General features: G+C 37.4%; 4 protein-coding genes and 1 long non-coding RNA gene across 8 annotated transcripts; 2 read left to right on the top strand and 3 right to left on the bottom strand.

Annotated features, from left to right (window-relative positions):
* Nucleotides 1-3,610: 3,610 nt before the first annotated feature.
* NR1D2 (nuclear receptor subfamily 1 group D member 2) lies at nt 3,611-26,746 on the bottom strand. The gene is made up of 8 exons (XM_015889869.3): nt 26,273-26,746; nt 18,410-18,670; nt 15,472-15,560; nt 14,967-15,111; nt 10,865-11,499; nt 9,025-9,210; nt 7,472-7,682; nt 3,611-6,296 (listed from the first exon to the last, which is right to left on the bottom strand). The coding sequence occupies exons 1-8, from the start codon at nt 26,286-26,288 to the stop codon at nt 6,100-6,102; spliced, it is 1,740 nt and encodes a 579-aa protein (XP_015745355.1). The 5' UTR covers nt 26,289-26,746; the 3' UTR covers nt 3,611-6,099.
* Nucleotides 26,747-37,661: 10,915 nt separating this feature from the next.
* On the bottom strand, nt 37,662-41,057 carry RPL15 (ribosomal protein L15). 2 transcript variants are annotated; one of them, XM_007421686.4, is made up of 4 exons: nt 40,914-41,057; nt 39,573-39,757; nt 39,053-39,189; nt 37,662-38,024 (listed from the first exon to the last, which is right to left on the bottom strand). In XM_007421686.4, exons 2-4 carry the CDS (start codon nt 39,742-39,744, stop codon nt 37,719-37,721), a joined length of 615 nt encoding a protein of 204 aa, XP_007421748.1. In that variant the 5' UTR covers nt 39,745-39,757; nt 40,914-41,057; the 3' UTR covers nt 37,662-37,718. The 2 variants fall into 2 exon arrangements, with proteins under 2 accessions (XP_007421748.1, XP_007421749.1); XM_007421687.4 differs by having other exon boundaries at nt 39,573-39,754; nt 40,914-41,000.
* A 155-nt stretch (nt 41,058-41,212) lies between these two features.
* On the top strand, nt 41,213-48,100 carry NKIRAS1 (NFKB inhibitor interacting Ras like 1). Its single transcript, XM_007421688.4, has 3 exons — nt 41,213-41,810; nt 42,133-42,374; nt 47,580-48,100. Exons 1-3 carry the CDS (start codon nt 41,717-41,719, stop codon nt 47,817-47,819), a joined length of 576 nt encoding a protein of 191 aa, XP_007421750.1. The 5' UTR covers nt 41,213-41,716; the 3' UTR covers nt 47,820-48,100.
* Nucleotides 48,101-50,271: 2,171 nt separating this feature from the next.
* UBE2E1 (ubiquitin conjugating enzyme E2 E1) lies at nt 50,272-103,757 on the bottom strand. 3 transcript variants are annotated; one of them, XM_007421690.3, is made up of 6 exons: nt 103,603-103,757; nt 102,128-102,306; nt 100,845-100,895; nt 66,377-66,509; nt 52,742-52,889; nt 50,272-51,143 (listed from the first exon to the last, which is right to left on the bottom strand). In XM_007421690.3, exons 2-6 carry the CDS (start codon nt 102,277-102,279, stop codon nt 51,046-51,048), a joined length of 582 nt encoding a protein of 193 aa, XP_007421752.1. In that variant the 5' UTR covers nt 102,280-102,306; nt 103,603-103,757; the 3' UTR covers nt 50,272-51,045. The 3 variants fall into 3 exon arrangements, with proteins under 3 accessions (XP_007421752.1, XP_007421753.1, XP_088006925.1); XM_007421691.3 differs by having other exon boundaries at nt 102,128-102,216; nt 103,603-103,747; XM_088150799.1 differs by lacking the exon at nt 103,603-103,757 and adding an exon at nt 103,496-103,516.
* Nucleotides 83,564-91,237, top strand: LOC148214600 (uncharacterized). The gene is made up of 3 exons (XR_015797795.1): nt 83,564-83,916; nt 89,174-89,351; nt 91,021-91,237. It is a non-coding gene; the product is annotated as an uncharacterized LOC148214600 (long non-coding RNA).
* Nucleotides 103,758-115,876: the final 12,119 nt, after the last annotated feature.

The following is a 115,876-nucleotide window of genomic DNA, read 5'->3' as shown; positions in this document are numbered from 1 at the left end:
TAAAATTACTAGTTACTAAATTAGTAATTACTGAGTTATTAAAGGGTGTGCCTGGAAATGGAATAGGAATTCATAAGTAACTTTGAATAATGTTAAAACATGCATTAGATGGCTATGGAAATCTTTTAAACTGTGGACTGAACTTCCTGATTGGATTTCCAGCTCACACAAAATACCTTTTTCATGTCTGACTTGTTAGAGCCTAGCCATACCATTACAGCTCAAGACATTAGTCCACTTACTTCCTAGAACCTGAAGAAAGAAAAAAAGAGTTGGGTGGTATCTTTTTAATATTGACACAGAACTCCAAATCTCAGGACGCTTGGGATGGGGGCACACAGAGAGGCCCCATCTACAGCAACTTAATGCAGCTATGACCTGTCTTATCACTGTGTTCCATATGGTGGTCACCTTTAAAGCCCTTCATGGCTTGGGGCTGGATTGCATGATTGCCTCATCCCAGTGGTGTCTACCCATCCTGTTAGATTTGGCAAGAGATTTGGCTACAGGTCCTAACCACAAGAGAGTGCCATCTGGCAAGACCCAGGAAGAAGGCCTTTTCTGTTGTCGCACCCCGCCTTTGAAGCATTACCCCACCACCCCGAGATCAGACTTACTTTGACCCTGCTAGCCTTTCTTGAGGCATTAAAATTTTGGTTTTGCCATCAAGCCTAAGGCCCTGAGAGTGTGGACGAGTCCATTTCTTGGTTATATTGATTGTGGGATGCTATTAAGTATTCTAGGCTGCTATTTTATGGTATTTAGGTTTACAATTTTGGTTGTGTTTTTATTCTGTGTTATTGTCATCCACCCAGAGTCATGTATATGAGACAGGAGCCATATAAATTTATTAAAGTACATGCCTATGGCATCAGTGTATGTACAAAAGGAGCAAGTACGTCAACCATCCTGCTGTGACTACCATTTTGCCTTTTCTGAGACCTACTCCGTCCTGGAGGCTGAAGGAATGCAACACTAGAAGTTTGGAGTGCACCTTGAGATTAATAAAGTTGTTGAGAGTTGGGCAGCATACAAGTTTTCTTCTCCTTCTCCTCTGCCATTATCAATCCCTTCTACTATATAAACATGATAGACTTCATCATTTACAGACCCCTCTTGCATTTATGCACTAGAACCAAAAATGATAGAAATAAAATGACTCACAGAGAAAAAAATAGGACAAAAATGTAAGAGTAGCCAGTTAAAGACTAAACATTTCCAGTAAGAGGTCAGAAGTCAGGGCTAACCGTTTTTCCATTCAAGATCTTCACATGCCAGCAGGACACCAATGGAGAAGAGGCTGGCAATTTCTTCCTTAGCATGGCTCAGCTTGGCATTTCATTGGGCACAAGAGTCATTGCAAAGCTTAGGAAATGGTTGCTTAGCTGTGAAATGGCTAGTTTTTAGATAGCAAGAATTTATACATTTATTTTATAAATACCAATCCAATGAACATTTTCCATTTGAAAATGATGGGCTTATGGATTTCCAGGGAAGAAATGGCGGACTGAAGATGGCGCTGTAAAAAGTGGAGCTGATGACTGGAGCAGAATGAAGAGGTGGCGAGTAGACCAGCTCTTCATAATTCCTCTCTGGACGAGGAGGACTTGAGATCACCCACAAGCACTCCAGACAGTTGCTCCTCACAAGGAGTCTGCAAGACAGTGGTCTCTGGTGGGTTTAGAGCTCTAGGAGATGAGGGAAAGCCATCTTCGCTGAAACCATGGTTGGTGCCTTCAAAGGGAACTCTGGGTTTGTATACTTCATTTTCTAATCAATTTCAGAAATTGCTTGTTAACTGCTTTTCAGCTATTAGGAACCTTTGGATTGACAGGTTTTACAGCACTGGGTAAGTTTCCGTCAATCCTTATCGAAAGATGTTTTAACTACAAGTTTAAGAACTTTAAAAAATTATTTTTGGAATAAACAGCAAAAGGGTGATTAAAACTGTGATTTTAGAAAGTTACAAATGGACTAAGGGTCCAGATAAATCTGAAATAAGATTTTGGGAAATTAATTAATTTCCCACAGATTCCTTTCTGTGATTAAAAAAAAAAACATTGGCAAGACTTTAAAAATTGGACACTAGAGAGAACTAGTGGGAACTAAAGATTACAATTAAAGGAAAACTCTCAAACTGAAATTACAATTACAGAATGAAGCAAATTATTTTAACATTGGACATATTGAAGGATATTTTTGAACGACGGACCCAGAAATTAATTTTAATAGTGTCTGCTTCTATAGATAGTGTTTAAAAGATGTTATGAAAGAGGAACCAATTTTACCTGACGAGACTGATTTGAAAGTGGATTTAAAAATGACAGGCTACAAGAATGACATGAAAAAAGATGTTACACTGGACATACAAAAGGAACCGGCTGTCTTAATAATTAAAAGGGACATACAAATAACAAACCAAGAGAGTGACCTGGATAATTTTCCTGTATTGGATTTACAAAAGAGGCTTGTTAAAGAATTCTGTGTATTTTAAGAGATGGTGATAAATTACTAAAATTGTTTATACTTGTGATGAAGGGGGAAGTCACTTCTTTATAGTTTGTTTGTTTTTTACTATATTTACTTTTTTTTAATTTCCCTATATTGTCTTTTTCCTGCACTTTTTTTTCTTCCTTTATTCCTTTTAGTTTGCATTAGTTTTTACTGTTACTATTGTAATCTTTAATAAAATTACTATTATTAAAAAAGTGATGGGCTTATACTGAAACTGATGCAGCTTATACGTTACTTATTGCCAGCAGATTCGTCTTTTGGTTTAAAATTTATGCATTACTGAATGGAACTGATGTTTTAAATCAACTATTTCTAATAACGGTAAGGCCTTCAGGACACACAAGGCAATAACCCCAATTTTTCTTTCAATAAGCTGAGTAGACAGCTCAGCATAAGGTACTATGTCTGACTCAAATCCCTAAGTGGAAGCATTGGGTGACATGTACATGCCGTCGCTCCCCCTCACCTCCACCCTCCAAGATGCTCAAGCTCCACTGAGCTTTGGAATGCTGCATGTGCAGCAACTAAGAGTAATGCACAGAGGCTACTTGAAAGGCTTTTATTATGGTGGTTCCTACACTTTAGAATGCCCCCTTCCTGAAATCTGTAATACCGTTCAGGTATCAAACCTTCTGCGTTGTGTCTCCCCTTTGGAATACTCTTCCCCCTGTAATACAGGGGGCCCCAACCCTATCTTTTGCAAACAAGACTATTCTGCTTGAACATGCTTTCAGCTCTTACTTGTTCTTAGGTGCCCCATTTATGTGCTTCTACCTTTTTATACTTGTTTTATTAAGATTCTGTCAGATCTGCAGTGGGATATCAAGACTGGAGAATAAAACCTGTTGAGCTTTGCCCAGGCCTTTCCTATCTGGATGTTATGATTTTGTCTCCCCCTTTAATGAACATTTATATTGCTTCAATTTAAACTGCTTCAGGAAGTGACTGTATGGAAAGCGGCACAGATGCATATTAAATAAATAAATGTTCTAAATAATAACTCACAGGTCATTGGCCCAAGGAGATAGGATTTCCCTTCTTCATGTTCCAGTTTTTAACTTTGCAAATGAGGACACACAACCATAAGAAATCTGCTTTGCCATCATAATGCCCATATTTAATCTTTTTAAACAAGCAAAACCAGATTTAAAAAAAAAAAAATCATTTCATCTCATACAGTACATTTTGAATTTCCTCAGCAATGTCCCATCAACAGTACTCAAAAGTCTGATATGGAATGTTCATCAGTATTTTAAATAGTATATAACCAGTGATTACAGTAAAGCAGAGTTCACATTAAACAGCTTCTTCAGTTAAAATTTAGAAGCTTAGTCCTCATGTCACATTTGACATAAGGCCAGGAGCAATCATGCAATGGCTTATTACCACACTGGTTTTCCATGTAGTATGAATGTTGATAAAAACCACTGCAGAGCTCTCCCCACTATTCTATCAGGGCAAAGCGAGAGATGCGACTGCAGTTCTAATGCTGCAAGCATCATGTAAGTCCTGGGCCTAAGATTCCAACATCAGATGTAAGGCGAGCTCAGATTTACATCTTGTTTCTAAAGAAACTGAACGGTTTTTTCTTCAGTGAATAAGATCAGGATTAAATTGAAATTGCACGAATATATTTTATGGTGTATTTTGCTAGCCTATATATGTATTTGTGGGATTTGTTTAAAACACAAGCAATTCTTCACAGAGGATCAAGAAATATTTTTCTTTTAGGAAAAAAAATTGCATGTTGGAAGCCTAGAATCAAGAATTTCCCTCCAATTTTTAAGGAAATTGATGTGAAATGGCTGACCTATCTCTAGATTTTTGCTAAATATTTGGTAACTAGAGTTGTTTCAATAAGATAGGCGGTGACAAATTTTAATTTATTTATATATATATGCCCAAAAAACCTGTAACTTGTGATTGAGCAATTTGTGTTTTTAAAATGTGAACCAATAATTGTGGTGAAAAATCTTAACACATCCCAATAGTTGCTTGATTTAAAGTAGGGGTTTGATGTCTAGCAGAGGTAGAGAGTTAATTTAAATCAAATACATAATGCTATATAATAGGACTGCAAACACGTATTTATACATTTAGTGATGTATTGGCCTAAAACCAGTATGTATCAGAACTATGACACTGTAATTCTTCACATAAAGTTATGGGAAGTTGGAGGTGTGTTAAGTGCTAAATAACTACATGAAATAAAAATGTACTCTCTTTTCCAAAGTCATCCTTTGGAAAATCTCAAGGTTTGATACAGTCTTAGTCATACCTTGATCCAACCTAAAATATTATTTTCTTTCACACTATTAAACAGTATGAAGCAATTAATATATTAATTTTAAAATGCAACAGAAAACATAGCAAATTGTTTAGGAATTTGTCACTGACATTTAAAAAGTCATGAAATTAACAGAACTTCACAGACATCAGACAACCTAGTGGAGCTTTGAGAAAAACCTTTGCAGATATGACAAAACTGACTTTAAAAGTCCCACTAATGTTACAAGTCTGATTATGTAGCATTCAACTTATATATATGTGTAGCATAAATGATTCACATAACACCCAATACGCAATGAAGGTATAATATAGTTTTCTTGACATTTTTCATGATTTTCCAGGAAACTTTACAGTAAGACTAGCAAGGATGATCACCAACTTTAAATGCCTACTACTGTAGATGCATACAATATTAAAGGCAATGAATTTTAGGAAAAAAACCCACATTCTCAAAAAGGCTTAAATTTGACCTATTTATCTCTCCACTTATGTTGTTTTAAGATGTGTTCAAAATTAACAAATTCATTATATTAACATATTAAAATTGGTAGTCTCTAAACGTTACAAACTCTCAATATGTTTAATTCGACTGTACAAAACCAAATGCATTCATATGGGTAATCTTCCTTTAACTTCTTCACAGTTGAAAATATTGTGAAGTTGTTTATTTAGAACTATTTACATACTTACATAATTATGTACATACACCATGAATTTTATAAAGTGATAATACACCCAGTATCTCTGTTCATATTATATATATACACAGAGAGATGGCATGTGTATTTTTGTATAGTGAACAAATTAATATACACTGATTGTTTTCTAAATTATCAGTAGTGGAGCCAGAAAGAGTTTTTCAGAACTTCATCATTTAGCAAGGTATCTACTTTAAGGACAAGTTGGACCAATGTAGTCTTGCTTCAGAAGGTATTATGTCATTTACCCAAAGTGTTTTTTATGTGTAGCTACTGCGTATTCTTCTTTAGAATAGATAATTAAATGATTTGTTGTAAACACCAAGCAGTCAGCATCTATATTATTTAGTGTAATTTCTTCAGCTTTTGTGCAAATGGGGCTGTTCTGGATAATCAAGAAGAAATCAGCGGCCATGTTGTCAGTGGTGAAAGAAGGTTCAACCTGAAGCATTTACTGCATGGTAAGAGATCATTTCACTATTATACAGTCAACAAGTCCTTCTTCACAGAAGTATATACAAACATAAATAAACGTTTTAGCACAAAACACAAACAATTAATTTTAGGTAAATCAAGTATATAAATAAGAGGTAAAAGCCTATGGATGGACTTTAAAGGCTAGGAGTTCTTCAGAGTGCATGTTATTTAAGGAACGCAGATCAGGCAGTTTTAAAAGTAGTTTTGTAAATACAGAGGCTTCATTTGGATGATTTTTTGTGATTAAAGTCTTGAGTGCACGGATCAGTGTTTCTTGAAGTGCTTCCACAGAATTGACATTCTCTATTCCTGATCGTTCTAAATGAAAGATAAACAATGGGAGGGAGACAGTTATTGGTTTGCAACTTACATCATTAAACACATTGTATAAAATTCTACAAAGTACCCAGCTATTCATAAAAGCATTTGTGTTAGCAGATGCTATTCAAACTAGGCAACTCATAACCACTAGAGATTAAGGCCTATATAAATCAACATGCTGATCTTCTTAGCTAAATATCAATTTAACAAGCTACTTCCTGACCTTATAGTGAAGGTGGGGGGCACCCTATTGTAGGCAAATACATTCTGCAGAGATGATGGCAAGTGAACTTGTGATCCAACAGCTTGGGTGTATGAGGGAAACTTTACTTCTCTTTTGGAGCAGAGTAACTACCCCATCCCAGAAAGGGAACTCTGTTAAGTTAAATCATAAGGTTTATATTTCAACTTTCATTTGTTTTGCATCAATGTTCAACAAGTGTGAGTTGAGAATATTCTACCCTGCCACCCCAGAAGAGTAAGGGAACACATGTAGCCCCCATCCTATATTATCTTATGAATTATTCTGCAATGAAAAATTCTGTCCCTTTGCATGATAAAGAATTTAGGGTAAGTGGACTGGGGAAGTATATTTTTGCACTTACCAAGGGCATTATTCATTTTACCTGTTGTTGCACATCAATAACTAAAATTAATTATCATAGATCAGGCTGCATGACAATTCAAAATTACATTTCCTATTGCAATATAGATCAGAAAACATGAACATTTTTATATATGTATTGAACATGTGTGGGTTTTTTTCCCCACAGGATACATTTTATTTTAAAATTCAATACCATATTGTTCTCAGAAGTTCACAAGAGAAAGAATACTGAACCAAAAGTGAGCTTTCAAAAAAAGACAAAAATGTAAAAGCAGCTGAAAAATAACAATATATTTCTAATAAAATAAGAAATGTTTAGATCATTACTGAAAAATGGCAACATGGATGCCTTTGGCTAACCTCTGTAAAACAATCCCCAAATGTTTATCTTCAAAAGAGATAAAATACTGTAAGATAAGTTTCAGATATAATTTTAATTATTAAACAATGTGAAGAAACCCAATGGGAAGGGGAGTGCAGCCCAAAAGTCAAATTTCATATATTCTGAAAAGACAAAGAAAACTTTATTTTTTGGTACAGATAAAGGTTCGTTTTGTTTTCTTACCAGCAGATACAAGGACCACCGCTGTAAACAAACTCATTTCTTCATCACTAAGGTTCAGTGCATTTAGCTTCTCACTAAACTCAAACATGGAGTTCAGCAGATCACCAGCTCCCATGGTACGTAGATCATCCAAACTGTATTTCTTTCCACTAAGAAAAGTGACAGTACGATCTTTTGCATCAAATAAAGATGCAAACCGTACCATTAATACCTGGTCAAAAGAAAATTTAGGGAGAAAAGCTCGCATGTAAATCTATACTCTGTTCATATAGAATCTTCAAAGTTTGACAGCTCATAAAATTGAAGATAAAAGTCTTCTCTGAGCCAAGGTTAATTCTTGGTGACTAGTTATCTTGGAATTAAATGGAAGTGATCTAACCCTGTTGCCTTCTGGGATTTTACTTCTTTTTACTATCTAGCCCTTCCATCTCCTGGCGCTCTTCCATCCAACTATTATCCTGCTCAAAAAATGTGTTACCTATTTGACCCTAAAAGTAATGAAGTAGTGAGATCTATCCTAAAGGTTTCCATTTAAATTCTAAAACAGTCCAAGCACAAAATGATTACCATCAGAATATCCTGTATTACCTATATCTTCAATTCAGGAGACTGTCTCTGGATTGACTGATTTGTTTGTCACATTTATATAGCCACCCATCTCATACAAAGTGACTCTGGCTGCATATTGTTTGTTTTTTAAAAAAGGCTTTATTACAATTTACTAAAGAGATAATTAAGCACAAGCTTTAAAAAAATTCCAGCAACTGTTTATATACTTTAGATACAGGCAAGGCTATATGTAAAAAAAATATTTAGGCGTTGGAGTCATCCTCTACTGGCAATTTCTTGTACTTATTGTCTCTGGATATAATAATGGGTTTAAATTAAAATACTGCATCTTCTAAAAAATTATTTTATTACTGTTGACGCCAGAGACATTCCACAGGGGGCAGTCAAAAACATTTGTGTGAGCAGACTGACCTCCCCTGGGTACAGCCCTGCAAAGGATGGAGAGAGGATGTTACTAAGCATCAGCATTTAAAGCTGTTTTTAAGCAACAGAGCTCCCTTCAGAAAAAGCAAGGTGACGCAAGACAGGAGAATAACTTCTTAAATATAATTTTTTAAAGGCAATGCTGAGAAAACCTGTCTGCCTATTCTTACACTCAATGTGGCCTTTCCCAAAAGGCAAGACAGTGAGGAACAGTGAGGGATTTCAACTGCATGCAGAGGCGTGGGGCCCCTTTAGGCAGTAGAGACCACCAGCCAGGGAAGCTGACTTGGCAGATGTCACAGAGAGTGGACTGTTATCTACCAATCTGGATATACCTGGTAAGGTGAGTATAAAACTGAGGACCCTGCTTTTCAAAATGAGTAAGGAGGCAGGATAACATTTCGAGTCAAAAATACAATCTATAGTAATGTGAAGAGGCAATTTTTGCCACATATCCCCAACAACTGCAGCAGACACATACCAAACTTATCAAAATAGCTGCACTGGTTTTATCAATTTTGATTAATGTAAAGAAGAAGAAACAAAAACAAAATATTCACCTCAAAGGTTCCAGCCTTCAGAAGGTTTACTTGGTCGTGTTGGGAAAGATCTTGGAAGCCTGGAACACGCTTGGCAAATTCCACTACTTCCTTTACTGCAGGGGTAAAGCTCATGGAAAATTCTTCCCAGACTTCTTGACCAGACTTATTTGGATCCACAAAAGGAGTCTTGTTCATTGGACAAACCTAGGTATTTACGGATATATGGAATCAAAATGCTATTCTCAACACCCTCTTTTCAAAAACTATGAAACTAGCAATGTCTCCAAATATAACACAAAAAATTGCTCATAATTAAACATATTAGAGAGTATGTCCCAAAATATTAGAACCTAATTATAATTAAGTGTTGCTTCCTACTCAACAGCATAGTTTGGTGAAAAATTTTCTTAGAAAAGAAAACAAAGTAAACACCCTATTTTTCTTTAAAGTCCATTTCCCAGTGATATTTTATACTTGGAAACCAACATTCTCAGGGCTCCTTTGCATTACAATTTTGGAATGACCATGATAATGTTATTTCCATTCAATGCATCTGGTAGGGAAGTATAGGTCTACTGTCTATCAAGAAACAATATAATAGATATGACCTTGACTATAACTATATTACTATAATCTTAATTTTTCTCAGTTTACTTTAAGACTTAAAAAAACAAGCAAACTGTTAAGGCTTGAAATGTCTGAGTACATGTACATTTCTTCTTAATTTTCATACCATTTGAAAAGCATAACACAAATAGTGTGAAAAAATCTCAGAGAATGTATTTTCAGTGTCAAGTGAAAACGCCATGGGAGCAATCACTACTGAGTTGATGTTTATGTTATATTGAAACTCATTTCCACAGAAAGTCGCACTACAATTAGTAGCTAGTTAACACTTATTCCCCACTTGATTGAATTCATACAGGTATTTGTTTTAAAATATACATGTGAGGAAGGGAATTTGTCCACCCATATGGCCTCCACCCTATGGAAATTTTATTCAACTATGTTAACATTCCAACTAGAAACACCAGCTCACAGGTTATTAAACTAAGAACCCCACCACCACTACCACCATGTACTTTCAAAGTACCTGTATGTTCTGCACAATAAAGAAATCAGGCTGGTTTCAAGATAGTACTAAGCCACTGTTTAACATTAGAACAAGCCTAAATGAATCTCAGATTACCCACTGGAGTTTGGAAAATCTCACTTCCATTCTTGATTGCCAGTCTTCCTTATCATCTAATCTCATAAAATAATAGTATTATTTAGTTATTTATGTGCTATATTTAAATCACATCGGCACTGATCAACTCGAGGCATATTCAGTTTTTTCAAGCTGAAATACGCCAACTTCATATCAGGCCAAAGAAAGAGGGGTAGCAGCAGTGGCTATGGAACATAATGAAATAGCAGTTTTCAGGGGAAATCCCAATATAAACAATACCCCAACAATAAATCATGATGAACTACTTAAGTTATTCTGGAATAACAACAAAAGTTAAGGTGTAGCTAAATCAAAACATTATAAATGAAGTTGTATTGGGGACAGAAGCTTCTTCAATCTACTCTACCCTTTTCTAATATGCTGCCCTTCAACTATACTGGAATTACCTTCACCTGCTTAACAAAATACAAATGCATTCTTTTTAATTGGAAAGCAGAATCTTCCCATTTCGATTTTCTCTCCCCCCCCACCAGTCTTACCCCATATATAATCCAGTGATCTCTCTCTTCTACTTTTGTAATATACTCTACTGCATTATTGTCCCTAGGCCCATGTCACTAATTTAAACTTATGACAACTAACACAAACGAGCTACCGCTCTGCAGCAGAAATTAATAGTTGTAATACCAGATGCATTCTGCCTCCAGTGCTGCAGGAATAGGCATTCAGAGATTCAACGGAAGAAAAGCCATTTCCGAACATCTTATTACACTCTTTCATAGTAAAGCCATTGGTGAAGTTCACAGAATGGTGGCAAAGATTATATCCGCTGCTTTGCCCTTTATACCGTCCACTGAAGTGTTGAACATTCCCATTATGAAGTATACTGCTTATGCTACCTTGATCAGGCTCACCACCAGAATTATACTGCTCCAAGTATTTAAGACTTTTCCCCCCATTTGGAGGCTGCACAACAGTGGTACGATCTTCTGGTTGTTCCTGATTGTACATAAATGTATCTTTGTGGGCACCAGTCACCATGCCAATCACTTCTTCCTTGGCAATGTCAGAGGGAAGAGGAGGAGGTAGTGGAGGAGGAAGGGGGGAAGGAGAAGAGGGCCTTTTGGCATTTTCTTCTTCTTGCTGTAGCTTGGAGTTCAGCTGTAACTGAGGCACTAAGAGCAATGCTTCTTGGCTATCTTTTAATGCTTCGCTGGGCAAGTGATCACTGAACTGCGTATTCATCATAGTTTTCATGGCACTTTGCATTTCGATCAGCATCCTCTGCTTCTCACGTTTAGGAATTCGGCCAAATCGAACAGCTATAAAGAAGACAGATGGAGCCTTTAGTTTTAAAATCATGTCATATTCTAATAAGAATGCCAGTGTATTCCTTCCTGAGAAACCACACTATTGATTGAACCACAGAATATATTTGATAGCAGAATTGTGAACAAGGCCCAAAAGATAATCCAAATAGTTCTGGGAGCCTAAAATTCTTTAGATGCATATTTCACAAATGTGAGGTACCACATGGAATAGAAGAGAATTCATACAGAGCCCAAGCAGCTTTTTCAATTGTCGTGGAGAGAGTGAGTCAAGTTTTCAAAGTCCTGTTTTCCCCCCAAAAGCAAATAGTGCATTTATGCTGCTTCTAGAGAGAAAAAGCTCTTGGGAAAGTTGTTGACTTTTATATGTATTCTCTCTTTCCTTTTTCTATATTATTTTTTGTATTTTATTCTCATGTTATTAATATAGCTTATGGGCTATCCAGAAAGCCGTGTTATTAATAAAGCAATGAAATAACTTATAAAATAAGAATACATAAGCAACTTTTCTTCTCACCAATGCAAGCAGGAATGCAAACAAGGAAACAGTTTTCACGACCAAAGAAAAAAGAGCAAAGAGAATCAAACACAGCTTGGGATGAAAACGGGGAAAACAGACTGCTTAGTAACCAGGACTATTCAGAGTTTGGAAGGTATTGTGGTTACACTGACTAGAAATTCAAATAATAACCAAAATATATCTGAAGGGTACTGGGCTGGAAAGGGCTGCACTAGGATACTGTGGCTTGAGAGAAATGAAAACCAGTTTGTCTGCAATGGTGATATCCAAAAAAGGCAGACACAGGCAAAGTGATATTAGGAGTATTACCAGCCTAAGTGTAAGACTGGCTTAAATGTATTTGCCCTGTAAGAATTATTTCAGTTCTTTAACAATGAATATATATTTGCTGGTCTTGCACAACACACCTAGCCAAAACATCACTGGCTCCTTTGTGGCTAAATATATGATGCAAACCAGCCAGTGTGGTTAGTTTATGATAGTGTGTGCTGTGCAAATTCAATCAGTCAAGTTAAGTCACTAAGTCATGATTCAGTTAATAATGGTATGACACTTCCCACTTACTAGATCATTCCTCTAAATCAGTGTTTCTCAAACTTGGCAACTTTAAGATGTGTGGACTTCAGCTCCCAGAATTCTCCAGCCAGCATGATCTAGGATGACCAAACCAAAACTTACAGGATCCCAGGCTAAATTTTCTTATGGCTCAGCCTAAACTGGAAGTATACGAATTGCAGGGAAAACTTCTAACAAAGTCACCCAAAGTTCTTGTCAGTTCAAATTTTCTTCCTTGAAAATTATCTTCTTAGAAAATCCTGTTTGGGAATTTGCATTGTTTCCAGTGGCTGGTAGACAGTAAAGTCCAGACATTGCGATAAAATCTGAAAGAATCTCCTGTAACTTTCCTCAATGATTAAGGTTCCTTGTAAGTTTTTTGATAAATTTACTAAGCAAAGACAAAACAGCAACTGACCATTAGTAACTTTTATTTGCTGGTTTCTTTAATCAATATACTAAATTGAAATTGCTTAGCCTTTTTACTTAGTATAGGAAATGCCTTTACCATACATCACACCATTGGATGAATAAGTTTACCTACTTAAGGTATATAAAGTCCTTGAGTTATGACCATTCATTCAGCGACCATTCAAAGTTACAACAATGCTGAAAAAATGGACTTACCATTGGTCCCCAAAGTTACAGCTGTCACAGTGCCCCTGTGGTCACATGATTGCGATCTGGGCACTTGGCAACCCGTTCGCATTTACGATCTGTTGCCAAGCACCCCACGATCACGTGATCGCCAGTTGCAACCTTCCCTGCTGGCTTCCCACAGGAAAGTTAAGGGGAAAGCCAGCAGGGGATGTCTCAAGCCACTTGGGTAAGTCTCCCCCCCCCCCCCCGCAGGCCTTTCTTCGCTTGCTCACACGCACTCTCCTTCCTTCCTTCACACACACCAGCACCCTCCTCCTCTCTTCACTCACTTGCATGCACCTTCCTTCTAAGTCTCCCCCACCCACCCTGGCCTTTGCTTGCACCACTGCTCTCCCCTTCCCGCTTTCACTCACATGCACCAGTGCCCTCCTTCCCTCTTTTGCTTGCTTACACACACCATGCCCTACTTTTCTTCTTCACTCGCTCACACCAGTGCCCTCCTTCACTCGCATGCACCGTGCCCTCCTTCCCCTTTCAGTCACTCACATGCACCAGTGCCCTCCTTCCCTTGCTCACACACACCAGCACCCTCCTTCCCCCTTTGCTCACTTGCATGCACCACACCCCTTTTGTGCTGCACTGTGGCTCTGGGACTTTGCAGGAAGGAGAAAGCTTCACAAACAGCCAGCAGCTTCCAACATGAGCTACAGAGAGTGTGCTGGAAGTGCCCCTGGAGAGTCCTCGAACAAGTGAAGGAGGCAAGGAAGGCACTGTGTGTGCGAGCAAGCAAAGGGGGAAGGAGGGTGCTGATGCATGCGAGCAAGTGAAGGAGGGAACAGTGCATGCATGCATACAAAGGGGGAAGGGGGGCACTGTTGTGTGCGAGCAAGCAAAAGAGGGAAAGAGGGCATGGTGCATGTGTGCAAGTGAAAGGGGAAGATAGGGACTGGTGCCTGCGAGTGAGCGAAGGGCGAAGGAGGGCCAAGGAGCCCCTGCAGGGCCACCAAAAGGGCAGAGATGTGGGGAGAGATAAGTGGGTGGGTGGAGTTGGATGGAGTGGAGTTGGCAGTACCTTACCTTACCGAGGCTCAAGGCTGGGAGGGATCAAGCCTGGAAGGCCTCAGTTGGGGTGAGTCCTAGGCTAGCGACCAGTGGAATTTACTTAATGACAATGGAAAGTGCTGGGATTGCCGTCACTAAGCAATGTGGTCACATGATGTCTCACTTCATAACTTCATTGCGTAGCAACAGAAATTCCAGTCCCAATTGTGGCCCTAAGTCAAGGACTACCTGTAAGTCATTCTCTAGAGGTGCAACACTTAGTCCTGGATTTATGAGTTCTGACAGATTTTTTCGTTGTTTTAAATCATACAAGTGGTGGCTGCATATCTAACTTGGAAACATATAACAAGGGGTCTTGACAGCCTGTTCTGCTTGCACAGTTGGAGATGTAAATATCCCCCTCACAAATATGGTTTAGAGCACTTTGTGAATATGGCCTTGCTATACTGCTTATTCCCTCTGTCATGGGTACTGCTTATGTCATGAATGCAAGCTTACTTCTTGTATTCATGAATACTCACTGAGATTACAAAGCTGTAGTAAGAAACATACTTCATGTTCCAGTATCATTCCCATACTTATAACTTTATGGTTAAGGTAAGATTTGGAGCACAGCATGTTAACCACTCCTTTATCACCATTTTTATAAAACTTCCATTTGAATTAAGTACAAAACGCACAACAATTCACCTTTTGAAGGTCACTGCTCAATATAGAAACATACCATCTCTTGACATTCCTACCGACAAACATTTTTTGAATCGGCACTGCTGACACCTGTTTCTATTCATTCTCATTATAGAGCAGTTGTTACTCTTCAGGCACTTCTTGTATTGGATATTTTGCTGAATGCTTCTTCTAAAGAAACCCTGAAAAGAATAAGCAACTGTTTTAGATTTTCTTTTGCAAGCAAGCTTCCAACTGTATCATATGAATAGAATCTTGCATGCTTAACCTTGAAACTGATTAAGACTTATGAAATATTGTTGTGATTAAAAAAGATGGAATAAAATCCAAGCAAAAGACAATATTCTTCCTAAAACCCTAAAGAATATCAACCCTAGCCTTGATGACAGGACTTATTTAGAAGAAACTGAAAATATTTTAAATTTGGCAATTTAGCAAGTGAAACATAAAATATATTCCAGACACATCACCACCAAGTATACTTATTCCTGAATTTATATTTATTCATTGCTACCTTAAGCCATTTATATTAGAAAAATTACCTTGCAGCCTTCACAGGCATGGACCCCATAGTGAAATCCTGAAGCAACATCTCCACAGACTTTACACAGCAAGACCATGCCATTAAATTCTAAAAATGCAACAGTATGAAAACTCAGTAGTAACATGGGAAATGAAGCATAGATAGATTTGACTTGTTATGTAAAGGAATAGAATTTTGTACGCCTGCCTTCTCAGATTATTATCCATGTCTCATTGAATGGGAAATGTATTTTAATATAGGAGTCAGCAAATGATTAAGCTGTGTAGTATTATTTTTTACAACATGACATTGTGTCATTCTAGACATAAGCACTCTAGGAAGCCTGTGCAAAATGACTTTGAAATAAATCCTATTCCCCACTTCACTGAAACTCCTGATGAGTTTGAACCCATTGTCCAAAAATTGCTCTTCAAAATGCATCCAAAATTTTGAGATGCAAATGTGTCTCACTCTTCAATCTGCCTTAAAGCTAAGTATTAACTAATACTCATTGTACAAAAACAAAATTGTTTAGGGCAGCATAAAAACTGATACATCTGCTCTATGTAGTTGAAATGTTAGCCCTGAATTATGTCATAATACAGTAAATACAATAGCACAAATGTATTAGTTTTAAACGCCATCTGAAGATTTCTTATGCTGTTCAGAAACAAGGCAGTAAGTTTATCAAATAAACGCAAATGTGTCCAGCAAAAGATGGGGTGGAACAAAAAAAAATGAAAATGCTATCTGATGCTGACTTATGAATTGATGAAAATACCATTATTTATTATCATGTTGTAAGCAGGTTCCAAGTAGCAAAGATTTAGGGAATCAATGCTTCTAAAGATGTACAATTTAGATGCTAAAGAAAATAATTTCTGATTGTGGAGTTTAATTTTCTGGGTAATAAACAATCTAATGTTGTTCTCTGTGATTAAAATATTAGAAAGCCTGCAAAAACAACTAATTTATAAATGATTAAAGTTGGAAAAACTTAATTAGAAAAGCAGAGAGAGGTTCATCTACATGATTAGTACGACAAGTATTCAGGTATGCTTAGATAAGACAAAAATGTTTTAGGTGATTTACTATCTAATACAATAATTAGGTTTAATGCTTTTTCTAATACTCCTGACACCACTAATAATAAAATGTAATACACATTTTTAACATTTCAGAAATTCAAACCAAATAGTCACATACATCTCGTACTGAAGTATCATTGTTGAGTTTTGTTTTAATATAGTGGCATGTTCCTAGCACTGTACAGATAGTCCTTGCTTATTGGCCACAAATGGGATCTGCAACTCCATCACTAAGTGAAAAATCATGTGACCATGCTGGACTTATGACATCACTTCCGCTTCCACCATGGTCATTAAGTGATGCATCACGTGACCACAACTTGCAATTTCACTTCCACATTCTCCACTAACTCTGCTTGTTGGAAGCTGGTTGTGAAGCTTGCAAATGGTGATCACGTGACTGCAAGACACTGCAATGGTCATAAATGCGTGCCAGGTGCTAAGTGCCTGAATAGTGATCACGTGACCATGGGCCACTGTGATGGCCATAAATGCAAGGATTGCTTGCAAAGCTGTTTTTTTCAACCATTATAACTTAAAATTGTTGCTAAACAAGGCAGTCGGTAAGTGAGCACTACCTGTATCTAATAAAAAGCTTTAGGTTGGAAGTCAGTGGGAGCAAATGTGCAGTAATCCTGAAGTTCCAGATTCAAAGGCTGGTGTCTCCAAGCTAAGAAGTACAGAAATTAATGATGGGGGACACTAGCAACTGAGAGCTTAAGCACCTGCAGACAAGTAAATGAGATATTACAAAAAACATAATCAAGCCTGTTAGGAAACAGACTTATCTGTTCTTAACTTTACATCATGCAAGCAGAAAAACCTGGACATTGTGATGGTGGAACTTTGAGTTATTTTTAAATGTATTTTCAATACTTTACTCTGAAACAGTCTCCAAGAACACTTCAGATGCTAGGATTGTGCACACTTAGTAAATTATTCAGAAGAAATGCTTTGGACCTTATGCTAGTGTAACAGTTCTCTACCATTTTTTAAATCAGCTGCCTGTTTTTCAGGCTTCCATACAAGCCTGAAAAAAAGAGCTGCTAACTTTAAAGGTCACATTAACTTTAATAAGTGTTCCTTAAAGCAGTGAAAGCCTAATAGAAGAAAGGTTATTTGCTTATATGAGATCTAAAGCACTTCTTCTAAATTATTTTCAAAATGTGCACAGTTCTGTTACATAGATTTGTTTACTTTCATTCTGAAATGGGAATACCCCTTTCTCAATTTGAACTAGTATATTCCATCAGCAGCAATGCTGGGGGATTCCAAAATCTCAATTCTAAAAAGCTGTGCCTCTTGTGTTTTTAAATAGGAAGATTTCAAGACAGGGGTTCCTTTATAAACATTTCTTGATTTCTAATTTAATTGTGGGCCACAGGACAACATAGCCTGTTGGTCCCACTTTGATTATGAAACAGGAATATGCCAGTATGGCAGATTCTGGGCTGAGCATCAGAATTCCAGTTTATCTAGAAGAAAGGAAGCCAGAGGTTATGTGCTGAAGATAATACTACAGGCTACAGTCTGCTGCCAAACTTCAGATAAATATTAAATTATACTTAATGTGGATAATCTAAGGATCAATTCAGATGTTACAAGTTCTTCCTCTTGCTAGTCTCCTCTATCATTTAATATAACCACCTTATATGGTTATGTCTAACTAGAGTTCATCCAAAGAGCAACTGGAAGCTAGGAGCTAGAAAGGATTTTCATAGCTTCAATTATCAAACAAGTCAGTAGCAGTTTAATCATAAAAGCTAACCATGGGAAGAGAAAGGAGAATCTACAGGTTACAGAAAAATGAAAGGAGCCAGGAAACATGATGTCAGAACTGGGTCTTCTGCAAAAGAGCACAGTACTTACTTGTAAATCCATTATGACTTTTTGCTGCTGAGGTTCCACTTAATTGATTTGCCTTCGTGTGATTCTCTAACTGGTCAATGTTTGATCCTCCATCAGAGTGCTCTTTACTTTTGCTACTACAGCTCCCCTCAGAGGAGGAACTGTTTGGTGATGGCGGTACAGGGGAAGAGGAGGACTGAAAACTGTTTTCTGAGCCCTCGCTGTGACAGGAGGCAGGGCTAGATGCAGAGCTTGAAGAGCTGATGTAAGCAATTACACTTCCTGGAAAAGAAAGGAGTACAACTACTACCTTCAGTCAGACATCAGCTTTCCCCTCCCCTCCTCTTTGTATACCATTATTCCAAATGCCTTTTAATTTTCAGATTCAGAAATCAGTTTCTACTGCACCATCTGGAGCCTGAGATTCAAATTCAGCTACATCATCCTAAACAAGAGAATCTGCTTAGAGAAAAAACAAAACAAATGAAGTCTATTTGTTTTGTGAAGTCACAAGAAAAACAGTCAGTGGTGAATCCCAAGATATTGCAGTTTGATTTTCATATCTATTAGGCAGCAGGTATGGTAAGCCATCAAAACACAAAAGCCAATAAATTCTCTTGATTGCACTGACAGAAAGGCTTACTAAAATAGTTGTATTGCTTTCAGCAGTAGTGAACATTTTTTTAAAAAGTTTGCCTAGAGCTTGGAGAGCTAGTTTGTAAGTTTCCCAGGTCATTCAGTGCCTAAATGACCCTCCAGAATGGCAACTGCTAGAATATATTAAAACTTTTTATATATGCTGAGACAAATTAACAAAATTCCAAATATTGCAAATGGCCTTAGTAGAAATAAACAATTACTTTGGAAGCAGATGAAAAGGGCTAAACAAGGAACCTCCAGCAGAGTGAATGGAATTAAAAACAAAAGTGATGAAATGATTTGGGATGAAACTGAACTAAGGGAATGCTAGAAGTAGTATTTTAGATATTTATATGGCTATTGAAACAAATGCTGTAAATATTATGTCCGAGAAAAAAACTGATGAAAAGGAAGTTATAAATGTTGTTAGAATGTTGAAAAATGCAAGGCTGCAGTGTAACTGCAGAAATGTTGAAATGTAGTTTGCTTATAGAGTACCTATGCAACTTGCTTAACGTGTGCATGAAGACTGCATATATACATGATTGATTGGGCATATGACATTACTGTTTCCCTATTCGAAGGAAAAGGGATTAGCAGTACATATAAAATCTACAGGATAATTAAAGTCTGCCCTGGAAGTGGGCCAAATTCTGGTCAAAAGGGTACCAGAGCTGACAATGAGCAGAATTTGGGCAGTGCAATCTAAGAGGCTTATTTTAATAGCATTTTGCATGAAAAATACAGATTAGCATTCTCTCTTAGATGTGACCCAATATTAAATAACTTTCAACTGAATCAATGCCACTGTGTGCTCTCTAATATTCAGCATAAAATGGGAGATAAGGAAAACATGCATTTGAGCCCATAGCCACAATTATGGATGGTCTTTTAAAAATCACTCCATGGTACTACAATCATCATGTAGTGAGCTGCTATTAAGCTACAGCTCATCATGCAGATTGGGCCCTTTTGCATATAATTGAATTTTGTATGTAACTGAGATTAACTTCTTGTCTTGATGCCTCTGTAATACCCTTTAGGAAGTTACTGAGTTTAGACTTTAATAGCACTGAGCAGTGGCATTAATATGGAAAACACTAGGAAGGAAAAAATTAACACCATGTATGTCAAATGAACCAATTCTGTTGCATCATGAACAGTTAGGGAAATGGAGCTATGTAATGGATTGTCTCATGTAGTGCCATCTTACAACAAGAACCCAAAAATCTTTTCCGCAAAACATTAAATATACAAATACTATAGCTTAACTAAAAGTAAGAATCAAGAGTTAAATGTAACTGATGCTGATATAAATGTGTTTACACTTACAGTCTTACAGAACAGTTATTTACATATAAAGGCTTACCCAGGGCATTTGGTAAGGCTTACTAAGAGGTAACCATGAATAAGATCCCAGCTTCAGTAAGAATCTCACCGATACTCTGATTTTATTTCAGATGATAATATTAATAAGAACCACATACAAGGAATGATTTCTAAATGTGCAGAACACAGTCCTAACCCGTGCACTTACCCAGACATGTGCTCACTTCATACATTATTTGCAGTGAATGGAAGAGAATCAGACTACAATAAAAATCACATCTGAATAACAGGTTTTGAGAATGGAATTGTAAAAGCAGGGAATGATAATATGGGTACACTGGTGATGCATTTGTCATTGCTGCTTTGTGCCAAACAATATGAATTTTAAAAAATGGAATACTATTTCCAGGAGATTGAAAAAAAGAAAAAGAAAAAAAATCAAGGATACCTTCTCAAACAAATAGTAAATGTGTATTCTATTTTACAAAAACAGTGTTTTAATTTGTCCTGAAACACAGAATTCTGATGCAGATCTCCCTCACATTTTTATGCTGTTTTTCTTTAATATCCTACATAGTCGCATCTACCGTTAAGTATTAGCAGAATTTCCCACAAAACAATCTAGTAGCTTATTCAAGTCTATGTGCATGCTTTATCATAGAAAATGACAGCTAAAACAAGTGTAACAGATCTTTTAAGCAAAAGTTGGCTTTAAATTTTGAGTTTACACATGAAAGATATTGCCACTTCAATTTTAATGCTCAACTGACTCTATTTATTCTCAATCTAGTCTTTAAAAAAATTATTTTCTGCCATACATTTTAAAATATACAAGTCTCATCTAATCATATTGCAGCTTTTCAATAGAATGCCAACTTTAGACATGTAAATCTATGTTCACTTAGCATAATTAGTCATACATAAAGACTACAGTATTCATACAGGAGCTGGATTAGAACTTAAGAAGTACTGTACAGAGGAATATAATTAATTATTATGATTTAGCACCCATTGATGGCCCTAAGCATATCTATTGGTAGAAAATCATTCTGTAACGGACTCACACAGTCCCAATGCCAACTTGTTAAAACATAAAAATACTTTCAAATGTGTATGTGAGCCACCCCAAGTGGTTCAGAATCCATTAAATAAAAAGGAATACAGAAAAAATAGGAAACATTTTCACAGTAAAAGCAAATCTACAGTGAGACAACTACTATTTGATACTCATAAATAATAATGCTGACATCAAATTAATCAGGAAAGCGGGAGAAAATGAATGAGAACAGAGAAATAACGTTGCCTATTTACCTATGAAATATAATGGAGAAAAAAGGTCCCAACTTAATTTATGTATTTACAAATTCTTCATTTTGATGAAAATGGTAGATGGTTTAATAGTTAGCTCAGTTTGCAGCAATAAAATGACAAATTCCACTTTAGAAAATATTATGAAATAAAATGGCCAGTATCATTATGCTTTTACATAATCCATCCCCTGCCATTCTTCTGTTCTCTACTGTAAAGTACCATGTTATATGGATGGCACACAAAATAAATACACATACATATTTTGTGGTTCCATATGAAATACTGGGTATACAATTCTTCTTAAACTATCTCACAGTGATGTGCAGAAAACTAAGTGATTAATGGGCTTTCCTTACAAGGACAGATATAGAATTTACTGCAGGAAAAAGACAAGACAAAACACAAATCATTTTAAAACCATGAATGGGGTCCAGGAAACATAAAAGCAACTGCTTCCCTCTCTTTCATAGCAATATAACTTGCTTATACATGGCAGTAAACTGAAGACAAGCCAAAAAAATAAAAAACTACATCAAGCAATGCATAACTGACTGATTTGGCTGCCATAAGGTGTGAGATGGGCTACTGGCTTAGATGGCCCTCATGGCATACAGCCTGGTTATTTAAAGGGCTGTCTGTTTCCATAGCTTCCCTCATCCTATACAATCAGCCAGAGACAGCATGCTTTAGGTCCCATCAATTAGACAGCTTCACCTGATGCCACCCAAGAAGGTCTTCTCTCTCACAATACCTGCCCTCTAGAATGATGTAATCCCAGAGACTTGTATGACCCCCATGCTGACCTTATTTAAGCCAACCCTCAAAACCTGGTTTTTCCCCCAGACGTTGGGCAACATGGTTAATGGACTCCTTCTGGGACATTTGTTTTGGTGGTACTGGCATTCTTTCTCCAGATGTTTGCTTTCCATAGTCTCTGTATTACTGTATTTTAAATTGTTTCATGTTATATGCCACCCAAATTTAATAAATACAGTGGAACCTCAGTTTATGAACTTAATTCGTTCCGTGACTCTGGTCGCAACCCGAATTGGTCGCAACCCGAAGGAAATTTCCCCATAAGGTTCAATGTAATTACCGTTAATCCGTTCTGGTGTGGAGGACAGGGAGGCAGCTATTGCTTGGAGGGAGAGTCCCCCTCCCTACGACTACGTGTCAGGGACAGAAAATGGCTGCGGACCACGTGTCAGAGGTGGAAAAATGGCCACGGACCACATGTCAGGGGTGGAAAAATGGCCACGGACCACGTGTCAGGGGCGGAAAAATGGCCACGGACCACGTGTCAAGGGCGTAAAAATGGCTGCGGACCACGTGTCGGGGCGTAAAAATGGCCGCGGACCATGTGTCAGGGGCGGAAAAATGGCCGCGGACTGTGTCACGGGAGGGACAATGGCCACGTATCCTGCTCGTACCCCGAGGTGGAGTTCGCAAATCGAGGTAAATTTTTGCGGCTGGAGCAGGTCGTAACCTGAAAAGTTCGTTAACAGAGGCGTTCGTAACCCGAGGTACCACTGTAAATAAATAATGAAATGGTTAGTCAAATTCATAAAGAAAAAGCCTGCCAACTAATAAAGAGAGTAGCTATATTCTGGGGTAGTCAAACTCTATGAGTTATAAGTTGCTTTTACTCTGCTAGAATGCGAGTGGGCTTCTCAGAACTACATTTGTTCTTGGCCAAAAGGCTAAGTAATGGCTTCTCTGAATCTATAACTGATCATTACTAGAAGCTAAAAAGACTCCATCTGATCCAGCAAAGATCTTTATGTTCTTCTTCTCATACCTTTCTATTACATTTTTGACACTATATATTAAGACAGACCCAAAAGAAAGCGATTGCTATTGGCATTCCACACGTATCTTTTAAGATTCTTTAAACCTTTTTCTTAATCATCAAAATATTACCTTGAATTCAACTTTATTGTTTCTCCAAGACACACATCCTGTTACGTAATTTTTCCTATCAAATTCCATTACATTTGCAGATTTAGTCAACTTGCGCTACAGACGCTTGGGAAGAGTCATTTTGGGCAATTACACACAGACATTACACACCTGTACTTTCTACATTTACTGAACTGGGAGGGAGACAAACACTCCCTCCACTATCCAGTCTTTCATAAACCAGAAAAGCATTCCAATTCTCAGTTTTAGGCAAACTGGTCAACTCAGTTATGCAATCCTCCCCAGAGCCTAATACATGTTACACCACCTGACTTCATCTATTGCGTAACCTCAGTCATCAGAGAAAATCGTTCCTCCAACCTGTTACATTACAAATGCCACAGTTCATAGTCCATGTGACAGCAAGATCTCAGTAATGATTCAATTCCTATCACATGGGCATGCACACATTAGACAAACTACAAATAACCAGAAGTGCTTTCTGTCCTGGAAGGAGACACAAACAGCACAGTGAGATACTGTACTCCAAACGTACTGAGAATGCTTTCAAGTATACCTAACTCTAGATTGGACCAAGCTATAAATATACAAAATGTTGAACACATTTACATGAGAGTAGAAACCATGAACTACAGTAGGAGTAGGTTACAAGACAGTATATTTAGCATCAGGCTAACTTAAATAAAAATTAATTGTACCCTTGTCCGCTCAGAACGACCTACAGTACAAGTAAATTCATTATGACTTATTCCAAGGCATTTCTTCTTTTTAGCCTTCTGGAGGGCTGTGCAGACCTGGCTCTTACCCCAAACACTGGGTTAGGATGGGGGTTGAGCTGGAAGGATGCTTGGTCTGGCACCTGGGGGGAAGGGTACTTTTGTTTTTAACCATGATTTTATGGATTGTTGTGAGCTGCCTAGAATGAGATAGACAGCTATATATGTCCATTAAGTAACTAAGTAAATAAATGAAGTTAGTTGGGAAATAACTGCATTAAGTTATTCAGAAAAATACAGTCACATCATTTAGTTAGTGACAATATCACCAAGCTTCCCATATATTTTTTCTCCTTTAAATTTCCTGATAACTCTCCTTGTTTCTCAAAGAAAAACCAGTCCCCTCACCTCTGAGCCTCCACCTTTTCTTCCAGACCCAGCACATATTCAACTGTTCTATCCTATCTGTACTTGTTTTCTCCGAAAACAGACCACTGAATTCAATTTCTTGATTGTGCATAGAACTACTACAACTTCATGCACCGTATTTCCTAATTAGGCACCTTTTAGATCTTTTGGGCTAAAATTCCTTTGTTGTTACAGGACAAATTACAGGAGTTGTAGTCCAGTACAGCCTATGCACCCTATCTACTTCATGTCGTCAAATTCAACATATAAACGTGTATATGGGATAACACAGGCTCATAAAATGTAACCGCGATGTGGCTCAATGACAGAAAACAGAAAAGAAAGCCAAAATGCACAGCTGAGCAGCATCTTTATTTCCTCCTATCCTATCCCTGCCTATGGTTTTCTAAATTCAACAAGTCACGCTCCCGGTGAAACCTACGTAGGGAATGCGCGGTTAACCAAGTTAAAGCTACGCAGCCTTCCATCACTTCGAGACCAAAAAGCGATAGAATTCCGCGCAGCAATTGGGGACGTCCGGCCAAGCATTCCGCGGTTCCGGGCTCGCTCGCTCGCTCCCTTTCCCACGCGGAAGCGGCCGCCCTCGGACGCTTTCAGTTGGCAGAGCAACTCCTATTCACCCAGCACAAATCAGCACTTTGCGGCGGAGTGGGAAGAGACGACGGGCGTGTCTGCATGAGTCGTCTCCGTTGCCTCCGCCCCCACGTGTCCCTTGCCCGCCGCGCCTGGATATAGGTCACCAAAACAACGGCCTCCAGCAGGCTACACGTGTCAGTCCACACGGTCTCCCAGCAAGACCGCCCCGGCGCAATTATGCAATCTGGGCATCTCAGCAAGGCAGAGCCAATGAGGACGCGCCTGGCACCGAACGTAAACAAAGGACGCACATGGCTCAGCCGGTCAGTCCATGTGAGGCGGCGGAAAGGAAACGGGCAGCGACTATGGGGGAAAAGGGGCGGCGGCGAGCCCAAACCTGCCCGCCAAAACCGAATGCCCCGGTTGACCCCCCCCCCTTAAAGTATCATGGCCTTGCGATTCCGAGGAAGGGGCTGGATCCGCATCAAACTCCAAGACGGGGGTCTTCTCGCAAACTCCCCTTCCCATGATACGTTTTTTTTCTGGGTGGGCTGATAGCCGCTTCTCCCCCCCCCCGCCCCCAGCAGTTTGTACCCTCGCATTCCTCCTTCTGTCGCAAATCCTAAGCCAAGGTCTTCCCTTTCCGTCATCACAAACCTCACCAGCCGCTTTCCAAACCCCTTCGGGCATCCCCATCCCGGGTGTAAAAGCCACAGGTCTTCCTTTGCGCTCCTTCGCTTTTGGAACAGAAAAACGGGAATAAAGCGATAAGGCGCCCCTCGAGTCCTTTGGGGTCAAGACAGTGGCGGAAAGGGCCGCCCTTAGTAAAGGCAGCTGCTTAAAATGCAAAGCACCATCTCCCCCTCTCCATCTGCCGAAACTCTCCGCTCTAATCACCCTCCTAGCGACCCCTTTCTGGCCACTTGCGGTTCTGGAGTCCCATCCTAATAAAGAATCCTCTTACCGGCACTCAGCTCCATGCCTGCCTTCCTTCCCTTCCAAGGAACCGCTGCCAAGGGCCGTGATTTTTCGAAGCGAGACGGACTGCGGTGGCCTTCGCGAAAGCCTCCAGAACTGCCCGCTTAAGAAGCCCACCCCGGTGCGTCTCTGGTGACAGCCTCGAAGGGCTGCCGGGGAGCGCGGGGCGGGGGGGCGCCTCCTTCTGGGTCCCCTCCCTGCGCCTCCAGATGCGTGAGGATGCAGAAGGAGCCACTGCGGCAGCTGTGCTCATGGGAGGTGCACCCGCCTGCCCTGTGCGTGGAGCTGCCTCGTGTGTTAGGCGGGAGGAGACGACGCCGAGCCTTCCTGGGGAAGTTTCTTGCTGAGTTGGCTCCTGTCAGCGCTGCCGCTGCTGCTGTTTCCAACTCCCCCTGACAACAGGGCGAGGAGGAGAGCCGGCGGGAGTGCGGCGCTGACCCACGTGCTTCTGCACCTCCACCCCTCCTTCCCTCCCCTACCTGCTCCTCGCTCCGCCTGCGCTGCCGCTTGGGCGTCTTTCACCCAGTGACACAGTTTCTTCTCCCTCGGAAGGCCCGGGGGGGGGGGTTGGAAAGAAGGAGCCGTCCTCGCGTGTAGGCCCCGCGTGGTGAGACGGACCTGTGTCTCGAGTTATGCACAGCCGCCCAGGGCGGGTTCCCCCGCACCAGAAATTACCACAGGTAAGGAGAGAGAAGCAGGCGTGCGGGTTGCTTTCCCTCTTCCACCTGGCCTGCGCCAGAAGATGGCCAACTTGCACCTTTCCTTGAATTTTGGACTTCTTTCCTGGGTCAGAAAGGAAATTTCAGTGCTTTCAGTCTCTCGAGTAACTACTGTAGCATTATGGTAATTATCACCTGGTTTTTGGCAGAGTTTCCCGTCCTTATCCACTCCTTCATCTGATCACAGTTATCTTTCTTATAACTTCCTCACCCACGAGTAGACAGGAAAAGTGCAGGAAAACTTCGTGCCTTGAATTTGATCGTTATGATAGATACCATATGCTCTTCATTACAAAACCTAATACATTTATTATGGCACAGACTTTCATGGGATGTGGTCCGGATCCAAACAATTTGATCAAGATAGAAACATGATTATCTCCAGAAGTGTTTCATGTCTCCAAAAGCCTTACATGGTTAAATCACATTTAGATGAAGAAACTTCCTTCTTAAATAATGAGTATCAGTGGAGACCTTAGTACTAAGTATTAAGCTTAAGACAGAAACATTCATTGTATAACAAATAGGGTTATTTTTTGTATTTTGCAATTGTTTATTAATGCTACATTAGCTTTGGATGTAAAATTTAAACACTTTATGCTTATCAACATTGACATTTTAGGAATGATAGTTAATATTGATATAAACTTTTTATCTTTAAAGATTTAAGTTATCTAAACATTAGAGTATTAATAATCTCTAGTCAATATGGTATAAATGCCACTGTACCCAAATAATATAATGTACTACTTCTGTTTTATAATAATACAATAAAAACAATTTTAAAAAAGACAGTTCATTTACTGATCACCACCATCATCTCTTTCCAAATAAGCCTCTGATGATACTGGATAAACATAGAAAAAGTCAGGATAAGTGTTAACATATAATAAAATTATTATGACATTCCTGTTTGTAGTTAATTCTGTACTTTGTTTCAGTAACAGAAATGTTAGTAATATTCACACAAAAAATGCCTTTGAACCAACTCTGAAACAATTTGCATTTGGGACTGGTGTTTTTTAACTTGTTCATAAATGATCTTGGTTTAGGGAAATGCACTGAGCTGACCAAGTAAGCAGATAAGAATTTTTCAAGGTAGTAAAAAACAAGACAGATTTCTTTCAATTGCATGAATAGTTAAACAAATGGCAAATACTGTTCAAATTATGTATATTTAAGGTTTAGAACACTTCCCTCCCTGCCTGCCTTCTTATATACACTGAGATTTCTGTGATTAATGGATAAAAAGATCTTGGGGTCATTGTGGAGAGCTCAGTGAAGATGCTAATGCAGCATGCACGAAGGCAAATTCCATGTTGGAGATAATTAAGGGATTAAAAATAAAACTGCAAAGATTAAAAATGTCCTTTTACAAATCTATGGTATGTCAGCATCTGAAATACCTTGTAAGGTTATGCTTGCTATATTGGGTATCATAAAAGGGTACAATAGAACTGGAAAAAGTGTAGATGAGGCCAAGAGGGCCTAAACTCCTTATATGGAAAGGACTGTTCTAGGCTGAAAAGAAGACAACTGACAGGGAACATGATTGAAGTGTATAAAGTCATAAATGGCATGAAAAAAATGAACAAAGAAGTTTTTCTCTCAGATTACTAGGACCAACAAGTCATCCAGTGAAGCTACAATGAAGGAAGTTAGAACACATGAAAGAAAATGCTTCTTCACGTGATATATAATTCACTTGTAGAATTCATTACTATAAGACATCATTATAACCACTAACTTGGATAGCTTTTAAAAGGGACTAGATAAATTCATGGAGGATAGGTCTATCAAAGGCTATTCATTTTTGAGCCTTAGTATTAACTCAAGATTTAGGGCTGCGTGCCTTCAAATACCAGCTGAAGAGGAATAATGATGGGTGAGGGGTATTTCTCCATCTTCTTCTTGTAAGCACCTCAGAGACATTGAGTTGGCCATTGTACTTAGCTAACATGGGCTTGACCTGATCCAGCAGGGTTGTTCTTATGAACTCTTTTTGTGATTGCAAAATATCATTTTTAGAACATTAAACAGGTATCGTGCTTACAATTAAATTAAGCACTATGTCATCTCTCTGTCATAGTATCGTTGCAGAATGACTTATAGAACCAACAGGAAATATTTGCAGTAGAAATACAATGATGCAATTTGTTATCCTCACTAATTATTCACATAGCCATTCTTATTATTAACAAGATCTCTTGCAAATAAAACTTTCCTAGAGATTCTCCATCTCCATACAGTACTTCCACAAATCAAGTTCAATCAGATGGCTAAACCCACCATTCTCTCCTCCTTGCCTTCTCCACTAGCCCTAGGTCCACCCCACATTAGGGAGAGTGCTTGGTGGATGTTTTTTCCACCAGAGGAAATCAACCAATCACTGAACTTTAATTTGTCCCAGTGCAAATTGTTAGGACAGTAACACTGACCAGCCTCATTTATGAGGCAGAGTAGCAATTGGCTATGGAGGCTGAGCAAATCTGTGCTGCCTCATAGACCAAAGGAATGAACATTAAGTTGTTTGTCTGGATGTGCCCTTGTCCCCAGATTGAATCTGGATTCAGCCAAGTAGAATGTAGATCACTTGCACCAGTTCTGCTCTTTTGATTTATGCTTGTGAAGGGATCTTAATGAAACAAAGCTAGGTCTGAGCAAAGCTTTCATTCTTTCAGCTTATCACTTACTGATTAATATTTGAAGACTCCAAATTGAACATTACTTACCTAACCAATATCTTATTTTTCTGAGAAAAGTCCAAACGCCACTCTTGCTATCAGCACAGCCTTTCTTTTAAATGCCAAAGTTACTTCTGTGCCATTTGTGGTATAATACTTCTAAATCTGCCTAAAATATGTTATTCTTAAAATTTACTTTCAGTTTGCATCTATAAACCAGTACGTAATTAAAATTTCCTGCAGAACAAGAGAAATGTTACTTATATGGGTAACACAGTTATATTTCTAGAGTTCATCCGCAGTTCTATTTCCCTGCTATTTCCCTGCTAACAGGATAGGAATCAGGATGTTTTTCTCATCATTTGCCACAATCCTAAGATTCTGCAGAAGAACAGAACTGTTATTTGTCAGATTTGGTACCTTTACCTTAAACATATAAGAAGCTGGGAGTCCTGCAGGTTTTGCCTCTTTAAATATGAACAGTTAAAATTCTTAGCAATGGATAATGAGAATGTGGATGTTATGAATTTGGTAACTGCTCATCTAAATTATTAACTTCCCCTGTAAGAGGGGAAAAATTATACTACTAATATAATTGACAAACGTCGGGTCTTTCTGACCAAGCAAAAATGCATACAAAATGCTTTCATAGAATATTCCATTTCTACATCAGAAGCGAATATGTGTAGCTCAGGGTTGAACCGTGGAGTCCTTGGGGTTCTCTGAGCTTGGTTGTTTTCTTGCAAATGTTTCGTTACCTGGCTAGGTAACATCTTCAGTGCTAGAATGGAATGGGGTTTGCTCTCTGTTTACATACAGTGGCATGCCCGGCCAGTGTTGGTGGGGGTGGGGGTTTTCTTTTCTTTTCTTTTCTTTTTTTTCTTTTTTCTTTTTTTTTCTTTTTTCCCCTCTGGTAACTACCAGAAGGGAAAAATAAAACAAAACAAAGTGCCTCGGGCTGCCTGGCTTCCCCTTCCTGGCATGGATGGAGTTGAGGACTGTAGGAGATCCCCGGCCTTGGGAATTGGGGGGGCCTATATTGGGGGATGGTGCTGCCTTTGGGGGGGATAGGGAGAAGCCAAAATATTATAGTGGTGATGGGCATGGGGAGATATGGTGGGAGACAGGGAGTGGGCTGTTCTTGGGGAGCGTGAGAGTGATGTCTTATACCAGTTTCGTGTTCCAGCTCCTTGGTCTCAGCCCCTTCAGAAACCCTGGCTTTTGGCTGCTGCTTCTAAATACCAGGTTGGTCTGTAATAAGGCCTCCCTCATTTGCAATTTAATCATAGATGAGAGGGTTGACCTGGCATGTATTACTGAGACCTGGCTGGGAGCAGAAGTCGGGGGGGGTGTCAGCCCTTTTGGAAATCTCTCACGGCCTTCAGGGACACTGCACCACAGGTCACCGGATGTGAGACCTTGTTCATTAAGTTTTTATTTTATTTATTATTAAATTTGTATGCCGCCCATTTCCCCCCAACGGACCTTATTATACATATATACTGTAATTTCCTAACATCAGCTTGGGTTAAAGTTGGGCTCTAGGGATCAGTTGGGATTGTTCCTATTGTACCAGTCTCCTTACTGTATAGCAACCTCCCTGCCTGAGCTCCTTGACTCCATTTCTGGGTTGGCAGTGGAGTTTCCCGGACTTATGGTCTTGGAGAACTTCAATCTGCCTTCTCTAGGAGTGGGATCTGAGCCAATTTGTAGTCCATTTCATTCCCTTTTAGTTGGCTAAGTCTGGAAATTTATCACTAGTTTCAATTATAAACAACACGCCTATCCACAGGGATGTAATACTTTACATTTAATTTCATGTTGTTGGCTGTACTTGGAAACCAAAGTGGAAAATATGAAACAGATGGACATGGTTTACAATTGCATTAGACCAAAATGTAGTTTGTTTGATTTTGAATTATAGCATGTGTGAACAGGCGTCACTGTGCAGATGTCTTGCTGTGCTGCGCAGGCGTCTTGAAATGAGGTGTAAAAGTTCATCTTATAATAGCTAGCTATCTGAAGTATTTTGGACCTTATTATACATATATAATTTCCTAACATCAGCTTGGGTTAAAGCTAGTGGAATCTGGCTCGGCAAATTAGTAGTTAGCTCTAGAAGCTACAGCTTCATGTGTGCTATGATAATCATCAGACTAAGTAAGATGTATTTACTGTATGTATGTTATAAATGTTAGGACTTTCTCATGGGAAGAAATGCATCTAGCTATCTTCAAAATATTGTTTAGGCTAGAAAAGCAAGTCATGTGCAATTATTATTGTTAGTTTGCACGTACAGTATACTGCTATTTACTGCCACCTATTGGCATTTGTATGCTAGTTATTCAAGGGGTGGCAATAAAACGGGAGGATTACATGCCCAGCTACTCAGTAGAAGTTTAGCCATCATGTAATCAATCAATCAGTCAGTTTTATTAATTAGTCTTGCAACCATATCAACCAGAAGGAAAAACATCAGCAAAAGCAAAACAAATATCTAATACACGAAATCCATAATAGATTAAAATATATAATAGTAAAATGAGATAGTACCAAGTTTAATACTACTATAAAATAGTTATGTATCACTAATATCATAAGCCAGATTCATGTGAGACCGTCCCCCCTACATGATACTTCAATCTGTTCTATATATTGGGCTCTCAACTGAGCTGCCTTGTCCACAAACTTGGCAGTCCTACTCACAGTAAAGATATTTGTGCCCGAGAGAAAATAGGATAATCTGTATTTGGAGTCCCAATGGACTGTTCTTTTCAACAGAGGAGACAGATGATTAAGCCTAAGTGAGTCATAAAGTTTGCAGTGGAACAAAACATGGCCAATATCTTCTATAGCCGGGTCCCCACAGAGACATAGCTTCTCATCATAAGGCACATGATGGAAACGACCATATTTGACCATGGAGTCCAGTAATTCGAACCTCGCTCTAGTGTAGGCCCTTCTCAGGTTTTGATTTAAACTCATCGATAGATATTTTTTGGAATTAAAGGTAGTTTTGTTCTTCGCCAACCATTTTAATGACCCATTTTTGGCCAATTCCTCCATGTCCAATTGGGCACTGATATCTAGAGCTCGCTGTTTAAAAATATCCTTTGCCTGTGAAGAATTTGTGAGTACCTGTTGTGTAGAAAGCCGGTATTGTGAAATAACTTTAGTAAAGTGTTTTAGCCAAGATATGGAGAGGTCCATACTTGCTTGTTCCATCAGGCATAATTTGGGAAGCCTGTCATAATCCATTAAATGGACTCTCTGCCAATAAGAAAAGACCTTTATTACTGACTGGCTCTGTATAGAATGGGTACCAGTTTCCGCTCTGATCGCAGGGGCTGATGTATTCTTATCTACTCCCAAAATGTTCCTTAAAAAACGTGTCTGGATGTGATCAAGAGTGGCCAGTTTTGCAAGGCCCCACACTTCCGCCCCATAAGTCAGCATTGGGACTATTTTTGCTCTGAAAACTTTCAGTATAGGGGTCAGCGTGCCAGGATATTTATAGTTATACACTTTTAATAAACTTTTGGCGTGGACCTCAACCCTCCCTGCTGTCCTTCGGAAGTGGTGTTCTCAGGCTCCAGTATCAGTAAAAACCACTCCCAGATAGGTAAAAGAATTCACCTGTTCTATTGGCTCCCCATTTATCTGCCAATTGTATTTCATTCTCTTTTTACTAAAAACCATCACTTTAGATTTGAATTTATTTATAGTTAGAGAGTTAGAAACACAGTAATTATTTAGCTTTTTCAAGAGTCGTCTTGGACCTATTTGAGAGTGTGCCATTAAAACCATATCCGCATATAAAAGCACATTTACAAAGGTACCATGAATTTTTAGCATGTGTGTGTCTGAGGTACACAGGAATCCTGGCGCCCATCATGTAATCAGTTTTATGGGTTATGTAGTAGTAACTAATAACCAAGTAGCGTACCTCTTCTCTGAGAGTTTTTGGCTAGAGACTTTGTTAAACTTGTGTAGTGGATAAGTCTTGGATGCCACATATATAAGAAGAAGTGATTTTTTTCTATGTTTTTGCATGAAACTTGTATTTTATGTAATTTTGCATTTTTCTCAATAAACAACCAGATATTTTATATTTTCTGGCTGGATTTCTTTGGAGAACAAGATACGGACATTGCATTCTTTAAATCTCTCTAATGCTGGTGTGTATTTTTGGCATGAACTGTGATTATAGCTGCATTCTGCATAACAATAAACTATATAAATCATGTAATCCTGAAAATATTAGAGAAGCTAGAGCACATAATTTTTGGCAATGTGAAATCCTGAATTTGTATTCAAGGCTCTCCTACGATAGACTTCTAATAAATCAAAACCAAAATTAAAAGTTTGCTTAGGAAAAAAAATCTAACAGGAAACAGATCTGTACAAAAGCGTAATTTTTGATTAAACTAGAATATTTGTGCAGTTTTATGCTTTATTTGCTGATCTACCTATCTCTGCATACATAAAGGCTGTTGAAGAATTCAGAAATAACAAGGTAGGGAAAGCATGCATAGTATGGTTCCAAGATTTTTCTGGAGGTTGAGTCATAGCAATGGCTTCTTTTCTTTTGGTTTGAAACGTTTCGCTGCTTGTCCAAGCAGCTTCTTCAGTCTAGTTGGTTGGGGGGGACCCCATAAATGTCTTCCAGGGTGGCTGCATTTCTCACTAACATGATAGGCTTCTTGAAGGGACAATAGGAGATGTGATTAGTAGTTTTTGGGATTTGGATGTCTTACTCCTAATCCCTCACTAAGTGCTGCCTCCCTGGTGAACTTTGAAGAGGAGTGAAGGAATCCATTTATGCCAAAGTGGAAAATCCTTCCCGTAATAGAGGTGGAGGCCTCAGACACAACTTGTCTCCCATTTTTCATGCTGCTTGTTCATCAGTCCCCAGGAAGATTAAGACCACAAGTTTTGCTGGCTTCTCCCTGCACACCAAATTTGGCCCAGTTCTGTTCTCTACAATTTTGTAGAGTTGGAAAGAATAAAAATCAATTGACTGTACAATACATAAATTGGAGATCAAATCACACTGGTTTTAAAAATAGAATGTTCTTTGAGGGCAAAAATTCATTGCAACTGAGACCATTTTTTTGACATTGATTCTATGCTTGAATCTGAGACCCGAAAAGAAACAGCATAGTTATGTTCATAAAAATATACAGTGGTGCCTCGGGTCATAAACGCTTCTATTCACGACCAATTCGGGTCACAAACAGCTCCGGTCGCAAAATTTTGCCTCCGTTCGTGAACGCCGGATCGGGTCACGAACAGGATCCGCGGCCATTTTCCCTCCCGTGACACGGTCCGTGGCCATTTTCCGCCCCTGACACGTCCGCGGCCATTTTTCCGCCCCTGACACGTGGTCCGTGGCCATTTTTCCCCCCCTGACACATGGTCCACGGCCATTTTCCGCCCCTGACACGTGGTCGTAGGGAGGGGTACTCTCCCTCCAAGCAATAGCTGCCTCCCTGTCCTCCATGCCAGAACGGATTAACGGTAATTACATTGAACCTTATGGGAAAATTTGCTTCGGGTCGTGACCAGTTCGGGTCGCGACCAGAGTTGCGGAACGAATTAAGTTCGTGAACCGAGGTTCCACTGTATTGTGTTATTCCCTTTTGAGTTAAGCAATATTTTGGGGACTCATCCTCATGTTCTGCATGCTGCGGCATAAAGATGCTTTATTAACAATTTTTGAGTGATTAGTTTTCATGATGTTGCTTCCCTCTCATCCCCAGCCTGTTGCTGAGGCAGTCTTGAGCTGCCTTTAGTTGTTCCAGTTTGGAAGTGCTTTTTTCCTTCTACTCCTGACCCAAAACTTCCCATGGGAACAATCTAGGACAACTTGGGGAATGACACTATCAGGGATAGTGATCTGATCAGCTCCATTTGCTCCAGTAAGACATCTGGAGCAATCTCCTTCCCTGTCTGTTCACTGAATAATGCACCTCTGTGACCAGTTTTGCTTTGCTGCGAGAGAGATCAAATACAGTACCTGGCATTTTTCTCTTTATACTGGAATATTGAACTTCCAGGAAATTAGTGTGAGTAGTCGTATGTGTCCAAATCCTGCTGTTTGTTGTGTATGTGCAAAGGGAGATTTTAAGTAAGCAAAGCACATGAGATATAAACAGACACACATAGAAATAATGGAATGGGAGACAGGAGGCTCTTTAACTAGTCAAAAATGTTTTATGAGGGAAATTGACTTCAGGAGGTAGAAAGACAAAAATGATCCAGTGACACAATAGTACTATGAACTCTCAGGTTTGAGCTTCTCTGCTTTTTATTTCAAACCAGCTCTTCAGTTGTGATCCAGGAGACTTTCTGGGGCTCTGTGCTGTTTGCCCCAGATAGATCTTCTATTTCTCTTGACTAGTTTGTCTTGGGAAAAAAACAAAAAAATTAGTATTCTTTTTGTTAATGTCCCCTCTCTCAGGAAGCATTAGTTGAGATATTTGTTTATTGAAACATTGCCAGACAGAAATAAGATGAAGTTTCAAGACAAAAACAATAGTCACCAATTTCTTCGTAGTGATTTGCCTCCTCCTAGCAGAAGACGATTTAGAAGGCTAGAAGCACTTTCGGAATGCACTTTCTCTGCCAATTTGATCTGGATGACCCACAACTTTCTGGAGCAGTCGGGAGTGTATATGGATAGTGCTGATTCATGAATCAGCTTCACTGTGAGAATAGCATCTGCTATCAAAACTAAATGACTTTACTGGATGTGTTTTCACCGAAACACATGGGTCCAAATACAAGGATTTATTCTAAACTTGGGACATACTTTTTAACTTTTGTATTGACAGTCATCCCACCCACCACAAGCACCCACGTCTGAACATTGAAAGAAGCTTAAGAATGGTGGTTCTATGTGAGGTTATTTGCCTGTTCTCTTAGGCCTTAGCTGATTTCAGACGGTAATCAAATTCTGCATCCAGCATTATCCCAATATATACTGCTTCTGTTGGTAAGTGACCACATCCCAGTTCCAAAATTTATTTCTTGGGCTTCCTAAGTACTTAATTAAATGATCAGTTAAGAATGGATAAGCAGTTTTAATCAACAGTAATTATGTAGTGAGATTTGTTTTCAAATACTCTTTAGGTATAGTTTCCTAATTGTTCATTTTGTTCTCAGTGCAAATGGATGGTAACCACTCAGCCCTTTCTCATTTGTCAGTAAATTAAGTACAATATTATGGCTTTCAGATTTTTCTGTTTGGAATTAAGTGAACAATTTTATCTGAAAAATAAAGGGAGTTATGAGGAGTTCAGGGAAGGCCCCTACATAACAATCTACTTAATATTAATTGAAGCCCTGCATTTAAATACCAAGGGATTCACCATTTTAAAACTACAACTGTATTACAGAGACTGTGTGAATGCATAAACAGGAATTACTGGTTTAGGAGAAAGTAATCAGCTTTAAACATGTGGCTCAATTACTAATGAAACCACTTTTGACTAACCACTTTTTTATGCCTACTTGGGGCTGACAAAATAGCATACTCTGAACAAGGATATCTATCATCTTACTTCCAGAAAATGTATCAAAGCTAGACTAATTATGATTACAACATAGAGCCTAATGTGTAATAAAGTCAATTTCAAATCTATTAATTGTATCAATCTTCATTACATCATTTTTGGAATAACCACTTCATTCTAATTCCAAAATTTGGTTTTTGCTTATATTGCAAAGCATTTGTTCCCAGTTCAGGTGCTGATTTTGTTTTCAACCTTTTCCAAAATTTAGAATTAAAATAATTCTAAATGGTTCATATTTTCTGTATTTAACATAAACACAAGTGAGTTTCTGTTGCATGCACTAGTCACATGTCTATAGATCAGTGATCAAGGAACATTCCTGAGAACGTTTTAATTCAACCACAGAAAAAGGCCACTGTTTATCTCAGTTTCAGCTCAATGACAACACAAAGCAATGGAAATGTAAAGCCTCTGGATGACTTTTTATTGTGAGAAATTTATAAGCAAAGGAATCAGCGATAACGATGAAGCTGCAAAGTGTTGTGTCGTCTCCATGCAGCACGGCGTGAACCACCAATTGTGTGATGGAACTTGTGGCCTTTGCCAAGGCCACGGCTCTTCCTGCCAGCAGAGGTCAGCCCACGCATCTCTCTGTGTTTGTGAACTGGCTTGGTGATCCATTGGGTATCTGGATTGCGCCTGATAGCTTTGTGGAAAGGATCAACCAGAATGACCTCAAAGAACTTGTATGTGGAATCCTCACCCACCCAGTAAGAATTCAGTACTCTCAAGGCTCCACAGTGTCGGCCAGCACGCTCCTAGACAAAAAGATAAACTATTTTAAGTATGTGTATCTATATCTATACCTCCATAATACAGATGAAATCAGATTGAGAAACTTGATGCAAAGGAAATATATTTAGTGTTGATATTTAAAGACTAAAATACTTACAAGGAATTTAATAACCCCTTTCTTTACAGAGAGGAATAAACAAGTATTTCATCTTCCTCAGTGGCCATCTCTCATATTTTCCCAGCTCTGAAGTAATATTTTGACTCCACAAGTACTACGCTTTGAAGAATTGTTCTATTCAGGTATTAATATTAGCTATTATTCACCAGTAAGTTATTATCCCCAACCAATGCTGCTCAAATGCTGCCAGCCTCCTGCAAACATTCATGTGTTCAATGTAGATTTCTGTACAACTCAAAATATATAAAAACCTCCCGTAACCCAGGATCCTGCATTATCAGGACTCTTTCCTATATGAAAGCTCCCATGCGTATACCATGCATGGATGCTTACCCAAGGCTGACAGCATTTGAATGGCAAGTGGGAAGAGTTCTCATGTGAGCTATGATAACAAAGCACCTGAATGGCTATGTCTCCTGAAAACAAGGAATACAGATAATAAAAATCTAGTTCAACCCACCAAGAATAGTTGGTACTATTGAGTCATCCAACTTAATTGCAAACATGAAATCAGTTATCATTTTTATGCTACATAGCACGTTCTTTCTATGATTGGTTTCTTTATGGCTCTATATGTCCAGTTATATTTACACAGCAACAATATCTCCATAGCAGTGAAGGTTATGCATCGCTATTTATCATAGCATTCTTTAAAAAGAAAATACACGTCCCACCTAAAATTAGAAACAGTACAACATCACTACTCAGTGAAGAATATTGTTATTAGTTAAACATATATATTAGTTTTTAATGTATGTTACACTACACTATAATATAACATTACTATATTATAGTTCATAATATATGCCACTTATCATGCTTTTGGTCATGGTCTTCTAAAATTTCACAAGGTTCTTCTTAAGATATAACTACCTCTGCTACAGACTGCAGACTCCGGGCAAATTTCAACTGGTTCACACCATGATGCACAGGTTTTCCATAAGTAGCACCCTTAGGGACTGGACGTTTACGACCACCACGACGAACTCGGATGCGATAGATGACATAGCCTACAACAAAAACAAATAGCATTTTAAAAATCTTAACAATAACTTTTGTCTAGCTACTTGACTATCCTGTATTTTTATATGGTCCATTCTGTTCATCTGAGATGATCTACAGCAAGAAAAAAAAATGATAGGAATTGGATTCACATAATATCGACAAAAGAAAATGTCAAGACTTGGTGCTTTACATAAGCTTCCATTCAACCAACTTGACTTTTCAGATGTTTTCCTGCAGTTTACAGTCTTTGGATATATAGCTATGTGCCAGATAACTTATACTGCTTACTGTAGGGATTACTATTATATTGGATCAATATTTTTCTCTATATGTAATAAGCATGCAATCAAACAGAGAGAGCAAGCAAACTTTTTAATGTTCCTGTTACCTTGCTTGGCTTTATATCCTAGCCTGCGGGCTTTGTCTGGTCTGGTTGGGCGAGGAGCTCGATGAAGAGCCGACAATTGGCGATATTGCCAGCAACGGACACGCAGGAGGAAACGCATTACATCAGATTGTTTCTTCCTCCATAGTTCTTGGATGTACTTGTAGGCACCCATTCTGACTTACCTACTAAAAGAAATGCAGAATTATGCTATATCGTATTTCTTTAAAAACAGGCATATGCTAAAAGGAACTTCCTTAAACACCTTAAACAAATGGTTTCCAGTATCTAAAAGTAAACTCCATAAAACCAACCACTAAGTAAATCCGTAATAAATATGCCATTATTCTGGTTTCTTTTTTTTTTTTTTCTGCTAATGTGCTGGGTAAGGAGGCACATATTCATAAAAGCAATGAATAGACCCACATTAAAGCATATTTTGCAAGTCAAGGAAAAACAGGATGTCATAACTGCTGGTTTGCTTTGTTCTATCAGCCTCTGAAGCCAGCAGATGTCTGTAAGATATCCAAGATACAATTTCAATCTGTTATATTTGCTCACTATATATACCATATATACACATGCATACACATTTAAAAATATATATGCATATTTACCATATACAACAGCATGTTTTTTTCCAGTACCAGGTAGCAACTCCTCTCAAAATTTCTAGGTTTTAACTTTTGGAGGCAAATATAGGTTGCTGCTTTATACCAATCCAGTGTACTTGAACCATCTACTCTGACAGCAACTGCCCAAAGGTCGTAAGCAGATGTCTTTCACATCATTTATTATCTCTTTAAGCCTTAAGAAAGGCTTAAACCAAGTCCGCTTTAAAATCTGTGCAGTTATTTTCAATTCTCATTGACTCTCACAAAGTTGCCTATCGAACCGGTTTAAATGGAAATATCACGGACTGAAACTAGGGCTTCGTGCAGATCTGCTCTACTACTTCCTTCACCCAAGGAGTCTGCATTGAGCAAAGAAAACATGAGCTGCCATCGCTCGACTTTCACCACAATTCTGAGCAGTAAGAAAAGCCCCCATGCCAAATGAAGGCAGCATGTCCAGGACTCTTTCCACTTCCATTCTCATCCTCCCAGCCCACAAGCCCTTTTCGCTTGACTATCTCTTCTGGTACCGTAAGGCCCAAGACGCCATCCTGCCAACCAGACGCTGGAGAAAGCAAGTTTCTCTCTCTTGCACAGCTGACAAAACCTAACCATCCTCTCTCCCCGAACCTCGACCCATAAGACGCCGCACCAAATGGATGCCAGGAGCTGCCAGACTTCAGGATGACAATGGATAAATCGTCTACAGCAACCACCCCAGAAACCTTACCAGAAGGCGCCCGAAGCCGGAAAGGAAGAGGCCTATCTCCCAAAATGCTTTGCAACGGAAGCGGGCCGAAAAGACTCTGTTTTCAGATGCTTGCTGGGAAATGTAGTTAATGGGGAACACGTGGTTTGAGGGGCTGGATTTTCGTGCTCTGGAGAGGAGCTGAACGCTGTGACTGTTGGCCAGCCGTTCTCTGCAAGTTATGTTGATTTAAAGTACGGCATGAAAATTGTCCTTGAAAAGATTCTCCTTAATCACACAGTGGGACTGTTTTAATGACTCTTAATGGGTAAAGATAGAACGCTCTAGAGATACACTTTCGCCTTTATTATTTATTTAACATGTTATGGGTTTGGGGCTTGATTCTGAAAATGGACGTCATGCCTAAGATCTTATTTTAAATTAAATTCCAATTTTATCCCAGAATTGGAAGCTCATTGTGTGTTAAAGGAATTGGAATGAAAAATAATTCTTTCTTATTCAAAATCTGCTTTATTTGCTGTTCTTCAAGAAAGAAATGGTAGTTGTTCCAGTTTCATTAACGTTGTGCAAAAGAGTAATAGGCTTATGCTTTGTAAATGAAGAAATAGTTCTAGAAGCCTTTTTGCTCGTCACCCCAGAAACATGGATAAATCTTAAAATCTAAGGAGAGTTGTGCTGTAATTTTAAATGGGATTGCCTCTCACTTCAGTGATATGTAGCAATAGCATACTTCTATCTTTAAACAATCCATGAAATGAGAAAAGTAACTACAATTCTGGATGGCCTATAGGTTCTGGATTTCTAATACAGTAGTCTGAAAGAAGATGGGAAAGGGCTTCAAAGTGGTGGTTTGTGGAATGAGTTCAGTGGGGAAGACGGCCATCTTGGAACAAGTTCTGTATGGTAATCACAGTGTTGGTAAGAGAGATGCACCTTCTTTATTGTTTTTTAACTAATGTTGTAAGATGGCTGCCAGTTTAATAGTTAAATAAATTCCATTTGAGGGTAGTAGCGAATATAAAACGATCCATATAACATACCTGCTTTGGTCAAAAGAGGCTTTGAAGTTTTTCACAAAAGGCAAACTAAGAAGATCTCAAGTACAATTAGATATCCCTGTAGACATTTAGATTTTTTTGAACCAAGCTACCTTGTGGAAAACATGAATGCTAGAATGGACAGGAGTGTTTCCCCCCCCCCAAGAAATGGTTGCTCTGTCTTTTCTATTTTTAAAAAATAGGTGAAGAGTGCAGCAGAACTATAGAAGATGTATATGTCGCTGTGGCTGAAACAGATCGAGGACTAAAAGAACAGTTACGCCTGTATGACACCAGAGGACTGCAAGGAGGGGAGGAATTCCCTAAGCATTACTATTCTATTGCAGATGGCTTTGTTCTAGTGTATGCTGTAAATAGCCTGGAATCTTTTGAGAAAGTTGACTGGCTCAAAAAGGAGATTGACAAGTTTAGAGAAAAGAAAGAGGTAAAAGACCACTTCTTTTAATTTTTCAGCTCTATCTGCAGTATTATTATAATTTGCCACACAAAGCAAGATGAGTTTATTACTTAAACTATCTTCCAGGCTGCTTATTAGTTGTCGTACAATTTTGGATGTGTCAGGGATTATGGGTGTGGAGTTGAAAGAAAGGGAAGTACCTCCGCTTTGGATAATCTCACTGTAAAGAGCTTGCTTGCCCTGGGTGACATTCAGCAGTGTTTGAGTAGATTCCTGCTTGCTCAACGGGTTTTCTTTCCCCTTGTATTCTTTCCTGACCCTTCTGCCTCTCAGTCTGTTTGGAAGAGTCTCCCTTCAGAAGAAATGGATAGGATATCCATAGTACTACTATTGGAAATGGATAGGAGGCTTAGTGCTACTACTTGCCATAATGGGCAACTGATTTAGAGAAAAACCAGGACATAATTTGGTGCATTTCTGTGAGTTGTTCCTGTGAAAATGCCTTAAGTATTTGCTACCAGGATTCTGTATCTCACCCCACTGAATGATTTCATACATACAGGGCACTGTGTATCTTCTTTTAATAAATTGTAGATATATTGAGCTCCTAATGGGATTAAATGACAAAACACAGGCAGAGCACTCTCATCTGGGGCCATCTAAAACACGTTTGCAGGTGGGTACAGTTATATAACATTAGCTGTTGTCAAAGGAAGTACTTGTGTAATACAGCAGGCTTGCCGATTTCATGTGCTGAATGGAGCACTGCAGCAGTAAGTTGTTATATAAAAAGTCACTGCTGTATGGCTTTAATTCTGTCTCGTGAGCCTGTTGTAAGAAGATTCTCAGCCTTCTGTAAGTGGGATCTGTTGGCTGATAATTTCTGTTCCTGTTTAACATCAAATGTATAGCTGAAGTAGCTTGATAGCCAGCCAGCACATTCTGTAAATTGTAGGATCCACACTGTTAGGAATGGTGAAGACTATCTAGTCTAATTCCCCTTTTGTGTGATAGTCCTAAATTAGAAACAAGCTGCTGCTGCTGTTTCTCCTTTTCACTCAGACAGTTCCAAGAGTCTGATACCTTCCAAACATTTTGAATTATAATTTCTCCTTGTTATTTGACACTTGTTATCACCTGCTGGCTGAGACTAAGGGAGATGAAACCCAAAACATCTGGTGGTTACTAGGCTGCCTAGCATAGCTCCGTCCCTGCTGTGGTAGTTGAATAAGTCCGTTAAAATGGACCGGATTATATCAGACTCTTGGACTGAGATAATGAAATTATCTTCTGTGTTAAAATTATGTGACTGGAACATTTCTTTCTGATTTGCTAGTTTCTCTGTGTAGGCCAAGTTAAAAGAAAATAGGAGAAGCATTTAGTTGTGTATTTCTGTAATCTGAAATAATACAGCTCATGTGGCATTTGGTCCATGTTTTTCTCTCTTCTGTTCTCTATGCAGACCCAGCCTGCTGTTCACAGTGCCATCTTGAACCCTATTTGGTGGGAATATATGGTACAAATTCAGTAAATAAATAGGAACAGTATGGTTTGTGAATTGGGGTGAGGAGGAAGGAAAGACAAATTTTGGGGGCTCTTAATTTCTCCAGAACTGTTCCAAGTTAGCTAGAGCCACTGGAAATAGAAATTTGGTGAGGACTCATTCACTGTAAATAAGTTCTATGCTTATAGTTTTAGAGTATACATATAGCCCTTATAAGAAAATTATTAACAGTACAAATAGGCTTTTTTGGAAAGAAAAAAAGAAGACTGAATTTAGCCCTTTCCTTTAGGGAGTTGCATCTGATCTCATTTTCAGAAAAGAAGCCAAGGTGCTCTTTTTTCCTTTCCACAAGTTAATAATTTCAACTTTACTTTGGTTTCTGTATTTTTGTATTTTGGTCATTGTTGGCCATCAAGAATGCTCAGTTAAAGAGTAATATACATTGAATACATAAATAAAATTGCTTGTTGCAACAAATGATTGGTGGCTTTGCTGAATATATGACCAGAATGAGGAGCTATAGTATCTGGATCAGGGCAATTTCCTGTATTAAACCACTAAGTGTATTAGAATGTGAAAAGAAAGAAAAGGCCAACAGATTCTTATTACCACATAGCAACTGTACTGTTCGTTACTAAATTTGTTTCTTAACCTAATTATATAAGTGGTTGTCATAGTAGTTGACTATGATGTAGTTTAATTTATCAGTGTAGATTACTATCAAGGAATCTGAACCATCCAAGAGTTATTAAATGGCATAATTAATTCATCTTGTACAGAAAGAAAAGGGCTTTGTAATTTTTCTCTTCTTTTTTTCATTGCCATAGAGGAAAAGTAGTTGTCATGCTCTCCTTTAATGACAGCAGTCTGAAAATTTCTGATTTGATGTCAGGTTTCTAACACACAAATAGCCTTTAAGAAGCCAAATTTCAGTTAATTGAAGATCAAAGCAACGCATCTCAGTTCTACACTGTACCCTTAAATCAGGTGCTTTTTGATATTTAGGTACAATCCCTGTAGCAGGGAAATTTTCTGAGCATATTTTATCTTGTAAATGCTGTCAATTGGATTCAGACTTAGACATGTAATGTAAAGGACTTGTAATAGCATGGTAAAGAAGATCCATTAAAATAAAGACATTCACTAAAACAAAGTCTAAATCTAATAGTATATCCTTGCAAAATTCAACCATAAGAAGAAACAGAAGGGGAATTCCACTACAAGGGAGTGAATTGTGAAAAGTAAACTGCTGTCACCCTCATTCTGATATTTTCCCCAAATCCTGTAAAACCTCTCCCCATCTGTTGTGTTCTAGTTGCATTGGGATTACAATTTCCACCAGTCTCTCTGCTGGTACAGATATTGTTCATTATTTCAAGAATTTTGCTAACAGGAAAAAAAGGCTAATGAATAGCTTTAAGTTCAGTAAGATACATCATCCAAAAAAACAACAGTCTAGAAAAGGCCTACCAACATCGTTTTATATTAGAAATAATGTAGTCTCTCCAGTTTTCTCATTAGTTCCAGCTAGCAGGCCTAGCAGGCAAGGAATGTGACAACTATAGCCCCAAACATTTAGAGTTTATTAAGAGATGTTTGTGAGAGAAACTTCAACTAGCAGTTATTGGAGGGTTAAAATGATTTGATGTATCAATAAGAAGGATCAATGTTGGCTGATCTTGCTTTGGGCTTGTTGATACATAATAATCTGCTCCTTTTGTCTCAAGATATTTATATGCAGAAGTGGTTTATTAGAATCCAGCAATTCTTTTTCAACATCTACCACTCCAAGACAAGATTTGCTAAGTCATATGAAAAGCTACAAGTGAAAATCTCTCAACCAGGAAATGTGACTCCAGTGAATAGGTAGTATACAACTTGCTGTAATAAAGACATAAATAAAATTTCATCTGAAAGGAAATTATAGTATAGCAACTGTATAGGGAAACTTTGAGGGAAAGTATCGTTCCATTCTCAACATCTCAACAAAAGCTGTATCTCAGTCTCCTAAGTACTTGTGCTGTAGGTGAGCCAGCATTCAAACTCTGCATGGCTTGCGAAAAGGCACAAGTGTCTGAAGCACCCAAGTGTTCCTTAACAGAATCTCACTATTACAGTGAAGTAAAATACATACATAATACATACAGTAGCTCCATCTAACACTGGAATAGGTTATTTCACCATAATGAATTTTAGGTTTTTGTGTCATATTTTCCCCACCACTTGGTGGCTTATATTCTTTTCTCTACAGTTTTTACTAACATGTTTGTAAAGGGGAACAAAAGATTTATATTTAAATATTGATAGCAAATGTACTGCAAAAGAACTTTAGAGTCATACTTTAAAATAGAACCAAATGTATATAAACCCTTTCATGTACCTACAGTAAATGTGTGCTGGACTTGGAGTTGTCTATTTGAATAATCCTGTACTGACTTGTAGCAACTTTCCTTTGGAGGGGAGAAAACACAGTTTATAGTATTTATTTGACAGTAACTGATTGCTGTTTACCTGCAAACTTGCAGGGGCTTGTGGTTTTTCTCAAATGATGGCCTGTATGATGGAAATAGTTTTGCAGAGACATTAGTCTGAAGCTTAGCAGTGAGGGCTACTTCAGACTTTCCATTAAATCAAGTGGGGGGACCTATGGCTGTATCTCCTAGCATCTTTTATCATTGACAGTACTGGATATTGGAATCAACTTGTGGGACATTATATGAAAGGTTCAAAGTTTAAGCTTTTTAAAAGTAAACAGAAGGTTTTCAAAGTGAATTTATTGGACTATGGTTAACATATATGCTGAGGTTCTCAGTAGTTATAAATGGGATTGGTTTTTGTGACCAGGACTGAATGACAATTTTTTAAGGATCTTGGTATAACATTAACCAAGGTTAAAATATAATTGTTATTAAATGTATGGGATTTCTGTTCTTTATATGACAATAGTAGTAAGGATTTTATATGCATAAAGGTGGAAGGATATGACACTATTTATAATTTTATTTTTTTGTATGGTAACAGCAGCAAGGTTTTTAGATGCATAGGGTTGGAAAGATAGAAATAGGTGTTACCATCTTTATGGCAATATATATGGAGAGGTAAATATTTTAAAACAAATAACTAATAAAATAGAGGATTAAATCTGTATGTTAGAGGAAATAAGATCAGTAAGATTTTAGTGATTACCAAGTCAATTTCAGTGCATCTACTTTAAATGTAACTAGAGGTAGTCCCCAGTTTAAGAACAAGTTCCATTTCCAAGGTATGTCCTTAAGTCAAATTTGTACGTAAGCTGGAACAGTATTATTGTATAATATTGTGTAACTAGTATTGAGTAACTTGAACCAGTGTGTACTTAACTCGAATCACTATGTATTTAACTTGAATTTTGCTACAATAGGCTCTGTTCTTAACTATGGGTCTTCCTTAAACTGGGCATTCTTAAGTTCGGGACTACCTATATTCAACCACTACATTATAAAATTGAACAAAACTTATTTAAACGTTAAAGAAGTGAGCCAAGCAGCCAAAGGATTATTTCTTCAGCCCATGGATCTATTTGAATTTGGCATGGTCTACTTGGAATGATAGCTAAGTTGCAGGGGAGAGGTCATTCCAGTCTCTCCTCCCCCAATATTTTGAGTATCCTATATTTGGAAACTAATAGAAAATCAGAAAACACCACTGATCATCTTTCCTGTTTTGATTGTTTCATTCCTTCTTTCCAGGGGTCAATTATTGTTTTAGGTAATAAAACTGACCTTTTGGAGGAAAGACAAGTACGGAGCGAAGTTGCACAGCAGTGGGCTAGATTTGAGAAAGTGAAGTTATGGGAAGTAACAGTAACTGACGGAAGAACGCTGATGGAGCCCTTTATGGTGTTAGCAAGCAAACTCTGCCAATCACAGAACAAGTCGACATTTCCTTTACCAGGGCGGAAACTCAAAGGCAATAATGAAGATGGCTGAATGTTCTTCTGCCTCCTGCTGAGCCAAGGAACTTCTGTGGCTTTTGCATTTCCAGAGGAGTTGTTGGAAGTCATGGTTGTTTATTTCTAGAACTAATTAGTCTCACAGATCAGGGTCAGAATGGCATCTGAAATTGCTTCATAAAAACACTGAAATGATCATAGTTGTCTGTATTCAGTTATATGTTCATGGAATGTAAGCTGGAGAATGCTGGAGTGCAGAGAAAGGAAAGCCTTCTGATTCCAAAGGGGGCATTCAAGAGTCACTTGGGATGTTGCCACTTCAGTCACCACTTATTACAAAAGATAAGGGCATTTCAGAAAAGAAATGAAAGAACAAGGTGAAAAAGTATTTATTTTGATCATATGTTGCACAGTTTTTTCATTGTGCTGTGACTTTGAGATATAAATTCTAAAAAAAAGAGGCTGACAGAGAATTGGGTGATTCTGAAGAAAATAAGCATTTGACCTTCACCACCGTTAAAAAGTGTGCTAATTCTGTTACTAATGCTTTTGATGAACCAGTATTACTTCTACTGATGATCATACAGCAGCCATTCCTCTCAGGTAGTGTAAAATGATGTTCTCTAGGATGGCTAAAAATTGGACCAAAGAAAGAAAAACAACTTTCCATCACTTCATTCATGGATAGGGGAAATTTTGGCCCTATCCCCAATTTCAAAATTCCTCTGGTATCTGTTCCTGTGTAGCAGCAGCAGCAGCCTCCTGAAAGAGAGAGAGAGAGGAGGGCATCAGAAAAAAACAGTAACTCCCAGAATTCCCCAGCCAGCATACATAGACCTTAAAATTGCTGAGATTGAAAAATACTGGACTATGTTAGAGTGTTTGTTTGATTCTGCTTAGTGGGTTGCATGACTACAGTATTCTGGGTATTCCATAAACTATGGTTTATGACTTAACATATTGTATGAAATCAGCCAGTTGTAATTTATTAAGTCCATAGAGAAAAAGAGTAATAGCATGGGAAAGGACTGCTCCATCCCATTTTAGATCTAACCAACCTACCTCTTGCTTCAGCTGTACTCATTGTTGCCATGCAGGTAAGTGCCTTAAAAACATATATGTTGACATAAAAGCAAATGAATACAGGATTAGAACCTAGGGAAATAAAAATATCTTTTTACAGAAATGACATTAAGATAGGCACAAGTTGAACCTAGTTAATCCTAGAAAAAGGATTAGTAGCACACCTAAATATACTTTTCCTATGTAGCTATATTCTGCATCTCATAAAGATGATTTGAGCAGCTAATCACAACCTAAACCAGTTTTCCCAGAATTCCTAGTTAATGTGGCTAACCCCCCTGGCTGAGAGTTTTAGGAACTGTAGTCCCAATAAATCAGGAGAGCGCTAGATTGAGGAATTCTAAGAGGCTATTCTAGGGTTCTTATGGTGGTTTAGTTCTACCATCACAATATGGCATTAGTTCTCATCCACTTCTCCTATATTGAATCTGTTGTTAGATTTGTATTTTCACAATTTTCATTAAAATTCTGAGGGATGCAAAATTCAGCTAGAAAGCATGTGGCTAATAGTTGGACTGAAATCTCTCAAAATGTGCAGTAGAGAAATTGACCAAAGTTTCTTATCTCTGCATCCAGGCCATGTGTGGTATATTTTACGCATATTTTTCAAATTTAAGTGCAACTTTTGAGACTGTTTGTATAACAACAATGGCATGGTTGAAACCCTCTCTAGGTGTTAAAATTAGAGACCAAAATACACCAGATTCTGACTCCGTTAGGTTTGCATTGCACACTTGAATGGCTCCCATCTGTTTATATATGTCACTCAAGCTGTCCTTCAGTACATTTTGCAGAATGGCAATGATGTTTAATTGTAACATAACAAACACAGCTAACCTGTGAATTTTACAGAACTATTCATTCTGGGCCACTAGTTAATGGTCCTGCTTCAATTACTATTAACTGAAATCTCATTAGGATTATGATGTTCACATCAGATAATATTTTGAGGGCTATAAAGAGAGAAAAGGTAGCCAAAGAAACTCTTTATGATAGAGAATCCAAATAGGTTAGCACTTTGGTACAGATGGATACCAGGAAAAAAGGGAAACGCTAACCCCAAAAGATACATCAAGCAGCAATGGCCTGAACCACAAATAAGTAGCTTTAATGTCAAAATGCTAGGGAAACTCCAGGTTTAAGCACTTCAAGTACTTAGGAAATGATCTGATCTTCTGATAAAAGTCACCTGCAAACAGGTGTTTGGACACAACAGATGTTTGGATAGGTATGTAAGTCTGCCTTCTGGCTCAGGGTTTAATTGCACAACCTATTAAAGCCACCTTGGCTATCTTTTTGTTCTGTGGCCAGGAAATTACTTTTTGTTTTCTGCATGATTCACCTATCAGGAATGTATTGTCTGTTACACACAACCAACATAGATATATTTCAGAAATAAGTGGTAGCAGTGGGGTTTGTACATATTTTTATTAGCACAGTAACAAATGCAGACTTAGATAGCCCACAACATACAACCAATCCACTGAGTGACTCCTATTCCACGCCTTACAGTTAAACAGCTTAAGGTATTTCACTACAGGTTGCTCCAAGTCCCAGTTTAAACCTTCATTTTCACAAAGGTAACCTGGTATAGAAAAATGAATTCATGAACTAGGGGAGGCAACTTACTAGCCACACCCCTATATTTCAAATTAATGAAACGGTAGTCTTGTAAAAAGATGTGTTAAATATGAAACTCTCCCACCTCCCCTAGGGATAATTATTCCCAACATTTTTTTTTTTACAAAATAAAACCAAGCTAAAAGAAAAGCAAGTTGCAAGCCCTCTTGCAAGAACTTTTACATAAATGCCAAATATATGTACCCATAAATTAAGCTGTTTTAATTTTTTTTTAATCTATCACAAGTAACCAAACACCCTTTCCCACCCTCATCCAATTGTCAGATTAGTTTACATTCCTCTTGGTGCTATATCAGAGCTACTATTGCTGAACTAATGACAGTCTTAAAATATGCTATTCCCATTCTAGCTGTCTACTGTAGCAAGATACCTTAAGTAACAACAACAAAATCTCAGGAAATAAAAGACTGAATAAAATCTGTTATAGAAATACCCCACTCTTTTGCAGTTTCTCCCCTTCCCTGTCCCACCCCTTCAAAATCATAAGCAGCTCTTTCCATCACAGATGATTTAACACAAAGGTCTGACAAAAATCCAGTTTATGTCGCGTATCTCTTGGTCCACTGTCTGGCCATTCTGTCGTGCTCTGCTCTGTTAGTCATATATTGAGTAGCAATACTTCCAACAAGGGGATCAGCTGAAAAATAAATAAAACAATTTCCAGCTAATTATTGATTTTGGGGGAAAGGAAAAAAAGAAAGAATGGTCAGATGCGATGAGGATTCCTAGAGCATTGCATTACTGAAAAAAAAGTGACTTTAATTTCAGTTTTAGAATTTAAATACATTTTCCACTTAGGCCAGGCATAGGGAAACCCTCCGGATGTTGCTAAAGTGCAAGTCCCAACCTTTATACTTTTCCACTAGACTTCACAGTGCTTTTTCAACAATAGCCATGCTTGCGGAAACTGTTGGCAATCGTAGTTAACAACGCTGCATCTGTTAGACCTATGCACATCAAAGACCTACTGTAATAATGTGACTTGCTGGACAACTGGTGTTTCCATAGATGTGGTACATTTCTATCAATCCTTTAAAATATGTCTCATAACAGCCAACTGTCCTGAAGAGACAATAATGGATTTCACAAAAGCAAAGGCTGCAATCCTTTAGTCACTGAACCCATCAACAGGGATATTCCATTTCTTTTTAATTTTGTGGATATGATAGATTCATTTTTTCAAATGGATTTAAAAAAAAACTTCATTATGTGGTTTTTAAAATTTTTTGCAACTGATGTCAGTGTGATGTGATATATATATGGCATTCCAACCAATAAAAATTCTGCTTTATTTGAGTTCTGTTTTGAATTTTTTGTTCTCCATTTAGATAGTATAGGTAATCCTTGTTCAGCAACCACTTGAAGTTATGACAGTGGTGAATGAGGGGACTTACGACTGTTCCTCATAGTTATGGCCATTGCAGCATCCCCATGATCACGATTTGCGACCTTCACTTCTGTCTTCCCACAAGCAAAGTCAATAGGGAAGCTGGCAGGAGATCACAGATGGCGATCACATGACCACAGGATGGTGCAACTGCGCGAGATTCACTTAATGATGGCATTTGGGACTGCTGCAACTGCCGTCGTTAGTTGGTGCGCTCATGTGACATCTTGCTTTACAATCACGTCTTAGTGGTGGAGTTGCCGGTCCCAATTACCCTGAGGACTACCTGTATAGCTTTTAGACACATTTGCTTGTGCTTTCTCTGTTTACTGTGTTTTGGAAATGGGCCCTTAGCAAGAAGCAGCCAGGACAGGGCAGTAAAGCCTATGGGTTGCCAGAATAGTCTAAAATAAGGCTAGGCAAGGAAAAAATAGGCTGACCAGTGAATGGCTTCTGCAGTGGTGATAAACAAAAATCCAGAGACCTATGGAAAAACAGCTATAATGCAGAAATGTTTTCTGTCTTTGTTGGAACATTTTTAATTAAAAGAAGGTATTTCCAATTCCAAACAAACATATGACCTGTTAGAAATCTCTGTTGCCCCTTCCTTCCCCAATACGTCTTTAAATACCCAGAAGAGTACAATGTGAGAGGGCAGCCACTCTTCTTGCAGGAGATGTTCCTGTATTAGTTACCAGAAATCAATGTGAAAAACTCCCTATGGCTTGACTATAATTAACCCTGTATGACATACAGGCTAACAAGGAAACAGGACTGAAACTCCACTGTTCAATCTCTGTGACAGATCCTGTTTCTCTCTCCCCATCCCTCCTTTTGGCCCAACTCACCAGGATTGCAGTCTGTGAGAAGTGAGCAAATTGAAAGAAGAACTTTAGAAATAGTTAATGCTGGACTCCAGTTGTCCTTTAAAATGTCCAGACAGATCACTCCTTGGCTGTTAATGTTGCAGTGATAGATTCTTGTCCGAAAAGTAACCTATAGGAGAAAAGAAAAAAAAACAAAAAACCACACACATAAGGAATTTGTGTTTATCCTCATCTCTAAAACAACAGTCATAAGTATATTCTCTCTTTTCAGATAGGCCCTCCAGCATTTCCTGCAACAGAAATTAAATACTGAATTTGTCTAAGTTTATTTACAACTTCCAATTTCTGATAAATTACTAATCTGCCATCAGACAACTTTCTATTATTTCTGGTTCTGCCATTGCTTTTGACCAAACACTGTTCTCCCTTAATTCCAAAATACCAACCCCCACTTGTGCAAGCTAATTACATAATTTGAAGGCTTTTCCAGAGTTTATAATAATAATAATTTTAAAAATCCTTACATGTTACCTGAACTAAATCAGACAATATTGTTAAAATGAAATTTTGCTACATCTGATTTCATTCAAAGGGATTAACATTAGCTTGACTAATGATTTCTACTATATTAATTTAATACATGTTTTCTCATCTCATAGAAAAGTTCTAAAATGTCATTTTCTAATGGTCAGAAGTTTTCGTACAGCCCACCAGGATACCTTTTGCAGCTCCCAGGACCCAACTCCTGAATGAGGGGGCCAAACCCTTTTTGTACTGTTTGGGATTAGCTAGATTAAGGGGCAAAATGCTTGTCTTAAACCTTGCAGCAGCTTAAAGCACTCATTTAAGTTTTTACAATAATTGAAAAAATGGATCCTGCACTGCCTACGTTTGCAGTGTGGTCCTCGATGTGTTGTACAATGGTTAATGTTGCCCTTGAGCTGACAGAAGATGTGTGTATCTGTCACAGATAATGTGGAAATTCTCATGGATTCATCTTGTATTTCATTACATTCCTGAGTTGGTCCTCAGTGGAACATAAGTGGTTGGATTTCACATGTTGTAGTAATTCATTAAACCTACAGGCTAAGAATTCCTGCTACTTCTGCATTAGTGAATGATAAGCTGAATGCTTATAATGGGTATCTCAACAGCAAGCAACATTTCATGAAGGAAAATCTTACACAAATTTTGTTTTTGGAATGCTTCCTTACTTGACTTAAAAAAGAAAACTGGATTTTCAGTAATTTCTCAGATGCCAGTGACTAAAAATAGGAATGTAGAAGTCTTTACTCCTCTCCATCCAATTTTCTGAATAATTTTGTAGCATCCAAAGGAAAGCATATCTTTTTTTTTCCAGCTCATTTTTCTTCCATTTTTTAAAATACGTATTATACAATACATCTTATAATGTATTAACAGAAAAGGCTTTGTGAGAATCACTGTCCTCTATCATTTTAACACAGCTGAAGACATTAGGAGGAGGATCTCTGCTTCATTAGGTACTGAATATGCAACAAGACTAAGATAATTTAATCTTATTTAGATTATCATGGTTTAATAAAAATAAACCAACTGGCAAAAAAATAAAAATAAAGGGATCAATAAAGCACAAAACAGCCTAAAGATATGAAGAATATTAGGTTGAGAATCTGTAAATGTATTCTTTATATCAAACTTAACTGACATACAAAGATCAATTGCAAAACTGATGAATTTATAAGGGGATCATTATTCTTAGCTTACACTTTACATTTTGGGTTGAAAGTTGAACCTGATAGTCCAAATGGCTCCTTCCAGTTCTGTGATTTTACGACCTGACGTGTGTGGAACTCTGGACTCAAGAGGTAGTTTACCAGGGAATTGAACTTTCTAGTACAGTATACAAGACAAGTACAACCTTCTGGACAAATAAGGCAACTAAATAACTTCAGGAATTTGTAAAAGTAGACATTTAAAAAGGAGAGAGATTAAGCAAACCATAAGCCTACAGAGGTCCTGCATACCCCCCCCCCCCCAAAAAAGATAAGGGATACTTGGCCACATTTAGAAGCAATAATGTAGACCAAACTGTACAAAGAATTCAACAACTATTAGGCTGTGCTCATGATAGGGCAGAACAAAGTGACAAATTGTTTACTCCAATGATATAGAGGTGATTTCAGGGACATTGTGGACTACTTGAGTGAATCAAAAATTACTAATGGAATAATACCACACAAGACCTGTAGGTGTCATTGTCTAAAGGCAAGGCACGGTGTGCACTATCCAGGTACACAAAGCTACATTCTAAACAGCTGATTTGCCTTGGTGATGGGAAGACTTCAAGACTAGTCAGTCAGGGACCTTGAAAATATGTATGTATGTATGTATGTATGTATGTATGTGTATGTGTATGTATATATATATATATATATACACACACACACACACACACATACATACTCTGTGTGTGTGTGTGTGTTTCTTCCTGGTTTACCTGGCTGAGCGGTATGCATTTTCTCTTAGCAGTAATTCCCTGGAAGGAGCTCTCTTTATTTTAATCAGTGGGAAAAGCATGTAACTCTCTTAACCCACTAATGAAAACTATGAATAATTAAGCTCTGAGCAATCTGAAGTACTATTTTTTTTCCTTGGAGTTGCCAAGCTTTCAGCTTTGTGGTTCTTTGCGAAAGAAAATGGAGATCTGGGCCAAGGTTTCAGTTATCACAGAAAAGAAGAAATAGAAGGCATAACTATACAGAACAGAGACAGTAAGCATGTATTAGGTCATTTATTTAAAAAAATCTCTTTGTGGTTGCATGTGGATGCTCAATCATATCAAAAATTTTGGAGGAGAGGGGTGATAATGATCACAGAAATCTCTACAACTGCAGTGTCTGGAAAAATGGTATTTATAATTGTGGAAGTGATTGCCATTGGTTTATTACACTGCCTACTTCCTCAAATTAATGTTTATATCACACAACTGTGGGCTAGACTGCTGTTTACTGGTCAACAGACCATAAAGCGTACAAAGGTCATAGGAGGGATACACAATTCCAGTTCTGAATCTGCTGTAAAAGTAGATCTCATTATTCTTCATGTAGCCTGGATCAATCTGAGGGAGAAATATTTCTGCTTGAACTTGAATTTGAAAAACTCTTTCCCGCTGGACCTTGTGTCAGACACTAATTTACTTGATCTTTTCCCTGCACTGATCACATCCTAGCACAACTAATGGATCAAATTCTAAAATACCCACCTTTCAGGACTCAGAAAAATTGGAACAATTTAGCAGAATGGCCACAAAGATACCAGGGAACTAAATGAAGAAAGACTGAGGGGACTGGATATGTTTAGCTTGAAAAGAGAAGAACCGGGGGGTGGGGGGGGTATCTGAAATATCTGAAAGTACATCCCACAGAAGACTATAACCTGGTCTCTATTGACGAAGAATGCAGAACATGGAATAATAATAGTAAAGGTTGGGAAAACAAACTATTAGGAAAAGCAGTGGTAGGTATAGTTCAAAAGTGGGAACCAAGTATTCAGGGATGTAGTGGGTTCCCTTTTGCTGAATGTGTTCAAGCACAGGCTGAATTCTTTAATTTGGATTCCTACTCGGAGCAGGGGGCTAAGCTTGATAGCCTAACCTTGATAGTCGGTTTTTCCAACTCTATGATTCTACGGTTCTATCTTTGTACCAAAGCAGAACATTAAAAAAAAAAAAGATTTCACTTAAAGTACCAAACCATCCTAATTATGTTAGCATGCAGGTGCAGGAAGAGAGTTGGGCAGCTTGCAGGCATAACATGTGAAGCATATAAGAAGGTGGGAACCATCAACTTTTTAACCAGAATCAGCTTTGTGTACTAGGTAAGCAGTATGGATGAAGGGAAGGAAACTATAGCAAATACATAGCCTGCACCTACACATTGTACATGTTTGCAGATATCATTATTATATCATTACTTTAAATTAATCCTGCTTTGGACCATGCTATATTAGTGATATTCCATAACAGTCTAATACTTCAGTAGAAGAGAAAACAAGACAATATTCATACAAAGCAAACTCATTAAGAACAGTTGTTAAATACTTGCTTTTGTAGTGTCTTCCCTCTCCCAAAGGAGACTGAAAGAGAGCAAGCACTTGCAGACATTCTCAATTGAAATTAGCTGATCAAATGGAAGGGTAGGTCCCCTGTTCATCTCTGTACTATGCAGTGAGTGTGATATTATGAGTAATTAAAACCAAAAATGGTGTATTTAGTGGATATATAAAACAAATTTCTTTAAAAACTAATTTACAAGGTGATGCCAATGTCTTATGCAGATAATACCATCTATAGTTATTGCAAATTTTAAAAACATTCTCAAAATTCAAAACTTTGCAATATAACAAAGTGGTATCTTTAGGCTCTTGCTGAATCTTATTTTAAGCTTTAATGAAAAATGTTTTCTGTCTAAGTGAATCTGTGCTAGTAACTACTGAATATTACACCAAATAAGGTAATTATATTTTAGGTTTTAATTTCATATATGCTAAACTCTATTTTAAAAAGTTGTTAGTAGTATTTCCTTTTCAACTAGCCATTTTACAAGAATAAAACAGCATTTCAGTTTATGGTGAACCACTGCCATCCTGTGTCAATTGTTTGCATTACATGAGAATTACATAGCCTTAAAAGGGGCGAGGAAATTTACAGCAGCATTTAATATATTGCTAATTTTCTTCACAACTTTAGGCAGGATACTTATGTAACATCTGCTTTCTAAAGCCAGGTCCTTTATTAAGAAGCAGGAATTAGTAATCTTTTACTACAAGTACCGATTAGGAGAACACTTCTTATTACATTCCTGATGCACAGTGCTTAGATTTGCCATCCATTTAATGCATTCTTCCTCTAGGGACCAATTGCAAACTAATTTAGCCCAAATCTTCTACCAGATGCATAGATATCAGTTCTGAATGCTCCCACGAAAAACGCTGCACTGACATTAATGTATTCAGCACATACCTGTAGCGATGAGGGGTAGGGTTGGGAAACAACAGCAAAGAAAGTAGAAAAAGGAAGAACAGGTATGCAGCATGAAAGATTTTTTCCAACATTTTGTATGTGTGCCTGTTTGTGATCAGTGGAGGACAACTAGAAAAATTCCACAAACTCTCTCCAGGCAACCTTACATTTAGAACACCACTGTGGAAAAACCTTAAGGATTTGGAGTGTAGTTAAAGTTCTCCGCTAAAAGCCTTCCTTGTAAAAAAAAAAGACAAGTCAGTTATTATTCCATGCATTTGTATGTAAACTGTAGTTTGATCCTTAAATTCTCAAGTACTGTAGTTATATAACTGTGTAAATGCAAAAGCTGAAAAAGCCTGGATATCAATTTTTTTTTCCATTCCAAGCAAAATGTATGCTTATTTGGTACAGAAGAAAATGCTGAGGCATTAATATAAATGAAAATATGTTTTCTTAACATCTTTATAAAAATATACTGTACACTTGGATAATTTATATTGTATGTAAACTGAAAAAAATTGGCTGTGTCTGAACATTACCTGCAGATATGAATTTTGCTAAGCTACAATTGGGTTTCCAGCGTGTTTTTATTGTGTTCATTTTTTCAGATTAATTTTGACAGTGGAATAGCATAGTACATTATAAAATTAATACAACAGTTTAATATAATATTAATTTCTGGAAACCAACCTCTTAGTTTGGCTTTGTCATTGTTATATTAAAATATCCAGTTCAGGAGTGCAAACTGTATAGCCTACCAGCACCCTTTTTATGACTCTAAAGCCCCCTCCAAAAGAGCATACCTTTTTTGCATTGGGAATTTTGGGGTTTTAAGGATTAAAATAGGTGCTTTAAACTCTACAGAGACTTAACGTCTTTCCACTTTAAAATTCTCATCTCGCCCTCCTCTTTTTTTTTTTATAAGAGAAATGGTTAAGATTCAGCATAGGTGCCTTTAGCTTTTGCAAAAAAACAAAAAAGCATTTCAAAGTGGTTCTGTCCACTTTTGGAGCTTGGCTTGAACATGCTGTGCAAAACATAGTGTGGCTCTTGAGCCAATGGACACTGTCTAACCTTGATTTTGTTATTATGCTAGATGGGAGACAGAGAAAATGGAAAGCAGGAAAGGTTTGCAAAAATTAAAAGAAGGACTATTCATATAACAACTGTTAATTGAACTACTATTTCTTTCTTGGAGTTCATATAGAAAAGGTGGTACTTTCCAAATTATCTTCTTTAGCCTGACTGCAGCCCACTGAATCATACTCATAATCCATAAATGTTTCAGTGTTGTTGAAGAACATGTTATTTGACTAACCCTGAATTGTCCATTTGGGATGATATGGTACAACTTTCTCTGCTGAGGTTGCATTCTGGTCATTTGAAACTTGTTTGGAAGAGATATATAAACAAGATAATTTTTGCCTGGTATAACTTGGGCTAAAATTGTGGCAATAAGCTGTTAGTGTCCAGCACTAAATACTTCTGAACATGCAAAACAGATGCCTTTTTTTTTTTTTTTTTTACTGAAGATTACTCTAAGTTCAGTGTTGTCCAGACTTGGCCACTTTAAGATGAGTGGACTTCAACTCCCAGAATTCCCCAGCCAACATGGTTGGCTGGGGAATTATGGGAGTTGAAGTCCACTCATCCTAAAGTGGCCAAGTTTGGACAACACTGCTCTAAGTTGCATGATAATTGTATACTTGGAAGGCACCACAGGCAAATAAATGTCTTGTAAGAATTAGAGGCAGAGCACAAATGGCAGAACATGATTTGATAGAGAAGGGGCGATACATAGCATTCTAATACATTCTCAGATCAATTTGCATAATTTGAAATCTAGTAGACAAAGCAGGATAGTATGATAATGGTTCAAAGAATATTTTAAACAAAAACACAAAAGAAGGAGGAGGAGGAGAAAAGAGAGACACCGTTGCATTAAAGAAAGAGGAAGACATTTTCTGTGATAACATCCTCCTCTTTGTCTCTATGTCTAAGCTTCTTGGTGATGAGGACAAAAAATATTAGTGAATGACAGGAGGCAGACATGAGATATTTACGGCTTATTAGCCAACTCCTTAAACTTGTCCATCCTCCCTTTTAAGCAGTGTGTTAGCACAACTTGTCATTCCCTAGAGTTCAGGGTAGGGGTGTGGTGCCTGTAGTTATGTGATTGTACATACTGTGTTTCTCTGAATTTCCAAGTACTCCACATAATTACTAGATTGTTATCCTTTTTACAGTGTTTGATAGCTTAGCTCGGAAAAAAGGCACGTCCTCAATTACATATATTTTTATTAGCTCATGTCCATAAACCAGCTTAGAAGAAAGGCACCTATACTTCCCTCAATTACAGACATTTTTAATAGCTCTTCCATTTTTTTAATTGTTAAAAATATGACAAGGCTAAAAAGATTTCCTTCAGGAATTAAGAGAACTATGAGACAAAAGCTTTTTAAAGAGTAACCTATATGGATCTCCCTTAAACAACATTTTATTAGCCATGTGGAGTATTATCACAATTTCTAAACTCTGTATTAGAAAACTTTCATGTAATTTGATGGCACAGGGCACACATTTAAAATAACTTAATCCAGATTCTTCTTAGCATATATATCTCTACACTTTCTTATTTACAAGAGTGACAGCTAAGCTAAGTTGTTCATTAGCATCTTATTCCAAGTGTTGTAACCTCCTTGGAATGTTATGGAAAGATGAAAATATACTGAAAACAATAACTTTAAGAAGAAAGTTGGAATGTTTTACAGTGCATTCGGAAATTATTCAGACCCCCTTCACTTTTTTCAATTTTGTTATGTTGCAGCCTGATACTACGATAGTTTTTTTTCTCATTAATCTACACTCAGTACCCTATAATGACAAAGTGAAAACAGAATTTTAGAAATGTCTGTAAATTTATTAAAAAGGAAAAACTGAAATATCACATTGGCGTAAGTATTCAGACCCTTTGCAACAACACTTGAAATTTAGCTCAGGTGTCTCCCATTTCTCTTGATTGTTGCTGAGCTGTTTCTACACCTTGATTGGCGTCCACCTGTGGTAAATTAAATTGATTGGACATGATTTGGAAAGGCACACACCTCTCTATAGAAGGCCTCACAGCTGACAATGCATACTGTATCAGAGCAAAAGCCATGAGGTCAAAGGAACTGCCTGCAGAGCTCAGAGACAGGATTGTTGCAAGGCACAGATCTGGGGAAGGCTACAAAAAAATTTCTGCTGCACTGAAGGTTCCCAAGAGCACAGTGGCCTCCATAATTCTCAAACTGAAGAAGTTTGACACAACCAGGACTCTTCCAAGAGCTGGTTGCCCGGCCAAACTGAGCAATTGGGGGAGAAGAGCCTTAGTAGGAGAGGTGACCAAGAACCCAATGGTCAGTCTGACTGAGCTCCAGAGATCCTGTGTGAAGATGGGACAAAGTTTCAGAAGGACAACCATCGCTGCAGCCCTCCACCGATCTGGGCTTTATGGCAGAGTGGCTAGATGGAAACCTCTCCTCAGTGCAAAACACATGAAAGCCCGCTTGGAGTTTGCAAAAAAGCACCTGAAGGACTCTCAGACTGAGGAACAAGATTCTCTGGTCTTATGAAACCAAGACTGAACTGTTTGGCCTCAATTCTAAACGTTATGTCTGGAGGAAACCAGGCACCGCTTATCACCTGCCCAATACCATCCCAACAGTGAAGCATGGTGGTGGCAGCATCATGCTGTTGGGGTGTTTTTCAGCAGCAGGGACTGGGAGACTGGTCAGGGTTGAGGGAAAGCTAAATGGAGCAAAGTACAGAGATATCCTCAACAAAAACCTGTTCCACAGCGCTCAGGACCTCAGACTGGATTGAAGGTTCACCTTCCAACATAACAATGATCCTAAACACACAGCCAAGACAACACAGGAATGGCTTAGGGACAACTCTGTGAATGTCCTAGAGTGGGCCAGCCAGAGCCCTGACTTGAACCCTATTGAACATCTCTGGAGAGACCTGAAAATGGCTGTCCACCGACAGTCTCCATCCAACCTGATTGAGCTTGAGAGGATTTGCAAAGAAGAATGGCAGAAAATTCCCTGAATCCAGGTGTTCAAAGCTTGTTGCGTCATACCAAAAAAGACGAGGCTATATTTGCTGCCAAGGGTGCTTCAACAAAGTACTGAGTAAAGGGTCTGAATACTTATGCCAATGTGATATTTCAGTTTTTCCTTTTTAAAAAATTTACAGACATTTCTAAAATTCTGTTTTCACTTTGTCATTATGGGGTACTGAATATAGATCAATGAGAAAAAAAACGAATTTGAATGATTGTAGTATCAGACTGCAACATAACAAAATTGAAAAAAGTGAAGGGGGTCTGAATACTTTCCGAATGCACTGTAAGTCTGATTTAGTAAAAAGCAATTATTCATTTCCAATAAATGATTGTATCCAGACTAATTCCTGGGAAGGAAGCACTGGAGGAAGGAAATAGGGAGGTAATAATTTGCTGGATTCTTTTCTCCCTGGATTGCTTTCCACAGCTCTGTGGTAGATGGCAATGGCCACTGTTGTAGAAGGTAGAATTGGAGAAAATCAGTGCCCAGTCCCCTTTTTCTAGTGCAGGAGACAGTGCACAACCTGAGGCTCCAGGCTGCATGTACTGCAAGGTACCTAAGATCACATCACTAACATCTGATGGATAATGGAAAAGGCAAGATAATTCCCCCAAAAATCCAAAAAGCCTTTCAATAATCAATAAAGCAAAAATAGACTGTATAGAACATAAACTGTGAATAGCCCTTAAAAACATGGGTGTACACTCATCTGCCTATTGAAGAATTTAGATGATGATCAGGAAGCAACAGCTAGAATAGAAAATGGTACAACTAAACAGTTCAAGGTTGGGAATAGAGTGTGCCATCGTTGTATACTGTCACCTTATTTAACTTATATGCAGAATATATCATGAAAAATATTGTACTAGAGGAAATTGGAATTAAAATTGCTGGAGAAGCATCAACAACCTCAGATATGCTGATGATACCAATTTGATGACTAGAAATGAGGAAGACTTAAGGAATTTAAGGTGAAAAAAAAATACAGAAGTCAGTCTGATGTTCAATATTAAAAAAAAAACCAATCACTAATACTAGGTCAAATATTATTTATTTATTAACAGTAAACTGCCTCAATCTACATAACTCTGGATAGTATGCATGGAGAAACCAATACAAAATTAATATTTCCATATTTTTTTAAAAAACAGCTCAAAATTATAGATAGGAACAATTACAAAAACAAGAAGTAGACATGTATCAAAATACTCTAGTGCCCAAAAGCCTGCCAAAATAAAGTCCTTTTGAGGGCCTTCCTGAACAATAGGAGGTTAGGGCCCAATCGTAACAGATATTATCATCCTAGACTTAAAAATTCACAGGCATGGTGACTGTAGCCATGAAATAAGAGATATAACTTGGTATAATGTATGTTTAGAAGTGGAGAGAGATTCATTTTCTAATCAGCTGGGCATTTCTCTGTTATTAATTACTAATTAATTAATTATAGTAGTCTCCTCACCAATCACATAGGATTCATGAATAAGAGATTGAGAAAATCTCTGTTTTAGGAACCTGGGAGATAATTCTAAAGGGGGAAAACAATTCAGTTGCTGAGAATTCTGTAACTTTATCCTATCCTCCTAAAAAATATTCCTGGTAAAAGAACTCTGGAAGAATCTTACTTTCTGTGGAGATGGGGTGGCCAAGAATTTGACACTTGGGGGGAAAAAACTACAATATTCTAGACAAAATATCAAATTTCAGAAACATCACTCTGACAACAGAACTAAGTATTTTTAAAATATTGTTTAGTTTTAGTGAAACACTAACAGCTACAACAGCAACACTGCCAGCAAAAAAACTAATACAGTAAATAACCCTACATATACTGATCCATAAAGTGATTAAAATAAATTAAATGTAACAGAAGAAAAGAAACTAACAGAAGAAAAAAAAAGAAGTAATTAAAAAAAGATCCACCCAATATCCATTTGTATTAGTATGGGATTAATTGAATCCTTAAACTTGTCATTAAATCTAGATTATATAGAAACATACTGTTTTATCTTCCAATTTTTAGAATATAATGACTTTTGAAAAATAGATAACATACTCATATCCTAAATCCATTCCTTAATATCAAGAGGATAATTTTCTTTCCATTTACATAAGAACCAAAGCCCTTAATAAAATTACAAATTGCATATTTTAGAAATATAGTTTAACATTACATTTATGTCTTTCTTATATTCTTTCCAAAATTGTAGTAACATATGCTATGATTTTAGACCAAAATAGAACCGTGGCTGGAGAAATCAAATGAGTTAAAGAGCCATCTGATTTCTTGCAGTACCAGCACAAAAAAAATCTGATATTCCACTTTTTGAAACATTATTTGAGAGGTCCAACAGACATGAAATCAGATTTTCTAATATATCAACTTCTTTCTTAAATCATAAGTAAATTTTAATTTTTTTAAAACCTGGACCTTCTGATTTGCCAAAATTGGATATTCCAATTCTTCATTCTATGTAACTAATGCTAACTTTCATAATATTCTTTAATTGAATGGTTTTACTTTAAATGCTCCATCCCTTAAGGATACTAAAATCCCAGATACTGCACCTCTGAGGCTACTAAAGCATCTGGGCCATACAGTTTTAGCCAAATTTCTAGTTCTTGCTTTATGAAGTGCCTTATTTCACTGTCTAAATAACTATATTTTCAATCACAATTAACAAGATACAAAATTTACAAATACACTGATTTTATAGTCCATAAAGCAACTTGTGAATCCACTGAGATTCTGATAAATGAAGAATATCCACTGGTTTTCTAATAAATGAAGGACATCATTTAAATGATAATTCTATACATGAATTTGAAAGTAATTAGTTGAAAAAAGAATACAATGATACCAAGAGCAACAAGGTACTGTTTCTATTTTGTAAGAAAAGTATCAAACAGTTCTTGTCTGATTCAAATGGATCTTCCCATGTTCAAAGCTTTTGAAATTTTAGCAGTCTTCCAAGAGGGGGGATATACTGGCATACAAGATTGCAGAGAATAAATATTAGGCCACAGCGGGCAAAATAAAAATGATATTTATATAAGACAAGAATAGAAGGAAAGCCAGGTATTTGGTACCTATTATAAGGGGTCTTTCCTGGCCAAGAAAAGAACAACTTTTGAAATTCCTGATATATATCCAAGTATCTCAAATACGTTAGTGCTGTGCTCTCCAAGAATTTTTTTGAGTTGAACCTTTGTCTGATGTAATGGGTAAATAGTAATAACCATAATCAATGACAGATACCCCCTTTTCATACATTACAACCTTTTCTATTTCACAGGCATGCAGGACATCATTCTCCCATAAGCCTGCTGCTTATTTAGATAAGATGCTAGCATCTCATTGTGAAACTCCTTTTTAGGAACACTTACTTAATTATCTTATTAATGAGATTCAGAAAGTAGGTTAAAACTCTAGTAATTCAGGTAACGTTTGTAAAAAATAGACAATCTGCTGCCCCTATACTCTGCCCAGATTATTGGGGTGGGGGTGGGATGTTACTGTTTACTCTTAGGTATTCTATTATGCTTTTATGTGTTCTAGTTTCTGTTTTTTATAAACTCCCTTGTAGATCCTAACAGAATAAAAGCCAGTGTATGAGTATTTTAAAGATGTAAACAAATGGATGGTTGCAATCTGAAAACCAACAAAATCCATGATTCTCACAAAATTTAGAAAAATAATTTATGTAAAAACCACAGATATGCCTTCTATGGGAAAAAAATCCACTCATTGTAAACTATTTTATAAATCTATGATTTAAACTATAGCAATGCTGAAATATCTCAGGTACAGTAAATACAGACACTTACATTGTAACAACTGGCCACCAATCCATTACACCCATACAGTTTTCTTTATTTACTTTAAAATTGGTACTTTTTGTTATTCATCTCATGGAACTGCATTTCCGGTACAGCAGCTGTTTTCATATACTTAGGGTCAAATATGTATAAATCCTGACAACAGTTCCCAATATTTGAAGGGCTGTCACAGGGAAGAGGGTGTGGCTATATTTTCCATATTGCCTGAGGGTATGGCAAGAACCAGTCAGCGGAAGCTTTACAGAGGGGAATTCAAACTCAAAATAAGGAGGAATTTCATGGGCATGACACCTTTTAAGCAGGGGAACAGTCTGCTTCCTGGAGTCATGGGTGCTCCATTACTGGAGGTTTTCAAGCAAAGGTTGGACAGCTCTTTGTCTGGCATGTTATGAGGATTCCTGCCTTGGGTAGAGGGTTGGACTGGAAGGTCCCTTCCAACTCTATGATTCTATGATGATCTTAATGGCCACCCTTAGCTATGCCAGGCAGAGATTTCTGAAAGTACAACTCATTGCACAATCAATATAGCATATGCTCCAGTCATGCCTGTGGTACTTACCCATGTGGTAGGGAGCTACATTTGCAGAAAGTAAAAAATATGAAATACTAAGGAGAATGAAATTATACTGAATACTATATAAAAAATGCATTGTATACAGTGATATATTGGCAGCAAATGAGAACATGTGGTGCATTTCTTACCTTTGGAGGCTTGAAGGGATATTCTGGTGTAAATGTGATGTCAAGGAAGAAAACACCACCTTCATATACTGAACCTGGAGGTCCTAAAATAGTTGATCTCCATTCATAGATGTTATCACCCTTGGGGCCAGCACTGTAAATTAAATGGGGAAACAAAAAAATGACAGTGATTAGCTTTAATAAGACTTCAATATTTATGAAAAATAGCTCAATTTCTGTAAACATATTCATTATAAAATTAACACTGTAAGACAGGGACTGACAACTAGCAGCCTATATTGATTGTGTCTCACAGAAGGCTACCATCTGGGGTGATGCTGAAGGTAAAAAAAAAAAAATGGGAATACTGCTCTTCCCAATGTACTTTAAAGCAAGACAGAGTGACAACTATTTCAGTTCTCAGTTGGCAGACTTTGGAAGACTGAAATGAAAATTAAGAAAAAAAGTGTAGGTTACTGAGGAATCTTGCAATCATGCATTCTTGCTTTGACGTGTGTGTGTGTGTATCAACAAAGATAGAAGCTTGTGTAATAGTAAATCCCACACAAATGCAATTACAGAAGCATTTCCTTTTCTTTTGATACTATGTTTCCTGTATGTTTCCATCACAATTCAGAATGTCTAGTTTTGATCTATAAACCATTTATTTATAACTATCTTTTCCACTATCTGACAGATTTTAAAATCTTAACAGAAACCCACTCTGACCTCAAAGGGCAAATAAATAGTTACTATGAATTTACTACAGTATTTGGATCTGCTTGGCACCTGTATGCCTATAGAAGAAAAACAGAGTGGGGGAAGATAAAGATGAGAAAAGGAAATAATCTCCCAGATAGAGTTTGTTTATTTATCAAATGTATATGTCTGCCCACCTAGTTAGTGGAACTCTGGGTAGCAAATAAAATAAACACAACAGAATAAAAAACATCCAGTCCATTAAAACATGAGAAATAAAAAAGTACAGGGACCAAGTTCAACATTAGTCCTTGACTACTGTTATAAAGGTGGGTTTGCTAATTTGTTTGCTGTTCTATTATATTCTAAACTTTATCAGTGAAGATCATCAATAATAGAGCATGGTATCTTCAAGGAGTCATGGAATTGGAAATAATTACATTTATGTGTGAAACTGCAAGAAAAAAGGATTATGTTTGACTCAAGAGAGAAAAAAACCCCATCAACATTAATTCAGAGGTGGGGGGAGGAGAGAAACCTCTTCAAAATCGGAACATACCATAGTATTCCCAAGAGGACACTTTGCCTTAGCAGCTTTGCTTGAACTATGTACACATCACACTTGAAACAAAACCCTTGCTTACTAGTGTATTGAAATAAGATGCAAAATTACTACTTTAGATTCTGAGGTACATAATGAGCAGATAAACCTTTTCTCAAGATTAGGTTATACAGACGATGCAGTCTAGATTTTCTCCCAGATGGGCACAGAAGTTATGCCATCTCTAGAATTGTAACAAAAAGCCAAAAAACAGTAGAAAATTGTTTATAGTTACATTTCATGATGTAACTCAAGCTAACATACAGGGTCCCCCATCCAGACACCAGTTAGATTCAGAACTTACCTAGCAAAGAAATGGTAATGAAAGCTGGGGGGGGGGGGGACGGGGGGGGAACACCATAACAGACTTTGTGAATAATTTTGGACAACCAACATACTGATCAATATACTTTTCCCAGAAAAATTCCTTCTATCAAAATCTCACACAGTGAAATTAATCTCAGAATACGAACAATTTAAGAAATATTTTACCCCTCAGGATACTAATTATTTCAGTCAGCACATGGACTAGATACATACAGTACTTTTAAATTGGCTCACTCAGTGATGTTTTCGAAATGTTATGACTATAATGTTACTTTATTTACATGATTTCAGACAGACACCACAGCTAAACTGCAAACTTACAGAGAAAGAACTCTATTGAATATCCTCGGCCATGAGTCTAAGAAATTATCTAAATGGGATTACCATGCTGCTAAAATACTATTATTACCTCAAGTTGCATTAGAAAGCTCTCCTAAGATGGAACTCTGAAATAGCAATTTAGAACTGGAGTGTGCCAGCTAGAATTGTCAGCTGGGACTCTTAGCAAGAAAAAAGGAAGTTGATTATTCTTAACTAGAAGTTTCTCTGCACCAATTTTAGTTAGCTTCTTCATTTTGTTTTTCTTTAAAAAATTATATTGCTGAGTGCTACTGAAAGAAACATGCTCTCTATTCTGTATCCAAATTAGAATTGTCAATGCATGCTAGCTATATTGCCAAAAACAAGGCAATTCACTGTGGCCATTAAAAAGTAATATACAGCTTTACAACACACACACACACACACACACACACACACACAAAACAGCAAACCAGAAGCGACCAAAAGACTGAGGTACGAAGGCACAAAGGGCCAGATGTTTATGCCTTTGCACCTCAGTCTCTTAGTAGCTTCTTTAATGGATGTCTCGGATAATTCCTCATCTATAAGGAGGAGCTGGCTATTGATATAAAACACATTAAAATGGTTTGTTAAAACACCAATCTCTTTGCTAATGGTCATTTTAGCCTTTCCTACCAATTGTACACAATAGCACTACAAAAAATTAAAAGTATATATGTACAAAAATAATGGAAAAGGAAATGTGTTCTGTGTAACACCATTCAGGGTTCAGTTAAAAGTGAATCAAGAAATCAAGAACTCAGGTACTACTTGAAAAATAGCATTAATGGACAGATGACAAAGACATAATTAATAAAGGTTTACAATATATGCATATACTGATGACATTTTTCTTGCAATTATCAACCATGTAGTATCTACTGAAAACCTCTCCTCTCTTCCAATAGTACTGACCACAGTGAGGGTGGGAGATGAAGTTTCTCTACCCCCTGACTTTAGCATGGTGTTAGAGCATGAATTATTGTTTCCTAGCTCCACCTCATGCTCTACCACTCCCAACTTACACTTACGCAGTTTCTGAAGATTTTTAAGAAAGTCTATATCAATGATCTAGACAAATGGCCAGGCTGTGAAATGACAAACTCAGAATCTTCAGTCATAATACTTAAGTCAAATATACTTCCACATTATTATTAAGCTGTTACATATATGCTTGTCTTAGAGAAAATTCTAAAGGTGTTAATTATAGTAAAAGAAAAAAAAATGAGTTAAATAACTAATATTTCTTGAGAGCTGTCAAATGCTCTCTGTAGAGTTTGCAACTTTTAGGGAGGCTTTCTGATTTATTTCAGCATGTATGCCCCAAGTTCTCTATGACATATGATATGCAAGAACCATGCAAGGTCTCACATTATCAAAATATAATTAATGTTAAATTTCAATAATGTATAGATTTATAAAGTCAGCATGTGTATGTGCAAGTAATAAAGCATAAATATTATAATTTTTATTGTGAATAATCAATTATCACCTGCCCATTCCCACCCCCAGAAAATAATCTGACATGAGGAAGGAGGCTTCATCTTTAGAAAAAAAAATATTGCATTTTTTATGTTATTGCATTATTTAATACTGATCATATTTTTTCATTATTTTTCATTACATTTTTGAGCACTTATGAGACACCCAAATTTCAGAATACTGAAACCCCCTACCATTGGCTTTCATTAATTATACAATACAATTTATTTAATTGGGAAACATGAGCATTGTGGTACTTTTTTTTTTTAACTTAATGTTTATATTTTTCTCCCTGCTTTTCAACCTCACTAAAGTAACTATGAATGTTTAAAAGCCAAACACAATCTCTGAAATTAAAGTGAAAAACAAAAAACTGCTTACTAGGAAGTTCATAGCAGGCCTGGGTTTACTGCCTGTGTGATGCTCTCTTTTGAAGATTTCAGCAATGCAAGTTAGCAATTGTTTGACAGGCTGGAACTAGTCAAGGAATAAGTGTCCTTATTCATCAATGGCACTTCTTTATGTCTGAGTCAAGTAAATTTGCTTGGGCTTTTTAGTATATTTTGCTGTAGTATTCAACAATTAAAGCTTCATTAAATTATAAGTAAAGAAACTGCCCAATCAATGTAGGGCCCTGTGGTATCACAGGATCACTAATGTTACAATGTATTGCTAGAAATAATGATACGGGTCATTTTCTCTTTCTTCAATATTATTTTTAGGTTAAGCAAATCATATCAACATCTGCAACTTCCTCCCCTTATAAAAACAAACAAGCAGAATAGCCCCCAAACCTTGAGAAAACACAAAAAACAGCCCCAAACCTCTAAGGCTGCTGTACTTTAGCAGCAAAAAAAGAACTATACCAATCAGTCAAGTATAAAGTGGAACATGGAACAGTACAACATTTTGTCCATTCTCATTCCATACTGCTCTGTGTTGTTCTTTATTGTCAAGCTTAAACTAAATTGATGAATTGGCCACAGGCAAGATGCCTTGAAGCAGCACAGAGGAGGTGACAAGTACCGAGAGAGAGGTTTTAAAATGTTGCTGATGTAGATCCTGTGGTATCGTAACTCAGCAGGAGCAGGTCCTCTGATCACTCATTCTGGCTGATTTTATTGCATCAGAAACCAACTGTGTACTTATGTATATAGAGCAATAGCTTATGGACCTTCTCTGCATACAGTTAATAGTGTGTTCCCTCACAACCCCATCAAGAGGCAAAACTATCTCACGCTCACACATAATGCACTCGCAAAAATAGTATAGAATATAGTTACAGAAATTGTACAGAAGTAATTAGTTCAGGTAATGGCATCTAAAATCTCTGAAAAGGGAAGCAGAAGAGACAAATAGATACTTTGAGGTTTATGATACATCAGTAGCTTGACAAAGCATGCAACACAATAGTTTCCTTTCAAATTTAAGATGAGAGAAGAGAGACTGCACCTGCTATAATAATTATTGCATCTATCAAATGGGACATGGCATGCATAATTAGGTTTTGAAGCACTACTTGCAGGACTCTATTTGGAGTGCAGATATTTAAAAAAATATGAATAAATGAAAGCCACATTAAAAAATAAATGTTTCCAAAAATATTTTTGTAACAGTAAAATAGAAAGAAAAAACTTTGTCAGCATTTAAAAACATATAATTAAATCACCAATAAATACAACATTGAAATTAAAAGTCAATAAACCTTGTGGACTTAAATCAACTGCATAACAAATGGATACTGATATACAATCTATACTGATATAAGTGCCTACTGTGCATAGTGAATTACAGGAAGTGATTTAGTGACTGCAATTGGTTTCAGTGAAATTGTCACTAAGCAACATGGTCACTAAGTGAACCACATGACTAGGAGAGAGACCCTGTGAAGATCACTGGTTGCTGCCGTCTCATTCAGATAAAGTACAGTGTCCTGTGCCTACCCATTTTTTTTTTACTCCCTCAGAGGGCAGAGCTTTTTTTCTGGGCAGCACAGTGTATCCCTAAAAAGTGCTAACTCCAAGTTAACAAGCTCAGCTCTGTGACTTTAATTAGTTGATTAGGACCCTCCCCCAGCTTGCAGCTGCTGCCTAAAACTGATCAGACCTTAATCAGTTTCACCCTGAAGGCTTTTGTTGTCATAAATGCACCACTAGTCAGAAAATAATTTTTTTACTACTGTTTATTACTGTCATACTTGCGAACGGTTGCTATCCAAGGCAGTTGCTAAATGAGGACAACCTGTACTAATTTTGTATCTATAGTAATATACAGAATAATTATGTATTTGGCCCATAAATAAAAAATCTAGGAAGGAAACAAAAACACTAGAACATATCCCCTCCAGCAAGCCAACATTCAGATAAGCAGGGATTAACTCCAGACAAACAATCAGGCAAAAAACAATTTCCTAATCAAGGAACCACCAAGGAGGAACACACACCCCTATCAAAACTGGCAGGGCAAGCTATAAACAGGCATCACCGCACTGACGATGTTACCTAGTTGAGTAATGAAAGTCTGCAAGCAAACAACCAAGCTCAAAGAGTACCAAGAACTCCATAATAATGCATCAAGCAAACTCTCCTATTTCCTAATTTCTAGAAAAGCCCTCTTATTTGCCAATTTATACAATAATCAGTTCTTTATTTTGAATCAAGGGAATTACTGCTGTAACAATATAGCAAGCCACCTGTTATTTATTTGAGTTTTCCAAATCACTGGATTGTAAGTCAAACTGGATACTAAACAATTCAGTGAGAAACAGGGTTTATGTCTGTATTTTCATAGAAAAATAATTTGGGATCAGGCCAAGAGCACTGGTGAATCTACTTGTGACATATATGTAGATAAAACATATAACATTTGGCTAAGTAGCTTCAGAGCAGTTTGGTATTCACATAGCAGAAGCAGAAGAGTTGTCAGTAAAAGAACATGAATTAGGAGCCAAAAAACCCTTCAGCAATTAATTGAAAAGATAGTCCTACACAACTCACCATAATTCAAAGCAGAACTAACAGTAAAAATAGGGAACAGGCTTAAAGTAATTATATCATTCCCTTCTCTTTCCCCTCCCCCATGTAACAGTCCTCCAATTCTGTCCCCCCGCACACAAATTATCAATACGTAGGGTGCACAGTTCCACTAACATTAACAGAATCTGCACATTTGCCTAACCAGGCATTTGAAATCATACTTTATACTTAGTGATAAATTAAACCGAATGCTAACCTACTTTTTGACATTATAAACATATTTAATCTATATGAAACACAGTATTATTTTTAAGGTTCAAAAGGAAAAAAATATGAAAATATCAACTTAACTGTATTGTTTGCTGCAAAATTTCCATTTCTAAATCAAACTAAAAGGCTGACAAAATACAAGTCCTTACTCTAGGAAAGCCAGAAGGATGGCTAAACTAGTCCCAAGGTAGTGCTGAAGCTCTACGTAGCCCAACAAGAATCATTTTATTTAAAAGCAACTCCTGGTAAAATGGTTCAGAAAAATATAATCCATTTAGTATTGGCTTTGGAATACAAAATAAAATCAAAGTTTTATTCATCAAGAGCTTCCTAATTCCTCTGCAATCTCTTACCCTGTTCTATTTGAATCTTATAGTTTCATACAGTAGCAACTGTATTTTATTTTCCATTTGTATTAAAAGTATATATTAATTTTAAAAGACTATGGATACAATCCCTTCCCTGATATGCCTAAATATGCAAAGTCCATCTTTTTAAAAGTTATGAAATAATTTTCCACAATGAACAATGATTCCAGTTTCACAATAAATTGATATTATATTTTATTCTACATTTGACTTTATGTTTTGGTTGTTTATGAATAATTTCATGATGTAGGGCAGAACAGTATAATTACTTTATTGAAAGTCATGCTATGAAGAAAAAAACATGTCACAACATGGTTACTTATACTGCAAAAAAAGTTAAGCAAAAAAAGCTAGTTAAAAAAAGATGGAAATCCACTGAATAGAAGAATCACATTTTGTTCGTTGTGTAAAATGATAAGCATTCTAATCCTTGTGAATCTTTATGCAAAAGAAAAACCCACTAACTTTTGTAGGATTTACCACAGAATTCCAACAGGGAATAGATTGGAGGCTTCAGAATATTTCAGAGTAGATCCCTTTGGATATAATGAAACTTATTTCTAAGTAAAAATTCAGGAAATCCAGTTACATGAAGTTATGATTAGCTGAGAGTTTAAAGATCTTCACAAAACTTAGGAACCAGGAAAATTTCTAGGAGCCATATCAAATAAAAGAAACCATACAATTAGGCCCCAATTATCAAGCCCAGTTTTTATGCACCAGTCCCTATTGTAGTGCAAAGAGAGGACTCTTTGGAAAAGACCCTGATGCTGAGAAAGATTGAAGGCAAAAGGAGAAGACGACAGCAGAGGATGAGATGGTTAGATAGCATCACTGAAGCAATGAGCATGAAACCGAGCAAACTCAGGGAGGCAGTGAAGGACAGGAAGGCCTGGTGCAATATGGTTCATGGGGCCACGAAGAGTCGGACACAACTTAACGACTGAACAACAAAACAACAACCCTATTGTAGAGCTGTTTCTTTCAGATTCAATAGTGATATGCACATACGTGAAAATAATAAATATGACAGCAATTTTTTTTTTTTAAATGCATGCTTCCTACAGTTCATGCTGGAGTGATTCTCAACATTTCACTTAAAGTAACAGGGCTGTTGAAAATTTATGTCAAATTAATGCAACAGACAAATCTGATATATCAGAAGCATATAATTGCAATGTGTCTTTAGTAATAATTGTTTTTCAGATACATTACATTGTCTTGATTTAAAAGTGTTTTACTAGTTAGTACATAAAGTACCATTATTAAGTATGACTTTTGATATACTATGAAAAAAGCTAAGATTACAAGAAATGTGATTTGCCATAAAACTGTACAAATAAGCTTTTTAAATTGTAACTTTCTTCAGTTTCTTTAAAGAAAATTAAGGAACAATCGTTCATTCAAGCAAAAGAGTGAGAAAAAAACCATCCAAAGTATTCCCTACAATAATATGATATAAACTCTTATCTGCATTGTGGATGATAGAGCTAAGCCATTAAAATAATTCAGTGCTGAGAAATTCATTAAATATATGGGAAGTAATAATATTATATTTGATTAATTTAATTTAATTTAATTCAAATCAAATTAAATCAGATATAATTTTTCTCCTAACCTCACCCATTTCTCTGCCTTGGCCCTGCCTTTTCAGCATGCAGGTCTTAACATGACACTCAAAAGCTAAGTATGGCCCTTGGCCTGAAAAACGTTGTGCATGCTACACATACTAGACTAGTTTTTTATGAGCTAAGCCACTAGGAGAGTTTCATGGATAACGAAACCCAGTATAAATAACAGAAATTCCAGAAATAATCCATCCATCTCCATCTCTCTCTCTCTCCAGTTCTCTTTTCTATACCATCTGCCTATTAGCAGAAATCAACTAGCTATTTAAGTTCATCTGTACTAACTAAAACAAGATAAATGTGTATATGATCACCATGAAATTTGCACTAGCAAAATTTCAATTTTATTGTGGTTATGGCAGACATATTAAACATGCCCTTCAAATGTTTAAGACTCTTTGCTAGTTTAAATTTTGCTAGGATGAAAAAAACTATATGTGCAATTCTTTCCCATTTTCTTTTTTCAAACTTCCAAAGGAAGCTGAGATAAATATACTGTGTGTCAAAGAGATATCTATGACTCTCCCTGTTCAATAAAGAATTTGAATGGCACCTTAAAAATGCAGAGATTTATTAATTCCATAGGATTTCATGGGACAAAGTCTATTTTGCTGGATACATGCAGAGCCAGTATAGTCTAATGGTTAAGGTGTTGGACTAAGACTAGGAGATTCAGATTCAAGTCTACTCTCAGCTACAGAAAACCTTCCCCAACTAACTTATCAACATACTGTAAATTTTATGAATTCCAGAAACATCCATTCCGACTATGTCATTACTTCTTAATTTTCTATTGGTATGGGGAGGAATAACTCACACATATTCATTAGTAAATACAGGTAGTCCTTGGTTAAAGACAACTTGTTCAGCAACCATTTGAAGTTGCAATGGTGCTGAACAAGTGGTACTTAGGACTGGTCCTCGAAGTTCCAGCCATCACAGCACCCCAGAGGTCGCGTGGTCACAAATCAGGCGCTTGGCAACTGGCTTGCACTTATGACAGTTGCAGCATCCTATGGTCACATGATTGCCACTTGCAACCTTCCCTGCCAGTTTCCCACAAGCAAAGTCAATAGGGAAGCTTGCAGAGAAGGCCACAAATTGCTTCTGTCACTCCCACTGTTTTTTCTCCCGAGGAGCCCACTATCGAGTATGAGATCCCTGGGATTATCCCATAGCACATGCCTGCCCACAGCATCCCCCTGCCCACACCCTGTAGCGCATGTCCAGCCATGCTCGCACTACAGCACCTCCTTCCCTGCTTTCCTACACTCACAGGGCACCGCATCACTCCCTCCCCCACTCGGCCACACTCATGCAGCACCAAAGCTCCCCTGGGAACACTCACACCACAGCACCCCCTGCCCATACTCCATACCACTCACCTGCCTGTTGGCCTGCTTGTGAGCCACCCGGGACTTGCAAATTCCTGCTGGCTTCCCCACTGACTTTGATTGTTGGAAGCCAACAGGAAGTTGCAAGTCGTGGTCACCTGAGTCTTTGCTTAACGATGGCAACTGGGACTAGTGGGATACCGTCACTAAACAATGCAATCACGTGACATCACGCTTTATGACATCACTTAGTGATGGAAATTCCAGTCCCAATTACTGTCATTAAGCAAGGACTACCTGTACGTATCCTTAAAATATATTCTGGCAATGAGAACAAGAAAACACAGTAACAGTTAACCTTTCCTGGAGGAAAACACCATGAAAATTGTTGAGTACTGAAGTGTCAAGGAACAAAAATATATGATGATGATCTCTCATCTGGTATTACTTTTATCTTTGTACAATTCAGAAATATCTCATCCAACCTTTGATATCTTCACAATAATCTTAATTTTAGTCTATAAAAGTGACTCGGCCAGATTCTGCTACATGGTTTTACTTATGCACTAGTGATAGAAGCCACTTTTTTTTCCTTCAAAGAGTAAAGCCATTACTGTACCAATCAGACTGGTAATTTTGTAAGTTTTAAGAGTGGACAGAATCTTTCATAATCTTGAATTATTACCAGTTTAAATACACAGTTGATCCAAACCAAAAGTAAAGATCCAAAATGCTTTGGATATTCTGGGTACAGCACTACTCGATTCAACAGAAATATGAGAATACACCTCCATCTTTCAGTGTTAACAATAATTACAAAACCATCATCATGGAAAGTTCTGAATCAGGACTGTGACATAAAGAGAAGTAAATTCATGTTTTCCACAGAATGTTTTCTATTTACGCTTCTATGCTTTCTCATACAATAGGAAACACTAGTACCTCACTTCTTCTGTTATTTCTTCTCTGCATATATCCAAACGTAAGAATTCTCTCTGGTTCAACTAGCCCATGTTTCCTATAGGTCCAAAGTTTCCTTCCAACAATTAGTGAGCTGTAGAAGTTAATCCACTCCACAATCTCTTTGACTATTTTTAACTAAAAATGTTAAAACAGTTAATCCAAATATAGGTCTATCTAGTTTGGCTTTTAATTCCAATTATCTAAAGTTAGCTGGAATGCAATGTTTTTACAGCTAGTGGATTTCACAATGAAATATCAATAATCAGTTATTTTTATTATTATTATTATTATTATTATGATTAGCATACTAATCAATTAGCATTTCTGTAAGACTGATGCATGATTTCAAGATGTGACATATAACCTTGGCAATAGTTACAAATAAATAGCCTTTGAGGAAAAAATGCAATCTCTTCAGTTACTTAATAAGATAAGCATATCACAGGCATTTGAACTTCTAGCAGCAGAAAGATCTCTTTTGAAAAAGCCTGGTACACTGCCAGACTTCTTTTGGTCACAAGAAGTGATATGATAAACTTGCCCAACAAGTTATGTAACTGCATCTTAATCAGTCAGTGTTGACAACCAATAAAGATTACATTAACACAAATAAAATTGGAAGAGGTATCTCCTTTTCTAATGTGTCCTACTGATTTCAGTGTCAGCTAAATTAAGCAACCTTAGTCTAAATCTAACACACAAGCCCCATTCCAGAGTAAGAGTAAGTATAATTATGTCTATATCTAATCCACTCTTTCTTTTCTGAATTATCTAAAATATGAAAAATGTGCTTAGCCAGCTTAACACAGTATAGATGTTTATGAAAGTGCAGTATCACTAATAAATTAATCCAACTGACTACTTTTAGTGCAAGGCCAACAAAATGGAGAGGCACCAGGAATAGAATTTTAAGGCTAGTATATAGCTTATAATTAAGGAATTATAAACTATATACTATGCTACTCAATAAAATGCATGCACATTTGTTTATTTTGCACTTACCTGATCTGATATTCTTTAGTCTGAATTCAATATTTGAATATTAAAAGAAGAGTAGTGATTGTGGCAGTAGGCAATGGTCCACTGAATTCAATTAAGAGCTTTCAAATAATTATACAAACAATGTAAATGCCTTATATAGACAGTCTTATGCTGAGAATTGACAGAGGAAAGACTGGCAAGAAACCATTCTGTAGCATGGGCAATATTTTAAAATAAGTCCTTCAGGGGAGTACAGTCCTCTGTAAAATATTAAAATAACCAGTTTATTTGCTAGGCCCCTTTCAGCATTTATAAAGCAAACCAGTTTAAAAGAATGTCTATGTATGCTTATATACAATTATGAACACTTGACTGATGATTATCCAATGTTGTTGTAGTTCACAGTCAATATTCCTCTTACAGTTAACTGCGAAAGCATTTTATCTTTCCTTTTTTTTTCCGTCTCAGCCAACTATATTGCTAATAATAGAGCTATTTTCTTTTTCTTTCTGAGGAGGGAAAAGCAGATGTTCATATGATTTACTTTCAGATTGTTGCAAACTCTTGGTCTCTTATAGAAATCAGATGCTTTGGTCTTTGGTCCCTGTTTAAACACTTCCACTTTCTACATCTAGAGTTACACAATAAAGTGTGATCCTGACACTCTAAAGAACTAAAGTGAACTGGAAAGGCAGGCTGCTCAATCTTTGCTCTTTTAAAGTTTCTGATACTCTTAACATTTCCTACAAATGAAGTAGAGGTACTCTCCCTCAGAATTTCATAATTTTAAGTGCTATGTAATGAAACCTCTAGATGCAACTGTTACCCACACTAAAAAGTCCCTGTTTTCATCATATATTCCTTTCAGAAGAGCACAGTGGCTCCCCAAATAGTGTATGTGAACTGTCATGCTCCCTCTTTCCCTAAACTCCACTAATTTGTTCTTAATAGATTTTAGGATTTTGCTCAACATTGTACATTTCTATAGGGCTTTGCAAACAGTTTGCATGGACATTTCCTGGCAATGAACAATTTTGTTCAGAAAGGAATGTGTGGAATCTTATAAATTGGCCTTCCTAACCTGGTGCCCTCCACTTATGACAGCCTGGAGATGGTGAGAATTATAGTCTATCTGCCTGAGAATGGGATCTGTTGTCCAATATCAGGTTAGAGAAAGTTGGGGAAAAAAATTCAGTAATTTACTTCCAAGGAAAACTTAGAATTACTTTAAGACAAGAAAGCTCCAAAAAGAAACAAAAGCCTGAAACAAGAATAAAATAAACATAAAGTGCAGAAAAAAATGTTTTTAACTCTGATGACTAGCTTTCATTAACAAATTAAAAAAGCTGACTAAAAGTTAAAAGGCTGAGGTACAAATGAGCAAAGTAGGCCTGTGTCTTGAATTGGATAAACCATTACATTCATATTGTATGATGTTATTTCATATGAAATAGGCTACTCAAATTTCCCAAAGAACTGATATACAAATTGGCATATTTTAGAAAATTTAGATTCCAATTCTTATCAGCCGCATCCAATATGGCCAATAAGATTATGGGAACTGTAGTCCAAAACACTAGGAAGCCACCAAGTTGCCTGTCCTTGTTAACTGTGCACATTCTTACTGAATCCTCGCCATAAGAATTGTCCTCAGTACAGCAATGCATCCTGGAAATGCTGAAGACTCAAAAGGCTGAGGGAAAGGACCTGATACTGTTTCTATTTGCATGAACCATTCTTTGGAATCAAGCTATGGAAATTAAATTGTTATTCTTCTCTAAGTCTTCTTACCCTTCACCACTGAAAAACCTCTACTGTATTGGTTCTCTTGCATTTAGAAATGTCCAAACTATCAATAACTATGTGACAATTTTATGGACAATAAGTGACACTTAGTGCTTTCCCAGAGGATTCCTAACGCTACAAATAAAAATTCACTCTACAGCTATTTTGTCTTTCCTACTTAAGATTTTCTATAGAGAGAACAATTATAGAAGATATGGTACAAAAAATGGGAAGTAGAAGGTGAGATCTTCTGGATACATACACATACATAAATAATCCTCTGGACATAGACAAACACCACACTATTCTCTTTGGGGATAAGAAAAGGAGTAAGAAACAGTATGCCAAAGAAAAAAGATGAAATTTTAAAAAGAAAAGGAAACACAGCTAAAAATAGCTGACTCCAACACCATTCACAATACCTCCCTATACCTTGCTATCCTTGCAAATCATCCTTGCTTCCACCACATCAATGCACCACTTCATACAATGCTGTTTTTAAATTTCTCACTTCTTTTTGAGGATCACTTCAACTCCATTCAAACATAGCTTTCACTGTCTTTCCCTTCCTCTCCACTCATTCACTTTTCCTTCATGTATTTGTTTGGAATCTGATCCTTACTAAAACTAGAGAGGATTATTAAACTATTAAATTATTATTAATGTTAGACTAGGTTACCAACCTTAGTTGTACCTATTCTTTTGAAAAATTTTGGGAATGTGTAAGGGGCATTGCTCAATAAAAAACTCATAGTTACATCAAACAAATCACTGCCCATTTGTTTGATGTAACTATGAGTTTTTCAGATGGTGCTGGAAAAATGCCTGCTTTCACCACATCTACCATCCAAATGCATTTAGAACTTCAGTATCTATATTTCTAATAATTTAGCTATATTACACAGTATCCTAAAGATGACATAAAAGAAAAAAAGGCTTTATGTCATTTAATGGTCTGAAGAAACAGCAAGCTGCTGAGCTATACAAACTTCTTCATTAGGAGAATAGAAAAATAGCTATATAGAGCTAGGAACAGTGAGTAGATATTCCAGCTGGTGCTTCTGAAGGTAATGCTATCTCAATATTCAAGCAGTCATTGTATGAGTTATCCTCAATATTCATGTGACAAATTGCAATATCTCCTCCCTGGATCAACCAAGCAATGCTGTCAAGATCCTTTCCCAGTGCCTGGAGACTATGAGGGTCTGGATGGGGGAGAACAGGTTTTGGATCAACCCTGGCAAGACAGAGTCACTGTGGGTTTTAAGGCCCCCTGGTTCTGGGATTTTCCAACTTTGACTCTGCACAGGAAAAAAGACGAAATATTTATACGATCTGAAGAGAAATCAGAGTATATCCTATACTTATTAAGTTTTGGGAGTATTTATAGTATATTTATAGTAGTAGATTACATAAATATGATTGTGTGACAAAAGCTAAAATTTTCAGAGGATAATATTCTTTTGAACTACAGTGGGGCAAAAAAGTATTTAGTCAGCCACCAATTGTGCAAGTTCTCCCACTTAAAAAGATGAGAGAGGCCTGTAATTTTCATCATAGGTATACCTCAACTATGAGAGACAAAATGGGGGAAAAAATCCAGAAAATCACATTATCTGATTTTTAAAGAATTTATTTGCAAATCATGGTGGAAAATAAGTATTTGGTCACCTACAAACAAGCAAGATGTCTGGCTCTCACAGACCTGTAACTACTTCTTTAAGAGGCTCCTCTGTCCTCCACTGGTTACCTGTAGTAATGGCACCTGTTTGACCTTGTTATCAGTATAAAAGACACCTGTCCACAACCTCAAACAGTCACACTCCAAACTCCACTGTGGCCAAGACCAAAGAGCTGTTGAAGGACACCAGAAACAAAATTGTAGACCTGCACCAGGCTGGGAAGACTGAATCTGCAACAGGCAAGCAGCTTGGTGTGAAGAAATCAACTGTGGGAGCAATAATTAGAAAATGGAAGACATACAAGACCACTGATAATCTCCCTTGATCTGGGGCTCCATGCAAGATCTCACCCTGTGGGGTCAAAATGATCACAAGAACGGTGAGCAAAAATCCCAGAACCACACGGGGGGACTGAGTAAATGACCTACAGAGAGCTGGGACCAAAGTAACAAAGGCTACCATCAGTAACACACTATGCCGCCAGGGACTCAAATCCTGCAGTGCCAGACGTGTCCCCCTGCTTAAGCCAGTACATGTCTGGGCCCGTCTGAAGTTTGCTAGAGAGCATTTGGATGATTTAGAAGAGGATTGGGAGAATGTCATATGGTCAGATGAAACCAAAGTAGAATGTTTTGGTCTAAACTCAACTCGTCGTGTTTGGAGGAGAGAGAATGCTGAGTTGCAAAGAACACCATACCTACTGTGAAGCATGGGGGTGGAAACATCATGCTTTGGGGCTGTTTTTCTACAAAGGGACCAGGACGACTGATCCGTGTAAAGGAAAGAATGAATGGGGCCATGTATTGTGAGATTTTGAGTGAACACCTCCTTCCATCATCAAGGGCATTGAAGATGAAACGTGGCTGGGTCTTTCAGCATGACAATGATCCCAAACACACCACCCGGGCAACGAAGGAATGGCTTTGTAAGAAGCATTTCAAGGTTCTGGAGTGGCCTAGCCAGTCTCCAGATCTCAATCCCATGGAAAACCTTTGGAGGGAGTTGAAAGTCTGTGTTGCCCAGCAACAGCCCCAAAACATCACTGCTCTAGAGGAGATCTGCATGGAGGAATGGGCCAAAATACCAGCAACAGTGTGTGAAAACCTTGTGAAGACTTACAGAAAACGTTTGACCTCTGTCATTGCCAACAAAGGATATATAACAAAGTATCGAGATGAACTTTTGATATTGACCAAATACTTATTTTCCACCATGATTTGCAAATAAATTCTTTAAAAATCAGACAATGTGATTTTCTGGATTTCCCCCCCCCCCCATTTTGTCTCTCATAGTTGAGGTATACCTATGATGAAAATTACAGGCCTCTCTCATCTTTTTAAGTGGGAGAACTTGCACAATTGGTGGCTGACTAAATACTTTTTTGCCCCACTGTATATACCTAGTACATGGAATTTGACATCGGGAAAATGTAAATGGATTCTCCAAGCCCTTACTATGGCCAAAAGACTGATACTGCAGCATTGGAAAGATAAATGTATGGTCCCATTTATTCAATGGATTAAAGACCTGATTGTGCTTGCCCCTTATGAGTAGATTGTCCATAGATGTAGCCTTTGTATCGACAAGTATAATGAAATATGGGAGTTATTTATACAAAATACACTAGATTAAAAGAATGATAGCCATATAAATCTATTAGAAAAATATATGTACTTGAATAATATTTGTATTAGATAAGCATATATAGAATTGTAATTGTTATAATGACATATTAACACTTTTTTCTCTTTGTTTTATTTTTTTCACTTTTTTGTTAAAGCACTTTTATTTTTTTTCTCTTCCTTTTGTAATCAAAGATTTAGAATTTTTTTTTAAAAAAAAACCTCTACATAGGAGTGCACCTCCCCAGTCAAAGTTGATGCACAATCTGGGGGTCCTCTTGGACTTTCGGCTCCTGCTCGAAAAGCAGGTGGCAGCTGTGACCATGGAGGCTTTTTGCACAGGTTTGTCTTGTATACAAATTGCGCCCATTCCGGATCGAAAGGCCTTGCTCATGGTGAATCATGCCTTAGTCACCTTCCATTTGGATTACTGCAACATGGACTACATGGGATTGCTCTTGAACAACACTTGGAAGCTGCAGCTGGTTCAGAATGCAACTGGGTGAGCAGTTTTTGGTGTTTTTCATTATGCCCATATAACACCACTGCTCCACAAGCTGCACTGGCTTCCAGTAGACTCCCAGGTCCAATTCAAGGTGCTCATCATCACCCATAAAGCCATCCATGGCTTAGGGCCAGGCTACTTGCAGGACTGCCTTTTTCCAATTCTTTCTGCCCACCCCATCAGATCTAGTAGAGAAGGCATGCTCCAGGTCCCTTCTATTAAACAATATCATCTTGTTGGACACTGGAGTCGTGCCTTCTCAGTGGCAGCGCCTGCCCTGTGGAACAGCATCTCCCCAACCCAGTTAGCCTTTTGTAAGGCTTTGAAGACTATGGTTGTGTTTGGGGGGTTTGTTTGTTTTTAATCTTGTAAGCTCCACAGAGTCACTTGTGTGAGATGGACAACTATATAAGTAATACAAACAAACAAAGTAATCCAAGGAACTGTTCCTACTTGCTTTCAATGTATTTTCATCCTGTTTGGTAAATTGTTCACGCTGTAATAAGCTGCTAACAATAAAAACACGATGATTCTAATGTTTACAAAGAAAAAAACCCCCGTATTTTAAAAAATAAATAAAAATGCTGTGAGCAGCAGGACGTAAAGATTTATATTTTTCTTTAATTCTCTAATCCACCAATACCTTGTCTCTTAAGAATGCCAATTCTTTAATTATCAAAACCAAAAGGTCTTAATTTACTCAATTCCAGCTTTATCATTGTTTCTTTGACAGAGCAGCACATACCATTCTTTAAGGAAGCATTAACCACTTCCAAGGGTCAACTACCAAGCCCATCCAAGTTAATCCATACAGGCTGCTTATAAACAATTGAGGGGGGTAGGTTAGTGCAAACACATTTAGCAAGAAATAACACAAGATGGTATACTTATTTACAGTCTACATATCAAATCACATATGTGCAGTATGCTGTTGGGAAAGTAAATATTTAGGATGTATTTAGCGATATTCCTTTTCCTACATGACCAAAGGGGAATACTGAAACAGAAAAAAAGGCTTGTCCAAGGAAGTTCAACTTAACTGGAGTGGACAAACAGGTGCCACATAACCGAATATGAGACAGAGAAAAAAAATGCATGGAGCTGAAAGTACACACAAGATCATAAACCCAACTCTTTTGAGTCACTGAAGAAATAATTTCTCCAACCTCTGCCACAGTTAAAAACTTATCCCATCTAGTTGGGAACTGAAAATTGTTCATTTTTCATGATAGGCCTATAGTTACTTCTGAATCACTTCACTAAAAGGTGGGGTGGCAGCTAATAGGCAGCAGAGCTAGCTAACAGAAGTAAATAGAGATGCATTTTTTTCCATGTCAGTACCATGGCAAACTTGCTGCTTACTATAAGTACTGGCAGTGCTCTAATCATAAATAGAGCAGCTGAACCAAGCCAATCTGAAAATAACACAACACATCATAGCCATCATAGCCAAATCATGGACAAAGCATCTGGGTTAAGTGATGGCAGAAAGAAAGGATAGAATAATGATAATTTCAATGTGAAGTTTTGTAGATACTCAGTAATCAGATCCTATGTACCTTAGGCATGTAGCATAGGAATACACACACAACCTGGCCTAGTAGTTAAAAAACAACAACTATGTACTGTGAAGATTCATCTTGGCAACTGTAAAAGAACTCCCTTTGCTACCCAAATGTTGATAGTTGGCTATTCTCCCCTTACACTCAAAACTAAAAAAAATCTAAGCAAGAATGACAAAAAGAAGCATTAATTTTGTCATAGTGAATTTTCCCATCAGGGAAAGTTTTTTAACTTGCCAAACATAGTTACTGAATGACTCAGCTGGCAACACTCACTTTTATTTAAAGCAGGGGGTGGGGAGGGGGAAAGAAAAAAGCAGGGAAAGAGGCATGGTACAAAATAAAGGCTGATTGCTTTACATAAAAAGCCAAATCCCAAATTGCATATTTGCTCTGCTGCAAATGTGTAGCTTCCATATAAGCTGGTTCCACCCAAAACTGATTTCAGTGACACAGGAAACTTTATGCATGCACAGTTGGCCCCATTGCTGAAGTAAGAGTGAAAATGTGGCATGCTTGCACATTAGAATTCTGTCATATGCCCTTGAACCATACTGCTAAAATTTCAAAAAGAAGGAATCCCAGGGAAGTATGGAGAGGCAGCGCTGCACTGCAAAAACAGCAGTTTGTTAGGATCTGCCAGGACAAAGACCTCAGATCTGTTATGACCTTCTGTAAAGACAAGGCAAAAACTTCCTGCCTCCTGTTAGAAACTACTTTCCCACATAGCGCCTTATACAACACAGTTCAAATAATATGGCACTATTGTTCCGCATCCTTTGCTACGTCCAGGACCAGGCTATAACAAATTCCTACTGACTCCCTCCATCCCCACTTCATGTCTTATGAAATCAGGCTGAAACTTAGTCCTAGGATCAGAGTGGTTCACGCATCAAGCCAAGACCTCCCACCCAAATGGTCAATTCAGGAGGCAGAAAGCAGTCCCACACATGCTCTGAATTCTGGCCCAAAGAATTTCAAGAAGAGGTTCTCTTTGCTTAATCTTCATTTTCGGCTTTTGTTAAGCAGACAGAGGGAACAGCATCTCTAGAGAAGCTGAACAAGATACTGTATTATACAGACAGGAATGGAGGTAGTGAACAGTTTTCTGGACTACTCAAGACTGGGTATGCTAAAGAGAAGCAAATGTTTAGCTTAGCCCTGAATTTTCCAGAGAGTGTGACTTTGAGATCACACATTTCCTGATTCATTCTTACTGTAAAAACATGAGAAGCCACACTGCCTTTTTATTGACTTTACTAACATGATTACCAAAAATAAAAATAAAAACCATGAACCAGCACAGCATGCTTAGCATTTCTGGCAATTTGAAATAAAATAAATCTCATCAGTAAGGAAATGAAGTGAATCTGAGCATATCACCATTTATTACACACACTCAATGGAACTCAGTTTCATTACATTCCTCCAAAAGCAAGAATTGTTAAAATGCTAGTGTCCATAAAAGAAGCCTTAACAAAGTCATGACCAAAGATTTCAAACTCCTTGATATTATAAGCACTTTCTTGGAAACTTCAAAATTAGTTTATCATGCTTATTTAATAGAATGGCACATTTGTCATCCTAAAAGAAAATCAAATTGAACATGATTTTAAATGCTTAATTCCACGGCCCAGGGATCAAGTTCACCATAAAGACTGAGAAAGCAAACAAACTCCAATTCCTTTGGTATCCTATCACCAAACAAAACGACAATAGTCTGCAAACCCAGGTTTACAGAAAACCAACACAACTGACTAAATCTTAAAAATTTCCACAGCAACCGCCCCACAGCACACAAGATCAGCTGCATAGTAACTCTCATCCATAGAGCAAGAACATACCACAGCTCACCAACATGCAGAAAAGTGCTACCTCCAAAATATATTCAAGAACTACAGTAACCCCCTTCATTAAAAAAATGTACACACACACGAAACAATAATAGAAATACACTTCCAGAACCACTACAATAATACTCTCGCACATAAAAAAGACATGAGAGCATACCAGCAGATGATTCCAACTACTAGGCATCACAGTGACCCACAAACCTACAAAACAATATAAAGAATTATGTGCAAACCAAAAGACTGCATACCTCCCAAGACAGAACTAACCTTGTTTACAAAATTAACAGGATTGCATACGTAGGACAAATAAGGTGCCAGTTGCATCAAAGAATTAAAAAACACACAACTGTAAAAGAAGAATCAGGATTTCAAATACTTACTAGCCACCCATGCCCTCAATACAAATCACACATTTGACTGGGAGTACAGGAAATAATAAATCATACAAACAGCCTCACTCTCAAATAAATGGGCCATCAATGGATCAATGGAGGTGGATATGATTTACCACCCAGTCAGGTGCCTGATTCAGCCATACACAGTAAGCAGACAAGGCAGACCAATTAAAACAGAGAAAACACCATTCCCAGTGACCAATTAATTGACACCTCCCAGGAAACTTCAAATTATCAACTAATCCTCCCTAAGTTCAAACCTTACACAAACTATAGAAAGTGCAAGGCAACTCCCACTTCTGAACTGTTGCACTGAAGATTTGCTGGCAGGTAGACTGAATTGTCTGCAAAGTAACCCTGATCGATAAGCCTCAAGAACCTATTAAGTATGCAGTAAGATACGTTCTTCAAATGGTGCAAAAAAAGAGCAAAAAAGTACAGAGCTGCCAGCCCAGGTATTAAAGTCCTGCTTGAATTCCACTGATAAAATTTATTATAAAATGATTATCACCCTAGAATTTCTGAAGGCTTTAATACATCATATTTAGTTTCCTGTTTAGTCACACTGGATGAATAGAACCACAAACAGTTTACCATATCTAATTGGTAACATACCTGTAAATAATCAAGCCAAATGATTTCACAGACATGAGCAGTCCTCATTTGAAGAACCCAGATCAGATTAACTTTGTCAGCATCAACAACTGGTAAAGTGGAATAAGTTAAGGTACAATTGGTAATTTCCCCCAGTTTAGAAACCACTGGACATATACCAATGGTTTCTAAGCTAGGGGAAGTAAAACTATTTAATAAACTGAGCAGTGGCATAATCATAAAGTTTAAGTGATGTTGCCCAAAGGGTAGCATAAATCAATCCATGCAGGTTAAGTGATTAAAAAGAGGAACAGCTCTGACAAGCAGAAGGCTCCTTTCCTCCGTACTGCATCCAGCGTCAGTGATAAATTTCCAAAGGGGAAAAAGATATGCACGTCTACAGATAGAAATAATTAACAGATTTTGTATAATGCTCTGTTCTTGAAAGTTCCTACAGCCATTCTAAGAAAGGAAAGAAAGTGATTGGGGACAGAGAGCAGCTTGGGAAAAAATTGTGCTAGAGGGACCATTACACCTATCTAAATAACTAAGTAGGTCAGGGTAGAAAGTGGGATGGATCGGTTATTGGTATATCTGAATATAAGACAGCATCACAGAACCTTCAAATAATGGGCAAGTACAACAAGGTTCCAAGTTTTATTTTCATAGCATTTTTAAAATTTTAAGTGCATTAAGCAACAGGCTGTTGCTGTTTCCAATAGTCAGATGGCATTCTAATGATTAGATTTTATTTCTATCAATTGGGAAATTCTTGTCTTTACTATGAGTGAAATATGAATCACTTCTCAGATTATCTGGCACCAATATAATCCAGCAAATTTCTTTTCAGCCATGAAGCTCATTGGATAGTTTCATCAGGAAGTTTTCATTTCAGTTTAAGAAGAATAGACTCCATATCCTTGGATTCCTGAAATAATGGCTGAAGATAAATGTGAACATTTCTATACAAAGTTGGACATAATTAAAATATTCCTGGGTTGTATTTAGGAACTTCCACAGTCTTCCAGGTACAACATTAATTTTAAGGCAAGGTCTATCAGCTTTTTCACAAGGATTGGAGGCCTTAAGATACAGTTTTTACTCTTGGAATGCCTTCATTGTATGTATTAACTGCCATTTCAAACTATATCTATCTATCTATCTATCTATCTATCTATCTATCTATCTATCTATCTATCTATCTATCTATCTATGAATGATGGAATGGAATTATGAAGGCCAAGCTCAGGGAGACATTTTCTTAGTTCCTTGGGCTAGGCCATGATGTCAGGCTAGCCCAAGGAACTCCAAGAGACAATGCTAATTCAGTTCAGCTATGTTTATTAGCTACAACCTCTAGCAAGAATCTTCCCAGACTAAAACCCCAGTTCCCAAAGTCCTCCAGCCACAGCAGTGTGAATTCCTCAGGGAGGTGCCAGTCTCATCCTCTTGATCCTCCCATGTGGTTCTGGCGAGCTAAGAAAATGTTTGTCTCCCTGAGCTTGGCCTTCATAATTCCATTCCATCACAATCTGCATGCTTACAATCATGGGGGAGTCAAATACACTGCATTTATCTGGCATTAACAGTCAATCTATTTTAGCATTATTTATATTGGTCGATAATCATTCAGAGCATGTAACTGTTGAAAAATACAATAAAAGAGTTGTAACGTTTATTTTTATAGGACTTATTTAGACGTGTACAATATATTCATTCAGAGGTTAAATGGAAAAGCTGTAATGTCTCTCTGGAGATAAACTGTAAGAATATGAGAAAGAACAATTTGCAAACAAGCCATTTTCAGTTCACACAGACACACAGAGCTAAAGATCTTGTAACAAGGCATTTTTTTAAAAAAACTCCTGCTGTGATTTCAGCTAAATGAAAGTAAAAATTATGGGAGTATGCCAAATCAGGAGAAACTACCTTCAACTGCAAAAGTGCAAGTGGAAACAATGATGGGAGAAACCATCCTGAATACAGCAGAGATAAAACCTCAGATGAAACAGACTGGATCATAGAGTAGGAAAGGAGAAGTAATCTGAATGCCTTTGTTAGATTGGCAAGGACTCTGGCTCAGTTGTATTTATCAACTGGAAGAGCAAAATATTTTCTCCAATCCTAAATTATATTACTGAAATGAAGTTAGTTCCAAGTAACCAGAGATTTTTATGTGGAAGGACTGTGAGCAATATTCAGTTCTAATTTTTAAAACAACTTCCAGGGCTCAGAGTTCTTTAATCCTAGGTACATATGTTTTACACTAGACTTTGATTGCTGAATATCAAGGTTCTAGGAAGGAGAAGAAAGATCACTCTATAATTTCCAAACTGCCAAGACCACGCCTAATGAGCAACTGTATATTCTCCTTCCCGCTTCCCCAGACAAGCACACACTATGGTCAACTACAAATTTATCATCAACATTCAACAAGTGTCCAAGGGTGCTAAAAATTGCCCCAAACAGAAGATAAGTCTTTATCCCTCTTCCTTAAGAACTAAAAAAATAAATTGAACAATACTCCACTCTGAACAGTAATAGTAACATGCTTGGTAAGAAAAACTAATTTTCATTCACAATTTCAGTCATTAGAAATCATACATACTCTACTGTAAATAAATTTGTTAAGTCTCTCCTCTTGCCAGGCAATAAAAATGTGTTCAGTGGCTTTCTTTCTGTTATTTTTATTTTCAGGCAGATGGGAACACTTCAAAGCAAGGCAGTGGACAACAGTTAGTTACCATCTCTATTTTCCAAAATTGCCTGGATCCACAAGAGGCCCAGAGCTCTCCAGAAAATAAAGATAACAAGTAGATGAAGATCAGCATTTTGCACTGAAACATTTTTGACCATACCCCTGCCACAAATTTAATTTAAAATTAATTTAAAATAAAAGATTGATAATGAATGAAATATACATATATTAGCAGAATATTTCACAAATAACTTATTGCTCATCCTTGAAAAAGACAGTGTAGGTATCACAATAATAATAATAACTTTAAATAAATAAAAGGTACCTACAAGTGCAAGAAAACAGTATTATGATAAAGTTGAAAGTTTTTTTTTCCTGAAAGCTATAGTAACTCAACTAAAAGAACCCTGAAGTCCTGAAATCTAGCAAAACCCTTTCAGAGGGCAGTTGCCCAACTTAATTTTTCACACGACAGAGATGATGAAACTGAGTCTTATCTGTGACAAACAGATGTTATTTTTAGGGTACCCTGTTCCGAGGATGTTAGAGTGGGTGGCAGAACTAGTCAGCCTTGGCTGATCTCAAAAAACCAATCACAGTTGGACCTAATTAGTACTTGAATGGGGGAAATTCCAGGGATCTAGGTAGGGAAGCCAAAACGTTCCAAGTAGAAACAATGGCAAGCCATTTCTATATTGCTGCCAAAAAAACTACATGGGTGTATCCATTTAGAAACCAGAACTCTTTACCATTTGGGGATAAGAGCAGGAAGTTATGCCTACAGACAGAATAGTCAGAACTAACTGCATAGTTAGCCATGAGAAAATGGCACAAGTTGGGGTCCTGCCTCCTAATACATAATATATATAGGCCAAACCAAAACAAGTAACCAACGTTAACTTCAATAAGATCAGCATGAGTTTATTTTAATTTCATAACACTATAGTGTCCTTCCAGCATCATATCTGATGGGCTAGCTTAATAATAGCACAATGGCAAAACTTTAAAATTTGCTATCATATACTGGCCTAATTCAAAGAGATGGTGAAAAACAACTCTTATAAAGTAGTATACTCTATGTCATTTATTAGCTTCTAATTTCTAAATCTCTTTTCTTCACCACTATGAATTACTGGGAATGAGCCATGCAAGACAACTGACAAAGCAACTGGTCTTTCAATGAACTGGATTATTTTATCAGCTGTAATATATGGAGGAGGGGGGATGAAAGGAACTGTCATAGAAGCTAATATAATAGGACTATGGAGGCAGGAAATGATTAAAAAAAATGCCAATCTCTGCATTAGCGAGTGGCACAAAGTTCTGTTTGGTCCAGCCACTAGACTCTTGGGTCTAGTCCATCATCCCCTGCCCTGACTACATTCTCATTTTTCTTTCCTTTACAGCAGTATCACACATGTGTAGCTATGAATAGCATCAAAAGTATGAACTGCTCAAGCATCTGGGTTAAAAATATACTATTCCCTCAGAAGCAGAATTTAAGGATGTAAATACATGCATCTTTACATAGCACCAATTCACAGGCAGGCAATTTAACAATAGTAAAACGAGAAAACAATTAAAACCTTCTCTCAAAGCAGAACCAGTAACCACAAACTGAAAGTGCAAAGGAGAGACATAAATATCTAAAGAGAAGTGAGTATGCATACAGTGTTTCATAAGAGGGATTTTCAGATCTAAAATAAAACTGTTTACTTCTCTAGATCAATGTTATTTTAGATGATCTCAAAATGATGGGTTTGAACATTTATGACCCGGGGAAAAAAAAGGATTGGATCAGTGAAAAGGTGAGGTAAAGCCAGGGTCTGGAAGAAACTGAGCAGGTTTCAGGCAAATAATTGTCATATACAAAGCCACTTGGCAAGAAACAGAAGACTGGATACAAATACAATCCATTCCATAGATTTTTTACCCAAAACACAGCTTAGGTCACACAGGTAAGTAAGACCGTTTTCTAGACAGTCTAGGAAGTTTCTATTTTAAAGTTGATTAAGAATAAAAGATTCCAACTTCACTGTGAAAGTAAAAAACTACTGCCATGTCTGAAGCTTACCACTTACCAAGAATAAGTATTTTCTGGGTCTGTGTTTTGAATATTATAACCAGTAAAAGTTATGATCTGAATAGTATGAAAAAAGGAGGACTAAATTATGGATGTTCTAAATATTTACTGTATATGTGGAACAAATTAAAATGTCTGTTTTACACCTGGGTTATAGAGAAAATAAGCAACGCAGTCCTCATATACTCTGTTAATTAGATGGATCACAAATGACTGGTTGTATACATTTAAAGATTACATATATGGCTACATCAATTTTAGTGTCCTTTCAAGTTGATCTACTTCTAACCACAGTTACAATTAAAACAAATTGCCCTTTCCTCCCATATTGAAAAGCATTACTTTCGGATCACTTGGAATACAATATATTTTGTGTATGATAGTTCTCTCATCAGGAAATAGAATTTAAGCCATGTTTAGATGTGTAGATGAGCATCATGTGCAGGTCTCTAAAAACAATCTGCCCACTTATCTTCAAAACAACCAGATTTCAAAATATCCCAAAATATTTAATAATACTATCTGTGTGTTTATCAGCCTGGACCTCAAATACATATTTTATTCCAGCAAGAATTTAGGCTAGCATCCATATGGGAGAATTTTTATTTCTAGAATATCTGTGTAGGATGCCTTTTCACTTTTATTGTAGCAGTATCTTTCCTATCATTAACATGGGAATTACACAGAAAAAGAAATAAAAAGTAATTTTGGCCTTAGAAAGATTACTTTATTTTCTTGCAATCAAGAATCCCCCATTTTCTGTGTGACTCTATAAACAGCACTATTTTTCACCTTTTTACATTCCACCTTTTTAAAAAGCAAAGCAAAATTATACGTACATGTTTTTTATTCTTCTGTAATAGAAATGGGAACTTAAGTAAGATACCATTCACACGTCGCCTAATCCAGAGTTAGATCTTGGTACAGTTTTTAATTATTTCACAAAACCTTTGTTCATAACTAATATAAATAAATAAGCAGCTACCCCCTCACCAACTGGTAATACTTCTGCCTTCCTTTCCTGATCATCCCAGTGCATTTATAATCAGAAAGTGGTGATTTAGAAGAGCTACATCTCTGAACTTCAAGACCAAGAAGTGTATGTGGCTTGAATGTGGCACTGTATGTGGCTTGAATAAACTGCAGGGCTTTCTCCCCTAGCTTCAGAAACGCAGCTGTGACTGCCTAATTCTATGACTTCCTAATCTGGAGATGAACAGTACTGAATTACTCTTTCCAAGAGAAAGAAAGAGGTCATGGGAGTGGCAGTAGTTTGAACAGCAGATGGGGAAATCATGAAAAGCACAGCACTAAAAATTATTCCTACTTTCTGTCAAAATCCAAACTTTCTGCTTTTATACAATACTGGCATGAAGAACACCAGCTTACTGAAACTAAAATGACACCATCTAGTCAAGATCAACTCCTGGTGACTATGCAGGGGTTTTTCTTTTTCTTTTTGCCAACAGAACAGGTTGGTTTGCCAATGCCTTTTTCCAGGATGTTTTCTTTACTTTCCAGTCTGGCCTACAACCCTGGCATTTCCTGCTGGTCTCCCATCCAAATAGTATCTACGCCTGACACTGCTTAACCTTAGTTGCTGGACAGCCATTGCCCCCTGTTGAGACAAAAATAATAAAGTTTATGCTACTTCTGTAAAATACCTTAGACATGATCTATAGTGATAAAATAGCTTATCAACAGTTCCCAGGTATCTTTTCAAACTTTTAGATAAACTAGCAAAGTTAGATATGCAAAAATGCTATTTAGATATGGCTACACTGGCATAAAGCTACATGCGTAATGGTTTCTCTGTACTGAATAGTCTGTACGTATGTTATCAGCTCTGAAATGTACATAATATGGAAATATTTTTGAAAAATCAGGTCACCAAGATAGCGTAATCATAATATTAAGCAATATTTGTACAGCTCAAATCCTACTTCTTCATCAAAACATTTGGATTAGATCAAACCAAATTACTAGGTTTTTTAGCCCTGCGTACTATTTATTCTGGAGCGTCTCTCTAACAAAACTTTTTGAGCCCTGTTTCCAATATTTTTTTTTAAATGGAAAAGATTTCAGGTATATAACCTGAGACTATTAGTATGAAAAGCATCTGAGCTTCTGAGCTACAGCTCCTGCTTAGCAAGATATCTCAAACTTCCAGCTCTCTGGTTGTAGAAAAAAGTAGGATATTGTGTTACTCATATTGCTAAATATCAAATGCAAAGTAGTAAGGTTTGAAAAAAGATAAATATTTAATATTACTTTCATGTAATAGTCAAGTCTATAGACCACAATTATCTGAAGCTATTATTCAAATATTTTAAAACAATATTTGAGTTAGAAAACAAGGCAGGCATCATGTAGCTAGTTGCATCCACTGGCTAAATTTTCTACAAACTGTCAGAACTAACATTTAACTTTGTCTGTCTACAAATATTTCTGTCCCAAAAATGGTTGGAAAACCAGGGAAGACAAAAATATGTTTATCAGATGCAACCCTCATGATTGTTTGGGTTTTGTTTTAATTTGAAATTAATCATTCAGAACCACAATAAAACAAGTATAACAAGGCACAGGTTCATTAACTGTTATTCATATGCATCCCTCCAATGTATTTTCAAGCACAACCTATGCTGAAACTGTGGTTTTCGTTGCAGTAAATATCACCTGAAGGGTGAAGTATATATACAAATTGAAAATTACCATGTGTACAGTATAGTACTAAATGGTTTCTAAGATGAACAATTCACAATTATCAGGGATTACATAATAGACTGTTTCCTCTTTAGGAAAGGAGGAAGAAGCCACCAGGGAATATCATAATCTTACATGCACCCAAAAATCCCTAAAAGGTTCATTCCTGAGCTTATCAAACCTTTCATTTAATTGGACACAGCAGATTGCTTCTTCCTTTAGGAAAATAGAATCCACTAAAGAATATATACAGTATGATATAACATAAGCTTACATGCACCAATAAATCTAAAAAGATTCCTCCCATCTTTGTATCTGAAGATACAAGCAACAATATGAAACTTCTAAGATCTGAAATAACTAAACACTTGTACCACCTGGACATAACACTTATAATCTGAACACAGTGGATTAGTATGCTATTGTGAAGATTTTAAATTGAACTGTGCTTTGAAATGTTCAATACTAATGGTGCAATATAGAAAATAATTTTAGGTGCATGTATTCAGAGACTGTATCTAAAAACTGTTTCTCTAATTGTATAAGCCAAGTTAGTGTTTGTAATAATTGATTTGACTGATAAATTAGTAAAACCAAGGTAGTTTAGGTTTCCATCTCCATATGAATCTTGAATGTACATTAATCTGTGTTTGTTCTAGCAGTTACGTAAATATTCTCAATTAATGTACATCAATAAAATGCTGTTTGTATCACATCACCACTGACAAAACCGCAAAAAGCTTGTAAACACAAAATGAACTTGACAATCACAAATGTCTTTTTTGAGCTAACAAACAAAGGAATGAAAAACCAAAACTCTCATCCTGGCTTCAGAGCTACAGAATATTCCTGCATTTTGCAGAGTTAGAAAGCAACTCACTAGCTGCTGATAGAAATGTATTCATATATGATTTCCAAAAAACAAAGACATTCTATTTCAAAATCTCAATTCTCAAAACATGGATTTGCACACACTTCCACTTCCAGAGGACTATGTGTCTATAAGTATTTAAAAAATCAGGGCCTTGGGGACTGGATTAATTGCAATGTAAAGTAGAGTTCAATACTGATTTTCTGCAGTGTTCATCGAAGGAGTTTATTCAGAGGTGTCTGCGGGGAGGGGGGGTCAAATGATGAAAACAGGATCACATCAACAGAACATAAACTCCACCTCCTTTGTATGTGCATCACGACATCACACACGTATAAGAAAAGGGTGAAGCTTGTAACATAACACACTTTAGTTATTTTGATGAAAGTGCTGAATATTGCAGACACCTCTGAAGTTATTCTTCATTTCCATCTCCATAATTTACAAACCACAAGATTCTATGCATTCCTTTGCATTCATTCCTGACAGAACATTAAATTTTAAGAAAATATGTATTTATTATTTTTAAATTAAACAATTTATAGGATGTTTTTTCTTATAAAAACAATATGAAAATACATATCACTAAGATTTATAACAAAATTCCTTGAAACTGAAAAATCTCATTAAAGGGAATATATTCCCAGGTAATAGATTATAAGATTATATAGAGTGTTAGCATTATTTATATACTTTGACCCTTGTTTTATTGCTAACATTTCTTGATGAACTCCAAACAATGTTGATACTATTAATAAAAACCTGGAAAACAGCTGGAAAATATTCATGTTTTTATTCAAACAGACAATACATTAATATATCAGTCTTCTTGATTGGGCCGTATAGCCATTTGCATTGAGTTTTTATTAAAATTTATGAAATCCAGAATTTTAGATAGATCATAAGTAGGCTTTAAGAAAAAAACTCTTCACCTGCTTTGTTCATTACTTTTCTGGAACAAATTTATTTACACAACTCTCAAATTCTATGTTACATAGTGAACATTTAAGCACACATTTATTGGAATTCCACATATATTTCTTTATAGCTAGATGTAAGCCTTTGCATATGAAAGCTCTAGAAATCATTTTAAAGCCCATAAATTGACAAGGGAAATGTAGACTGATCATCCTTCCATGTGCAAGGCAAACATAACTCAATATTAACTAGAAAGTTTATATTTAAATAAACACAAATACCCATTTTTTTAAAAAAAAATTACTGCTTCTGCCAATACTGGAACTCTAAATACTATACACGAAGTTTCTTTATGAGAACCCATTTCTTCCCTCCCACTGCTTTTTGAGGGTTCATGAAAGCCTAGTGGATGGCTGGGTTTGCTATTCAAGCATCAAGTTTTTTCATACATACTTGTTCTTCAATCTGTTGCACTGAAATAGTTAGGTACACAAGTCAGTATAGTCTGGATAGTTTCTAGTCTTTCGTACATGATCTCATAGAGCACCAGGTCAATAAAGAAAAGTGCTTGGTCAACATCTGGAGCATTTCAAACCAAGATTCAAACACAGACTATAAAATGAGGTGAAACTTGATCACTTGAAAAGTACTGCCATGTGAAAGCAAAGAGATGCCATCAAGATCATTATCAGGTGTAGAGCAAAGGGGAAGGTCTAAGGGCAAGGAAGATGGCCACATGTTATGAAGGAGGAGATGCAAGAGCAAGTTGGTATGAAAATCAATCCAGAAATAGCTATACTATTTTACCACAAAACTTTAATTTTAGTCACAATTCTCTAAACATCACCTTTAGACAAAAAATCTTCAAATCAAGGACTGAGATACTATTCAAAGCAGTTTATAGTCAATGGTCATTTTTATAAGAATTACTTAAACCTTTTGCAAGCATCCCCCCAGTCTGCATAGCGATCACTACATTAACTTGCACTATACATACTCAGATCAAATTGGCAAATACTCTTAGTTTTTTCAAGCACAATTAGACAAAACATAAGCAGACTTTCATTGACAGTGCTCAACCTTGGCTTGAAGGCAAACAGATCAAATGGAAAAGGAAAGTTAGAACCACATGGGTCTGTTGGCAGAGTTCTTAAAGAAGAAAAAAGTATGCAAAAAATAAAGTAGTTGCCCCTATCACCATTAACATTAAGGACACCAAGACTTCTCTGCTTACCAACTGAGACTGGGTGAAACAGTTTTTACCCTAAAAAGGTATTTACAAACTTGCCACCTTTTGTGCTTTCTTATCAGTGCTAGCCCTAAGCCTTCAGAACCCCTGGACAAGGGCACTTGAATACCATTAACTACCTTGAAGCCTAGGATTTATAAAATTTAAATTGTATTTATTGATTATATCAACTTATACAGCTGCCCATCTAACAATTACAACTCTACTCCTCATATATGTAACTAGCAATTGAAGCTTCTCCAACTCATAATGAAAGCAACTTGAGATTTGATAGCTGGTGGGGAATGCAGAGATAGTAGAAACAGCCTTGTTACATAAGTTATCTACTATAATTTTAACAGTGTGGGGCTACACAGAAGGCAGCAGTATTCAGGCTACTTTCACAAGTAGTACTTAAATCAGTTATTGCATTTCTTGTGTCAATCATTTTAACATGACATCTGTGCTGGCTAGAACATTTATTTTGGTGAAAGATCACTCTATATATTTACACAAAAAGGACTTTAATATGTTTAGTTCAGAAAAGAAAACACATTCTATATTACACTGCAACTTTATCAGAACTCAACAATTCAACAACTTTATCAGAAACAGCATCACTCCTAGATGTATTGCCTTTCTCATTCCTTTGCCCAATTATGAGAACAAATCACAACTAATCTACTTCTTTAATGTTAACAATTAGCGCACAGAGAGAAAAAATCTAAAATAATCTACATTTTTATTCACTTATATAATCAGAAATGCAATACTCTTATGATCACTAGATTGCTTGTAGCATAACCCTATCTCTGACCCTCAAAGGTCTTAAGCAAAATAAGTATATTTGCATGGGTCTTGAAATGTATGATGCCCAGAAATAAGAATCCACATTTACTATCATTATATTTTGCCAACATAGAGACCCAAAAGACACTAGATTCTTACATGAGCTGTTTAAACAGAGTTAACTGTTGAAAGTGTCCTATGATGATCTGAGTACAGACTTTGATCCAGAAAGTGGGAGCAGGAAAGAGAAAGAAAATGCTTCAACGCTGGGTACCGAGCATAATGTTTACAATCACTATGAATTAAAATTGTGTGTAGTTTCTGTAACATGATAGCCCTCATTGGTCAGAGAAATATTTTCTGTTCAACTGCCAGAGTGAAATGGTCACTAGCCCTCCTATTTAATTAACAGAGGCAAAACATTTTACTACTTTGTATCTAAATACAAAGAGCTAGAAAAACTAAGTGATAAACTAAGAAGCAGCTTAGCAGACACTTTCAAAACATGTTTAAATCTTTTAAAACACCACTCAGAGCTGGTTTATAATAGGCAACAACATCCCCAGGATATGCTATTACCACATTACATATGCTCTCAAGGTACATACACTGACCACCTTAAAATTACACTTCTGCAACACATCTTACTATTCTGCACAGAGATAAAATAAGTATTTCCTGTTTATTCCCAAATCTAAATAATAAACAAAATGACAATATTAAAAATACTTATGAAAGTAGGAGACAGAGAGTATAAAAAGAAAATGTAACTTGTACAATCAAACTCTCATGCAATCATTTTTCAGTAAAACAAAAGCAAGAAAATCCACATCTGAAACTCACATCCTGAGTTTCAAAGTCCACAAAGAATCACTCTGTACCAGTCCAACTCTTCACAAAAGGTTTTCTATGTCATCATTCAGAACCAAAAATGATGTTTTAAAAAAAGAAAAACTACATATAGCAATGCGTATAAGCACTGAGACTCCACAAGTTCTTTTAATGACAGATAACATGTGATGTGATGTGATGTCTTTGTACTCTGTCTTTCCCTGCTATCCTGCACCCAGCACTAGTTGCATGAAAGAGGGAAATACAGTACAATGTCATCAGATGATACATGTTACTTAAACATTAGCAACAGGACATTGAAGAAAATATAGGATGGCATTGTAATTCCCACATTTGCAATGCATAATTCAGGTTAAAAAGTAGATGTATCAATACATACCTGCAGTTGGGAGGTGGATCTAAGGTGATGTCAGCCAATTCCTTTTGAATCCTATGACAATAAATTAAGAGAGAAGGTACATAATTTCATAACTTTAGTTTGATCTGCTGTATTACTTTCCTTAAATTAGCTATAAAACCCATTAACAAGGTTGAAAGAAAATTGCATAGATCTAAAAACAGGAGCCAAGTCAACATTTCCTAATCTGATAATAGCTATTTAACAAAGACTTCTGTTGTGCCCACTTGACAGTTAGGGAACAGATCAAGAGACATAGCTACCCTGAAAAACTAACAAATAGCATCTGTTCAGCACATTTATCATTTTAATGCCATCATAGGAATAAAGGAAAAATAGAATACACAGATATTTTCTCATTAACCACAATAAAGCAAATTCAAGTATCAGTTAATATTAGTAACAATATTTTCAATTTTTTATCACTTAAGTTAAATGGAAGACAGGTACGAAATATTTGCTTCTTCCTCCCCAGACAAGACACAGATCTACCCTTTCCTATATAAATTCCTAATGAAAATCTGCTTCTTCTATTTTCATTGTTTCTGTGTAGTAATTCTGCAATAATAACAATAGGAACAAAATACAGAGAACTGGAACTATCAGACAACCTGGTGAAAATATTGCTTCAAATTCCAATCACAGAGCAAACATATAGGAAGGAGCCTAAGCATGAAGTTGGTACAATGCAAATATTTGCAGTCTTAATTGACACTGACAATTCTTATTGAAGCAGGGGATATATTGCATGAAAGTCTTAAAATATGTATTGAATTCAAATTGGTTTGAAAAGTAGAATTTGTTAATTGAAATGCACATAATAAAAAGCAGAATTCTCCCCCTTTCATAAAAGACAAATATTTTGTCATCTAATCAGATTACCTCAAAGCAGCAACCAAACATAAAACAAACTTTACATTACTTATGCACACAGGCTATTGTTATAATCTACATCTTCAGATAGGTGAAGAAATTAAATGTCTTCCTCAAGGCCATGCAGTGTATCAGAAGCAAGGGAGGAATTTAGTCTTGGTTTCAAGTCACATGCTTTTAACTTTTCTCACTGTCAATAATATAGTAATATAGACAAATGCTGAGAAGAAAGTCAGGAAAACAATGCATCTTGAAATGAGTGGCAATTCTGATTTGGAAAAAAACTTATCATTTTGCACAAAGAGGAGTGAAACAAGGATATTGCAAAGGGTAAAATCACAGTTAAAAAGACAGCAAATACAGGTCATAAATTCACTTAAAGACAAACTCACCTTTTTGCACTGGTGGAAAGGAGCTTGGAATTTTTACTCATACTGACTTTACTTTCCTTCTTCTTAGGTGTGTTTGTCTCTTTCTCGGTCTGTTGGTTGGAGGATGAAGATGAGGAAGAGCTGGTGCTAGCCCTTGAATCGTCATCCGACATAGCTACCCCCCACTATGTACCCCAAACCTGGAGAAGAAACACCACAAGGAACAGGGAGGGAAACTGAGAGTTACTAATCACTGAATGTTTGTGTGTGTGCGCTCAAGTCTCAAGATTCTAACTCTTGGGAAACATTTTCTTCTCCCTTTGCAGGGAAATACAGAGACTAGATTGAGGGAGGAAAAAGAAGTAAATCTCCTCCCCCGCCCCTTCTGCTTCAGTAACATTTAGTGCCAGTTCCATCTCTGGAAATGGGGGGAAAGAAGGAGAAAGAGGGTGACACAGGTCACAATAATTAATGAAGGAAGGGGAAACAGGATTACAGAGACTAAGTAATTTCCTGAAAAGTCTCCTCCTGCAATTTTTTACTTGAGTGAGACTTATCAAGACCCCTCTCCCAAACATCTACTTCCAAGACACAGGCACATGGAGAAGAGAGAATGCCAACAGTAAATCACTGCCTATTAAGCAGAAGAAAATATTGGTGGGAAAACAGGGGAATCCTTATTTACAAGATTAGGGAGAAAGGAGAGATTCCTATTTGGAAAGGGGCTGTACTAAGGCTGATCAAAAGTCAAGGCAGTGGGGTGATATTTTAAGAGATTAGAGTGGAAACTTAGAACCCCAGGATGAGGAGTGGGAATATAATACTTTTCAGGAGGAGCATACTCCGTGACTACTAATTTAGGGTGGGGGAGGGTTGATCAGAAAAGAGACGAGCTAGAGCTTGGGGGGGGGGATTTATAGCTTTCGGCCACCATTTGTGTGTTAAGGGCAATAGGGATTTCTTAAAGGCGTGTGTGGGGGCATTTGGGTATGCCTCCAATTCGAAAACAGCTTCTCCAATGGGACTCCCTGCCCCCACGTCTTCTCGCTGCCTACTGAGAGCCCCTCCTTTCCTGCTGCCCACTTCTGAATCCTGAGACCCCCTCCTTTCACTCCAGCCCTCTCCCCCTCCAAATTTCTCCCCGTCCAGCCCATCTCTCGCCTTCATTCACAAGCAGGACGGGGGGGAGGGAAAGCTGCACATCGAGGCGCCCCTCCTGCCACTGCCGGCCTCCTGCGGCTCAGACGAAGGGACAGCTGGGCTGGGGGCGATATCTGACAGCCCCAGAAAGGATCACCCCAAATCTTTTCCCTCCCCCTCCCCGTCTCCTTTGCCAACCCACGTCGCTCTCCCATTTCTCGCTTTCCCCGGGCAACCACAAAGCCCCACCGGGTCGCTTTCCCCCGTTTTCCCCTCAGCGCTCGCCCGGGCCAAGCCGTGACGCAGGAAAGGGGAGCTGTGCCTTGTCGTGGCGCTGGGGTGCCCCTTCCCCATACCTCTCCCTTTGTGTCTGGCTGCTCCTCCTCGGTGCGGCTGGGCCTGGCCACTCGTGTGTCTCTCGCAGGGAGAGAAGCGGAAGTGCTGCAACAGCAACTATTAAACAGGCAATGGCTTCCCTGCCTGCCTCAGCCCCCCCTCCCCCCCCGCCAAGCAGGGAGGGCATCCAGCCAGCCGGTGCCACATACATTACTACACACACACACACACCACGTACTACTTTCCAATGGGAGGGGGTCGTTACCTAAAAAGGCACCTACTGCCCCATCCAAAGAGTGCTTCCCCTGAGGCATGGCTTCAGGTCTCCCCTATTCGCAAACTGCACCCTGAAGATTTTTAGATGAGCAACGAGGAAAAGAGGGTGGGCACCCCCCCCACCCGCCCCATGCTCGTGAGGCGAATCTCTCCTTGCCTGAAGCAAGCTGTGTAAACACTCCACACCTTGACAGGGCACTCTTCAGAGGACTTTAAAAATAATAATGATAATGACAACAGCAGCATGAATAATAAATGAGAGATATGCTTTCTACAAGGAGAAGTGCCTGACAAGGAAGACAAGCCGAGGCCCCCACCCCACACTCACATTCCTACCAGTTGGGCTTTTCTTTCTCTTACCTGCATGGACTTCAGAGGATAAAACTTGAGGGGAGGAGGAAGTGTCCAAGTAACCACTCACAAGTACACAATATTGGTAAGTGCATCAGATTTAAAAATCACCCTTTTCATTTGCTCTCTTTCACAGGCAGTCCCCCACTCCCCACCCCACTCCCCACTTTGGAGGCAATAGGCCTGCTCTCCTGGACTATCTTCCCCTCCAGGGATTTGACTTGTACAAACTTTGCAGTAGGAGAAGCATCTGCTTCTCCATGCCTGTATCACTTGAAACTCATATTCTTCTCTTCAACTCACTTAATCTGCAACTTTAAATTCACACTTGTCTTTTTTTACTTACTTTAAATAAAGCAATCAGTAACCATTTTTCTTCCTGGTTGTTAAAACAATGCAGAGAAATCATTAAGAAATTGCAGTCACAATCCAGCTAGAGGTGTTGATGGCAAGCTATGAATTCTGGCACCATTGTATTATAAAAAAAAATGAAGTGCTTGATTGAGTAAGGGTATGTTTAAAATGTTAAAAGCATGACATCTGAGTAAAATGTTTATTAACATCCACATCATCTCGTTTTCCTCACTTAGTTTTGATCTCCTCAGATGTACCATCCCATAGTGCTGAATCCCATTGTTTTTTGGGGTAACATCATTACCTTACAGTGTGGAACTCTGTAATGTCATAGATCCTATTCTGGGATTTTTATAAACATACCTGAAATTGGTAGCAGACTGAAACAAAATCCAGTCTTATTTTCAAATGTATTACTAACTGAGAAGCCTATGAGTCAAAACATTTCTTCATTTGTTTTCTCCTTTAAACTGTTACGCTGCTGTGCTGCTGTGTAAGAGACAAGCTATGTGATGGTATATTAATTAAAATTATAAATGGCAGAAATTCCTCACATATGGGCAAGCTCAGCATTGTCGTTGGTGAAGGAAGAAAGCACTGGCTTTGCCCTTCTTTATACTGTACTTATGTTTTACTTACTTCTGAGTAGACATTAATAGGATTGAACTGCTAATGTGGCCTAGAATGGGAAAGGCCATTCAAAAGGCATGCCAGGGGGAAACAAAATTGGGTGGATGCATCCAAATAGACAGTCCTTTTCTTTCCTTAAGTGTTTCTGTTTGTGGAAAATTAAAAAAAAACCACTACATAATATTCTGACTCAACACTGGAGTCCAAGCTGAAGCACGTTGGAGTATCTTTAACTGCAGCAAATGTAGTGTGCTCATAGTAAGCCTTCAACGTTTTCAATTTCTCCTCTTTAGCATCCTAGAATCCTAGAACTGGAAAGAATCATTTAGGTCATGAGGTTCAACTCCTTGCTTAGTGTAGGAATCCAATTTAAAGCATCTCAGACAGATGGCTGTCTTGCTTCCTGTGAACATACTGAATGATGGGAAGCCCACCATCTCTCTGGCAATTGGTTGCACTGTGAAACTGCTTACTGTTAGGAAGTTTTTTCTAACATTCATTTAGAATTTGCCTTCATATTGAGGAGGCACCATATAGTTAAGAAAAGCAACACTGCTCTATCCTATGTGGATGCAGTGGGGGTAGAGAAGTCAGCATTCCAAATGGGCTTTAAACACTTGCTTGATTTGATTCACTGCAATATTTCTTTCATATAGTCAAGCTGTTTCTCTCTGCCCATCCCTATTAAACCAGAAGGCTGCGCTCACTGTTTAAAGAAGTGATAGCTAACACTTGTGAATTTCAGACCTAAATATGACAGTGGAGAGGGAAAGCCCAAACCATGTGAGCTAATGTTCCAGTTCCTGAACTGATCTGCAGCAGCAAGGAATTGTAGCCAATCCTTCTTGTGCATTTTTTTCTGTTACATTACTCATGTTTTAAGATCAAAAGAGACTGGTTTTAGAACAACCTGCTGTTCATTTTCAAGACAGGATTTTCAAGTTCATTATTCCAAAGTTTGGTTTGTTGGTTAAATAAATAAATACTTCCTTTATTTCTTGGTTTTGGGGCTATATCCACTGACTTGTATGTAAATATCATTGAACTCAGTGAAACTTCCTTCTGAGTGAATATGTATAAAATTGTGCTATTAAAATGTATTTTAGCTTTGCTTCATTTATACTTTATCTCTCTTTATTTTTTGCAATTTATTAGGGTGGAAATAATATAAGAGATCTAGATTTGCCTCAGTGATCCAGGATACCTAGAAAGCGAAGCTTGTCTTTCTACATCTAGATCAGGCCTGGGGTAAGGGCCACACTGATCAATTAAAAATCGTTGTGACTGCAAAAAATACCTGGAGTGCTGATCAACTGTTCTGCAACTAATGAAGTAGCAGAAGCACTGGAGCTGGCAGTGGCAGCTGTAAACCTACTACTTTTTAAAAAACATCAGGCTGTACAAGGCTGCTTGGTGGGTCACATGTTGTTCAGGCCTGGTCTAGATGATGAGGAATGGTCTGGAAAAGTTAGTGTGTGTGTTTTTGAAATACTTCATTTCTGTCAATTGTATTTTCTCAGGCATAACTGGTTTCTTTTAAACTAGAGGTTTGCCAATATAGTTAGTGTTCCAGAATAGATTTCAGAATCTGTTCTTTCAAAGGTCCTTAGATTGGAATGATAACTTTTAGATTGCAAATTTGAGAAACTGATGTTTACTTAGATGTTGTAATTCAAAACATCTGCGTTAATGCATACATATTAAGAATGTGTATGTGTGTCACACTATTATGATATACACGTGGGACTCCTTGTTGTATATTCTCAGCCTTATGAACAAGCTGGAGAAATCCTGTTCAGGCTATACGGGGAAGGAGGGAGTTTCAGGGAAGACAAAAAGAAAACAAACATGTTTTCATTTCTATTAATGTGCTACAGGATAGCATGAGAGGCTTCCAGCCTGGAAGTACAGCATTTTATTGCTATCTATTGTGTGAGGTGGGATGGGGGTAGGTGATGGGTTGTGGAATTCAGATGGAAGATTCTGGGAAGAGAAATATGGTAGGGAAAGCATGCTGAGTATGGTTTCTGGAATTCTTTCCAACTCCTTAAGAGCAGCTCCAATCTAGATCACCTGACGAATGGAGTGGGAGGGGGCTAAAGAATGGAGCAATGGGCAGCATTCTGAGCCACTGCCCAACTGCTTCTTCCATAGAGATGCATTGGCGAAACTTTTAAAGCTTTTTTTCTCTACACCACCAGCTAGATCTGGCCCATTTTTTAACTCAACCTTTCTTTTGCTGGCTTATCCCAGCACACCAGATTTGTTCCAGTTCTGCTCTTATTTTGGAGTTATCATGCTAATGGATGGTCAGCTAGACTCCTCAACCCCTTTACATAATTTATTTCTAAGATTTCACTGGAATTAATACAAGGTAGGAAAAGCATGCAGAGCATGGCTTCTGGAATTCTTTCCAACTCCTTTAGCAGCAGTGGCCATAGGAAGCATCTGTATTTTCTTCTCTGCTATGGAGTACCATGATGTGTATGTCTGCTTTACCCTTGTGTTGTATCTCTGTGTTTGTGGGAAGGACTAGACAGCCTGCATATGTTCTGTGAAAGGAGGAAACAGGAGGGAGGGCTTAGAATGAAGCAGTGGGTAGTTTTCTGAGCAGCTGCCCAGATGCCTTTCTGTAGGGAAGTATGAATGGATTTTTTTCTGGAATATTTTTTGTTGCTTCTCCCACCATACCTAATTCGGTCCTACTCTGTTCATTTTTTGGATGACAGACAGCAAGACCAATGTTCGGAATACACATACTTTCATTTCAACATTCTGTTGGGTTGGAAAGAAGAAAAAGGAGTCTTCTTGAAATTATATGTAAAGAGTGGCTTGATTACCATTCCTTCTTCCCAAATTTAAACCTTTATACTGATTGTACTTTGCATCCCTTCGTGAATTGGATGGTACCTCAATACATGTTACTGGTAATATCAAATGCATGTTGTTTCTGGATACCTGTTACCAGAGTATATAAACAGGAGGATGCCATTGGCTCATGTCCTGCTCAAGATTTCATAGTCTTCTGATTAGCCATGGTGGGAGCAGGCTCATTTTGCAGAGTTGGCCTAGAGTTCTATCTCCTGGAAGCACTACAGGAGTCCACAACTCTACCCATAAGGTTGAGGATTAATTTAGAGGTAGAGAATCCAAACATTCTTTTGGATCCCTGCATGTGTTTTAGGTGGACGCTATTTAATTGCATTAAGAACAGGTCATACTAGCAAATGCTGGTCCCTTCACCTTGTCCTTTCTTCATCTGTGCCTCTTCTAAATTTGGAGATGTGTGACCTTCTGAAGCAGGTGATGTATGGACTCCTCTGATGTGATTTTGAGCCTTGATTGTGCTGGGCATGAGGAGAAAAGGTTTCACACTTCAGAAGTTTGCCCCAAGAAGAGATCTAAATGAAGGCGTGGCTTGAAAGCATGCTCACATTTTTTTTTCTTTAGGTGTCTAATTGCTGGTGAGAAAAAACTGCTAAAAAGGGCTATAATGAACATTGAATCAAGGAGAAAACTGTAGGAACAGCTTCCAGCTGGTCTAGCACTATCATTGTAGATAAGGCAATTAATGTTTCATGCTCTAGCTTTTCATCTATGAAATGAAAAACCAAAGGTGATGTAGTGGTTAAGTTTTGATTAGGAGTAGGGAGACACAGGTTCTAGTTTGTCCTCAGCCTTGGAAGCTCATTAGGTGACTCTGGTTCAGTCTTTCTCTCCTAGCCCAATCTACCTCACAGTGCTGTTGTAGCCAAATTAGAATGAGCGAGTGATATGTATGCTGCCTTGAGTGTCTGAATGAAAGGCATTCAGTATACACATGCATACATATGCCTAAAATAAGTTTGTGGCTCTGAGGTTGTGTTGATATTATCTGGCAGGCATTTGGAATCCATAGTACAAGAATCTTTTAACTTCAATACCTTTATGTTCACTGAAGATGCATTGTTCCATTTGTTTTCTTCCTTGTGTAATAACACTTTCCTTTGTTTTTGATTTGCATGTTGTTGGAAGCTTCTGTTTCCTGCATATTAGTGAAGCAAACAGATGACACTATGCTTGCAAAGGATTTGATCGCAACTTTCAAAACTAAGAAACTATCCAAGTCAGTTATACATTTTTTGGTTTTTGTTTCTTTGTTTGTACAGGAACCATTTGTACAGGAATTCAACTAAATGCCTGAACTAGATAATAGAAATCTACCTTTCTGTTGATAGAGTGGTTATCTTGACTGTAACTTACTGTATTTCCTACTAAACTCATTCAAGGCACAGAGGTTGTAGATATCCAGAAACTAATATGAGTTGTAGATTCAAAGTATCATAATTATTCTTTGATAACATATTCCCCAAGCTATTTCACTCATACATCAGTATTTCCTATGGACCAAAATGGGTAACCCTCATTATATTTCCTTATTATCCCTATGCCTACCAAAGCCATGCCATTATGAATCAGTTAAACTTTTAACTTCTGCATTCTTTGTTCTATATATACCTAATATTGTAACAAGTGCTCAATGGTATTTTACATCTGCAGTATAGTTTGTTTACCAGTTTAGCTGTACTGTAACAAATTAAGGTCCATTTACACAACATATTTATATTGGTTTGAATTAGAAATAAATCTTATTTTCACAGTATTTCTTTAAAATTCAATTGTAATCTTGTAAAGATGAAAATACTTTGTAAGTACTTTAAGTCCTTCCATGGAATTATGATTCCAGTGGAAACAATGCAAATTAAGCTATTTTGAAATTATTTGTAATCCAAACATGTCCTGTTAAACAGAATAGCTCTTTGCAGTGCAATACTATACAAGTCTACCTAGATTTATAAGAAGTACGGAGAAGTAAGGTCCAGTGCATTTAATGGGTTCACAAAACATATATATCTGCACATAAATACGTGTTTGGTTTACGGTTCAGATAATCATGAAAACCAGAAATGTGGGCTAATTTAATCAAGCCTGTTTAGTTGACCATTGCCAAACATATTGCAGGAACAGAACTCCCACCCGTCCACTTTTTTATCATAGCATCCTAAATCATGGTACATTTTTTTCTTTGTTGAAGTCAAGGGTCCAATAAATAGGAAATCCTAAAGCACTGAAATGACTTCAACTGCATTCAGTTGATCAGTTCTACTGCTTTGGATGAAAAATATTGATCCATCTGATCTTTTCAACTACTGAGCTTTATTTTAGATGGTGCCTCTTCATGGGTTATTCCTTGGGTTCCCATTGTCCTCTGAGCTGCATATTACTAATGGCATAGTTGCAACTATACTACACAATTGTAACTTTGTTCCTGTGCACTGCACTGTGATTCTGCATGCATCTCTTTCATCTGTCTTTTAGTGCTAGCACTAGCAATACATTTAAGGTGGATTGTGGCATTGGCACTGGGGACATGTGACTACTGGTGGTTCCTTGTTCTTTGATCAAATTCAAAAGATACTGCTTAAATTATTGCAGGAAGGAGCTTCAGGGACTGAAGATCTCTACACCCAGGTATTTACTGAGCATAAATGGGCAGATGAAGAGAATCAGCATTGTCCCTTTTGTGCTGGGTAGTGCAACAAGGTTGTGAATCAGGTCTCTAATCTTAAAAGTATTGAGGAAAATGTGTTTACATTAACTCAGTAACCCAAGAGATACTTATCTGTAACTCCATTAACATTAATCAAAAAAGGTTGTTTTGATTTATAAGGGGGAAAAGCCCACTATATTTGCAGGTAGGCACTGGATGGCTGGATATAATCAATCAATTTTTCAGAATGTCCTAAAATAAGGCTAGAGTGGAAAACCTGGAATAGTCTTTTCTTTGTGAGACAAGTTCCAGCTAATCAGCAATTTGCCTCTAGCTGTGGCAGTCCCAGATCCACCAGGGTAAATATGAAACTACTTCCCCCCTTTAAAGATCATATTGAGCTGAAGCTTTCATCTCCTTTTGGATCATTAGTACTGACCTTTGGAGCACTGCTCACAAGTGTCAGAAGGCACAGTAACAGCTACTCATATATGCTGATTTCTCTGAATTCACAGAAAGGGCAAAATTCACTGAATCAGTCTTGAATTTAGGAATGCACCATTTAAGTCAAGGGTATACAACCCTTGTACATTTGAGTAAAAAGGCAGAGTATAAATTGATAAATAAATCAATAAAAATACAGGCCCAAGTTACACGTGACCTTTAAAAGCTTTGGAGGTGGCCCTCAGAGGCCTCTCCAAAAGTTACCGCATAGTTGATGGGACTGAAGGAGAAAGATAATGTTATATCAAATATACTTGATTTAATTATAATTAAATTATCTTTGATTCTTTTGTCCTTCTCCAATTATGTTTTTGACCTCACTCACCTATTTTCTGAATGAGGCTATTAGCATTTCACTCAAAAGCCAAGTGTGGCTCTCAGCTCCCCCCCCCCCCCCCAGATTGTGCACACCTCTTATTTAACCCCTGAAAGGGTGGTGGGAAAAAATTAAGTTAAATGCATATTGCCATCCATAAACAATTTCCAAGCTGATCTGAGCTGTACATTTGAAATAAAGAGAGCTAAAAAGGGATTTAAAGCATCTTTTAACATGCTGGAACAATGTTCTACTGTTCCCACTAACAGTTTTATTTAACTCTTGTCAGAGTGAGGCAGGAAAGAGGCTGAGGAATCCAAGCATCTCTTTCTTTGTATACCTTCAAAAACAACATAAGTAAGAGAATGTGGGATCAGCATAGTAATATACAAGGCACAATTTACTAACAGAACTTTTTATTCCATCCTCCACCCAGGCTTTACACACACAAAGTATTTGGTTGTACATCACAGAAGTATTACTTCTGTAACTGTGTTGAGGATGCATAGGCAAACCCAAAATAAGAATACAAGGTGTTCTTGTATGAAAACATTTCTTTGCCAAATGTCCTGAGCTTTACCCATTTACCCCAAATAGTCTACAATTTACCCTTCACTGTACTCCTTTTGTTAAAATGCCCAGCAAAGCAAAGTTTGCGTGCACTTTTCAAACGATGTCTTCACCATTGTCAGCCCTTAGGGTTTAACTTTTTGGCAGTAACAATCATGATTTTACATTTACACAAGCAGTTGAGGAACACAATGTCCACATTCAGCCAACAAGATGCTCTTATTTCATTAATAGTTGTGCAGAAGATTGCATTCTGTCAGTGCCACTTTTCATGTGACAGGAGAAATAGTGGATGCAATTGCAAAATCAGAATCAGTTACCAGATATATTCAGTTGATGTGAGGAAAGATCTGTTGTAGGATAAATCCAGCTATACCCACCAAAATGGTCTCTACATTTATGTACATAAATTGAGCATTGTGACATTGTGGTTTACAACTTCCTGAAAAATGCAGCAAGCTTAAACCCAAAAGACTTGCTGTGAATCAGAATGTCACAAAGCGTTTGAATGCAAGGTATGACGTATTCCAGGCCTGAAGAAGCTTTAGCCCATGAGCCAAATTCAGCCACAAGGTTCCCTAATTTGCCTGCAAGTTTCTTAGAAGGTGTCTGCCTTCTTTCCCTCTCTCATGCTGTTCCCTTCTTCCATGTCCTCTTTTCCATAGGCATATAATTATTAATGTAAGAAATGCCCTTGTTGCTTCACTTAATATTAACAGACTTGCTACAATATTCAGATACTGTACCAGTTTCTGTCTTTATCTGTTCTTTCCTCTACTTTTCTTTTTCTCATCTTGTTATATGGGAGGGCTACCCCTGAATGTGAACAGAAAAAGATTCTCCATCTGACTAGATTGCCTCATGACAACCACTATTCCACAGTCTCAACTGATCCTTTTGCAGGTGTGACTTCTCTCCTGAAAAGACAAAAAACTTTGGACCCCAAGAACAAGAATAGAAGTTGATAGATCATGAATATTTCCAACTGATTTGAGCAATAGTTGCCATGTCATGTTGAGTCCCTCAGATGAAGCTGGTTATTAATGTACCTTTAACCTGGCTTCAGATCTGATTTTGAGAACAGAGAATGGCTGTATTTGCATCACAGATTTTTTTAATGGTTAACTTATCCATGATTTACTCAATTAATCCCATTGCCTGACTTCACACTATGCTCTGAACTATAAACTAACCACATGGACTGCTAAACTGATTGGCTGGTTTGTGGTTTAGTATACTGTGTGAAAACTACCAATATGATTTTGTTAATTCTCCTGTGTTCCTTAGCTGGATTTGATACAGATAATGGAATTCTTTTGGAAAGGTGCCAGGAATTTGAGCACAACGTTTTGCTGAAACGTTGCTTCTTCCCCAAATGATAGAGGTACTTTTAAGAGATGGTTCATGTGTCTAGGATCTGGTGATAGTAAACTTGTGCTGGAAAAGACAGTGATTACTTTGATTCCACCCTGTTCCCTAACTTTTTTGCTCTGAATGCTACTCAAAGTGAGGCACTGTGGGAGAAGTAGCAACATTTCAGACTTAGGCAGTTGAGCCTATTTTTTGAGTTCTCTGGAGAACTCCTCTGGCCTGACTATTTCTTCTGAAGGCTCTCAAATGGAGCTACCTAAGCCAGGACTGCTCTCTGGACATAAGGAATCAGAAACACATCTGATGTGTACATGGTACCCATCTACTACCCTTTCCAATCTGCTTCTAGGAACAGGTTTATTCTGCTTCAGATGGAGCCTCTGTCAATTTTTGTGCTAGCTAATTACTTTAAAATTCACACTCTGTACAGTGGTGATGATTACTGATTACAGAGACAGAGGAGCCAGAGAGTAGCAAGAGGTCAGCCTGGGTTTGAGTGTTACTCCATGGGCATGTTTCAAAAGGACATCTAAGGATCACAGCACACAAGGTTTACAAGGATGTCAGGCATGTTACATGTTTGGAGTTGGAGAACAGTCGTTCTCCCTAGTACTGAAGCCTTTTAAGTTTGAATTTTCAAAACCCCACCTAAGGTTTACAGTATTAGATATATCTTTAAATAGTTCTTATTTTTTAGAAGAGTGTACTCAATTTCTAGTTTCCAGAAGAGTAATTTGTCTGGATATTGGCAATCTGTATACTCTGACAGCCATAATCCTTAAGACTAAATGATATCTCAGCTTCTTTCTTAGTCAGATGGTGGTTCTCAGCATCCTAAGAAGGTAGGTCTGAGAATGTCTTCCTAAAACAAATCAGAATTTTTTGGAGCCACTGTCTTCCCATGAATATTATATGTTTATGGTAAATTTTCCTTTTCAAAATCAATGCCTTTGAAAACTGCTTTTTCTTTGGCAGGTCTCTATTGTTCTTTATGAAAATTTAAATATCTAAAATGTAAATAAAAAAAGAAATAGTTAACTTCCTGCTCAGCTAAGTCATTTTTTTGAATGGTATTGGCATTAGGAGGTTAGGGCTACATTCAAGAAAATAGGTATGACCAGGGCAATAAACTCTTAATGTGATTTAATGTTTGTTACATTTAAATATAATTAAATTAAAAATAATGAAATAAATTTCATATGAGTAAATCCAATGGATTTTTAAAATTTTCCTATTCTCTTAGTTAAAAAAGTTGCAACTTCTAGAATGTTTCTGGCAGCTATATCCAAGGCTTTCAGTAAGGGCTGAATTTATTATCCTATTTTAGGCCATTCTTTAATTTGAAAAAGTTGTGATTTTTTAAATTGAAATGAAGTATAGACATTATTAGTAAATTGTTAACCAATTTCACTGTGAAATACAAAAGTAATTTTATGTATAGTGGTGTCTTTAGGAATGAAGACATAAGAATCAAGAGTGTAGGCAATACATGCACCAGTGCTTGTTGTTTTCATACACTGCATAAGAAAGTCAGGAAAATATTATCCTATATATTTGTTTTACAAACTAATTATACATGCTCTAGCTTGACCTACTGGCCATTTTTTAAAAATGCTTTAAAAAAAAATTACCACAATAAATGGAAAAATCTAGCCCATTACAATGTCTTATTATAAAATCAATCCAACTAACTAAGCCCAAATCAGACAAAATCTGTTTCATTTCTACTCATTCATACAGGTAGTCCTCGCTTAATGACCATAATTGGGACTGGAAGTTAGGTTGCTAAGTGATGCGGTCATTAAGCAAATCATGTGACCGGACCCAATTTTATGACCTTTTTTGTGGCAGTTGTTAAACAAATCACTGTGGCTGTTAAGTGAATCACATGGTCATTAAGTGAATCACGCAGTTCCCCATTGATTTTGCTTGCCAGAAGCCAGCTGGGAACGTCACAAATGGCAATCATGTGAACCTGGGACACTGTAACCGTCTTAAGTGCTAGCTGGTTGCCAAGCACCCAGATCGTGACCACATGACCACAGGGGTACTGCGACAGTTGTAACTTTGGGTACCAGTCATAAGTCACATTTTTTTAGCACCAGTTACTGTTTGTAACTTCAAACAGTCACTAAATGAATGGTCGTTAAGCGAGGACTACCTGTATTTCCTTTGGGAAAAAAATTTTAAAATGGTCTGGGCTTCTAAGTAGGATTGCTTAATATCTGGGATTATATATGTACTGTTGTGAAGTTCCAAGAAGAAAAGCTTTTTTATCCCCTCAGACCCAAACATTTGAGAAATTGCTGTTTTTGCATTTCTAGATAACCTTTCCAGTGGAAAAGAAATGCATGCAGGGAGTTTTTTTGAGGCATGTTTTGCAATCCAGTTT

The sequence above is a fragment of the Python bivittatus genome, unplaced genomic scaffold (genome assembly GCF_059951505.1).
Source record: "Python bivittatus isolate LINGU-HERP-01145 unplaced genomic scaffold, Pbiv_v1 ctg000610_np1212, whole genome shotgun sequence".
NCBI classification, from domain to species: Eukaryota; Metazoa; Chordata; class Lepidosauria; order Squamata; family Pythonidae; genus Python; species Python bivittatus.
Note: the sequence above shows the minus strand (reverse complement) of the source record. Positions and strands in the feature narration are given on the sequence as shown.

What these genes read in the sequence shown, in the direction of transcription:
- NKIRAS1 (XM_007421688.4), top strand. Translation starts at nt 41,717, where the DNA reads ATGGGAAAGGGCTTCAAAGTGGTGGTTTGTGGAATGAGTTCAGTGGGG. An exon ending in GTATGGTAATCACAGTGTTG is followed by an intron (nt 41,811 to 42,132) that starts GTAAGAGAGATG and finishes TTTAAAAAATAG; the next exon opens with GTGAAGAGTGCAGCAGAACT. An exon ending in AGTTTAGAGAAAAGAAAGAG is followed by an intron (nt 42,375 to 47,579) that starts GTAAAAGACCAC and finishes CCTTCTTTCCAG; the next exon opens with GGGTCAATTATTGTTTTAGG.
- UBE2E1 (XM_007421690.3), bottom strand. Translation starts at nt 102,279, where the DNA reads ATGTCGGATGACGATTCAAGGGCTAGCACCAGCTCTTCCTCATCTTCA. An exon ending in CTTTCCACCAGTGCAAAAAG is followed by an intron (nt 100,896 to 102,127) that starts GTGAGTTTGTCT and finishes TTATTGTCATAG; the next exon opens with GATTCAAAAGGAATTGGCTG. An exon ending in GATCCACCTCCCAACTGCAG is followed by an intron (nt 66,510 to 100,844) that starts GTATGTATTGAT and finishes TTTAATTTACAG; the next exon opens with TGCTGGCCCCAAGGGTGATA.
- NR1D2 (XM_015889869.3), bottom strand. An exon ending in CTGGAGGCAGAATGCATCTG is followed by an intron (nt 9,211 to 10,864) that starts GTATTACAACTA and finishes GTAAATACCTAG; the next exon opens with GTTTGTCCAATGAACAAGAC. An exon ending in GGTGGTCCTTGTATCTGCTG is followed by an intron (nt 6,297 to 7,471) that starts GTAAGAAAACAA and finishes TCTTTCATTTAG; the next exon opens with AACGATCAGGAATAGAGAAT.
- RPL15 (XM_007421686.4), bottom strand. Translation starts at nt 39,744, where the DNA reads ATGGGTGCCTACAAGTACATCCAAGAACTATGGAGGAAGAAACAATCT. An exon ending in AGGATATAAAGCCAAGCAAG is followed by an intron (nt 39,190 to 39,572) that starts GTAACAGGAACA and finishes TTTTTGTTGTAG; the next exon opens with GCTATGTCATCTATCGCATC. An exon ending in GTCTGCAGTCTGTAGCAGAG is followed by an intron (nt 38,025 to 39,052) that starts GTAGTTATATCT and finishes CTTTTTGTCTAG; the next exon opens with GAGCGTGCTGGCCGACACTG.